At 35.3% G+C, this 144,179-nt stretch overlaps 1 long non-coding RNA gene across 6 annotated transcripts; it reads left to right on the top strand.

The window, feature by feature from the left end:
* Positions 1-28,245: 28,245 nt before the first annotated feature.
* LOC118144228 (uncharacterized) lies at positions 28,246-139,148 on the top strand. 6 transcript variants are annotated; one of them, XR_013522327.1, is made up of 8 exons: positions 28,246-28,328; positions 28,447-28,574; positions 29,800-29,881; positions 44,330-44,448; positions 74,487-74,538; positions 126,786-126,876; positions 134,213-134,289; positions 135,209-139,148. It is a non-coding gene; the product is annotated as an uncharacterized LOC118144228 (long non-coding RNA). The 6 variants fall into 6 exon arrangements; XR_013522329.1 differs by lacking the exon at positions 28,447-28,574; XR_004728783.3 differs by lacking the exon at positions 44,330-44,448.
* The last annotated feature ends 5,031 nt before the right edge of the window (positions 139,149-144,179 follow it).

Genomic DNA, 144,179 nt, shown 5'->3' with positions numbered 1-144,179 from the left:
AGACTGAGAAACCCTAACTTATAGTATAGGTTCAAATTTTAAGCTGTAGAAACCAAATTTACTTAATTCATTTACACATAGCTATATCTTGATGGGTGACAAATAGATTATAAGGATTAAATAACATTCTTTAAGCATCAAAATTGGCCTTAGTTCATTTGAAAGTCTTTTTTCAGGTATACAAAGAATGTGGTGACTGAAAAATGTTTGTTCTGTTTATTTGAAAGTGAAGATGTAGCAAAACACTCTCCTACTTGTTTTCGGTAAGTACATTTACATACTTAATATTATTTTTAAATGAAAATTTCTCTCTTTACCAATCAGAAGAATTTTATTACCCAATCATTAGAACAAAACTGACTATCAAAGGACAAAGAAAACACAAAACTATAATAGAAAGGGTGCTGCTTGGTAAGATGGTAAGACTCAGTTTTCCTCAATTTGAAATCATGATGATATAGAACTCAGAATTCTGAAAACTTTAGGTCAGACTTTTTTTAGTGCTTATCGATCCATTCCTAATTTTCTTTTCCTTAAAGGAAATTTCAGATCTGGCATGCAGTTTGATCTCTATTCATGTAAATTTCATATGTTCGACCCATATGTTTTCCAACTTTTAGAAGCCAGTTGTAAGAAAGTATAGAAGAAATTTAATTTACTGTCACCAGGCCAATGATAAGCAATAAGAGACAACAAAATGAGTGCATCTAGATAGATAGATCTGTAACCAACGAAGACTTGTTAGATTATTTCTGGGTTAGTGTCAATCATGCAAAACATTGTAGCTTTTAGTTAGGAATTTCAATAAATGTTTTGAAGTATGCATCTAGCAATTTTTTAATAGTGGTTGATACAATTTGGCTCTGTGTCCCCAACAAAATCTCACCTTGAATTGTGATGATTCCCATGTTAAAAGTGGGACCAGGCAGAGATAATTGACTTATATTGTTCTCATAATAGTGAGTTCTCACTAGATCTGATGATTTTATAAACGATTTCCTCCTTTGCTCTGCTCTCATTCTCTTTTCTGCTACCCTGTGAAGACGTGCCTTCAGCATGATTGTAAATTTTCTGAGGTCTCCCTAATCATGCAGAATTGTGAATCAATTAACCCTCTTTTCTTTATAAATTACTCATTCTCGGGTATTTCTTAATAGCAGTGTGAGAATGGACTAACACAGGGATCATAAATCAGAAAACAGAGCAGGCAGATCTTTTCAGGATGGAACTCTGTTAAAAATGAACCAGTTTTTGTAGGATTCTATAGAACAAAATAGAATGCAAAATAATAAACTCGTTATTCAATGTAGTATGGAAAAAAAAAGTTGAGGACCATAGGCAATCAATAAAAATGGAAGAAGACTGGTAAGGAAGATCTGTGAGATAAACATCCAAAATTTAGTAATACTTGAAGCTACCAGAAGCATTCTTTTCATATTGGGACACAATAATTAATGATAAACCCCAAGAAATTAGAAAGGCTTTGGGGAACAATCACAAAGACTACAATATAAAACACAGTATGCAGATAAAAATATGATTCTAATGGAATAAGGAAGAGTACAATAAAATGTAATAATAATATGGGTTAAAACTTAATTTTACACAATGCTCATGGAAATGTGAATTGATACAGCCCTCTGGGAAAACAGTCTGGCAGTACCAATTACAATTTAAAAAGCGTATCTTATAACTTGTTGACTAAGCCATAATAATGACAGTTCCAAAGATAAATGTGGGAGTAGATGTGATACACATATTTAATTAAGATCAATAAAAATTCTTTTACAAAGGTTGGATTTAACTGGAATATTTGTACAAATGTATTGCCCAAGGAAGGCCTCTTAGAGAAGGTAAATATTTAGTATTTCACAGTTTATTAACCTCAGAAATTTGTTTTTATCTCACTATAATGTAGTCAGTTGGAATAATCATAGTGAAATATAAATTTCTCTCAAATTTTTAGCCATGTCTTTTATGATAAATCTAAGGTTTTTATTACTGTTAATATTTCAATATAAATCAGAAAATATGACTAAATGAGGTGTCCCCAATTATTATTTAGATAGGCAGTCATGTAAGAATACCTCTGTTGGTATCACAACAAACTTTCTAATACTGCTAGAGAGTTGTTTAATACATGTATCTGAAGACCAAAAAATAAAATTTCTGCTAATGCAATAATGATACAGTAACCTTCTTGTGTAGACTACTTGACAGGACAAATCATTCAATAAGTGAGTTCCCTAAATATTTTTTAAGCTAGCCAAGGTGTACAAAATATTAATCTACAGGCTAAGGATCAGTTACACTTTTTTTTTTCTTTTTATGGAGAACACATTCTTGCTATATTGCCTAGGCAGGTCTCGAACTCCTGGGCTAGAGCTATCCTCCCACCTCTGCCTCTCTAATTGCTTGGTTTACAGGAATGAACCACCACACTCCATCAAGGATCAGTAATAAAAATCTCTTATCTCTATGGAGTTTACAATTCTAGGGAGAAAAAGTATCCAATCTGTCACTGATGGGCATTTTGGTTGAGTCCATGTCTTTGCTATTATAAATAGTGCTGCCATGAACATTCCTATACCTGTGTCCTTACGGTAGATGATTTATATTCCTCTGGGTGCATACCAAGCTCTGGGATTTCTAGGTCAAATGGCAGTTCTGCTTTTAGTTCTTTGAGGAATTGCCATATTGTTTTTCACAATGGTTGAACTAATTTATACTCCCATCAATAGTCTATACGTGTTCCCTTTTCTCCACAACCTTGATGGCATCTGTCACTTTTTTTTGACTTTATAATTAATAATACCTACTCTGGCTGGTGTGACATGGTATTTCATTGTGGCTTTGATTTGCATTTCTCTAATGATAGTGATATTGAGTTTTTATTCATAATCTTGTTGGCTGGATGTATGTCTTTATTTTTGAAAAGAAATTGTTCATGTTCTTTGCCCACTTTTTAATGGTTACTTTTTTCTCATAAATTTGTTTAACCTTAACATGTACACCCAAACCTAAAAGTTAAAAATAAATTCAAGACTCTGAATAAATTAATAAAGATTTATGTATACATATATATATACATACATATGTATATATATATGTAATTATCTTAGATTATGACAAGGGGGTATGGTGATAAAAAATAAAGGAAAGGGCAATAGTGAGTTCAGGGGCCTTGGTAGTAGTGGGTGGGACATTTACAAAACATCATTAGAGAAGGATTCAAAGAAACATTGACAGCTTAGCAGATGAAGAAGGTTGTGATAGGGTTAAAAAAATAATAACACCCAACCCCAAACCCCACCCCCAAAGATATCCATGTCCTGATTCCTAGAAACCATGAATATTACCTTTCATGCAAGGAAGAAAAAGAAGGTTGGAAAGAAACAAAGGAGGGAGGGGATAGAGAGGGAAAGGGAGTGATCACATATAGATGTGATTAAATGAAGGATCTTGAGACAGAGAGATTATCCTGGACTAGCCAGCTGGGCCCTAAATGTTAACTGTAACTGTGGATATTTTTAAAGAGAGGAAACAGAAGTGATTTTATTCATAAACAGAAAAGGTAAAAGTAATATAACCACAGAAACAGAGACTAGGTAATGCAACCACAAGCCAAAGAATGCCAGTAGCCACCAGTAGCTGGAAGAACCCAAGAATGTATTCTCCCCTTGAACTTCCAGAGGGAGTGCAATCTTGTTGACACTTTGATTTGGGCCCACTATTACTGGTTTCAGACTTCTGGCATCCACAACTGTGAGAAAATAAACTCGTATTGTCAATCCACTAAGTTTATGGTAATTTGTTCAAGCGGCCATTGGGAACTAGCACAGGGGATGAGGATGCAAGTCATGCGGAGCTGAGGGCAGAGGCGATTTGGTGAATAAATATCAGGAGTCAGTTACCTTTTAGATGTCTTTCATTTGGAGAAGTCAGTCAGACATCCAAGTGAGTATGTGAAGGAGACACTTAGTAATTCTTAGTAATTACTCAGTAGTACTAACAAACTAAGTAATTCTTAGTAATGTCACAGTTCAAATTATACTTCGTCTTCACAGAAACATGTGGATATTATAGCTTAAATATGTGCTATAAAGTTCAGGGCTATCTAGATAAATGTGGAAATTATTGCCATGTAGATAATAATTAAGCCAAAAGACCAGTTAAGGGAAGTATTCAGAAAAAAAGAAAAGGTAAAATGACTGAACTCTGGACTCTTCAGGGATTAGGGATGAGGGATATGAGAAGGAGCCAGGAAAGAAGCCTAAGAGAGGAGTGGACTTAACGCTAAGAGGAAAATCATGCAAGTTCAATTCCCTGGGAGTCAATGAAGAAAGCATTTAAGCATTTAAGACAGCATAGTCAAATGTGGTCGACTCTATCAAAAGCTAGATTAAGATGAACACTGTGGAATTAATTGCCTTTTAGTCACAGGATAATTTTTGTTTTTTTTTTTTAAAGAATAGCTTCAGTGGAAGTGTGGGAAAAAATATCTGACTGAACTGGGTTTAAGAGAAAATGGAAGAAAAGAAATGGAAGATCATAAATATAACCAACAAATTGAGATGTCATTAAAAATTACATGGATGGAATCCTCCTTTAGTTACTAAATTTAATCTACACATAAAATGAGCTAATAGTAAGCACATACAGTAAAATAAAATTGGTCATGCAAATATTTGTCCAGAATGTCTTTAACCAAAGCAACTTATAATGGAAATTCATTATGCTTTACCCATAGTATTTTCTACATTTCTCACAGAATTACAATATTAGATAGTCAGTTGGTATAGGCATAGTGAAGTAATTCCTAGTAATGTCACTGTACAAATTATACTTTGTCTTCACAGAAACGTGTGGATATTATAGCTTAAATGTGTACTATAAATATTTACATGTATCAATCAATCCTGATGGTTTCTACTCTGTCTTCTTAATATCAAATTTGTAACAAATATTCAGGTAAAAGTCAGAAAATTATAAATTTAATAAAAGGAGAAATCATATTTGCATTACCATAACTTCCCTCTTGTCCAGAACAGTGACTGTGAATGTAGTGTTCAATTAGTACTTACTGAATGAAAGAAAAGTTGCCAGTGAAAAACATTTGAACTTTACTTAGATGTCCTTAAATGTCAGATTCTCAGATTTTTCACCTTGAAAGTAGACATAATTCTTCTTCTGTAGCAGGACTACCATGAGTATAAGAAGACAGGGAAAAAAAAATTCTACCGTTGGAAAATTATTCAAATATGTTATTCTGAAAAGAGCAGAAGAGTGACTAAAAACCCCTGTGAGATACCTTCATCCTATAGTGAAGAGCATTGTTAATGCCATCTGTTTCCTTCAACCTTCTTACAATTTCTCCTTTAATTTGTTGAAACAGTCAGTAGCCTTTTAGACCTCCACTGTTCCCAGAACACTGACGCATTCATTTGGCCTTTTTGGATTCACTTCATTTTATGTCATTTTATCATTGAAGTCTTAAGAAGAATTTTAGGCAAATTCATATTTCTAGGGTAACAGCCTGTACTTGAGCTTCCACAGACTAGATTTCTAATATGTTACTGAGTTATAAATTTTGTACCTGCACCTTTGCAGGTGTCCTGTGTTCTGTGGATCTGTTGTTACTTTCATTAACAAGAACTCTCTGTTTTCCTCAGTTACTTGTTTGCATTTCCTCACTGCACTTGTTGTATAGCAATATTCGTATTGCTACTTTACCAACTAAACTCTGAAGTGATTTGCAATCATAGTTACACATATAATGTCCAGTAGAATTTTGGCTCTTAGTAAACAATATTTTTCAAAAATCAAATATCTGCATAAATGAATTTGTCCTTACCAAGTACTTTCATAGTTGTTAAAATATTGCTATCAGTATTTTAGAAATGATTTACCAAAGCACAGGCTAATTGTTATCAACATTAAGGTAATAGTAAAATTCATGTTCAAGAACCCCAGCCCAGTCCTTTTCATTAAACCTGCCAGAATGATGATAGCCTCTGGAGATTTAAAAATATATGTCTAAAAGGCTGGATTACTCAGTGTCTGCTTTCCATATACCTAATGTAAATGGTCTCATTTGAACAGAAAATTTAAGTCAAGTTCATGCATTGTAATTATTAGTGATTTTTAAGATACAGTAATAGTGTATCCCAAGGGTGACACCTATTCTGAAGTTGCCTTATTACTACTTTACTTATGACAAGAAGTTAGCAATGAAGAACAAGTTGCTGTGCACAATGTCTCATTCCTTGATAGCTAAAGATATTAATTCATAAGCTGCAGGCAAGTACATTGATCTTTCTCACCATCCAGAAATAAAATGTCATGTAGAGCAACCACTTCTTCATTGCTATTCCAGCATAGTTTTTTCCCTCCCTTGAGATTTTTTTTCTCACATTAAGAATAAAAATGTATCCACTCTTTTCTAAAAAAAAAGAAAAAGATGGCAAATACTACCACAGGTTTGGAGGCACTCATTCTCATTAGTGTCCTGTTTGATGAACACTGCAGTATGCCTCAGGTAATAAACATATACTATGGTTACCAAAGAAAAGCTCTTTTCATCTCCTCTTGTATTAGATTAGCATGTCCTCATATTGACTCCAAAGAGACCAAGGCTGGGCATGGACAGATGCTGAATAATACATGTGTAGAAGATATTAATGAAAGGGCAAAACATACAAGACCTCTCTATGTATCTTTTTTAGTAGAAGTCCTTGATAAAAGACAAGTGAATTAACATGCTACCAGAACTTCCTGTGCAAATTATACCCATTTCCACAGAGTGCCTCCACATTAATGCCAGTTAATGCATATATGAAACATAAATATGAGATATGAGCATAAGTAAAGGTATATATATAGAATATGTACCTTTGTTGAATATTCAAGCCCAGAATACACTTTGCCATAAAGCTTCCAAATAAAAAATGACTGGATTTCAGGACATGATGGATTAACACTATAAATGAGCTTGAGAAAATAGCAAGTATTATAAAAATATTTTGTTTTAATAGCAATTTTTTTAATTATATATTTTGAAGTCAGATAAATCTAGGATCCACTAACCCCTTTGTTTGACCACTTAAAGCAAGTATGTATTTTCCCTAATGGTAGGTATCTTCATTATAGAAGTTGATGAAATCGAAAATCTTTTCTATTTCAAGGAGTTTCGAGTTAAATAAGAAAATGTATGTAAAATATGTTATCTGAAACAAATGGTTGGTTATATATATAAATATATATATGGTTATATTTACATATATATGGGAAAACAGTATGATACAATTACAATCCAAGTATGGAGTCAGAATAAGATATAAATTTTGGCTTTGTCATTTTTTAGAATTTGTAACACATTCACCAGGTTATTGAACTTCTCTGAGCCTCAGTTCTTTTATCTATAAAATGAAGTCATAATTAGTAACTCTTATTTGTGCTTCAAAATAGGCCTATGTTTACTTTTTATTATTAAATATTCCATGCCTTTATGTAATTGTTCTTTTAATTATTTTCATCCACTAGCAGAATAAATGCTTCTGTTTTCAGGAATTATGTCTTGTACAGTATAACATAGAGTCAATCACATTATATATATATATATATATATATATATATATTATATAACATATAAAACATATATATAACATATATATAAAACATATATATATGTTATTATATGATCTGTGATCCATATATGTATGCCCTGGATCATGGCTGAATTAATAATGTATACCTCATATGGCTAATGTCTATGGAATGGTATTTAGAAAAAAATCATAAGGAGTACTTAAAATTTTTCCCATTTCAGATTCAAATTAATTTTGAAGGACACAAGACAAAAATAAATCTAACCTAGAAAAAATAATTTTTTAAAAAAAAACCCACAAAACCTGTTTTTTCTTTTCAATGTTAAAGGGTGACTAGAAAATAGTAACGAAATCCAAGGATTTTTTTTTTTTTTGACATAGACATTTCCAGACACTGGGTTTAAGAATACAAATGGGTACAAATTGGATATATAGAAACTTATTTATTCCATTAAGCCAGCTCAAAGTATTGAAGTTCAGTCCTGTACAAAATCATGAATTTATAAACCATCAAGAATGTGGTCATTGTAAAATGTTTTATTCATTTTTTATAATCATTAATTCCACAACTCCTCTGTGTCAGGCAACACTCTACAGAGGGGAGATAAACAAGGTGAGTTAATTACTGACTGTACCTGTAAAAGTGATAAAGATGGTAAATACTATGTTACATGTTTTTACCCACAATTAGAAAAAGTTGAGCTAGACAGACATTAATTGCTTCGATGGAAATATAAGATGATGTAAATCAATAAAAAGAGCTAAAACAAAATAGATTGTTATAGGTGGCATGAATGAAAAAAAGGGTTAAAAGAATGAATGTTTGGGGGAAGAGTAACTTTACATTAGATAAAGTGACCAGCTCTTTTTTTTTTTTTTAATACTTTAAATTCTGAGGTACATGTGCAGAATGTACAGGTTTGTTACATAGGTATACCTGTGCCATGGTGGTTTGCTGCATCCATCACCCTGTCATCTATATTAGGTATTTCTCCTAATGCTATTCCTCCCCCAACCCCCGACAGGCCCCCGTGTGTGATATTACCCTCCCTGTGTCCATGTGTTCTCATTGTTCAACATCCACTTATGAGTGAGAACATGCGGTGTTTGTTTTTCTGTTCTTGTGTCAGTTTGCTGAAAATGAAGCTTTCCAGATTTATCCATGTCCCTGCAAAGGACATAAACTCATCCTTTTTTATTGCTGCATAGTAATCCATGGCATATATGTGCCACATTTTCTTTAGTCTATGATTGATGGGCATTTGGGTTGGTTCCAAGTCTTTGCTATTGTGAACAGTGCTACAGTAAACATATATGTACATGTGTCTTTATAACAGAAATATTTATAACCCTTTAGATATATACCAATAATGGAATTGCTGGGTTAAATGGTATGTCTAGTTCTAGATCCTTAAGGAATGGCCACAGTATCTTCCACAGTGGTTGAACTATTTTACATTCCCACCACCAGTGTCAAGGTGTTCCTGTTTCTCCACATCCTCTCCAGCATCTGTTGTCTCCTGACTTTTTAATGATCTCCATTCTGACCGGTGTGAGATGGTATCTCAAAGTGGTTCTGGTTTGCATCTCTCTAATGATCAGTGATGTAGTTTTTGGCTGAATAAATGTCTTCTTTTGAAAAGTGTCTGTTTATATCCTTCACCCACTTTATGATGGGGTTGTTTATTCTTGTAATTTGTTTAAGTTCTTTGTAGAATCTAGATATTAGCCCTTTGTCAGATGGGTAGATTACAATTTTTTTTTCCCATTCTTTTGGTTGCCAGTTCACACTAATGATAGTTTCTTTGCTGTGCAGAAGCTCTTTAGTTTAGATACAATTTGTCTATTTGGGCTTTTGTTGTCATTGCTTTTGGTGTTTTAGTCATGAAGTCCTTGTCCATTCCTATGTCCTGAATGGTATTGCCTAGGTTTTCTTCTAGGGTTTTTATGGTGCTAGGTCTTATATTTAAATATTTAATTCATCTGGAGTTAATTTTAGTGTAACATGTTAGAAAGGGGTCCAGTTTCTGCTTTCTGCGTATGCCTAGCCAGTTTTCCCAACACCATTTATTAAATAGGGAATCCTTTCCCATTGCTTTTTTTGGGTTTGTCAAAGATCAGATGGTTGTAGATGTGTGGCATTATTTTTGAGGCCTCTGTTCTGTTCCGTTGGTCTATCTCTTCGTTTTGGTAGCAGTACCATGCTGTTTTGATTACTGTAGGCTTGTAGTACAGTGTGAAGTCAGGTAGGGTGATGCCTCCAGCTTTGTTTTTTCTTTTTTGGCTTAGGATTTTCTTGGCTGTGTGGGCTGCTTTTTGGTTCCACATGAAATTTAAGGTGTTTTTTTTCCCACTTCTGTGAAGAAAGTCAATGGTAGCTTGATGGTGATAACATTGAATCTATAAATTACTTAGGGCAGTATGGCCATTTTCATGATATTGATTCTTCCTAACCATGGGCATGTAATATTTTTCCATCTGTTTGTGTCCTCTCTTATTTCGTTGAGCAATGGTTTGTAGTTCTCCTTGAAGAGGTCCTTTGCATCCCTTGTTAGTTGTATTCCTAGGTATTTTATTCTATTTGTAGCAATTGTGAGTAAAAGTTCACTAATGATTTGGGTCTCTATTATTGGTGTATAGGAATGCTTGTGATTTTTGCACATTGATTTTATATCCTGAGACTTTGCTGAAGTTGCTTATCTGTTTAAGGAGATTATGGGCTGAGACGATGGGGACTTGTAAATGTAAAATTATATCATATGCAAACGGGGACAATTGGACTTCCTCTTTTCCTAAGTGAATACACTTTATTTCTTTTTCTTACCTGATTGCCCTGTCCAGAGCTTCAAATACTACATTGAATAGGAGTGGTGAGAGAGGGCATCTTGACTTGTGCCTGTTTTCAAAGATAATGCTTCCAGTTTTTTTCCATTCAGTATGATACTGACAGTGGGTTTGTCATAAATAGATCTTAATATTTTGAGATATGTTCTATTGATACCTAGTTTATTGAGAGATTTTGGTATAAAGGGCAGTTGAATTTTGTCAAAGGCCTTTTCTGCATCTATTGAGATTGTCATGTGGTTTTTGTTTTTAGTTCTGTTTATGTGATGGATTACGTTTTGTATATGTTGAACCAGCCTGGCAACCCAGGATGAAGCTGACTTGTTTGTGATAGATAAACTTTTTGATGTGCTGTTGGGTTGCCAGTATTTTATTGAAGATTTTCGCGTCAATGTTCATCATGGATATTGGCTTGAAATTTTCTTTTTTGTTGTGTCTCTGCCAGATTTTGGTATGAGGATGATGTTGGACTCATAGAATTAATTAGGTACGATTTCTCCTTTTTGTATTAGTTTCAGAAGGAATGGTACCAGCTCCTCTTTTTCCCGCTGGTAAAATTTGGCTATGAACCCATCTGGTCTTGGACTTATTTTTGTTGGTAGGCTATTCATTGCTGCCTCAACTTTAGACCTTGTTATTGGTCTATTCAGGAATTCAACTTCTTCCTGATTTAGTCTCGGGAGAGTGTAAGTGTCCAGGAATTTATCCATTTCTTCTAGATTCACTGGCTTATTTGCATAGAGGTGTTTGAAGTAATCTCTGATGGTAGTTTGTATTTCTGTGGGATTGGTGATGATATCCCCTTTATCATTTTTTATTACATTTATTTGATTCTTCTCTCTTTTCTTCTTTATTAGTCTGGCTAGCAGTCTATTTTGTTGATCTTCTCAAAAAAAAAAAAAAAAAAAGAATAACAGCTCCCGCATTTCTTGATATTTTTGAAGGTTTTTTGGGGTGTCTGTCCTCTCCAGTTCTGCTCTGATCTTATTTATTTCTTGTCTTCTGCTAACTTTTGAATTTGTTTGATCTTGCTCTTCTAGTTACTTTATTCATGACATTAGGAGTGGTGACATTGAAAGACAATCTTAAAAGTTGAGAATGTGATACCATTCATAAGAAAGAGAAGAGCATTCAGGAAAGATGAATATGCCTGAGAAGGTTTTAGTATCAACATATATTGACATGTTCAAAAACTGAAAAAATATTGACCTTTTAAACATATTAAATGTGGAGCCTGGTGGAAATGGCATGAATCTGGAGAATTCACTCATGTCTCTGATTCACGATTGGCTTGCTATGTACTAGGTACTAGGTGTAAACCATGTCTGATATGACCAAGTCAGCTCTCATGGATCTTACATTCTGATAAAGGTGGTTATATAACACCTAACTAATAAGTAGAAAGTCCCATGGTATTCATAAGGTGACAAAGAGGAGCGATGGTACATATGAGACATTTGTCAAAAAATATGATATGGAAGAGAACTGAAAATCTGAAATTGACTTGAAAAGAATAAGGGGTTATTTACCTAATTTCTCTGTCCAAAGCTAATCATCTGCTGTACTGCACATACAGAGAAGCTGTTTATTCTTCCAGGTCTTGATTTTTCCAAGATGGTAAGATAGAGACAGTATGGAGAAGGAAATTGAGTATATTCCAATGAATATAATTGAGTATATTTGAACAAATAATAATAATGCATTCTGATATTCTGGCTAGAGAATAATCCAGAAAGATGCTATGGATAATGAGAATTTGGTGGTTTCAGTGGATTAAATGCTTTTGTGTTATATCCATAGGTTACTAGAATACATGAGTTCAGAGAATCACTGTAGCAGGAGAGCAGGATTTTAAAATTATTTAGCCTCTGCAGTTTCTGGAGACTAAATCCAACATTAACTATGTAAGTAAATAGGAGAGATGAATTATGATGAAAAGTCACTAAAATAGAGGAAGGAAGGAAGACAGAAACTGAAGTATTCATCTGAAAATTGAAGTCAACAAAACTGTCACTATTAAGGGATAGGATTACACACACTAACGAGAAAAGATAATCAGAAGGTAAGTGCTTTACATTGTAACCTTCAAATTGACTTACATTTATCATACTATTTAAATTTGAGACCCTTTAGTAAAAGCTGGTAGCAAACATTAGGTAATATTTATGATTACAGTAAGAAACTAATTAGAGGTTTTAAGTAAATATGTGATTACTAATAATATCATATGTAATCATTTAATTGCTATTTAATGTTTATGCAAATGTAATAATTGTATTGAATTAAAAAATATTCAGAGCACTCTTACCCTTTCCCCTAGCTGTTGAAAGAACTTAATAGATAAGAATTAGCTAAATTACTAAAACATATTCTATTAGATTTCAAGAGGGCATTTTCTATAACTTCAAACTGTCTTTCATAATTCAGAAGAACTATGTGTCTCTTAGGGGAGAGGCTAACTTGAGACATCCTTTTAGAGGGGAATGAGTGATTACTATTAGGCTATAACTTATGAATCATGGCTTCATTCAATAACATCCTATCCTAGTTTAGAAGAGGAAAATCCATTCTTTTAGAACCAAATCTAATGAGTGGTAGGTATTTAACTGGTTTGTGAACATTATTCATCATGAAATTTCTCTCACTCCAAAGAAGACAGAGTTGAAAAGCATTTTGCCACATTTCATATTCCTAAAAGGACATTAAATGAAGTCTTTCTTTTTCCACATCAAATATCAAGCACTAAGTCAGTGAGATTCCAAAGGAGCACACAGATAATAACTTCTCCCTACTCAAGGAGTAATAGTGAGAACAATGCATTAGAAAGTCAAGCTTAAATTCAAGTGTTAGTCCCTTTACTTGATATATTACCTTCAGTTGTAAACTCAAGCCACTAAATCTTAATTTCTTTTACTCTCTGATAGTGATAACAATATTCTATCATCTTACAAGAAAACTAAAGTGAATTAAAATTAAATATTATGTATAGAGAACTAAGCACTAAGTTAGCATATTATAAAAGTTTAGTATATTGTAGCTATTGTTTTTATTGGTAATAAACTTCCTGGTGAGATTGATATTGTTATGCAAATCCTTTTAATGAGTATTCCATGTTTCAGGGTTGCAGAACAAATCTAACTCAATAGTATTTTATTTTGGTTTAGAAAATAGAATTCATCTCTATGTTATATTGTATTGAGGCGGCCCCAATAAACCCCATTTTTATTTTTAAAAAGTCTGTATCTTTGAAATAATATAGGTGTTGCTCTACTTTATCAAAATTTAAATTCAGAACCTTTTTTATGGTGGTTGAAACTCAATAACTGAATTGAAATGGTGAGTTTTATCTGTTGAAAGAAAAAATAGATCATTACCCAATGTCCTGATTGTGTCGTTGGAAGCTTTTTTTCATCTGTTAGGTGATAAGCATGCCAAGTTTTACAAGTCAGAAATAAAGTGATGGTTAGACAAGAATATATAGGTGGGGTTTTGGATTTTCTTGTGTGTGTGTGTGTTTATTTTTACTTTTTGTGTTTATCAAGAAATACGTAAAAATAAGGAAATACTTGTAAAGTCTGGCTACATAATTTTATTGTGTTGCATGTCATATTCAGACCAAATCTTAAGAATCATTCTAGTTTTAAAAGATATAATATTATATGCTTAAGGATACATGGCAATATAGTAATACTACAATATTCAACAGAGTCAATGTAAATAACCTGAGAAACTTAAACACAAAGATATGAAACTTAATTACAATTGTATATTGTCAAGCACGAAATAAAAAGAGAAAGAAAAGAAGGAAGAGATGGAGGAAGGAAGGGGCATAGGAAGGAGAGAGAGGGAGAAAAAGAGAAAGACAGGAAAAAGAGGGAGAGAAGGAAGAAAATGGATGTAATCAGGCTTTCTGCCAGGTAGGCTGAACACAGGAAAGTTTGGTGTGTGATGAAAATTTTTATTTTTAAGGATGTTAAGTAAACTGTATCAGCTGTCACTCTTTTATACTAAATTGCTGCTTTAGGCCCCAACAGACATGATCAAACCAGCATAGAGTCACTCATGCTAGATTCCATGTAATCAAACTGAATTTGGAAACAGGCCTGTTTTCCCAAAAAGCAGGAGATTCACAGCAACCAATCATAAGGGCCCCAGTGAATCTGAGCCAGTATGATAAAAACATCTTTGCATTCACCCATACAAAGAAAGTAACTTTGAAATAAATAATCAAGATAAATATCTTAATAGATTGTTTAAAAGTAAAATAAATGTTTAAAATAACAGGATGACTAAAATATCAAATAAATACATAATATTATTATTTTTTCCTTTTGCATTAGGCTCCAGTATGGCTCAACCTCAAAATTACTTACTGTATTATTCCAAGCTCTGGCTAAAATAAGTTTCATTAGAAGGATGCTAGCTGGCTCACAGAAGTGTTGGGAATTTAAAAAAAAAAAGTCTCAGAAGATTGATAAGAAATAACAGTTTTAGGCTGCCAGTAAATCAATCTTACATGATTATTGTACTTTTTTCATTGGATACATAATTAGCAAACTCTGAAATGAGTGTTTTTTACAGTTCCCTGCATCTTTGAATCACTCCTCCGGATTCATGTTCTTGGAAGAACATGTTATCCATAGAGCCCAGGACAGATGCTTATGTTTTAGTTGTCAGAGATTAGAGAGAACTAGATCTTACTTTCTGCAATCACCCAATGGACATTTCACTGAAACAATGAAAATAATTAGGTGTTCAATAGTAATAAAATGGTCTTTGTCTACTACATTCATTATTATCTGAAACGCTGGAATATATCAAAGTAAAAACCCATCATTGCCAGTTGTTCAAATGGAAATATAAAAATACAGAAACAAATTAAGAATAAAAGGGGTATTATAAAATCAAGAAAACTCTTTGAATTTGTCACGCAGATTTGCAAATTCAACAATAACACCAATAATTTCAGTTATTACTAAAAAACAACTTAATAGGAAACAAAAATATTCCTGAGTCAGACTATTTTGGGTGGTTATTGAAAATTCAAATCATTCCTATAGTGCTCAAAGAAACTTTGCCTATTTAGGTGTGGCAAGATGTGATACCTTTCATCACCCATCATAATGGTTATGGCTGACACTCCTTCAGTAGAAGATAGGTGAACAACAGAAATGCTTAATACATTTATTTATTTAAAGTTTTATGTGACAGGGAGCCTTCAGAAATGAAGACCCAAAGGCCCAGGGAAAACTGTCTATTTTTCTGCTTAGGTTTCTTAAGAATAAACATTCATGTAGAAACGTGATCAGACAAAAGGGTATATAATCTAATGGTAACAGACTGAAGAGGGAGCCCAGCAAGGCTTGTCTATTTTGATTCTTCTTGGCCTCTCTGTGTAGCATTCCTCTCAGGGATGAGGCAAGTACAGGCCAGGACCCCAGTGGTGACGAATGCCTTCAAGAAAGAAGGAAGAAGATAGAAAGTGATTTTCCTAGGCTTTATAGCTTGCTTTATGGAAGAAAGAAGGATGGGAGATAGGAGGGTGGGAGAAGTTCAGAAAGACCTTCCTTCTGAGGCTGTTCTAATCTCCTCTAGTTCAAAGTACTCAGCATCACTACGTGCAGTGTTTTGGATTATCATCCTGAGTCTCAATACTTATTTGAAAAATAAAAACATAAGTTTTAAGGGCTTTAGGTAATAAATTCAAAGGAAAATATTTTCCAATTATTATAGATATACTAAAAAAGTCATTCTAGAATATGTGTGCATATAGCAGATAATTAAAAAGCAACCACTTAATACTGCACAAACAAGTCAGAAATCATGTTCCCCAAAACAAATATACGAGACAAAATTGTCCCCAAATGATCATTTCAAGGCTCTGAGTATTGCTGAAATAGTAAGTTGAGAAGTGTTTATTCAAGAAAAACAATTAAAACTTTTTGGGTTAAAAGCCGAGTCTGCAGCTGCCTTGCCTAGGCTACTGCTTTTTCCCCAAACCCAATTGTTTCAGTGGTTTCATGATTCCTGCTGTGAAAACCAGCAGTGCCATTGCCAGAGGGACAGACTTGATTCGGGGTTGAAGGTGAAAATTCGTGATTTGTAGCATTGTCGGTAAAAGTAATAAATATTACAGGAAATAATGGAGAAAGCTGGCAGCTCTGTTACCCTAAGGTAGTTGTCCACTTTGGTGTGCAGAGTGAAATCAGCCGAAATTTTAATGGGGAGATCTGGAAATGAGAGCCCAAGAAATTCTAGCTATATAAGCTGCCCACACATCTCTGGCTAGGAAATTGCTTTCATGCACAGAGAAACCTGGCAGGATCCAGTGGAAAGTAAAAGTCACGGCATACTTGAATCCTGGGTGAACTGTTAATGGCTTTTTCGGTCCACAGCAGAGCTATCAGTAGAGTATGAAAACTTTAGAAACTCAAAGTGTTTGAGTACAACCTCTCCCCAGATCACTGGCTGAACAGTAAACAATGCAAGCATAAGACACTCTTTAGGTTGCTAAGCTAAAAAAAAATCAAAATAATATATATGAATCTGAGTAGAAGCATCAGTTGCTACAACAGAGGAACCAGATGCCTGAGACTAACACAAGTCAAGTTAATAAGAAATCATTCCAAATTTGCTATATTATGGCTAATTCAATCTAAAATATTCTGGTTTCAACAAAATATGTCAGGAAATGCATAAAAACAATTATCAGACAAAATATCCACAGGAAGACTTAACTTATAGGAAAAAATAGGTAACAGACTAATTCTGAGCCAGATATTAAACATAGCAAACAAGAACTTCAAATAAGTTATTATTACAATTCAAAAAATTACAAGAAGTTTTTAAACAATTAAAATATGATGGCGCATTAAATAACCTTAGTATGTGAAACTTGAAGTCTAGAGATGAAAAGTAAAACAAATAAAAAACCCACTGGATGGGCTCAAAGGCAGACTTCAGAGGGCGGAAGAAAGAACCATTGAATTATAGGAAGAACAATATAAATTAGCCTATTTGAAGAACAGAGAGAAAAAACAAAGAGAAATAAGTAGAGCCTCAGAGACCCTCGGAACATCGTCAAACATGCCAATGTGTGTATACTGGGAAGCTGTAGAAATTTACTAAAAATCATTGATCTATGCATATATAATGGATGTATTTTTGATCTATGCATATATAATGGATGTATTTTTGTGGTATGAAAACTTCACCTCTACAAGGGTTTCCTTATTTTTATCTTCAATTATTTTTTTTTGTTTCTTCTATAAATAACATTTATATTATAGGTTGGTGCAGAAATCAATAAAGTTTTTGCCATTACTTTTAATTGCCTTTAATTATTTTTAATGGCAAAAACCACAATGAATTTCACACCAACCTAGGATTAATTTTTTATATCTATTGCCTATTTTATTCTAAAGAACTATATAGAGACAATGTTGAAAAAATAGACATGATATTCAGGAATTGGTGAGGTCTGAGTTAAATATTAGAATGGCATGGGCCAGAATAATTTCTTTTTGAGAAAGAATAACTGTAAGTTCCTTAACTGTAATATAAACTTAATTTTCTGTTTCAGTAAATTTCTTTTTATTGGCATATGATTATAGAACTTCTACAACCTTGGCTTTAGATACAACTGTTCCCAAAAATAAAATTTTATTTTTCTTTTTTATTTTATTTATTTATTTTTTTTTGAGATGGAGTCTCACTCTGTCACCCAGGCTGGAGTGCAGTGGCACAATCTCAGCTTACTACAACCTCCACCTCCTGGGTTCAAGCAACCCTCCTGCCTCAGCCTCCCGAGTATGTGGGATTACAGGCACCCACTACCACACCTGGCTAATTTTTGAATTTTCAGTAGAGACAGGGTTTCACCATCTTGGCCAGACTGGTTTCAAACTCCTGACCTTGTAATCAACCCACCTTGGCCTCCCAAGGTGCTGGGATTACAGGTGTGAACCACCATGCCTGGCCAAAACTTTATTTTTTCAGCAAGTATTTTTTTCAGATGAACATCAAATGAGTCTCATAAGCACTTCCAGTTCTCTAGTCTCAGCCACTGGCATTTCCATCCTTCTTCATTGTAACATCTTTCAAATTAATATTTCACCATCTGCTCTTGTGCCACTCTTGTATGTTTGCTTTAAGAATACAAAATCATCTCACTTGATGATTGATGATCTTATGATTTTAAACCCTTGAATGACACCTCACTGCTTTTCAGGTAAAGGCAAAATCCTTTTCATGTTCTGTAGGACTTTCTGTCAATGCCGTAACATTCTTATTCTTGATCAAAGTCTGCTCACTAAAGCCTTTCTGCATTCTTGGAATTATAGTACAGGGCCTTTGCACCATCCTTTCTCTGCCCAGCACACTGTACACTATGCTTTCCCCTTAGTTAATGCCTGCTCGCCCCTCACATCTCACCATAGATAACCACAATTTATAAATTAATAATAGTTGTGCTTCATAAGGTATGATAGCTGAATAGAAGCAACTTTAGGAAAACTGCAGCTGTATTATAATAGTAGTTACTGTAATTGGCTTAGTGTTCCAATATGTCCAGACCTCTAAGTCAGCAGCACTTAGGTTCCCTTGGTTTAACTCTCAACGTAACAAAAAAGCTTTCACAACTCAGCTTCACATCTTTTTACAATTCCAAAACTGGGAGGTGGGGCACTGGGCAGAAAAATTAGCTTTCTTTATAGTGGAGATTAAAATATTTCTTTATAAAACTTCTAGCATCCAACTCCTTTCACCTCATTCAACAGAATTCAACAAATGAATACACTAAAATGCAAGTGAGGTAACATTAATTTCTGGTAAAGAATATGTGTCATCAAATTCAATATTTTGTCAGTCAGAAGAAGTTCAAGTTCTCCTAGGAAAGAAGGAAGAAACATTTATGAGTTGAGAAATAACCGAATCATATGCACAATAGATGGGCAACCATGTCTGCCATCATTGACCAGCATATAACTGTTTTCATAGTAATTTAAGTTCTGTATATCTTACTCATGAGACTTGAAGCTAAATGTAATCATTGTGAAAATTCAAATTCCACATAAGTAGGTCAATAGACATGGAAAAGAATGTGCTGACTCATTCAATTATTCTTTACTGAGGGTGTGCTCCCAGAGTGAATAGTTGTAAATGTCAGGAGACATTTTCAATGATCAAAGTAGAGGGAGAGATGCTACTAGCATCCAGAGGATAGGAGAACAGGAATGCTTCTAAACATGCTGCAATGCACAGGCAGCCCCTGCTCAAAGACTAGCCTCATCCAAACTTACATGACATTGGATCTCTGCCAACAATATCAAGGTTAAAAATGCCTAGCTTAAAGTCATTGTGCTTTATTTGTAATGTTTTAGAAAAATTGAAAAACAGCTTCAGCAACCACTTTCTAAGTTTTACCTTCCCTTTGTTTCCCTCTGTTGAGTCTGAATGGCACTCGACCAAGGGACAGATGAAAAAAATCCACTGACACAGGCTTGCCAGTCAGTGCGACCAAGGGAACTTTGCCAATGTCAGCAGCAGCCCCCATAAACCAGTGCTGTTTACATTTATTTAGAACAGATTAAATGACAAGTGTCTCAAGTAAACATGATTAGAGGGTAATAAACATTGCTGACCCCCCAAGTAGAGAGCAGTCATGTGCCCAGAGAAGCTCAAAGATGGGTCTTAGGACCACATGACTAAACAAGCTATTTAGACAAACTCCTCTAAGTTCCCCTGTATCTACTCCTAGCTATTAGCCAGAGGTTAAGAACAAAAGTACAGGCGAACCAGACCGAGTCTGGGGCAGTGTAGTAAAAACTTGTTTGACTATAACTTAAAATGAGGGTATTTTTGCAAAAATGTCAGTAGGGGGAGCTGGTGAGCTTATAATTAGGGGAGTGGTAACATCTGCCTTCTCCCTCTAGATCACCTAGTGTTATGTGGAACTGCCTTTCAGTACATGAGGTATTTGAGGGAGCTATATTGGGTTGGGCTGCTAGGCCTATGTAAAATGGTGGCTGTGGATTTAAGCATAGCCAGCAATCTTTTCCTAGATCTGGGTTTGTCTGGTTGAGCAGGTGGTGTGTGGAGGACAACATGTTTAGAAGTTTCAAGTCTTCTATGTCTGGGGGCGGGGGGCGGCTTCTGTGAACAGGTTCGGAATGGAGATAGCAGAGCTAGGAGTGGAGGATAGATTGGGAGTAACAGGGCTAGGACTGGGGGCTATCTGTACCTTGGGGACGATTTCTGGGGGCCTTAGGACAGAGCCAGGAGTGGAGGATAGATTGGGAGTAACAGGGCTAGGACTGGGGCTATCTGTACCTTGGGGATGATTTCTGGGGGCCTTAGGACAGAGCTAGGAGTGGAGGATAGATTGGGAGCAACAGGGCTAGGACTGAGGGCTATCTGAACCTTGAGGATGATTTCTGGGGGCCTTAGGACCTCAGCTATCGGTCCCACTGGGTGGTCAGTTCTGGGCAATGATATACGCTGGATGGTAAAGATGTTTCCCTTATCCCATCCACTCATATGTACCCTAAGACCCTAGGTTCGCCCTGTTGCCCATCTCCCATCTAGATACAGGACCGTTATTTTGAGTGGGTTACAAAAACCGGTGTGGCAAGGGCTAGGGGAAGAGTCTTGGGTGAATGAGATGAAAGTGTCTCTGTTTGTAGCATATCCTATTATAGTGGAAATAGACTCACAGTCCCAATAGGGGCAGAAGAACTCATATAAGTCATCACAATTCCACCTCTTATCTGGTGTGGATCCTGGGCATAAATATAATCCCATGGTCTGAAGCTGTTTCTCGGCTTCAGTTGTGCCACATCCTATTCCCTTTACCCCCGCACGCCCTCCCTTTTTGGTTTTATCTATTGTTTACACTTAGGCTTTCTCCTAGAGGGCGCAGAGGTCTAGGGAAAAAGTTATGGGCTGTCTGGGGACATACTCTAGGGTTAAGTTGGCAAGGGTAGTTCCGCACCCAATTATGGAACCAACGAATTGTCCCGTTGAGCCCTCTGTGACGACCCATTGGTAATAGGTGGGTGTCAAGGGGGGGGTCCCCTCCAAAGGGCTACATGAGGAATCAGGGGGGCAAGGAAGGTTACTGTGAGGAGCGCAAAAGTCTTAGCTTTAGGTGGTCTGCTGAAGCTGAGGTCACTCTCCATTGTGCGTTCAGGGGGGCAGTCTTGACATGTGAGTGGTGAATCCAGGCAGTTAGTCTGTCCACCTTGACTGCCGTGGGGGTGCCCAGAATCACGGTGTAGGGTCCCTTCCAGTGAGGAGTCAGGCCAGAGGCAGTGAATCTCTTTATCAGGACTTTGTCCCCTAGCTGGAAGGGGTGTACCGGCTGGTCAGTTAGGTCCCCTGAGGTAGGTTGAGCTCCGCTGATGAGTGAGTGCACCTAGGACTGAACAGACTGAAGTGCCTGCAAGGACTTAAGGAGTGTATGGTTATGGACTTCAGCATGTATGGTGTCTGCAAGTTTGGGGAGTAAGGGAGGGGAGCCTCCCAAACATAATTTCAAAAGGAGTAAAGCCTTTCTTAGAGGGAGTACATCGGGTACAGAGGAGAGCAAAAGGAAACAGGTTGACCCAGTTTTCACCAGTCTCTAGGATAAATTTTGTTAAAGTCTCCTTTATGGTCCGGTTCATCCTTTCAAGCTGCCCTGAACTCTGGGGGCAATAGACACAGTGTAGCTTCCAGGATATGCCCAGGGCCTTGGCCAAGCCCTGAGAAACCTGTGCCATAAAGGCAGAGCCATTATCTGATTCCAGTGTCATGGCCAAGCTGAACCGAGGAACCAGGTCCTGTAACAGTCTCTTTGTTACTACCAGTGCGGTTTCTGACCTAGTAGGAAAAGCCTCTACCCATTCATAAAAAGTGTCTACAAACACAAGGAGGTATTTATAGCCACACGCTGGGGGCTTTATTTCAGTAAAATCTACCTCCCAGTGTTCCCCTGCGCTAGTACCCCTAAGTCTTATTCCTGCCTGACTAGCCCTGCTGGCCCCTGGATTTACTCTGGCACATACATCACGACGAGTAGAAGTTTCCTTAACAATCTCGTATAAATGTGGAACTGGCCCTCAGCAGCTCAGTTAGTTTTGTTTGCCCTAAGTGAGTGGCCTGATGTATGTCCTTAACTAGAGCCCTCCTTAGAGCCTCAAGGAGCACAATTCTTGTGTCTGGTAGAATCCACCATCCTGTGGAATCTTGCCATCTCCCCTGTTCTTTAGCAAAGTTTTCTTCCTCAAGCGAGTATGTTAGGGGTAGGAGGCAGGTTTGGGGCTGGCAGAGTCACAAGAAGAGGCAGAGGTTTTACTGGCCCCAAGGCTGCCTGTCTGGCTTAAAGGTCAGCTGCCTATTTCCCCTTGCCTCTGGTGAATCTCCCTTCTGGTGTCCTTCACACTGTATTAATGCCACTTCCTTGGGCTTCCATATAGCTTCTAACAGGGCTAGGATTTCTTCTTTGTTTTTAATAATTTTTCCCTCTGAGGTAAGCAGCCCTTTCTTTATAAATGGCTCCATGTACATGGGCTGTAGCCGCCCTCTTTCTTTATAAATGGCTCCATGTACATGGGCTGTAGCAAAGGCATATTGACTATTAGTGTAGATATTGACAGTTTTTCCCTCTGCCCAGTCCAAGGCCTTTATCAGAGCTATGAGTTCTGCCTTCTGGGCTGAGGTCCCATGTGGGAGAGCCTGGGCCCAGATAACCCACTCTAGGGTGACCACAGCTGCCCCGGCATACCTGACTCTGTTGACCATGAAACTGCTGCCATCTGTATACAGTACCTCTTCCGGGTTCTGCAGGGGGACGTCGGTGAGATCTGGTTGTGCAGCATGGAGGACATTGATTGTCTATTGGCAGTCATGTATGGGCTCCTCTGGCTCGCTGTCAGGTAGCAATGTGGCAGGGTTTTAAACTGTAGTCTTTAAGAACTTTATGCGGGGCCAATAGAAAAGTAAGGCCTGATATTAAACTATGCGGGTGTTTGACATCCATTTTCCCGGGGCTCCATGGAGTAATGAGTCCACAGCGTGGGGAGCTACTAAGTTTAACTCCTGCCCCAAAGTCAGCTTGTCAGCCTTTTTAACTAATAAGGCTGTGGCTACCACCGCTCTGAGGCGAGCTGGCCATCTGGAGGCTACAGGGTCAAGTTTTTTTTGAGAGGTAGGCAACTGGCTGGGACCAGGGTCCCAGAGTTTGGGTGAGCACCCCCTTAGCAACTCCGTGTTTTTCATACACAAACAACTGGAAAGGTTTAGAGCTGTCTGGCAAGGCCAAGGCTGAGGCCGCAGTCAGGGCAGTCTTGAGCTTGTCAAAAGCCCGTTGCTCTACCTCTGTCCATGTCAAGGGCTGATTTCCTCCAGTGCAGGCATTACAGGGGCTTGGCTATCTCAGCAAATCCCAAAATCCATAGCCTTCAGTACCTTACTGCCCCAAGGAATTCTCAAAGTTGGCATTTTGTGGTGGGGGTAGGTATTTGCAGCACTGCTTGGATTCAGCCGGGTGCCAGTGCCCGGTTGCCCTTCTCTATAATATAGCCCAGGTAAGTAATTCTCGGCTGGCAGAGTTGGGCCTTTTTAGCTGAGACCTGGTACCCCAAAGTCTGCAGGGATTTTAATAATGACTGAGTGGTCTCTTTACAGGCCTCCTGGGTTTTTGTAGCCAAGAGTAAGTCATCCACGTATTGGAGCAGGGTACATTCTGGAAACTCAGCTCGGAAAGCTGTAAGGTCTTGGCTCAATGCCTCATTAAACAGTGTAGGGGAATTTTTGAAACCCTGCGGCAGTCTCGTCCAAGTGAGTTGCCCAGAAACCCCTGTGTCCGGGTCAGTCCATTCAAAAGCAAATATGGACTGGCTGACCGGAGCCAGCGGTATACAGAAGAATGAGTCTTTTAGGTCCAGGACCGTGTAGTGGAGGTGGTCCAGGGGCATTAGACTCAGGAGGGTGTACAGGTTCGGAACTGTAGGATGAAAAGTTTCCACTCATTTGTTTACCTCCCTCAAGTCCTGTACAGGTCAATAGTCCTTTGTGCCTGGTTTTAAGATGGGGAGTAAGGGAGTATTCCAGGGGGACTTACAGATAGTAAGGATTCCTCCTTTTAGAAGTCTGGTTATATGTGGAGCAATTCCCTGTCTAGCTTCCTGGCTCATGGGATATTGTCGTACCTGGACTGGAGTTGCCGTTGCCAATAGCTGGACCATGACCGGGGTACAGTGACTTGCCAAGCCTGGGGGATTTGTCTCAGCCCACATTCCAGGTACGTTTTCTTGAAACTGGCGGAGGAGGTCCGATGTTGGCGGTTGATTTGCCTTTGAGGATAAAGCTTCCTGCAAGAGATGCTCATCTGATAGAGCACAGGTGATGAGGATTTTCTGAGGTAACCCTGATGTCAAGGGAGGAGGAATTGAGAGGCAAGACTGACTCTTGCAAAAAGAAATATTTGCTTGAAGTTTGTGGAGTAAATCACGTCCTAGGAGTGGGTATGGACACACTGGAATAACTAAAAAGGAGTGGGTGACAGTACCGTTTCCCAGATCATCGAGTCGGTTGGTGGTCCAAGGGCTTGATGTGGTTTTTCCTGTAGCCCCCTGAATAATTGTTTTTCTACTGGTCAGTGGTCTCAATGGCTGCATAAGGACTAAGTAGGCTTCTCCGGTGTCAACCAAGAAACTGACAGGTGTGCCCCCAGTTTTCAAAGTGACCCTGGGCTCCTTGGGGCTTAGTTGATAAAAGCCTGGGGTCTGTCATTCCCAGGTTTCTAAGCTGAAAACTTCCCTTGGCTGTCTTTCCTGTATTACCCCTCGACTCCTTCTTTCTGGTCATTCCTTCCTCCAGTGTCCCTCTCTTCGGCAGAATGCGCATTGGTTAGGCCCTAGCTGGGGCCTCTGTCTCCTAGGGCCTCTCTGCTGGATTTCTGGTCCCCTTGAGATAACTAAGGTTTCCTGATCTCCAATGGAGGTGTAGGTTTCCTGGAGAGCTGCTATTACTGCCCTAGTAACTCTCTTATCTTGCTTGGCTTCTAAGGTGTCTCTATTGTTAAAAACTTTTTGGGTGATCTCCAACAACTGAGTTAGATTCATTCCCTGGACCCCCTCTAATTTTTGCAACTTTCTTTTGATGTCCAGGGCTGACTGGGAAACAAAAGCCAGATTGATGGCCCGCTGATTTTCCGGAGGGTCAATAGGGGTGTAGGTGTAGTAGGTGTCCTGTAGGCACTCAAGGAAAGCAGCTGGAGGCTCCTGTGGACCCTGGGTCACAGTCCCTACCTTGGAGAGGTTGGTGGGTTTTCAAGCTGCCCCCCCCCAACACCCTCTAACAAGTACTAGTGAAAATTGTTCAAAGCCTGCATGCCCACTGGGGTGTTTGTGTCTCACTGGGGCCTGGTGAAGGGGAAAAGTTCATTAATTTGTTCCTGGTGGTCTTGTACTGACCCTCCCCATGTCCCAAGTATTGCTTTATGGGCTTCTTGTCTAATTCTACTTCTTTCCTCCGTGGTAAACAACACCAGGAGCAGCTGCTGACAATCATCCCAGGTTGGACAGTGGGTTTGTAAAACTAACTCCAGGAGTCCTGTGAGTGCCTGGGGCTTTTCAGAAAATGGAGGGTGTTGCGCCTTCCAGTTATACAAGTCACAAGAGGAAAAGGGGATATGAACAAAGAAAGGGCAGCCCCAGCTGCTGCCATCTGTGGGAGGTGCCTCCCAGAGGGGCAACAGCTCTGGCGGGTGTGGGGCCCTGCTTTGAGTGTGGAGAGGAGACAAGGGCTGGTCATTGGTGTCAGGGAGGGGTGTTGGGACCCCACCCCCTAGGGCCAAGAATACGGTGGAGGCAACTCTTGGTCCTCGGCAGTGCCTGGAAGAACAGCTGGCGCTGAGGGGCTCTTCTTTGGGCCTGCTAGCATAACCTGAAGTCCAGCATGCTTTATACATTTTTCAAGCCAAGGAGGGGGGTGCTGGTTCAGCCTCAGCCATTGATCAATGTATGAAAATTGATCAGGGTGGCCTGGGGGCCCTGACACAATGTTCCAGACAGCCTGAGTTATCTTGGGGTCATATGTCCCCGTATCTGGCCAGCCTACCCCAAAGGCTGGCCACTCTAACTCACAGAGGGTCCGAAGCCCCTGTGGGGTTAGTTTAACACCATACTGGCCAGAGAACTCTATTTTAAAGTTTTCCATCATGCGACGGAGGGGGGTGCATGGTCTGGACTGTGAAGAGCCCATTTGGTCGTTGTCTTCAAATTTGGAATTTTTTCCCAAAAGACTAGCTTCATGGAGGATTTGAACCACAATCTCAAAGTTGCAAGCCCCCTCCACCTTAATTGCTGTGCTAACAAGTAACTTGCATTACAAAGAGTTAGAAAGCTGTTCTTAAAACCAGTTTTTCTTAATACAAATTCTGCACCGTGAGGCAGTGTGGTCTGCCTGAAAGCCAGGTGGGGCTGGCGGTAGGCAGAGGGAAAAAACAAAACAAAACCGCTTTTTGTGTCAGTTTAAAACTGAGCTCTAAGCCACTGAGCTGGCTGCGAGTTCCCTGCCCCTGAAGCTTTTGGTCACCTTGACACAGGGACCCTGAAAAGTGTTAAATTTCTGTCTCCTTTTTTTCTTTTTCCACTCTCTTGTTTGTCTCCTTTCTCTCTCCGTATTTCCTCTCTCTTGCTTTCTTGTTCTTTCTCTCGGGACTCTTGCTTACTACACGTGTCTCTCTCTTTCTGTGGTATAGCCAATTTTGAAAAGCCTCCAATTCAAATTTTGCCCTCTCTAAAGCAGGTTTTAGTAAGGCCTCCACAGCCAGGTCCTGCAAGGACCAGACAATTGAATTGGTGGGTCTGTCTCTAGTCCTATCCAGAGGAACAGGGGGTAAGGGCCTGGGTAAGGTGGCGGTCTCTCTCTCCGCAAACCACAGCTGGTGAGAATAAGCTCTATGGAGGTTTACTGCTGCTCGGGCATAATCCTCCCGATTATAGGCTCTCTTATCCAAAGCCCGTGGAAAAGTGGGGATATGGCAAAAGAGATGAACTAACAGATCAACTGGGTATGTATTTTGTACCCACCACAATTTGTAGAGCAAGCAAAAGAGTTGCCAATCTGTCTTTAGTGGTTTATGGCACCCGAATTCCCAACAATTGTGATGATGCCAGTATGCCTCTCTGTGATATACCACCGGCCACTGCCCAACATTGGACACTTTTCTGACAGAATAGGCAGTTACCAGTTTTCTATCCCAACCTGACAAAGAGCTCTCATAGACCCTGATCTAGGACTTTGTTTCCTACAACCCCAAAGAAACTACTTCCGAGGTGCTGAGGGCACAACTGCCTTCCTGACATGGACTCAGAACCAGCACGGGCAAAAATACTCTTTTCCCAGTGGAGGTGGCTGGGAGAATTTACAGGCCACAACGATCATAACAAGGAAGAGAATAAAAACAACTAAAGTTAAGAATATCTGCCACATGGCAGAAGAAAAAAGAGTGAGGCCTCAGTGATACAAGAAAAAAATGAGAAAGAAGGAGAAGAGAGTAATCTCTGCAGGTGTATAATCAATAAAATTTCCCTGCATCCAGTGGTTCATCAATCACTGTAATATATCTCCTACCTCAAGGGAAGATGGTCTGAACCAGTGTATGTCTGCTAGCAGGAGTCTAATAAAACTGAAAAATTTACAGACAAGATGGAACCCCATGAAAGAGTGACAAAACAAAGGGTGGGACCCTCCCAAAAAGGGGGGCCAATCAGTTGCCTGCCTGGCCATGCCCCTGGAGGGGTCTTTCAGGTGTGTCTTGGCTAAGGTGTACACATATAACCCCTGGGCCTGGTCACCTCAGGATGGAAGTCTGAGTAGGACATCTCTGAGGTGATCACTTTTATGCCTTATGATGCTTCTGTGGAACCACGGGTGGAGGCCCACTCAAGCCCCATGGCTTTCAGCCATGGGACTACATACAAACACACACACTCTCTCACTCACACAGAGGCTATGGAAAACAATTGAATGCTGACACCCACTATGCCAGCTACCCAATGCTGATACCCACTATGCCAGCTACCAGAAGGCTGGCACCCACTATGCCAGCCACCAGAAGCCTCAAGCGACGTCTCGGTGAGGCTTGCCAGGTCAGAGTTGCGGTGACTCATCAGTCCCCCAACTCAGGCCCTTTCCCTTGAACTAGTTCCCAGATTCCAAACCAAACCTACCTCTGGAGGCTTTTAGGACGCTGAAGAATTTTGGGTGAACGTTGGCTGGGTGGGCGCTCTTCCACAGTGGCACTCTGGGGCCCTGAGACAGCTCAGGGGGTGCCTCCCCTAGAGGCTCCTGAGGAGGGAACAGCTGCCCGGGTGAGACTCTGAGATGGCTTTTGTCTGGTGATGAAAAATAAAAGATCTCGGTGGGGCCTCCAAATGTTATATCAAATTGAGCATAGAAAGTCAACACCAAGACAAAAGTATGCCAAATTGCAGGGTTTATTGCTGGTGACCACGGAGGACTCACGTCTCTTCAACCCATGGCCCCATAAAAGAGAGTGACAAGACCTTTTATACCCGTAAAAATCACCTTGTGGGTGAGGGGAAAGGATGGGGTAGGGGCTTCAGACATTCCGAGGGTCAGTGGATTCAAATCACCTTCTGGGCGGATATGAGGGTGAGGGGGTTCCACACATTTTGAGGGCCAGGGGACTATTTGACATTCTGATTGTTATTTAAGGGGTTCACAGATACTAAGATTAGCATTCGTTTACACGTCATCTGGGTAGGGGTGGGATCCATAGATTTTTATTTACTTGGCGACAGGATGAAATTATCTGGGGGTGCTTACTCTGGTAAACAAAGGCCAGCAATTCTGGCAGTTACAGATAAGAGAAGGTATGCAGCTTTACCTTAATTTGCATCCTGCAAATAATCTAGCAGTTTATAGAAGCCAAGGTTAGCAGTCATTGTGAGGAGAATGGAAACAGTTTTGTCAATTTATAAAATGGCATTGTACAGGTTCTAACTCTAGGCCAGCTATATCACACTACTATGGCCTGTCCTTAGTGGTTATGTGGGATACCTGTGGAATGTTGGACATTCCATGGGTTTGACAAAATCATTGAAATTGTGAGCTGGCATAAGCTGGACCATTATCAGCTTAGTTTTTGTGGGCCACCTCATAAACACAAAAGTTAAAAGATTTTTAATAACATATCAAGTGAACTCTCCAGGTAGAGTGTGTGCACTAATTAGATGAGTGCTGGTATCAACAGATACGTGTACATTTCTTAGTTTTTCAAATTCAGGAATGTGTATAATATCTATTTGCCATAACTAATTAGGTTCTTGTTTTCTAGGGTTATCACTTGTTGAAGAAGGGGACATGCCTGTGAGCTGGCAATCTGGGCATTACAAGATAATTATTTAGCTAGTCTTTGGGTAAGCTGAAATTGTTTACTTAAGTTTCTCCAATTTTGATGGAAAAATTGATGTGATTGGGTGGCTTGGTCAAGCAGTGACATCGTGTAAGTTGCAGATCTGCTTGATCATTGCCATGAGTCTGGGTCAGGCAGTAAGCAGTGGGCTCAAGTATGTGATAAAAATAGGATGTGTACATTGATCCAACAATTGCTGAAGTTGAAGAAAATGTGCACACAGTGTAGGCTCTAGAGTAGACTTAATGTGGGCTGTCTCTAGGTTCTGCAATAAACAGAGCAAGCAGAGTCACTAACAATATTGGTGGGCTGAGGGAAAATGTCTCCAGGGCCAATATTAAAGCTCCAACCTCAGCTCTCTGATTGCTTCTAAATTTGGATCTGATAAGGACATTCTGTGGCCTCCTCCAGATCTCTGCTTTTTTATTCTTACCAGAACCACCAGTAAGCAGTGTTAAAATGTTAGCTATAGGGAAGTAACTACTTTTGTAAGCATGATCGCAGGAGTAGTACATAAGAACTGAAGCACTTTTCCAGCAGGACAGGTGTCTTCTAAATGGCCTGCATAATCAGAGAGTGCTATCTGAAGATCTAAAGAGAGGGGCAATACTCCTTCGAATTACTTTTTACTCAAAAGAATTCTTAGGATGATTGCTTTGTCTGCGGCCTGTATAGATGACTTTACTAACTAGCGGAATATAGGAAGATAGTGTTTTCATCTTGGTATGTGAGCAAAAAAAAAAAAAAAAAAGCCATTCTAGAAAGTGTAGTCCTGGAGCCATTTGTCCTTTTAATCCTGTTGGGGAATAGTTACTGGAAAAGATAAACAATTGAATTGGATATCCTGAGGCTATGTGATCTAGTTGCCTCTGAGAGACAGCTAGCTCTATTCCCTCAATTTCCCTTTTTGCTGCAGGTTAAATACCTGGGAGAATCAAGGGAAGATAGAAAACAGGCTTTGCAACTTACCAGTACTTATGCTCAAGGTGGAGTGAAGCAAGTTAATATCACCCAGTAATTTTTAACATCATTTAACATATGAAAGTTTCTAGTATTTAATTTAAACTTTTGAGATCTTACTGATAGAGAAGTTAGTATGTATCCAAGTTGTTTTCAAGGAGAGGACATTAGTACTTTTTCAGGTGCTATGAATAAACCTCTCAACTGTGTGTTCCTCTGGACAGAGGAATATAAGCTTAAGAGTACAGGCTTTGTTTGGGCTGCTAATAAAATAGCATCCATAAAATGAATGATCTTGCAATTAGTAAATTCTTTTCTACTGGAAAAACAAAGCCTGATTTCCATGATACTGGTATATGGTAGAACTCTTAAGCTTTCCTTGAGGAAGCACTTTCCAGTGAAATCGGCAAGCTGACCCTTCATTATTGAAAGCTGGTATTGTAAACGCAAATTTTTCTCTATCGTGTTTTACCAGGGGAATAGTATAATAACAGTCTTTTAAGTCAATAACAATAATCGGCCAATTTTGAGGGATTGCTGTTGGGGAGGGGAGGAATAAGAGTGGCCATTATTAGAAAACAGTTTGCTGTTCACATGATTCATCAAATTCTGCCTTCCAGAAAATGGGCTGACTAGCATACAAAGTTGTTTCAGCTAGCACTGACCGGTCTCATGGGCTCATAAGGAAGTTGTTTGTGATGGCCTCAATTAATCCTTTTGTAAATGGACTAGTGGCTCCATTTTCTCTAAGGCTTTTTCTTATCTCTTTACAAGCATATACCTGATTTATTTGTTTATCTTGAATCACACACAGGGAGGCCAAGAGTTCCCCTTCTAATTCCATTTGCCTCAGTCAGGGTCTCATAGCTGTAGTGTCTCCCCTGTCCTTTTTCCAATTTATTAGGGGAGGGAGCTCAGGCAAAATCTCTGTTTCCTCTTTGGAATTCTTACCCAGTAATTGCTGAGTTGAGGCAGGTGGTAAGGTAGTTGACGGTTCCTCTTCCCTTCCCTTTTTGGCTCATCTGTGTAGACCAGAACCATAGCAGCCCTAACTAAGGCCCATAACATTAGAGATGTTAATGGGACCCATTGCCCTAGTGCATGATGTTGTTTAAGAGTTTTCCTCACTTGTTCCCAGAGCTCTACATCTAGCATGCCTTCTGATGGGAACCATGGGCTTTGGGAAACAACAGTTTGCATTACATCCCTTACTTGAGCCTGTGAAATTGAGGCTCCTCTAGCTTTAAGCAGCTGTTTCAATATCTTTATATACCATTTCTGTTGTGCTGGTAACTATTGTCCCATGATGAAACCGTAGTCTAAACAATTCCCTTGAACTTGGAAATCCTGAGAAGGCACCAATGACTTACTGACTTACAGACTTACTGACTTGTTGACTTACTGACTTAACAACTGCATGTTCTTTCACCTTTGTTTTTGATGGTTCCATCTCAATCCACTACAGTGTCCTTACAGAGGGGCACAACTGTCAAGGAGTCTGACCAGCAGACTCAACTGAGCGATGGATGAAAAATGTACACTGACAAAGTCTTGCCAGTCAGTGTGGCCAAGGGACTTCTGCTAAAGTCAGCAGTGGCCCCCATAAACCAGTAATGTTCACATTTATTTGGTACAGATTAAATGACAAAGGTGTCAAGTAAATTATGCCATCAGAGGATAATTAACATTGCCAACCTCCAGAGGAGCAAGCAGTCATGCACCCGCAGAATATCAAAGATCAATCTTAGGACCACATGAGTAAACAAGCTAGATAAACTCATCTGCATTCCCAGTATCTACTCCTAGCTGTTAGCTCAAGGTAAGAGAATATTAGGCTGCCTTCAGCAATAATCTCCTCCTGAGGTTTTGCAGAATCTTTCAGCCTTCCAAGAAAATTTGTGTCTTTCTGTAATTTTCCTACTATTCTGACCTATCTCTAACATCCCTCCCCATCTCTTTCTGGTGTGAAGAAAAAATATATAAAGTATATATTGTGTGCAAAAAGACAAAGAATATTACTACATCATTTCTCTTGATTGAGGTTGGAAAGTTCAGGACCAACACTTCCAGTATGGATCAGACAGGCATTTATGCAAGAGATATTTCATGAGATGGCAAACACGTTCTCATGTCTTCTTGTTGGCATTTGGGAACTCAAGGTCAAGACAAAGTGAGCAAATTTTCTATCTGTAGAAAGCATGCACGAGTCCTATTTTCTATCTAAAGAGTTAGTTATAAGTTTAAAAGAAAGAACACAGTTAAGAATATATTTTTGTGAGCTATAAGTTTAAAAGAAAGAACATAGTTAAGAATATATTTTTGTGTCCTAAGAACCTGTAATTTATAAATTATAATTAATGTTTGTTCCTCATCATATTTATCAGTAACAATGAACAAGAATATACCATTTCCAGGAAATCTTAGGATGGAGGACCCCATAAGACTAAAGCCTTGCCAGAAATAATCATGGAATATTTCTTAAATTATAATTTCAGGAATCCTAAATAGCTTTCCTGATTATATTATTTAGTTCTGACTGCCTTAACAATCACAACCGTGTGGCTTAAAAAAAGACAAATGTATTCTTTGACCCTTCCATTGGTCAAAAGCCTGAAAGCAAGATAATTAGCAGAACTGCAATGTCCCCAGAGGCTCTAGAGAGGAATCCTTCTTTGTTTTTTCCAGCTTCTGGTGCCATCAACATTTCTTTCCTTGGTTTGTGGTTCTGTGAGTCCAATCTCTGCTTCTGTCTCTATAACACTTTCTCCTCCATGTGTCAGTTCTCTGTACATCTCTCTTATAAGGATACTTATTGGAATAAGGGGATCCAGGATAAACTTATCTACCCTGAGGATCCAGGATGAACTTATCTCAAGATGCTTAACTTAATTACATCTATAAATACTTTTTTCCAAGTAAGAAGACATTCACAGATTCCAGACATCTTCTGGAAAGTTGTTTTTTACTCTACCATATTAATTATAGATCATTTCAGGTTTTGCTTTCACTTTTAATATTTCTGAAAGATTCTGTATTTCAGTCACTTCACTGTTGAGATTCACTCAGGGTGGCTATGACTCACTTCACATTAGCAAAGATAATACTGATTTATAATATAGCTTTTATTTGTAGCTATAATATAGCTTATATTTGTAGCTCTACTATTGGTTGTATTGCTATAGGGATGTTTTCCCCTCTGATATGCAGCTGGCACAAATTGTTCATTTCCAACCAATGTCAACTGTTTTATTTGTTTTTTGTGGGGGTTTGTTTCCTTTCAGACAGTCTAACCTGCTCTGTTGCTCAGGATGTAGTGCAGTGGCACATCTTGGCTCATGGCAGCCTCTGTCTCCCAGGTTCAAGCGATTCAACTACCTCAGCCTCTTGAGGAGCTGGGATTAACAGGTGCCTGCCATGACGCATAAATAATTTTTGTATTTTTAGTAGAGATGAGATTTCCCCATGTTGGCCAGACTAGTCTGAAACTTCTGACCTCAAACAATTACACCTGCCTCTGCCTCCCAAAGTGTATTATTTGTTTATAATGACAATATTACATAGAGTATAAAATCTTATCTATATCATTCTTTTCCTATGCCAAAACCTACTGTGTAGTCATACCCATCATAGCAGGTGGGCTATTCCATAAATGTTCTCTGTTATTCCAATTTATCTTATTGTTAAAAACTTAAATATTTTTTGAAAATATTTCGAAATGTGTCTTCTACCTCTCTCATAACATGTAAAATATTAAGGTGATTTAAAACATGATTAGATTTTGTAATTGCCCAAAAGAAAGAAAATAAATATTTCATTGTAGTCTAAAATATATGAAGCTGTGGGAACACTTTTAATTAATCCTATTACAAGACAGAATAGAAATACAAAAACAAATTAAAATAAAAGTTATACTTGCAGTTACTTTTTTGAAACCAAACTTTTTAAAACTTTAATAAACATAAAAATAAAAAATGCACATACACATACAATCTTCAGACTATAGATTTTTCAGGGACAAGTAATAAGAAAGGTGAATTTGAGTTGCATATGCAAGACAGCACCTATAAAAGCCAAAACTAGTTTGTTCTGGTTTATTAGCTTCCAACTAGATATTTTTATATAAAAGGGTACATTTTTAAATAACTGTGAAGGAGTTATGTGCAAAATTCTGTTCATGTATAACAGGATTTGTGCTAATACCTCCTACACACTACTTTTAAAACACACCCCCTCTCTCTTCTAGAGATTGTTGTCAAAACAGGGACTGTGACTTGGAAAGAAATGGATATTTATACATAAAAAAGAATCTTTGTTACCAACAAAAACCTTAATACAACTGATCACTTAAAATAAATAGATAAGGAAATTTGTACATATATATAGGCATATTGTACAAATTCGTTTATGTAAGATATATATATATATGATTACCTTAAAAAATAAACAAAAACCTAAAAGTAACTGAACATCTCAGACTTAATGAAATGTTAAAAATATATTATTTTTAATACAATTTTCCATTTATAGCTCCTGTGTTTCTAAATCCTTTTATGATGGAAATAATTTTGATTTATAGTATTTAAGAATACTGGTACAATAAGCTGAATGTCAGTCTGATCAACAAGAAGAAAATATATACACTACTATATGCCTTGGCACTTCTTTTTACAAAAGAATAATGATGTCAGTAACAATATTTTTGTTGAAGAGCCTCTGGTCAAAAGCAAATGCCATTTGATAGCTAAATCTAAGGAGGAGGCAGGAAGTAAATGAAGACAAAGAAGAGAAAGTAAGTATTTGATTGTGGCTGAAAGACTGGAGCACATAAAACCATGCAGATTAGCAAACCAAAGGTGCCAGGTTTCCTTCTGAGCTGTAATTTCCTCAGAACAAATAGGCATTAACTGGGTACCCTCAATTCACAATGCCTACTAATTGCCAATGATAAAAATAAGCCTCCTGCTTCTAATCCTGAAACCTCCCACTTTGTTTCTGTGAATACCATTTGTGAATTTGCTCCTTCTATTTCTTCTATGATAAAGCAGGCCTGGAAATAGCATAACTGTTTTGTGTGCATCTATATTTAAAATTAGACAGATCTAATCAAAACAGAAAACAAATGCCTTAAAAAACACTTCTATAAGTGTAAAGACTTATTTACATTTAACCTGTTGACTAGTCATTTAAATTTATGCACCCATAAAGAGACTTTGATGTTAAAAAAAAAACTATGATTAAATACCTGAGATGCAAATTAATCCAGTATCAATGCTTAATATTTTGCAAAACAAAGACACCGCATAGTTTCCAATGGGATTTGAAAATAACTGATTTAGAAAGAGAAATTAAATATCATATAAAACTGTCCCATTATGTTTTAGGATTATGTGTTTATTACTTGTCAATATTAAAGAATGTAATTTATCTGAGTTAATCAGCATAGGTGTTTATGGTAACAAAATCTGAACCTAGATGAAACAGACCTAACAAAAATGACAATTTTGAAATCCTTTGTATGCACTCTAAAACTGTTTTGTAGTTGCTACTGCTAAGAATGTTTTTATATTCAGGACTTTGTAGAGAGAGCAAAGTCTATACTGTCACTGAGTGATGAGGAAGACTGGAATATGTCACCCCAAGGTATGTCTCCTTGGCCTGAGGATTGTTTTGAACCCAAATAAATTGAGAAGAAGCATATACAGGACGGCTCTTGGCCCTCCATCTATTTGCTTAAGAGCCGGTCATAGATTAACAATGACAATAAGTGTCACCCCCACCTTGCACAAAGAAACGCAGAGGATAATCTCTGAAGACAACTTTAAACCTTTATCAGCTTAGACAACACATCAGTGGAATCTACCTAATGAGATTTGCCAATTTATCTGCCATTTGGTTGCCTGCTCCCAGTTTGCCACCCCTAGAGACTTCAAGCTCCTTTTTTTTTTTTTTTTGCCTTGTCTTTGCCTCTTGTCACTGTAAACTGAAATGTAAAGCCACCTCTCTGAGAATTACTCATTCCTTGGTTATTTTCCATGTACATTACATGAAACATAGGTGTTAATAATCTTCTGTTCTTTTGTTAGTCTGTCTTTTGTTACAGGGGTACATTTTAACTAAGAATTTATGAGGGTTGAGAAAAAATTATCTGTCCTCTCCTACAGGGAAACTTGCATTGTTCCTTTTTTGCACTTTTCTTCTTTATTCCTTCATAACTCAGATATTCCTTTTTTAGCCTCTGATTAATAGACTGCAATATCTTAGTGGTTTCTTTTCCAAATTGCCATGTAATTGCTGGCTCACCAAACATCATCAACAGATCCTGTTGATAAGATGAAGCTGAGTTTATTGCTTACAAAGGTAAAGGAGAACACCACCTCTGGGAAGCTGTGGCAGTGTCTGGAAGAGAGATAGACGAGATTTGAATTTACTGAGAGGTGGAAGTTTGGCTTAAGGAGGATCTCTCAATGTGAAGAGGAGGGTGGATTTGATTGGGCAGTCAGTGCAGTCAGCTATGATCAACAACCAGGATCAGTGAAAACTGCAAGATGAGTATTTTGAGGTGAGAGATTCAAAAGATTCTAGGGCATGACCTGTCTGATCATGCATTTGTCAACTGAATAAAGACAAGGTTCATACATTTGGAAAGAGGAGCTTTATTTCTCACGAAGAGTTGCAACCTGAAGGGTGGCCATTCTGACAGGCATAACCTCCGGGTAGAAGCCAGAAACAGGCACTTCAGGCGTGGAAGGAATGAGACAGGAATTGATGCTGAATGGCATGGTTGAGTATACACATTCAATAATCTATGGGAAGAGAGTCATTATTAGCGAAAGGAGAAACACACACATGTGCAATTGAGCTGTACTCCTTTTTCAGGGGTCAAATGGCAGCTTTAGCATGATCCAAAAGTGGAATTTTCAACCCTGTGAAGTCAAAAGTTAAAGCAGAGGACATGAAGGTACTCGGTGCCCATCCTCCCCAGTCTGGCCAGAATTACTCCATGGTCAGTGGTTCTTTATCAGGATGGAATGTGGGTCAGCTGTGTCAAAACTGCAAAATTAAATGGGCAGCGTCAGTGGTGGAGTGGGTCTTTTCAAATGGATGGTTTCTATTTAACTCTAAGGAAAGAAAGCGGTAGTTGGTAAGGTAGAGGGTATAATGAAGCATGCCAGGAATTCACTTTTCTAGGTTTTCCTGAGATCCCATTGGCCAGGAGGGAGTCCATTTAGTTGTTGGGGGACTTACAATTTTTTTTATTCTGAAGAGTGGATGAAGCATTCTTTAAGTTCCTGTAATGAATGATTACAGAAATTAATATTATATTTATATGTGATTTTTGATTTGTTTCTTCTGTTTTTGTTTTTCTAATTTTGTATTTTTTATTGTAATAGTTTTTGGGGAACAAGTGGTTTATAGTTACATGGATAAATTATTTAGTGGTGATTTCTGCTGTTTAGTGCACCTGCCACGTCAGCATTGTACATTGTACCCAATAGGTAGTCTTTTATTCCTTACTCTCCTTTCACTGTTTTCCCCCAAGTTCCTAAAGTCCGTTATATTATTCTTATGCCCTTGCATTCTCATAGCTTTGCTCCCACCTCTAAGTGAGAACATAGAATATTTGATTTTCTTACTCCTGAGTTACTTCACTTAGAATGATGTCCTCCAGCTCAATCCAAGTTGCTAAACAAAGTTTTTATTTTATTATTTATTTTTTTGTGTGGCTCAGTAGTATTTCATGGTGTATATGGACCATACTTTCACTATCCACTTGTTGGTTTATGAGCACTTCAATATATGGTTTCATATCTTTGCAGTTGCAAATTGTGCTGCAATAAACATGTGTGTGCATGTGTCTTTTTCATATAATTATTATTTTTTTCTTTGGGTAGATACCTAGTTGTGGGATTGCTGGACTGAATGGTAGTTCTAATTCTAGTTTGCTGAGGAATCTCCATACTGTTTTCCATAGTGGCTATATCTAATTTACATTCCCACCAGCAGTGCAGATGTGATCCCTTTTTACCACGTCCATGCCAACATCTGTTGTTCTTTGACTTTTAATTATGGCCATTCTTGTGGAAATAAGATGATATCTCATTGTGGTTTTAATTTGTATTTCCCTGATTATTATAATGTTAAGCATTTTTTCATGTTTATTGGCTGTTTGTATATATTCTTTTGAGAAATATCTATTAATGTTCTTTGCTCACTTTGATGGGATTATTTGTCTTTTTCTTTCTGATCTGAGTTCCTTGTAGATTATTGATATTAGTTCTTTGATATCTTTGATCAAAAGGCCCTAGTGAATGCTATTCTACTTTCTTCTTCTATGAGTTCAACATTTTTCCTCTATGAGTTCATTTTTAAAAAAAATTCCACATAAAAATCAAATCATGTATTTATCTTTCTGTGCCTGGCTTATTTCATTCAGCATAATGCCTTCCAGTTTTATTTATGTTGTGGCAAATGACAGAATTTCCTTCTATTTTATGGGCAAATAGTATTGTGTATATATACACACATTTTTTAAGCCGTTTATCTGTTGATGGAGGCTTACCTTAATTTCAGGTTTTGGCTATTGTGAATAGTACTGCAAGAAGTAATGGAGTGCAGATAACTCTTCAAGACATTGATTCCATTTTCTTTACCTTTTGCTTTTAAGATAATGTTTAATTCACCAAGGCTAGAGTGTGGTCATGTAATCACAGATCACTGCAGTCTTGACATTCCTGGCTCAGGTGATTCTCCCACCTCAGCCTTCTTAGTAGCTGGGACTACAGAAATGTACCACCTAGCTCACCTAATTTTTTTGTAGAGACAGGATTTCACTGTGTTGCCTAAGCTGAGATCGAACTACTGGGCTCAAGAGATCCACTGGCCTCAACCTCCTGGTGGCCCAGGAGTCACCACACCTGGCCACTGATTCGATTTTATTTGGATATATATTCAGAAGTGGAATTACTGAATCATATGGTGTTTCTCTTTTTCATTTTTTGAGAAACCTCCATACTGTTTTCTGTAATGGCTGTACTAATTTACATTTCCACCAGCAGTGTACAAGGGCTCCTTTTGTGCCACATCCTAAACAACACTTATTATTTTTCAACTTTTTAAATAAAAGCTATTATAGTAGGTGTGAGATTAACGTCATTGTGGTTTTAATGTGCACTTTCCTGATGATTAATTACATTCAATATTTTTTTCATAAATGTATAGGACATTTGTATTTTTTCTTTAAAAATGTTTATTCAGGTCCTTTGCATATGTAAAAAGTTGTGTTGTTTTCTTACCATTTAGTTATTCAAGTTCCTTATCTGTTTGCTTATTAACCCCTTATCAGATGTCTGGTTTGCAAATACTTTCTTCCTTTTAAATCAATTTCTCCCAATCAATTATGTTCGATTGATTGCAGTCTTTCCAACAAATGGTACTGGGAAAATTGAATACACATATGCAGAAGAATGAAATTAGTTCCTTATACCATTTGCAAATATCAACTCAAAATAGATTAAAGACCATGTATGACCTGCAACAATGAAACTACTGAAAGAAAACATGGAGAAAAAAGCTTCATGATATTATCTGGCAATGATCTTTTGGATATGACCCTAAAAACACAACTAAAACCAAAAATAGGCAAGTGGGTTATATCAATATAAAAAGCTTCTGCACAGCAGAAGCAAAAATCAATAGAGTAAATAGATAATCTATAACATCATTTCTACAATTTGTTTTACTTTGTTTTTATTTCAGTAACATTTTGGTTTCTTTGTTGTATTAGTTCCTTCTCACATTGCTAATAAAGACATACCAGAGACTGGCTAATTTATAAAGGAAAAAGATTTAATTATTCACAGTTTAGCATGTCTGGGGAGGCCTCAGGAAACTTAATGGCAGAAGGGGAAGCAAACACATCCTTCTTTACATAGCAGCAGCAAGGAGAAGTGCCAAGCAAAAGGGGGAAGAGCCCCCTATAAAACCATCAGATTTCATGAGAACTCACTCAGGATCATGAGAACAGTGTAAGCGTAACTGCCCCCATGATCCAATTACCTCCCACCACGTCCCTCATATGACGTGTGGGGATTATGGGAACTATAATTCAATATGAGATTTGGATGGTGACATAGCCAAATCAGTTCATTTGGTTTCTTATTTTGTAATTACTCTGATATACTGCTTTTACATTAAACAAATATGCAATTAACTATTTCATCATTGTGCTTGTTTGCTTGTATACATTTGTTTTTATATAGTATGTAATTGTTATATAAAATGTATGCATAGAGGAGTATGTTGGATAGGTTTAAGAGATGTGGCTTTTAATTTTAGTGGGTTTTGCTAGATTATTTTCCCAGAAAGCTCTACAGCATTATATTCTCATCACTGGTTTAGAAAATAATTTTCTACCCGTATTAATATTAATACTGGATTTTCATTACTGAAAAAACAATAACAACAACAAATAGAAATCACCTTACTGGTGGTAATATGCTTTGCATCTGTGTGCCCGCCCGAATTGTAACCCCACTGATGGAGGTGGGGACTTGTGGGAGGTGATTGGATCATGGAGGCAGAATTCCCATGAATGGGTTAGGATAATCTCTTTGGTACTGTTGTTGTGATAGTGAATGAGTGAGTTATCATGAGATGTGGTTGCTTCAAAGTGTGTAGCATCTCCCCATCTTCTCCCTCCTACTCGAATCCTGTAACATGTACCTGCTTCCCCTTTGCCTTCTGTGTGATTGTAAATTTTCTGGGGCCTCCCCAGATGCTTTCTAGAATCTATACTCAAGTCAATTTGTTAGGATCTTTCCATTTCAAATCAATTAATGATGATTGAAGAAAGCTACTTGAATTTCATGTATTATACAAACCAAAAATCCTTGGGCCCTTTGTTACTTGGTGGGAAGATTTTTTTTACCCCCCAAATTCTCTCCAGGTATTAGAGTTACAATCTACCAGCCCTAGGGACCAGGAATAATTTGGTCCAATAGCACTGTTGTGTGTTTTGTTGTCCAAGGGTCTTCAAAACCACATGCTTCACTTTCCTGAGGAAGATTGTAAAGATTACAGTACTTCCATCAGTTAATCCTCTAATGTCAATATATTACACTCTATGTCCACTCTGAGATTTCTTTGGCTATTCATTTAAACTGTTATTCTAACAAAATTTAAAACTGCACACCCACAAATATTACAAGTCATAAACTAATGAACTAATAGCTATGACCCATCAAAGATCTATTTAAAGGTTTTTTTTAAAATACGTAGAGTTCAGTAAACACAAATTATCTGAAAAAAGAGAAAGAAAATATATTCTTGTACGAATAATCTACTCTTAGTAATTTTAGATCTTTAATTTGGTCCTGCATGGTACATTCTTTCTTTGAAGTTTGAGTCAATTATAAATTTTAAAGTACTTTGCCAGTCAATTGTCTACTGTCATTCAATTATATATCTATAAATTATATATATGTAGATATATAATATCTATATATATCCATTTACATGTACATTAAACTATACATTATTTTATATGGATATCTGCAACTCAAACTCATTGCCTTGTCAATCATTCCAGCTTTCTCCCCTTTTTGCCTGTGACCTCCCACTCCAACAGTGACAATATGCTTTTCATCATAGGAATTCATTTACCTCACTACCACTATACATATGTGTAGTGATATCAGAGGCCACATAGACGTTCCCTAATGGTTTGTACTTCTGGATATTTTGCAGTTTTGCAGCTAGCATTTGGATTAAAATATATTGAGTTATTTTTGTTTAAGGTGTAAGGTGTGTCTTTAGGGCTTATTCCTTTTTTTTTTTTTTTTTTGACCTATAGTCATTCATTTCTTCTGGCACCATTTGTTGAAAAGAGAAGGCTATATTTTCATCATTGAAAAGTTTTTTTTTCCAATTTTGTCATAAGTAGTTGAGTATATCTCAGTGAGTTTATTTCTACGTTTCTGTTTCTGCCCTTGATTGAGGTATCTATTCCTTTGCTAATCCTATACTGTCTTGATTACCATAACGTCTTGAAATGAGAAAGTACACATTATCCAACTTTGTTCTTTAGTATTGTGATGGCCACTATAGCTTATGCCATTCTGTAAAAATGTTCACACCGTGTAATTGATAATCTGTAAAACAGCTTGCTTATAATTTATTTAGGATTTTATCAAATCAATACATACATTTGGGAATATTTGACAGTGGCATAATATTGAGTCTTTCAATCCATGAACACAGAATATCTTTCCATTTATTTCTTTGCTTTTAATTAGTTTTTTTTTAGTTTTCTACCTGTATATCATGTATATATTTCATTAGTTTTATACCTAAGTATGGAGAGGAATGACTATTGACAGAGGTATTTCCAATTCAATCCTTATATCCTGCAATCATTCTATGTTCACTAGTGGTTGTAAAAGTTTTTGTTTTGTTTTGGTAGATTTTTGGATTTTTGTCTGCAGAGGCAATTAGTGCAAGTGAGAATAAAGATATTTTAATTTCTTCCTTTCTAATTGGAATCCCTTGTGATGGTTTTTTTTTCTTTTTTTGGTTTGTTCATTTGTTTGTTTGTCACATTGCCATAGCACATAATTCAAGTGTAATGTTAGATGGAAGTGGTAAGAAAAGATCATTGCTTTATTCTGATTTTAGGATAAAAGTATCACATTTCCCATCATTAAGTATGAATGTAGGTTTTCATATATCGTTGTTTTCAAGATAAGGAAGCATTCATATCTGTATTAGTTTCCTAAGGATGGTATGACAGATTACCACAGAGTGGCTTTACATGACAGAAATGTAGTCTCTCAAGTTCTGAAGGATAGAGGTTCAAAATCAAGGTGTCAATAGAGCAACAATCCCTCTGAAGACTCTAGGAAAATATCTCTCTTTACCTCCTGCTGGCTTCCGATGATTTCTTCTTATCAGACTTGTTCAACATTGTACTCTAAAGGTGATCTAGAGGTATCTTGTTACAGATAGACCACTATGGGACTATGTAATTATCCAAAAGGGAAACTGGGACAGGTGCTGGCCACTATCGGCTGGACTTGACACACTACAAGAGATGGTGGCTGGAAAAGCTGCCTGTGCTGCTTGAACACGTCATTTGTAAAGGCAAACACACTCCAGGAGATGGAGGCTGGAGAAGTTGCATATACTGTAGCCACTTGGCACTGAAGAATCTCTGCGTGGTACAAGAGTCAGGTGCTGGGCAGATACGAGCACTGAAGGAGCTAGATGCTGCAGGGGTACTAGATAAGCTAGCAAATCACACCAGAACCAGGAAGAACTCTCCTGTTTCTGCAACGTCTCTTCTGTAACTTTTACAAATAAGGCATAACACTATGCAAACTACAAAAATAAGTAAAGAATCAGCTGAATTTTCTTACAGCAGGCAATGAGGGTGAATTTGCAGAATAGAGGGAATCTTTTTATGACTTAATGTTGTCTTTTTTTTTTTCTGAGACAGTGTCTCTCTGTGTTGCACAGGCTAGAGTTGAAGTGGCACAACTCTAGCTCACTGCAGCCTCAAACTCCGGGGCTCAAGTAATCTTCCTGCCTCAGCCTTCTAAAGTGCTAGGATTACAGGTATGAAACACTACATCAGGTCCATTTACCTCAAAAATAAAATGAAGTACAAAGTAATCTAGTTACCTCTCAAGGTTTCTTTGTATTCTGTGTTTTAAAGTACTGTGGTCTTGCAATAGCAGCATGAGAAAATGGAGTAAGAGCACTCTCTTTTCTTTCTTCCTTTCCCTCTCTCAGAATAAGTGAGAAAAACGTGCATAGAATATAGCTCCATAATCCATTTTCATTCTGTTTCTGTCTTCCAATGCAATAATATAGTATTTAGATCTTGGCTTTTTAGTTTATTATATGCAACCAGGAATAGAATGCTACCATAATATAGCAGTTGTATAATTTTAAAATGTGCTACTATGTTTGTATAGCATGAGTCTGCTAAATATACAGTACCTGAAATTTGGAACTTAATGTAGAAACATGATTTTTAATAATTGCATACTATAATTTTTTCACCAACCCTGTGGCAAATCAGATTTACCACCCCTGTTCAAAAATATAGACATTTAGTAAGTCAAGTAAACATCATGAAATGCAGTTTGCTTATTCAGCTTTAGTAGTATTTTTATTCTATTTTATCTACAGACTTTGATTTGGTTCTATAATGGTAGCCATCCATCATAATGATTTTTCAGATAACAGAGTTTAGTTAATATCTTAGTAGAATCTAAGTCCAACTAATTCCATATTAAAATAGAAACTTTGAATGTGAAAATGGATAATAATGATGCTAAACAAGACTCTGTTAACAGCTTCCGTCTGTTACACTAGTTTTGTTTATATAAAAATAATAGAATCACAGAATATTAGTCCTGGAAGGAGACATTTATATTATTTAAAATAATCATCCTTTCTTATGGCTGAACAAATGAAAACCTATTTTCTCAAAGTGAGAAAGTGCTGGGATTTTGAGTGGGGAATTGAGCATTTCTACTTGTTTTGACACAGAACTAGAATTAAACAAAAAATTGTAATATATACAAAGTCCCAATTATCAGTGGCTTAACAAAATACCACTTTATTTTGGATCACATAACATCCAATACAGACGTTTCTGTTCAAGGGACAGCTTTATGTCAATATTCATATATTCTCCTTTGATCTTGTGGCCTGGTTAACCCCTAGAGCTCAGAAGTCATTTGCTCAATCTTACGATCCTCTCAGACAAATAAAGAAACCATGTAGAATGCATGTGTATCTGACATTAATTAGTAAGCATTCAATAAACATTACTGTTTTCTATATAATATTTAATTACACATGAGTTTTATGTAACATATGTAAGTATGTTATATTATACAAGTAATATGTGCATTTTTTCTATGTACCCATCTATCTATCTGTAGTACTAATGGTTAACACTAACATGTGTTTTGATTGCAAAAATAAGACTGGTTGTGATCAACACATACTGAATGCTATATAATCTTGAAAAATACGTATTATACCTATAGGTTCTCACATGATGAAACAAAAGTGGTTCACCTCAATTACAAATTTCTACTATGTTAAGTTGGTGTAGCATCCAGTCAATCACTGTTTGAGAAACTGGTGAAATATGTAGCATTAAAACTGACATGAAAATAAAACTTTAAAATACTAACAAAACAATCTGGTATATGTACCCTGATTGCTTTCATATCATTAATTATTACATTTTCTGTTTATATTTGTAAACTAAAATGGGATGGACTTTTATCTAACATGATAAAAAGATAATTTATGTTATCAAATGATAAAATTTTTTATGATAAAAATCACAATAAGGCCAAATAGGGCCAACGTGGATTAATACTTAAATTTTACAAACTACATTCAAAGACACTGTCAGGTATAACCTCACAGTTAACAATTAAAATTCATTTACTGTTCTGACTTTAAAGGTGAAAAACAGGAGATTCAGAGAGCCAGACACTTCCCTCTGGTTCAGGTAGTAATTAAGCAGTGAAAGGGGAACATATAAGTAAATTATTTTACTCTAAATCCTGTGCACTTAGATTTTTGTCATGCTGATAAAAGCTTGGCTTCTTAAAATTCACTTTAGTGTCTCAGTTGAAGATCAAAAAAATGTTCATATTCTTTTTTTCAGAGAAAGAACATGAAACTCAAATATGTAAAGTGATGTGAACAAGCCTCAAAGATTCCTAACATAGATTGTTTCAGCAAATTTACCCACTCAGTTTTAAACCTGATGCTAACACTAACCTAAACCCTAACCTTGACTGTTATCTAAATCTTTAGATAAAATTAAATCTTTACACAAAAATCCTTAGAAATTATTCTCTAAAATAGCCAGTAGTTTTTCAGCATAAAATCAATCCAAGGAACAGTTGTAAAATTTCTTTTCAGAGAAAATATTCACATTAGTAATAGAAAATAGACTGAGCACTTAAGATTGCTATGGAGTTTTCAAAATAGGAGAAAAATAGTATAAATATATTAGTATTTTGAAATAAAATATCCAAATAACATGAGAAAGGATCTGTACTTTTGTTTACCAGATTTCAGACAAATAAGAACCATATGATAAGTACTGTACAACAGAATCTAAGCAAAAAAAATGCATATAGTAATTTATCAAACTGCATGTTTAATATCACCTAAAACTAGTCATAATCAACTTTGTCTTTTTGTGAAAACTTGAACTTGGGAGAAAACTCCCTTCATATCTAAAAACATTTGTATAAAGATTTAGGTCCTAACAACAAATACAGAATTTAAGGAATGTACCTCTTTTAAAACTTAAAAGAAAAAAATCACAGGTTTTGAAGTGATTACTTTATAGCTCTCATTTTTATCCAACTGTGAAATAATAGTTCCTGGTTTTTATTTTAGTGCCAAAAGAGTGTAGCACATGATATTGTCATTTAATAACAAATACTTTGAATCTCAATCCAAAAATGTATTAATAGAAATTTGATCTTAACCAAAGTTATGGTTGTCATTTTTTCCAAGTTTTATAATTATTTTAGGCACTGAAGACTGAAGTCAACTGATTACCTCTTCACTGAGAGAAGACTCATTATGTAATTGGGATTAAGACCCAGGCTTTTTAATACTGACACCAATATTTCCTATAATGATACTGAGCTACATTTAAGTATTAATGTCATTGTTGTCAATTATGTTAATTTTTATTTCATTTTAGTGCAGAAGGTTATAGCAAGAAGGAAACCAGTTTCACAAATCTATCTGGATTCTTTCACTTAGCCAAACATAGTTCAAATCTAACTGTAGCCAGAAAAATTGAAAACAATATAGAGAGTAAAGATTTGAAATGATATATTACTTTTATCATCTTGGTTTATTTTCCAATATTTACCTAGGTTGAAAGAAATAAAGAGACTTCCCTATTCTCTTAGTTCACCGAAAGGGAATCCCTTTGTGCCAAAACTGAACAGCATTAGATAAAACCATGCTGAGAAAGTGGATGAATTAGGGCTGAATCAGCAGACTCCTCTCCCTATCAGAACTCTGTTCTAGTTCTATGGCTTTCAGCTTCTTAATCTAATTATGACTCTCTGGCACTAAATCCTTCTCCTACAATTTTAAAGATGGAGATCACATATATAATTGATAGTGTAACAACAAATTCAGGCCTCACAAACAGGTCCATCAGATGAAGAGACACTCCTGAAATTCAGTCAACAAGTAGTTTACTGAAATCAGATCCTGACTGGACTGGGGCAAGCATACTTCTCTTTTGTTTCTTGATGAGATTCTGAGAACCTCCAGACCAGTTAGGATTCTGGTATTTACAGCTAAAATTTGATTTGCATTATGAGACAAGAATCAAAAGACAGAGGAATGAAAGTTCTCTGAGTTATTCAGTGAGAGCTAAGAATTATAGTCAGAAGGTAATTATGAATATAACTAAAGTATTAAAAACTTTGCAAGTTTTAAATATATGCTTTTAATTAAATGCTAAACAGCTAATAAAATGAAAATATGTCCATATCATGAGCTTAGAAACATCATTTTAACTAATCACAAAAGATTAATATATTGTATTAGTTTGTTGTCACACTGTTATAAAGAAATACCTGAGACTGGATAATTTAAAAACAAAAGAGGATTAATTGACTCAAAATATATGGAATTTGAACAAACAAAAATGCTTTTCATAAGTATTTAATATCTCTTTGAAATTAGAGAAACGATATTTGGGTGCAGCACTTCAAAAGAGTTATTACTCTGAAAGGGATGGCATTTTCTTAATTAAAAGAGGAAAATGATCCAAACAATTTGTAACGTTAAAATGACTCTAAAAGTAACTAATATTTTCATATTGCACAATTATCTTATGTTTTTGTATGTGAATACATAATACTGTTCCTTTAGTAAAGGTTCATTAAAATGCTACATATTTAGTAATTCTGGTACATTACAAAATAGAGCTGTCTGGCTAGAAATACCTAAAGATAATTGCTAGTCTCTCCGCTTTCTTCAGAAGACTTCATTTTACTATTGTTTTCTAAAAGGAAATTTGTCTATACTTCTGTCACATTCTAGAATGCATTTATTCCTTCTTAAATGTATAATAAAATGTTGTTACAGGGAAATATTCTGGGTAATTAGGAAAAAATCATTTGGTCAGTGAAAAACAAAGCCATTAGGAAATTTAAAATACCACATTTTTTCTTTTCTTTTTTTTTTTAGAGATGGGGTCGTACTATATTGTCCATGCTGGCTTGAAGCCCCTGGGCTTAAGCCTTTCAAGCCTCCCAAGTCGCAGTAGCTGAGACTATAGCTGTGTGCCACTCTGCCAAGCTAGAAATATTTTCTTAATACCACCTTCTATAATTTAATTCCACCGTTATGCAAACATGTGCTAAACTTGCTTCCCTATAAAATGAGAAAAATGATACTGAGATGAATTATAGGAGCAATGACCATTACTTCCTTTTTCCATTTTATTTTATTTTATTTTATTTTTTAACGTCTTATACTTTAAATTCTGGGGAACATGTGTAGAATGTGCAGGTTTGTTATGTAGTTATACATGTGCCTTGGTGGTTTGCTGCATCCATCACCCCGTCATCTACATTAGGTATTTCTCCTAATGCTGTCCCTCCCCTATCCACTCACTCCCTGCTGTCGCCACCCTGGTCCCCTACCCCCCAATAGGCCCTGGTGTGTGATGTTCCCCTCCCTGGGTCCATGTGTTGTGTTTCATTGTTCAACACCCACTTATGAATGAGAACGTGCAGTGTTTGGTTTTCTGCTCTTGTGTCAGTTTGCTGACAATGGTGGTTTCCAGCTTTATCCATGTCCCTGCAAAGGACATGAACTCATCTTTTTATGGCTGCATAGTATTCTGTGGTGTGTGTGTGCCACATTTTCTTTATCCAGTCTATCACTGATGGGCATTTGGGTTGTTTCCAAGTCTTTGCTATTGTGAACAGTGCTGCAATAAACATACATGTGCATGTGTCTTTAAAATAGAATGATTTATAATCTGATAGGGATATAACCAGTAATGGGATTGCTGGGTCTAATGGTATTTCTAGTTGTAGATCCTTGAGGAATTGCCACACTGTCTTCCACAATGGTTGAACTAATTTACACTCCCACCAACAGTGTAAAAGCGTTCTATTTCTCCACATCCTTTACAGCATCTGTTGTCTCCTGATTTTTTAATAATGGCCATTCTAACTGGTGTGAGATGGTATCTCAATGTGGTTTTTGTTGCATTTGTCTAATGACCAGTGATGATGAGCTTTTTTTCATGTTTCTTGGCTGCATAAACGTCTTCTTTTGAGAAATATCTGTTCACTCACTTTTTGATGAGGTTTTTTTTTTTCCTTGTAAATTTATTTATGTTCTTTGTAGACTCTGGATATTAGCTCTTTGTCAGATGGGTAGATTGCAAACAATTTTTTCCATTCTGGTGGCTGCTGGTTCACTCTCTCAACAGTTTCTTTTGCTGTGCAGAAGATCTTAAGTTTAATAGATCCCACTTCTCTGTTTTGGCTTTTGTTGCCATTGCTATTGGAGTCTTAGTAATGAAGACCTTGCCCAGGCCTATGTCCTGAATGATATTGCCAGGGTTTTCTTCTAGGGTTTTTATTGTGTTAGGTCTTATGTTTAGTTCTTTAATCCATCTGGAGTTAGTGTTGTAAGGTGTAAGGAAGGAATTCAGTTTCAGCTTTCTGTATATGGCTAACGGGTTTTCCCAACACCGTTTATTAAATAGGGAATACTTTCCCCACTACTTGTTTTTGTCAGGTTGGTCAAAGATCCTATGGTTGTAGATGTGTGGAATTATTTCTGAGACCTCTGTTCTCTTCCATTGGTCCATAGCTCTGTTTTGGTACCAGTACCATGCTCTTTTGATTATTATAATCTTGTAGTATAGTTTGAAGTCAGGGAGCTTGATGCCTCCAGCATGTTTTTTGTTTTGTTTTGTTTTGTTGCTTAGGAATGTCATGGCTATGCAGGCTCTTTTTGGTTCCATATGAAGTTTAAGGTGTTTTTTCCAATTCTCTGAAGAAAGTCACTGGTAGCTTGATGAGGATAGCATTGAATCTATAAATTACTTCAGGCTGTATGGTCATTTTCACAATACTTATTTTTCCTAACCATGAGCATGGAATGTGTTTTCATCTGTTTGTGTCCTCTCTTATATCCTTGAGCAGTCGTTTGTAGTTCTCCTTGAAGAGGTCTTTCATATCCCTTGCTATTTTTGTCACTAGGTAATTTATTCTCTTTGTATCAGTTGTCAATGGGAATTCACTCATGATTTGGCTCTCTGTCTTTTAGTGGAGTACGGAATTCTTGTGATTTTTGCACATTGATTTTGTACCCTGAGACTGGCTGAAGTTGCTTATCAGCTTAAGGAGATTTTGGGCTGAGATGATGGGGTCTTCTAAATATGCAATCATGTCATCTGCAAATAGAGACTATTTGACTTCCTCTTTTCCTAATTGGATACGCTTTATTTCTTTTTCTTGCCTGATTGCCCTAGCTAGAACTTCCAATACTATATTGAATAGAAGTGGTGAGAGAGGGCATCTTTGTCATGTACCAGTTTTCAAAGGGAATGCTTCCAGTTTTTGCCCATTCAGTACAATATTGAATGTAGATTTGTCAGAAATAGCTCTTATTATTTTGAGATATGTTCCATTGATAGCTAGTTTTTTTAGAGTTTTCAGCATAAAGAACTGGTGAATTTTGTCAAAGGCCTTCACTGAATCTATTGAGATATTCATGTGGTTTTTGTCTTTGGTTTTGTTTATACAATGTAATATGTTCATATATTTGTGTCTGTTGAACCAGCCTTGGATCCAGGGATGAATCCGACTTGATGGGGATGGTGAAACATTTTGATGTGCTGTTGGATTCGGTTTGCCAGTATTTTATTGAAGATATTCACGTCAATGTTCATCATTGATATTGGCCTCAGATTTTCCTTTTTAATTATGTCTCTGCCTGATTTTGGTATCAGGTTGATGTTGGTCTCATAAAATGAGTTAGGGAGGATTCCCTCTTTTTGTATTGTTTGGAATAGTTTCAGAAGGAATGGTACCAGATCCTCTTGGTACCTCTGGTAGAATTTGGCTGTGAACCTGTCTGGTCCTGAACTTTTATTTGGCAGACTATTAATTACTGCCTCAGTTTTAGACCTTATTGGTCTGTTCAGGGATTCAACTTCTTCCTGGTTTAGTCTTTGGAGGGTGTAGGTGTCCAGGAATTTATTCATTTCTTCTAGATTTACTGGTTTATGTGCATAGAAGTGTTTGTTTTAATCTCTGATAGTAGTCAGTATTTCTGTGGGATCAATGGTGGTATCTCCTTTATCATTTTTTATTGCATCTATTTGAATCTTCTCTCTTTTCTTCTTTATTAGTCTGGCTAGAAGTCTATCTATTTTCTTGATTTTTTCAAAAGAAAACTGCTCCTGGATTTATTGAATTTTTTTTTTTTTGGTAAGGTTTTCTTTGTGTTTCTGTCTCCTTAGTTCTGCTCTGATCTTCATTCTGTCTTCTGCTAGCTTTTGAATTTGTTTTATCTTGCTTCTCTAGCTCTTTTAATCATGATATTAGGCTGTCAATTTTAGATCTTTTCTGATTTCCCTTGTGGGCATTTAGTGATATAAATTTCCCTCTAGACACTGCTTTAAATGTGCCAAAATTTCTGGTATATTGAGTCTTTATTCTCATTGGTTTCAAAGAACATCTTTATTTCTACCTTCACTTCAGTGATCAAGTAGTCATTTAGGAGCAGGTTGTTCAGTTTCCATGTAGTTGTGTGGTTCTGAGTGAGTTTCTTAATCCTGAGTACTAATTGGATTGCACCGTGGTCTGAGAGACAGTTTTTTTTTTATGATTTTCATTCTTTTACATTTGCTAAGGAGTGTTTTCCTTCCATGTATGTCATCAATTTTAGAATAAGTGTGATGTGGTTCTGAGAAGAATGTATATTTGGTGGATTTGGGGTGGAGATTTCTGTAGATATCTATGAGGTCCACTTGGTCCAGATCTGAGCTTAAGTTCTGGATATCCTTGATAATTTTCTATCTCGTTGTTCTATCTAATATTGAAAGAAGGATGTTAAAGTCTCTCACTATTATTGTGTGGGAGTTTAAGTCTCTTTGTAGGTCATTAAGAACTTCCTTCATGGATCTGGGTGCTGCTGTACTGGGTGCATATATATTCAGGATAGTTAGCTCTTCTTGTTGCATTGATGCCTTTACCATTATGTAATAAGAAGTTAGACAGCACATGGCAATGATCAGGTATGCCAAATGCAGAAATTCATGTATGGAGATTTCTGGGAGCCTAACTGATTACATTAGGATTACATTAGCATTTCTGTTACCAGATAACCGCAGTAGTCTTTAGGGACATCCATGCATTTTCAGGTAACATGTATAATGTGCAGAACAGAGGTCAAAGCTTACTCAGTTCCAAAGGCATCAAGGGTGTAAAACAAGGACAAAGTGCGTTTATGAAATAGGCCTGGTTGGATAGGGCTAAGGATACTCTCTTCTTACCTTCTACCTTGTTATTTGGCAGGATCTTAATACACTGTTTTCTTCCACTTGGCTCAGTGCAGCAAATGAACTCACAGTGCAAGGGATTAATAGTGAATGTGAATAAGGAAACACTATTGCAGAAAAGTCCTCATTGCATATCTGGTCATATGCAGGTACCAATGTGCACATGGAATCAAAGCTGTCATAATGCTAAAAATTCCTAGGAACTGGAACATTTATTAACTAAATCCCCTCTCCATCATGTCTCCCCCCAACTGCAAAATCTACCTTTGCTTTCCAAATAACTTGTATTGTACCACTCTCACTGATTTGAAGAAATTTTAGAAATGTGCAGTAGGGAAAGTATACTAACAGAAAATAGCTGCACATTGAAGCTGCAAATATCTGAAAAAGTTTTGGAGAATCTTGAATTTTATTCACATGATGTCAGAGATAAGTTATACAATACCTAGACATTTTGACACATAAAGATCTGGCGATGAAATCAGCTAAAAATTCAAGTTGACATTAGTGAACATAAATGAGGATACCTTTTCAAAAGAAGATGATTTGATTATTTAAAAAAGAAATTCACCAGTAAAATTGTTGAAACAGTCTTTAACACTGATCACATTGACAGCCAGCTATAAAAATTATAAAAAGTAGAATTTACTTATTTTTATTGGACCATCACATATTTTGTCAAAGAAGTACTACCATCAAAAACATATCTTAATGTATTTGTGGGTTAAAGATAACTGACTAGTTCTAATTTTCAACTGTATTCTTTAAAAAGATGTCAATTCATAATTGTATTTTTTAAATATAAAATCCAAATAATTCAAAAATGTTTTCACCTGTTTATTTTTTCTACTTTGTTTATACTTTTGTTTAATCATCTTGCTCTTTTATGTTACTCTGTACTCCCTATGTGGCCTTTTATTCTGACACTGACTATAGACCAGTTAGAAACCTCCTGTTTCTCACTTTTTATTCTTTTTAAAATTTTTACTAGGTAAGGACATAATTACATTTGATGTAAATTTGCTTATATTTATTTAATTGGTGTCTGGGACAGAAATATATTTTTACCTTTCTGACCTTTTTTTCTTCTTAACTAATGTCATCTACCAGCTTATTAGAAATGTAGACTATCAGGAGCTATTCCACATCTTTCAACTCAGATTCTCCATTTTAACAACATCCCCAAATGATGCATGTGTGTATTCAGGTATCAAACTCTAGACCAATAGTGCTCAGCCTGACTTGCACATAAGGCAAATCTGAATTTTTGTTAAGTAGCTAGGCATCAGTATTTTTTATATGCTCCTCAGGTGGTTCTAATATATAGCCAGGATGCAACCCACTGCAGACAAACTCCAAGAGGGCAAGACCATGTCTTTGTTAATTCTGTGACTTTCTCAAGGGCCCAATAAATTCTCTTGGTGAAATAATTGAGTGTTTGTCAGACCCAGAATGGCATTTCCTATGCTCCTAGGATATTTGGTTTGATATAACAAGAATTACTAGTTGTTAACTGAATTTTGGGATTTCAATTCTGAAATGCCTTCCTCAGTTATATTCTAAGGCAAACGCTGTGACAGAAACATAAATCCCAGTGACCAGGAATAAAGCATGCTGACCTTGAGTTAGAGCTGACAGTGGCCTTTTCTTTATGAAAATAATAGCTTTTGTCGCTCACCTTATGAGATGAAACCAAAAATATAAATAACCAAGAATTCTGCAAATACAAAGTGTTTTTTATGTAAGAACAAAACTACCACGTCATCAATATTGTTTCACAGAACAGAGTATATATTCACAGAAAATAGAAACTAAAATCTACAGAACTATATGTATGCAAGGACCCAAAGCTGAGTTTTCTTTGTCCTTAATTTCTACACATTTCTCATCCTTGAGAATACTTTCAACATGCACAATAAATGTCACATGTGGTTCTTTGCTTCCTTTCCCTGTAACCTTCCTCACTAAGGTAAATAAAATATCAATTTTAATGTAAGTTGACATAAAATATTAATATTTCAGATTGTAAAAAAATCACAGAAATGCATTAGTTATAATTCAGTTGAGTATTATTGGGATGACATCCTCAGTGTAAAACTAATTAGGTGTAAATTGTCCCTTGGCAATGTAACATACAAATTAATTCATATCACCTTTATATTTTTTGGCTAGCAGTTTCTAAGTATTTCTACATATAAATATCATGGACTTGTAACAAACTCCTTGTAAAAACATCTGTTGTAATTTTTCCCACAAGTTTCTCCTCTTTAAAAATTTGGAAAATGGCTAATACAGTAATATCTAGGGCTGCCATACTGACATGATTTATGCTTTGCAATCATAAAATATTTTATCTAGACAACTGAATTTTAAGTAGTTGAATATTAGAAAATTTTATCCCACTTAGGAATAAGTTCACAGTGACAGAATATATTTCCCTGGTGAGTCCAGACATTGTCAGTGAGGAAAGGCTTTTAGTTGCTCCCAGTCTGGGCTTGAATCTCTAAAGAAAAAGGCACTTACTAAAACTATTATCAGTGTCATTTAAGATATATGGCTCTGACTACCAGTACTTTCTCTATTTTTCACTTCAAATATGAGCAAATAAGAGCTATTCCTCTCCCAGACAATCTGGGAATCTTTCTTAAAGTGGGAAAAGCTGAACAAGAGAAAGAGAATCAAGGATCTCTCAATTTTTGTTGGGAGAAGGGGTCATTTTTTGTGATTTGATTTTTAAATTTTGCTTTCATTCAAAATTGCCACTCAAGTCAAATTTTTCCTTACATACTGTATTAATTTTATTTAAAAATCTTGAAATTCACTGGAGATCAAAAAATACACATTTCATTTGTATTTCTTTCCAGATTAGCACTTTATCTAGTGGTTTATGGTAGAAAACTGGTCTTCCATTGAGTAGACGCAAAATGCCTTAAATAAAATGGATATTTGTGAACAAACCTCTTAAGGCTACAGATTGATCATTTTGGTTTGTTTCTTTGAGAAGCTCAGGAGAGTTTTGTGACTTACTAGCTGAGGAGTAATTTATTTATTGCTGACAGCTAGGTTCTGAGCAAGCAACCAACACAAATAACAATGTGGAATGGCACTAAATAAAGATTACCAGGATATTATGTCTTTCCCCATGATGTTTGGGAGTCAACTAGTGAAAAACTGATTTGAATTAATACTTTATATCAGATTGTCACACCTGGGACACCAAGTGTTCAGAGTATTCCAAAAGACTCCTATGTCATTTGAATTTCAAAGAGAAAAAGGAGAAAACATAACACTAGTTTAGTTAGGTCTAAAGCTCTGATAACTGCAGGAGGTAAATAACTCTGTTGGAAGACTGAGAAATAGGAAGAATATTGACACAATTAGAGCACAGTGCAGGTTTACCCTATATAAAGTCTGTGTATGAATAAATACAGGTAATGGCATTAGGACTAGAAGAAATACAAACATGCAATTATAAGGTTAATCTTTACTGCCTTGGCCATAACTCAGACACAGTTTAAACAGTACACTGCCTTTGCATTTCTGTGATCAGTTTCTAATATAAAACTCACTTCCTGTATAACAAGGTCAAAGCTTGCTTCCAGTATGACCCTGAAGTTACCTGGACAAGAAGCCCTAAATCAAGATATCTGTTGTGTAGAGACATTAAGCAAGAGAATATTTTTATAAAAATGAAAGACATCACAATAAAAATACACTATTTGCTATTTTTTTAACTTTGTATTGCTTGTTTACATAGTCATATAACTTGTTTTCAAATAGTGTGATATGGCCTTTTTCTCAAATGGCTATAAAGCAAAGGAAGATACCTGCTATTGATTTTTATTGTTAATTTAAAAAGAAAATGCGTAATTCATTATGTAAAAAGTGTGGATTTGATTAAATCAATTCAGTTTCTTCCTAATGATGTCAGTAGCCATTTTTGTATCTGATATTGCTACCTTTTTCTCCACAAGATTTTTTTTTCTTTTTTTTCCTTTGAGACAGAGTCTTGCTCTGTCACCCAGGCTGGAGTGCAGTGGCGCAATTTCAACTCACTGCAATCTCCACCTCCCATAAGACATTTTAAATTTAGCTTCACAGACTTAAAAACAAGTAACTAGAAAATACTCAAAACTGAATTCTAGTTTTATATATAAATGTGCAGTTAAACAAATCTGATTTCATTTCTAGTTTTCCCTGTATACATTCTATGACCTTAAAATTACTCAACCTCAATGATCATTTTTCACCTCATCTGTAAATTACACATTATTAGAGTTCTCCAGTGGATAGCTTTTAATTTTAATTTTGATAATTAAATTACATAATTTATAATGAATAACTAAATAGAGGTGTATTAGTTCATTTTTATGGTGCTATGAAGAAATACTTGAGACTGGGTAATTTATAACGAAAAGAGGTTTAATTGACTTACAGTTCAGCATAGCTAGGGGGGCCCTCAGAAAACTTAAAATCATGGCAGAGGGGCAGTAGACATGCCCTTCTTCACATGTCAGCAGGAGAAAGAAGTGCAGAGTAAAGGGGGAACATCCCCTATAATACCCATCACATGTCCTGAGAAGTCACTCACTATCATGTGAAGAGCATGGGGGACCTGTACCCATAATTTAATCACTGCTCAGGAGATCTGTCATCTCCCAACACAATTTGGATTACAATTCAAGATGAGATTTGGGTGGGAACATATAGCCAGACCGTCCCAATAGGGCCTTATCTGTGGAACTTTAGTAATCTCTTAACCACCAATAGTGTTGTTATTGGCACTATAACTACTACTATCATTAATACTAACTTTGGTATCACTGGTTAGTGTTGAATAAGTACTTGATTTGTGCACGGATTATGTACATGTCTTTTTAGATATGTACAATCTTTTTTTTTTTTTTAAGGCTCTCACTCTATCACCCAGGCTGGAGTGCATTGGCCTGATCTCAGGCCACTGCAACATCTGCCTCTTGAGTTCAAGCAATTCTGTTGCCTCAACCTCCTGAATAGCTGGGATTACAGGTGCCTGCCACCACATCCAGCTAATTTTGTGTTTTTAATAGAGTAGGCCAGGCTGGTCTGAAACTCCTGACCTCAGGTGGTCTGCCTGTCTTGGTCACCCAAAGTACTGGGATTATAGGAGTGAGCCCCCACACCCATCTCACAATGCTGTTTGATGTGGGTACCTTGCCTACAATGAAAAGCATGAAGCTTTAAAGTGATTATAAAAGTTTCTGGAAACCCCACAATCACATAATAAGAAAACCAGAACAAAATAGTAGACAACTTGAGTGTTAAACCTATTTACCCATATCGCTGTCCCCACCCCCAACAATTCCTTAGACTTACTCTCCTGATATAATTGTCTATTCCCTGAGTTTCCTTTAATATAAACACTTCTTGCAGGTATTATTAGATTAAATGTTTGCATGTAACTTTTGCTGTCCATGCAGTTAAAGTAACATTTGCCTTGAAACTGTAAGGTTCAGAAATGCTATGTTCAGAATCAAACTCCTAACATATTCATTATTGATAAATACAAATGAATAAAGAAAATTAGAAATAATAAGAATTTTACACCTGTTATTTGATCTCTGCTTTCTTTAAGATGCCAATTAAAACCATTTTTAATAATGAGTCAATATTAGTGAATGGACATCCTGTAATGCAGAATACTTCTCCTTTGTTTTATCTAAATCACCCCATTGGAAATTTTTAGAACTTTCATTTAATCTCATTGTATAATTGTCTGCATGTAACATGGTGCTCGTGACTATTATACACTGTGGGGTACTCCTGTGGCACCTGTCTCATTGTTAGCACAAAAGAACTATAACCTTTGGTGAAAAATATTAAAAGAAACTTCTAACTTTAAAACTTGTCAAACAAAGGAATTCACTCATTTTTCCTTAAAAAAAAAAACTTCTAATAAACACTGGGGTCTATTGGGGGGAAAAGGGGAGGGCCAGTGGGAGGGGGAGGTGGGGAGGGATAGCCTGGGGAGAAATGCCAAACGTGGGTGAAGGGGAAAAGGAAAGCAAAGCACACTGCCATGTGTGTACCTACGCAACTGTCTTGCATGCTCCGCTCATGTACCCCAAAACCTAAAATCCAATAAAAAATTAAAAAAAAAAAAAAACTTAGAAAGTGTAAAGAAGGGATCCAGTTTCAGCTTTCTGCAATTGGCTAGCCAGTTGTCATGACAACATTTATTAAATAGGGAATTCTTTACCCACTGCTTGTTTTGGTGAGGTTTATCAAAGATCCGATGATTGTGGATGTATGGCATTATTCCTGAGGCCTCTGTTTTATTCCACTCGTTTATATCTTGGTTTTGGTACCAGTAACATGCTGTTTTGATTACTGTAGGCTTTTGGTAGTATAGTTTGAAATCAGATATCATGATGCCACCAGCTTTCTTTTTTTTTTGCTTAGGATTGTCTTGCTATGTGGGTCCTTTTTTGGTTCCATATGAAGTTTAAGGTTTTTTTTTTCAGTTCTGTAAAGAAAGTCAGTGTAGCTTGATGGGAATAGCATTGAATCTAGATATTACTTTGGGCAGTATGGCCGTGTTCATGATACTGATTCTTCATAACCTTGAGCATGGAATGTTCTTCCATCTGTTTGTGTCCTCTCTTATTTCCTTGAGCAGTGGTTTGTAGTCCTCCTTGAAGAGGTCCTTCACATCCCTTGTTAGTTGCATTTCTAGGTATTTTATTTTCTTTATAGGAGTTGTGAATGGGAGTTCATTCATGATTTGGCTCTCTGTCTATTAGTGATGTATAGGAATGCTTGTGATTTTTGCACATTGATTTTGTATCCTGAGACCTTGCTGAAGTTGCTTATCAGCTTAAGGAGATTTGGGGCTGAGACGATGGGGTTATCTAAGCATACAGTCATATCACCTGCAAATAGATATAATTTGACTTCCTCTTTTCCTACTAGAATACCACTTATTTCTTTTTTTTTTTTGCCTGATTTCCCTGGTCAGAACTTCCAATAATATGTTGAATAGGAGTGGTGAGAGAAGACATTCTTGTCCTGTGGCAGTTGTCAAAGGGAATGCTTCCAGTTTTTGCCCATTCAGTATGATATTGGCTGTGAGTTTGTCATAAACAGGTTTTATTATTTTGAGATATGTTCCAGCTATTTCTAGTTTATTGAGAATTTTTAGCATAAAGCACTGTTGAATTTTGTCAAAGGCCATCTCTGCATCTATTGAGATAATCATGTTGTTTTTGTCTTTAGTTTTGTTTATGTGATAGATTATATTGCATATGTTGATCCAGCCTTGCATCCCAGGGATGAAGCCTACTTGATCATGATCTTTCTGATGTGCTGTTAGATTCGGTTTGCCAGTATTTTATTGAGAATTTTCGCATCAATGGTCATCCTGAATATTGGCCTGAAATTTTCTTTTTTAGTTGTGTCTCTGCTAGGATTTGGTATCAGTATGATGTTGGTTTAAAGACTTAAACATAAGACCTAACACCATAAAAACCCTGGGAGAAAACCTAGGCAATACCATTCAGGACATAGGCATGGGCAAAGACTTGATGACTCAAACACCAAAAAGCAATGGCAACAAAAGCCAAAATTCACAAATAGGATCCAATTAAACCAAAGAGCTTCTGCACAGCAAAAGAAACTATCATTAGGGTGAACCAGCAACCAACAGAATGGGAAACAATTTTTGCAATCTACCCATCTGACAAAGGGCTAATATCCAGAATCTACAAACGAGTTAAAGAAATTTACAAAAAAAAAAAACCTCTTCAAAAAGTGGGTGAAGGATATGAACAGACACTTCTCAAAAGAAGACATTTATGCAGCCAAGAAACATGAAAAAATCTCATCATTCCTGGTTATTAGAGAAATGCAAATCAAAACCACATTGAGATACTATCTCACACCAGTTAGAATGGCAATCATTAAAAAATCTGGACACAATAGCTACTGAAGAGGATGTAAAGAAATAGGAACACTTTTAGACTGTTGGTCAGAGTACAAATTACTTCAACCATTGTGGAAGACAGTGTGGCAATTCCTCAAGGATCTAGAACTAGAAAGACCATTTGACCCAGCAATCCCATTACTGAGTATATACCCAAAGGATTATAAATGATTCTGTTATAAAGACATGTGCACACTCAATGTATTTTGTGGCACTGTTCCCAATAGCAAAGACTTACAACCAACCCAGATGCCCATCAATAATAGAATGCATAAAGAAAATATGGCACATATACACCATGGCATACTATGCATCCATAAAAAAGGATGAGTTCATGTCCTTTGCAGGGATATGGATAAAGCTGGAAACCGTCATTCTCAGCAAACTGACACAAGAACAAAAAACCAAACACAGCATGTTCTCACTCATAAATGGGTGTTGAACAATGAGAACACATGGACACAGAAGGGATCTATTACACACCAGGGCCTGTTGGGGGTTGGAGGGCTAGGGAAGGTATAGCAGGGGTGGGAGGATTGGGAAGGGATAGCATTAGGAGAAATAACTAATGTAGATGATGGGGCAATGGATGCAGCAAACCACCATGGCATGTGTACACCTATGTAACCTGCATGTTCTGCACATGTTCCCCAGAACTTAAGGTATATAAAAAAAATCTTAGGAGTATCTGTGTAGATATTAATGGGTTGGAATATAAAAATTTTCAAGAATAAAATCAAGGCTTGACACAATGCATCTGTATAATATTTGAAGAATATCAAATATATTGTCTCTTGGAGACTAGTGAATTGTTTAGAGTTGGGGACAGATTATAGTCATGTAGCATTTTTAATCAATATGATGAATACAGTAATTAAGCCACTGCCAATCTAATTGGATTATAAATCAAATGTAAAACAATATAATAAAAAAGTTTGACAAACTGTTTAAAAATTAAGAATTACAGTTTTTAAGAATATATTAGAAAGTAGTCACCAAGCATCTGATACAAATCCCAGGTTGTGTTTGACCTAGAGGTAGTAACAAATATCTGACAATCTATTTTTGGGTAACTCTTTTGTGAAAAGTCCTTACTTAGTTTTGGCATTAAAAAGGCCATTATTGGGCCAGGTATGGTGGCTCATGCCTGTAATCCCAGCACTTTGGGAGGCCAAGGTGGGTGGATCACGAGGTTGAGAGATTGAGACCATCCTGGCCAACATGGTGAAACCCTGTCTCTACTAAAACTACAAAAATTAACTGGGCATAGTGGTGTGCATCTGTAGTCCCAGCTACTCAGGAGGTTGAGCCAGGAGAATTGCTTGAACCCCAGGGGCAGAGGTTGCAGTGAGCCAAGATTGCACCACTGCACTCCAGCCTGGTGCCTGGAGACAGAGTGAGACTCTGTCTCAAAAAAAAAAAAATGTTATTTTCCAGTGGAGGATATGCGCAATAGAATATTTGATATAGGCTGGGCTCGGTGGCTCACGCCTGTAATCCCAGCACTTTGGGAGGCTGAGGCAGGTGGATCATGAGGTCAAGAAATCGAGACCATCCTGGTCAACATGGTGAAGCCCCGTCTCTACTAAAAATACAAAAATTAGCTGGGCACGGTGGCGCGTGCCTGTAATCCCAGCTACTCGGGAGGCTGAGGCAGGAGAATTGCCTGAACCCAAGAGGCGGAGGTTGCGGTGAGCCGAGATCGTGACATTGCACTCCAGCCTGGGTAACAAGAGCGAAACTCAGTCTCAAAAAAAAAAAAAAAAAAAAAAAGAATATTTGGTATATACAAAACAACATAAATAAGAAAATAAAAGAGTTTATGATTTCTAACAAAAACACTGAATAATTTTGTTATATACAATTCTTACGTTTTTCTCATATGCATATAAATTCATATTTTTGATATATATATAATTACATTTTATATTTGGTAAAATGCCATTCAATTCCATATCACTTATTTTCCTTCTCTTTGAAGAGAACTCTGCACAATTTTTCTCTCCCCACGTTTTGCAGAAGCTTAGAATATATTAGAATTATTTTCCTGCTAGGGAGTTTGGAAATAAGCAGAGCTATGCCTCCTTGACGTTTTTTTTTCTTCTTTCCAGTTTGGAGGTTCTGTCCCCCTTCTCTGTGCTCCCAAGGTATTACCATGTAGATGTGTCTTCTTTATAACATTTGAGATGCCATAATGTCATCATTTGCTCATTTGTCTGAATTTCAAAAAAAAAAAAAAGAATTCTATATCACAAATATTTTTACCATATTATTAAATATTGTCTATAAGATAATTTGTGGCCACATACAACCCTATTGTATACATTACATCCTTTTATGTTAAACTGATCACTTATTGTTGGTCATGTAGTTTCTTTAGCCCTCCACAAGCATACGATTTAAAGATAATGCTAAAATTTTAAAGTTATATAAAAAATTTAAAATAAAAATATTTAAAACTCTTTAAAAATTTCCTCAAGTAATATTGGTTAAAATTCATTTAAAGATAGACTACAAGTTCAGTAAACAAAGTTGGACATTATTGGGCTTCTATCTTTAAAAGTATTTAAAAAAATGTTCTTTGAGTAAATTTCTAGAAGTGGCATGACAGAACCAGTGAACATGAATATGTTTAATTTTGTTTAAATTAGAGGCAAATTATTCTACAAAAGATGTGCATATTTAAATTCAACTGTTTTGGTTCTAATTGCTTGGCTTTAGGCAGCTTCTGACAAATGGGATAAGATACCATTTCTATCTCTTGGTTATCCTAAGTCTATTTTGGTACTTAAATATATGCATATACATCTCTGTATAAATACACAAATATAAATGTATGTTATATACATAATATGGAAATATGCATATATGTATACCTGAATATGTATATATGTATATATACAGTATACATATGTATTTATATATATCTATACAAGCACATTCTCCTTTCAAGATACATATTATTTTTTATATCTTCCAACTTTTTCAACTTAACTTTGCCTTTCTAGTTCTTTATACTTTCATAATATTTCATAATATTTTTGACTATATACAGTATTTACAAGTCTTTAGAAGACATGCAATGAATATTCTTTCAAACTGCTACTTATCTTTTAAAATGAAAAATACTATAAACATCTTACAGGTAGAAAGTGATAAGTTTCTTAAAAGAAGATACATTTTTCCACTTTTTCATCTTAAAAACATTTGTTTTATTTTTAATATTGATTCCAGATACAGTAACAATTTTAGTGAAACCTCATCAAATATCCAGTAGCTGCATAGAGTGATACTAGGTTCCTAACAGGTCGTTACTCCAATCAAAACTTAGCCATGCTGTCTTTGGTGAACACTCTTATTCCTCACCTTGGTGCTCATCTATAGACGAGACTGCCATTTTTCTTGGAACTCTATTCTGGTTTCAGTCAGAAATTGAGAATTCCTTAAAGACAGTGGGAAAGGATCATTGATTCAGGCCTATTTTCTACTGAGAATGTTATCAAATATTATAATTCTCTGTGGAGTTTTGAAATAGGAGTGTCCAAAAACTTCTCTGAAACACTGTATGCATTCAGGAAACATAGTATAAGACTTAATATAGCTTAGCCCAATATTTCACAATCAAAGTAATAATTGTAATATTTAGAGCCCTCAAATTAAATGTTTGAATTAATTTAAATTTATACTTTGAATTAGTTATATTGTAGCTTCACAAAAAAGTTTAACTACTTAAGTAATTTGTACTCAATATTCCCAATGTCTAAATCAGACTAGGCTGTAATTCAGGCACTGAGGACAGAAGAATTGTTTTAGAGATTACCATGTGTAATTATTAAGTCAAACTTCTAAGGCAAATATTTCTTACCAGTTGAGAAATGAACTTCAGCAAAATGAAGTGTTTTCCCATGGTTTATACAGTTATTAAATGAGAGAAAAGTTGGACAAAGCCAATCACATGACTAAGGCCAAAGTCAATAAGAGGAGGAACACAGGGACTTAAGACAGGGAAGCTTGAATCACTGAAGAAGAGCACAGTCAACCTCTGTCTGGTATGGTTTCTATTTTCTTGAATTCAGTATTTAGAAATTCACAGAACTCCTTATTTACAGGTTTTTTAAACACTTTACCAAACACATTTTTAATCTATTACAAGTCACAGAAATGTTCATAAGAATTGATTAGTTCTAAAATATGACACATATGGCTGGAACTATGAAACCCCAAAACTTTTTAATGTTCTTGACCATATTTATTTATTTATATTATCACACATTCTTAGTACCCTAAAAAGCCCTATCATAACTAATAAAACAGGCATGTTTTTTGTGCTTATGAATATCAAACGGATATCAAATACACATAATTTTAAAATAAAATTGTGATAAAATTCTAATTTGAAAGTTCTTTATATATGTTTAAATAGCAAAAAGAAAATGATTAATAGCTGTGAGATACTTTTAGAACCTTCAAATTTCTAAAAATAAAAAATAAATGAATAAACCAATGAATAAAGTCTTATAGACTGCCTCCCAAATTAATTTTTAGAGCTTAACATATGTAATTATTATGTTTTCTGTTTTAATATGTAAAGCTTGTAAAATAAAATTATTTAAATAATGAAGGCATTTATTTTGCAGGATAACCATATTGTTCATCAAAATTTCTCATAATCAATACATAATACCTATTTGGGTCATACAACTGAATGTGTTACATGCCCTCCCCCCAACCAATGTTTTGACTATTAGTGTGTGTCCTTCATTTCATCACAAAACCAAAACAACGGAAGCTTTTTTGAAGATTGATTGATCATTGACTTGATCTCATTTCCAGGGCCAGTGCAATTTGGCAGTCATGACATATAATATACCAAGCTATATATTCATCAGTATCAAGGATTCAGAGAGAGATTTTTGAAACACAAAGTAGAAGTATGGATTTTAACCAAAGCCATAGGACCAAGCTATAGCAGCAAGATAGAAATTATTTCCATGTATTGAGCTGAGAGTTTAAACAAATAAAAAAGCAATGCCCGAAATTGGGCAATTTTGAAAATGATTGAGAACTAGGGAGTGAAGTAAGTTGAAAACATTATGATTAGAATTGCATAACTTTATGTTTAAAATGCTTAGGGCAGTATTTTTCATATGGCAAGCACCACCTGTGATTTAAACAAAATAACATTCATGGTTCAGACCATGTTTGACAAAAAATATACAAATGGGCTGAGAAGTCAAGCAGAATTGAACATCAGAATATGTTTTACAGATACACATTTCTAACCATATGTTCACATAAGTTCACATTAATTATAACACTTTGAGCCTGGGAGTGTTGGCTCACACCTGTAATCCCATCACTTTGGGAGACCGAGACCCAGGCAGATGGATCATCTGAGGTCAGAAGTTGAAGACTAGCCCAGCCAAATGGTGAAACCTCCTCTCTACTAAAATTACAAAATGTTAGCTGGGCATGGTGGTACATACCTATAGTCCCAGGTGCTCAGAAGGCTGAGGCAGGAGAATCTCTTGAACCCAGGAGGAAGAAGACCATGCCAGCACAGTCTAGCCTGGGAAACTCAGTGAAACTCCATTTAAAAAAAAATTACTCCTCTTTGTCTGCATCCCCATTGTTTTAACAGCTGGTTGCATTTCAGTTTTTATGTCCTGAGACCCCTGACTTATTGCATTGAACTTCCGATAATCTATTTTATCATAGTGTCTGTTATTTCTGTTGTTTGTTTGTTTTGGTCTACCGTGTTTCTGGTCTATTGCTTGCTTCGTTCTGTCTCCAATAATTCCCTGAATCTTGATTTTTTTTTTGGCCATCGTTTTGATTGCTTAGATCCATCTCTTGATTTTTCCTTTGACTTCAGGTTTCTATCATTCACCATTCACTTTCAATTGTTTACCTATTCTATTTTATTTACTTACTTATTGAAACAGGGTCTTGCTCCTTCACCCAGGCTAGAGTACAGTGGAGAGATCATGGCTCAGTGCGTCCTTGAACTCCTGGGCTCAAGTAGTCCTCTTGCCTCAGCCTCTCAAGTTGCTAAGACTACAGGGCCCCACCACTACCTGGCTTTTTTTATCCTGAGAGAGAGAGGGGGCAACTTGATATGTTACCCAAGCTGATCTCGAACTCTTAGATTCAAGCAGTCTTCTCGATTCAGCCTCCCGAAGTGTTGGGATTACAAGTATGGGCTGCCACACTCAGCCTGCTTACTTACTCACTTTTTTTTCTTTTTTTAAATCCATAATTTTTCTTTAAATACCATTCATTCTGTGTATAACCATATTTTGTTAGTTGATACATAAATAAGATGTGTTGGTCTCATACTTCTTAGTGTTATTTTGTACATACTTTAAAGAGGTTTTGAAATAGGGGATGACTAAAAAGAAGAAAAAAGAGTGCACAAAGCATCAAAGAAACTTCCAAACAGTCAAAAAGTTAAGATATTTTATGAGAGATAACTTTTCTAAAACACCTTCTGTATGCCTTTTAAAAAATATCACTTAGAAAGTAGAAAAAGCATAAGCAAGAGTAGTCATTGGTGACATCCTTTAAAGTGCCTAGGGAAAAATAAGCTGAAATAAGTACAATCTAAGCAGCTACTTACTTTAAAAAGCATATTGGAGACAAGGAATGTTATAACAACTTTATTACTGTGGATATTTTTCTACTTCTGCACATCAAGGGATGCTAAATGTTACTGACTTTACATGTTGTATGTGGATCCAAACACCACAACAGCAAAACCAATGCCTAATAAGAGGATTAGAAACACCAGGATAGGCATCTCCCTAACAGAGGGTTGGAATGTCACTGTTATACATCACTAGAAGACCTCTTTCCATTCCCCTACCATCCCCCCTTCTCACTTCTGATAAAATGTTTTATTCTATATAGAAGCTGTCCACCTAGAAAAAAACTTTAATAGAAGTTATTATCTACTAACTTTAGAAATAAAATATGTATTTTACACTTGATTCTGGAATATGTCCACACTATTTCTTTTTATTATTTACTAAAGGAAAGAAAAGCATAGGATTCACTTTCAAAATAGGTCAACAACTCTATTTCATACGATGAAGAGAATGCTGTTACTTCAGTGCAACAAAAATTACAAAAAAATCGGTTGTCATTGGAGATATATAAATAAAATATCTTTATATTTTGCTCCTATAAAAATAAATTTTCTGAATAAGGACCAGGGGATAAAACTTTATCTCTCAACTAACTTGTTAACTTAAACTATAGGTAACCGATGTGGGAAAAATGGCAGTAGTGGGATCAATTTTTAGACTTCATGAATCTTAACATAAAATCAGAGAAAACAGAAAAAACAAAACATACGCTCATGTGTGCATGCACACACACAAACAAATTTCTGGAAACATTTATAACAACTAAGTGGCAGTGTATCAGATAAACTCCAAAATGAAAGCTTTTTGTCAGAGAGCCACCCATAGCAGAAAGATGGACATGTGTTGGTTTTAAAGCATGACAGGTGGATTTGAGTATTGCAGCTACAACTGGGAGAGTTTCCCCCACCCTCTTAGAGAGCAAATGTGAAGGTACTGGGGTAGTTTGGACAGGACTGGAACAACCCAACCACCAAGAATCACTTAAGCTGAGCTGCCAGAGCTACTTCTAGGACTGAACAAAACATTGAAGAGAAACGTCTATGAGTGGAATCAAAACTAAGAAAGATAGGAGAAACAGAGAAGGGCCATAGAGCCCCCAGCAAATTCTAGAGAGTAAGCTGCCATATTTTTCAACACCACATGAAAACAACAGAAGGAAAAGCTCTCTAAAGTTTGAAAATGACCGTGAGCTATGCTTCTTTCTGAAAGTTCAGAAACTTTTGCATGAAAAATGATCAACTGAAAATTATGAAGTCCAAATTCTATATGAGTTGGTTTAAAAAAAAAAGAAGATACAAAACAACATCCTTATAGAAAACAAAAGTATGTCATAAATACATGTTCCAAAATCAGATTATAACTAAAATGACCTATGTCCTTGAAAATAAAATAGCATGTTACATAGAGTAAGAAAATCTTATAATGTGAAAATCATATAATGTGAAAGAGTAACATTAAATATTTTTTAAAACTCAGAGATAAAATGGGGAACAACCCAGAAGATTTTTAGAAATAAAAGAAAATTTTACAAATGAAAGCTGAACTAGAAGAAACAGAGGAGTGAAGAAATACAACAACATAATGCCTATGCCTTAAGGTTACTAGAAGAGAGAAAGGACGCTTGCGTGTGTGTGTGTGTCTGTGCGTGTGCACGCCTGTGAGTGCACGTGTGCGTGTACGTGTTTGCCCTCTCACTGGGTGGAAGAAAGTCTTCCAGTTGGAGCTACAATACTCAAATCCGCCTATCATGGTTTAAAAACAACAAATGCCTATTTTTTTTGCTGTGAATGCCTCTCTGACAATAAGCTTTGATTTTGGGGTTTATTTCATTCACTGTCACCTAGTTTTGTTTTAAATGTCTCCAGAAATTTGTGTGTGTGTGCTTTTTGTTTTGTTTTGTTTTTCTGATTTTATGTTAAGATTCAGGAATTCTCAAAAATGATGCCACTACTGCCATTTTCCCCACATCTGCTACCTATACTTTAAGTTCACAAGTAAGTTGAAAGAGAAAGTTTTACCCACCCCCTGGCCCTCATTCTGAAAATTTATTTATATAGGGATAAAATATGAAGAATATCTATGTGTGTGTATACACACATACACACACACACACAAATCAAGGAGACAGAGATAAAAATAAATCAAGAGAAAGTAAAAATACTGAATATAGACAATAGGAGATCTTAAAGAGGAGATTCAAAGTAAGAACCAAATTAATAATACTTAAAATTACTTTAAAACTTAATTTTAAAAAAGCTTTCCTGAAATACTATAGATTTGAAACTACTGTATTCAGAGAGCACACTTGGTACAAAAAATAAAAATTTAGAATAAATAACATAATAACATAGAATGAATTCTTAGATATTAAAGGAAAAGAAAAAGAGTCTTTGTGTCTCCAGATAAAAAGAGTAGATGCCATACAAAGGAAAAGGTTGAGACACTATGGCCAACACATGTCAATGAGCATTTGCAACTTTGATTCAAAGTATTATTTCATGTTAAATGTAGTCAGGATTTTTTGGAGGATTTATTCCAACATGTAGAAGATAAACCTGGAACTCAGGTAAACTAAGTAGCAAGTAACTTCATCCCCAGTGTTTGTTTCAGACGAGAACATTGCCACAGAGCACAGTAGACAGTGAAGTATCTGGCTAAGCATCTTTTTCTCTATTAGAAATATTCACTGTCTGCCGGGCTCAGTGGCTTATGCCTGTAATCCCAGCACTGGGAGGCTAAGGCAGACTGATCACCTGAGGTCAGGTGTTTGAGACCAGCCTGGCCAACGTGGTGAAATGCTGTCTCTACTAAAAATACAAAAATTAGCCGGGCATGGCAGTGCTTGCCTGCAATCTCAGCTACTTGTGAGGCTGAGGTGGAATTGCTTAAACCTGGGAGGCAGACGTTGCAGTGAGCCAAGATTGTGTCACTGCATTGCAGCCTGAGCAACAAAGAAAGACTCCATCTCAAACATTTAAAAAAAGCATTTATTGTCACATTCCTTCCAAATTTCAACAGCACCTGATAGCTATCACATTTCTAAACATCGAATCACTAAATAGCCATATTTTAGTGTATTTTCTTTCCTTTTTAGTGTCGTTTTTTCTTATGCATGTATATATTCTGAATATATCATATGTCATTTTTCCATTTGTATATCATAAAGTATTACATTTTTCTTAAATATCTTTGAATATAAAGATTTTTAATTATCATATTGAATCACATCAGTCATTATTGTATTTCTAACTAATCTGTAATTGTAAATTGTCCTATTATAAGTCAAGCATAGTAGACTAGTCTTGTCTCTTGGTTGCCTAAATAATAAATGTTACCACGTGCTTCAAAAGGATTATGCTATTTTCCTGTCAAGCAATTATTATTTAATATCTCACTGCTATCTGAGTTGCCTATTCCACCATTAAATGAGACTGATTAAAATCAAAAATCATGTTGGAGATAATATCTTTAAAATATTCTTCATGATCCAATGTTACTACAAGCATCCCCTCAGTGAACATAGCCACTTTACACTGAATCTTTTAATATAAGTTTAGAGAGAAAAAAAGGAGGACTGGGATGGAAGTTAGAGAAAAAGGTGGAGAGGCAAGGGAGGAAAAGAAAGATTTGCTGCAGATAAAAAAGAAACAAGTGAAAGGGATCAGCAAGGATGAACAGAAATAGTTAGAGATTAGAAAAGGAGCCCAATGGAGATAGGTCCAAGTTACATAGGAAAATACTAATTCCTAACTTAGATATTACTCATTCCTTGTAGCCATGCAAAGCTAATCATACTAACTACCCTTCAATAAGCAAACAGTGAACACTCACTTTATTCCACCAATACAGGAATTATACCTCCATTGTTTAGCAAAGACACATAGATAAGGAGTGGTGTTCTTGCCCAAGAACAATGACTCTAAACTGAAGGAAACTTCACCCAATGTGGAAAAGTTTAATTCTATAATTTACTAATTTATTAATAAAAACTATAGCAATTATATGTTTTGGTTTTAGAATGAGTTTAATATGTTTAAAAAATATTGAGGAGCATAAAGAGATGTTATGTGGGCCATACCTGTTAATATCTTTCATATTACAAATAAAAATTGAGCAATTAAAATATTCAGTGGTAAAATCATTATAATAAAATAATTAGATGCTAATATAAATTGTTGATATACGATTTCCAAATAAAACACTTCAGTGAGCAAAATGGCATTGTATTACATACATTTAAACCTCTGTAATGTCTGGTTTAATAGAAGGCAGGCTATTTCTTATTTGCTTCTACATTCAATCTATAACAATACATTGTTTTGGTTGAGATAAATTAAGAACATTCAGTCTCACATGGATAGTTAATAAGATATGTGATAATTGTGGAAATGTGATAATTGATACTACAGAGAAAGTAAAAAATGATAGTGTTTTAATGTTTAGTTGCAATGTGAAATCTCAATCAGTGGATTCATTTTGCCTTGTAAAATCCATTGAACTGTTTTCTCTTTGCATAGGTCTTTTATTCATACATAAATTTTAAAAATCAAACATTGATTATTTGGGACATATTGGTTCATTGAGTTCTGCAAATATTCCAAATGTTTGACATACTTCATTACTCAATAACAAAAAGCCATATTTTTAATATCACATCTGATCTGATCAGTAAAGTATTTTAGTCCTGATGCTTTCAAGACCCCGGTGGGTAATATATGTTTTTCAGAATTTTTATTTCCACTTGAAGCTTCAGATTTTGTCCTTGACAAAATTACTTTTAGCCTGTAATCCCAGCATTTTTGGAGGCCAATGTAGGCAGATCACTTAAGCCAAGAGCTCAAGACCAATCTGGGCAATATGGCAAAACTCTCTCTCTCTACAAAAAATTAAAACAAATTATTCAGGTATGGTGGCACATGCATGTAGTCCCAGCTATTTTGGAGGCTGAGATACTAACATCACCTGAGCTTGGGAGGATGAGGCTGCTGAGAGCCAAGCCATATAATCATGCCACTGCATTCCAGCCTGAGTGAGACTCTCTCAAAACAACCACCACCATCACCATAACAACAAAAACCTTTCAGTTGTTCTCATTTAAATTGTAGGCTCTTTGTCCATTGGTGAGAAAAATGTGTATAAAATTCTCAAATCTGGGTAGCGATATTAGTAAGCTTTTGGCCAAGGGCATTTGAAAGCGGAAAACTGACAGATAGAGGCATGTGTATGACCTATACGACAGTTTGTTATTTACTCACATTATGTTCCCCTCCTTTTCTTAGTACCTCAAGACTTCTTCCCCATTTCTTATTGAACATATGATGTTTCACATACAAATTCAAATTTGGCATTTGGCAAGCCTGATCCTTCTGTAATAAGGAAAATTAACACAAAGCAAGCATAGCAAAGCAATCTTACCGCTAAGTGAACAGAAAATAAATATTTGATCCAATCCTATATTTTTAAAAGAAAGAAACTTCTTCAAATGCATGGAACAGGATTTCAAAATGTTAAAAGGAAAATGTCAAAATATTTTAATAAGTGGGAAATCAAAAGCTGGTTTTGAGAGATGAATAGAGTTCTGAAACCATAGAGATAAATCAGTAATATGTAATATTCAAAGATCATGTAAAAAGACCATGCTGATCTACAAATAACTTTGTAGGTAATAATTTTAAATTTCAGGTACTGTATATTTATAGGCATGGTAAGATCACATTTAGTTAACATCAAATTTAAGAAGTTTAAAAATTGCTTTAGTGAGTAAATTAGTATGTCTTTATTTTTAAATTAAACATTTTACTTTGAGATAATTATAGATTAACATGTAGTTGTGTGAATTAATACAGATAGATCCCTTTAACTCTTTAATGCCTCTTTCAATAACTTATAAAACTGCAGTATAATATCACAATCAGGAATTGACATTGACACAATCTACTAATCTTGTTCAGATTTCTTAAATTTTGTTTGTGTTTATTTGTGTGTCTCTGTACTTATTTCTTGGCAATTTTATTACATACATAGATTTGCATATCTATTACTAGAGTCAAGATACTTAACTGTTCCCTCACCACAAAGATCTTTTTCATTACTCTGTTATAACCATACTTACTTGCTGCCAGCCACTTACCACTACTCTGGTCTTTACCTCTGTGTGATGGAAAATTTTGTGCCAATGTGGCTAAGTCATGATGATCATATATGTGAGTAAACATTATTTTCCATCTTTCTGTAAAGGTGATATAAATGAGATTAACACTTAACTTGGTGGATTTTGAATAAATAAAACTGCCCCCCATTATATGGGTTGCCCTTCTCTAATAAGCTGAAAGCCCAAATAGAGAAAAATTGATTGATCCTCCTTGAGTAACAGGGAATTTTGCCAGCAGACAGTCTTTGGACATGAAGACTTCAACTATGGTGTTGGCTTTTTCAGGTCTCCAGCCTGCCCACCCTGCAGATTTTGGACATGACACCTCCACAATCATGTAAGTCAATATCTAAAAATAAATCATATATAAAGAGACTTCACAAATTTCAGGGAAAAAGATTATTCAAAGGTAAAAATAAAATATATAAACTTTATTTTTTGAACACAAGCTTCATGAAATTCAAAGGACTTTGTAAGTGATAATACCAGCCATTTAACCCATCCCTAAGGAACTGAGGGCCCAAGAATTTAACCATAAGAATGCAATCTCTTTTTACATTAATAACTGAAGAAAAATGAGTGCCCTTTAAAGAATATTTAGTATTTATGAAAAAAAATGTCAGAAGGAGCCAAATCAGAACTATGAGCTAAGGTCATGCTCATGTCAAACCAAAAACTGTTAGTTTTGGTTTGACTGTAGCACTTTCACTTTTTTGTGACTTTGGTTGTGCTTTGTCTTCAGGATTGTACTTGTAAAAGCATGTTTCATCTCTTGTTACAAGTCTTCAAAAAAATAACGTGTCAGGATCTGGTTTTGGTACCCATCTAGTGTAAAGTTTGCTCAACTCTTATTTTTGAGTCAGAATTGTGCAGGCTGAAGCAATTGAGCAATCTGTGGTGTTATCTATTGTTTCTGCTATTACTTGTCTGTCTTCAATTAGAGCACAAACAAGTTGAATTTTTTTCTTGGCAAATTGATGTGGATTGTCTCCCACTGTTGGTTTTATTTTCAGCATTGTATTGTCCCATCTTTAAATGAGGTATTTGTGAACTGCTCATTTGCAGCATTATCCCCATATCACACTGTCTGTTTCTTCCCCCATAGATTTTGGGGGAAGAGGTGGTATTTGGTTATATGAGTAAGTTATTTAGTGGTGCTTTGTGAGATTTTGGTGCATCCATCACTCAAACAGTATACACTGAACCCAGTTTGTAGTCTTTGTTCCTCACCCTCTTCACACCCTATTTTCCTGAATCCCCAAAGTCCATTGGGTCATTCTTATGCCTTTGCATCCTCATAGCTTAGCTCCCACTTTTAATGAGAACACATGATGTATGGTTTTCCATTCATGAGTTACTTCACTTAGAATAATAATTTCCAATTCCATCAAGGTTGCTGCAAATGCCATTAATTCATTCCGTTTTATGGCTGAGTAGTATTCCATTGTGTATATGTATACCACAGTTTTCTTTATTGATTCATTGATTGATGGACATAGGGGTTGGTTCCACATTTTTGCAATTGCAAATTGTGGTGCTGTAAACATGCATGTGCAATTATCATTTTTGTATAATGATTTCTTTTTCTCTGGGTAGATATCCAGTAGTGGGATTGCTGGATCAAATGGTAGTTCTAATTTTAGTTCTTTAAGGAATCTCCATACTGTTTTCCATAGTGGCTGTACTAATTTACATTTCCACTACCAGTGCAGAAGTGTGCCCTCTTTACCTCATCCATGCCAACATCTATTTTTTTTTTTGTATTATGGCCATTCTTGTGATTTTGATTTGCATTTCACTGATCATTAATAATGCTGAGCATTTCTTCATATGAGTGTTGGCCATTTGTATCTCTTCTTTTGAGAATTGCCTGTTCATGTCTTTAGTCCACATTTTGATGGGATTATTTTTTTTTCTAACTGATTTGCTTGAGTTTGTTGTAGATTCTGGATATTAGACTTGTGTCAGTTGTATAGATTATGAAGATTTTCTCCCACTCTCTGGGTTGCATTTTACTCTGCCTACTGTTTATTTTGTCATGTAAAAGCTCTTTAGAATTAAGTTTCAGCGATATATCTTTGTTTTTATTGCATTTGCTTTTGAATATTTGGTCCTGAAATCCTTGCCTAAACCAGTGTTTAGAAGAGTTTTTCTGATGTTTTCTTGAATAATTTTTAGAGTTTCAAGTCTTACATTTAAGTCCTTGATCCATCTTGAGTTGATTTTTGCATATGGTGAGAGACAAGGATCCAGTTTCATTCTCCTAAAGGTGGCTAGCCAATTATCTCAGCACCATTTGTTGAATAGGGTATCCTTTCCCCACTTTGTTTTTGTTTGCTTTATTGAAGATCAGTTGGCTGTAAGGATTTGGGTTTATTTCTGCGTTCTGCATTCTGTTCCATTGGTCTATGTGCCTATATTTATACCAGTACCATTGTGTTTTGGTGACTGTGGTCTTAGTTTGAAATCAGGTAATGTGATGCCTCTGGATTTGTTATTTTTGCTTACTCTTACTTTGGCTCTGTGGGCTACTTTTTGGTTCTATGTGAAATATAGAATTGTTTTTTTCTAATTTTCTCAAGAATGATGATGGTATTTTGATGGGAATTGCATTGAATTTGTAGATGGCTTTTGGCAGTGTGATTATTTTCCCAGTATTGATGCTACCCATACAAAAGCATGGGATTTGTTTTCCTTTGTTTGTGTCATCTACATTCTGTAATTTTCCTTGTAGGAATAAATAGAAAATATACTTAATTTTCCTAGTTAGGTGCATTTCTAAGTATTGTATTTTTTTATAGCTAATGAAAAGGGAATTGAGTTTTTGATTTGATTCTCAGGTCTACTGTTGGTGTATAGCAGAGCCACTAATTTTTGTATATTAATTTTGTATCCTAAATCTTTTTTGAAGTCATTTATCAGTTCTAGGAGCTTCTTGGAGAAGTCTTTAGGTTTTCTATGTTTACAGTTATATCATCAGCAAACAGTAACGGTTTGACTTCCTCTTTACTTACTTAGATGTCCTTTATTTCTTTCTCTTCTCTGATTACTTTGGCTAGGACTTAAAGTACTATGTTGAATAGAAGTGGTGAGAGTGGGCGTCCTTGTCTTGTTCCAGTTCTCAGAGGAAATGCTTTCAACTTTTCCCCATTCAGTATTATATTGGTTGTGAGTTTGTCATAGATGGCTTTTATTACATTAAGGTGTGTTCCTTGTATGCTAACTTTGCTGAGGGTTTTAATTATAAAGGGAGGCTTATTTTTGTCAAATGCTTTTTCTGAGTCTATTGAGATGATCATGTAATATTGTTTATAATTACCTTTATGTTGTGTGTCACATTTATTGGCTTGCATATGTTAAACCATCACTGCATTTCTAATATGAAATCCACTTGATCATGGTGTATTATCTTTTTGATATGTTGCTGGATTCAGTTAATTACTGTTTTGTTAAGAATTTTTGCATCAATGGTCATCAGGGATATTGCCCTATAGTTGTATATTTTAGGTTATGCTATTTTCTGGTTTTTGGTTTTAGAGTAATATAGACTTCATAGAATAATTTAGTGAGGGTTATCTTTTTCTCTGTCTTGTGGAATAGTTTCAAATACATTTTACCAATCCTTCTTTGAATGTCTGGTTGAATTCAGCTATGAATTTGTGATTCTGTACTTTTTATTGGTGGTGATAGTAATTTTTAAATTATCATTTCAATCTTGTAACTTGTTTTTGGTGGGCTCATGATGTCTAATTCTTCCTTATTTATGCTAGGAGAGCTGTATTTTTCCAGGAATATATCCATCTCCTCTAAGTTTTCTCGTTTATGTGTTTAAAGGTATTCATAATAGTGTTGATTAATCTTTTGTATTTCTGTGGTTCCGGTTGTAATATCTCCTGTTTCTTTTTTTTTCCTCTCTAATTGAGCTTATTTGGATTTTCTAACTTATTTTCTTGTTAATATTGATAACGGTTTATTAATTTTATTTGTGTTTTCAAAGAACCAGGTTTTTAATTTACTTATCTTTTGTATTATTTTGTTTCAATTTCATTTAGTTTTCCTTTGATCTTGGTTATTTCCTTTCTGTTGGGTTTGGGTTTGGCTTGTTCTTGTTTCTTTAGCTCTTGGAGGTTTGACCTTACATTGTCTGCTTGTTCTCTTTAAGATTTTTGATGCAGGCATTTATGGCTATGAACTTTTCTGTTAGCACCACCTTTGCTGTATCTCAGAGCTTTTCGTAGGTTGTGTCACTAGTACTGTTCAGTTCAAATAACTTTCATTTTCCATCTTCATTTTATTGCTGACCCAATGATCATTCAGGAGTAGGTTATTTAATTTCCATGTATTTGTATGGTTTGGAAGGTTCCTTTTAAAGCTGATTTTCAGATTTATTCCACTGTGGTTTGATAGAGTAATTGATATAATTTCAATTTACTTATATTTATTGAGACTTGTTTTGTGGCCTATCATATGGTCTATCTTGGAGAAAGTTCCATGTGCTGATGAATAGACTGTATATTCTGCAGTTGTTGGGTAGAACGTTCTGTAAATATCTGCACAGAATATTTGTTCCAGGGTATGGTTTAAATCCATTATTTCTTTGTTGACTTTCTGCCTTGATGACTTGTCTGGTGCTGTCAGTGGAGTATTGAAGTTCCTCACTATTAGTGGGTTGCTATTTCATATCTTAGGTCTGGTAGTAACTGTTCTATAAATTTGCAAGCTCCGTTGTTAGGTGCATATATATTTAGAATTGTGATATTTTTCTTTTGAACAAGGCATTTTATCATTATACAATGTCCCTCTTTGTTTTTTTAACTGCTGTTGCTTTAAAGTTTGGTTTATCTGACATAAGAATGGCTATTTCAGCTGTCTTTGGGTGTTTGTTTACATGAAATGTCATTTTTCACTTCTTTAAGTTTATGTGAGTCTTCACGTGTTAGGTAAGTCTCTTAAAGGCAGCAGATACTTAGTTGGTGAATTCTTATACATTCTGCAATTCTGTATCTTTTAAATGGAGCATTTAGGCTATTTACATTAAACATTAGTATTGAGATGTTAGGTACTATTCCATTCATCATGGTATTTGTTGATGGTATGCCTTTTTTATTTTAAATTTGATTTTTATTTTATAGACTGAGATTTTTGCTTTAAAGAGATTCTGTATTGCTGTGTTTCTGGATTTGTTTGAACATTAAGAGGCCCCTTTAGCAGTTCTTGTAGTGCTGTCTTGGTAGTGGCAGATTCTCTCCACATTTTTTGTCTGGAAAAGACTGTATCTCTTTTTCATTTCTGAAGCTTACTTTCACTGTGCACAAAATTCTTGGTTGTTAATTGTTGTTTAAGGAGGCTGAAGATATGGCCTCAATCCCTTCTAGCTTATAGGTTTTTGCTGATATTTCTGTTGTTAATCTAATAGGTTTTCCTTTATGGGTTACTGGTCCTTTTGTCAAAGAGCTCTTAAAATTCTTTTCTTCATCTTGACTTTAGATAATATTATAACAGTATACCTAGGTTATGATCTTTCTGCGGTAAATTTCCCAGGTGTTCTCTGAGCTTCTTTTATTTGAATGTCTAAGTCTTAGCAAGGCTGGGGAAGTTTTCCTCAATTATTCCCCCAAATATGTTTTCTAAACTTTTAGATTTCTCTTCTTTCTCAGGAAGGCCAATTATTCTTAGGTTTGGTTGCTTAACATAATCCCAAACTTTTTATTGGTTTTGTTCTTTTTAAAATTCTTTCTTCTTTGTCTTTGTTGGACTGGGTTAATTCCAAAACATCTTTGAGCTCTGAAGTTCCTTTTTCTGCTTGTTTTATTGTGTTGCTGAGAACTTCCAGAACATTTTGCATTTATCTAAGTGTATCCTTTATTTCTTGAAGTTGAAATGTTTTTTATTTATGCTATCTATTCCACTGAAGATTTCTTCCCTCATTTTTTGTATCATTTATATATATATTTCCTTAAATTGGAATTCACTTTTATCTGGCTCCTCCTTGATTAGCTTATAACTGACTTTCTGAATTGCTTTCCATGTAAATCAGGGATTTCTTCTTGGTTTAGATCTATTGCTGGTGAGCTAGTATGATATTTGGGGGATTTTAAAGAAACTTGTTTTATCATATTACATGAATTGTTTTTCTGGTTCCTTCTCAGTTGCCTAGTAGGGCTCAAGGTCACTTTAAAAATTCTTTTGTCCCATGGATGGGTGTTCTCTTGATGTAGAACTTTCCTCCTTTACCTTGGGATGTGGCTTCCTGACAGCCAAGCACTAGGGGTTGTTATGTCTCTTTTTGAATCTAACCACGCAGTGGTAGACCAGTGGGTCTACCAGGTTCTGGGCTGATACTGGAGGTTATCTGCACAGAGTCCTGTGATGTGAATTGTCTGCAGCACAGTATTTGGGATGTTTCCTGGGTCCTGCAGGAGCAATCTGCTTTCTTCACAGAATCTGTGGGTTCTGTTGGCTTTCCCGGTTTATTCCTGCAGTAGTTTGGGAGTAAAATTTCATGATGCAAGTCTCCACACATTGCTCTCTCTGTCTCAGTGGGAGCTGCAATCTAGTCCTGCCTCCTGTCTGCCAGTTTTCCCCTGGTCCTGTCTTAATTACCATAGCTCTGTAGTAAGCATTAATATTGAGTAGAGTGATTCCTGTTAATTTATTTTTTAAGATTGTTTTAGATATTCTGGAACGTGGGCCTTTCTGTAACAAATTTAGAATAAGATTGTCATTGTCTGTCCCCACTGGTACAAAGTGATAGAGCTGAGAGCCCACCAGGACCAGGAGGCTGCAAAACAGACCCAGGGAAATGCTATCGCTCCTACAGGCCTGTCATAATCCATCCTAGGTAAAGTGGCCAGAACACCAAATGAAGTGACTTCCATTATAGGATGAATGTCAACTCTTACTGTAATTTAAATCATTTGTTCCAAGAATATAGATTGATTTTTTTGTATACCAGAATTTAAGGAGATGTGCTTAATTTAACAGAACTGTTACTAAAAGAAGGACCTTTTAAAATTGTTGAAATACTAAGAAATACTTACAATTATTTGTGAAAGTTTGTACACTTCAGAATAACATTTATATATTGAAAGAAATAGATATTCCATCTTCTGAGAAAGCTGCTATTAACAGAGTAAATTATTTAATTCCATTCTAGACAGATTATCTACATAGTACCTCACAATGTCTTAAATCTGACCCTGTAGCTATATGACAGGTGACTACCCCTCTGGAATCTTCGTATAGTTAGCTTTCTCTAACTGCCTATCTTTGTCATTCATTTGTACTATCCTTGTGCAATATTTATATAGTTAGCTTTCTCTAACTGCATATCTCTGTCATTCATTTGTAGTATTACTCCGTAGGAGTTGGCTTGATGTAGACAGACATTATAATCCACCACAGTAAGACTTCAAACAATCAGTGGCCAGAGGACATTAAAATTAGAGTCAAATGGAATATTGGCTGATTTAGTTATAATTACCTAATCAGTGAGGGATGCACTTGGAAAATTAGCCTTTAATTCCCTGAATTTAAAGTAAGAAAGAAGAGAATGTAGGATCCTCCCACAACTTTCTTTCTATTAGACCCCACCTACTAAAACTGCATGAAAGCCAACTAAACTAAACCTATCCCAAAATAACAGTAGCAAACAATAATTACAATGTATAATTTTAATCATATACTTTTGCTTAAATGTCCTTAGTGATTCTGCATAGAATATTACAAATACCTCACAAATCTCAATCTGTCAGTGTTTCCCCACATTTATAAAGTATCGCACATCCTGTTGGATACAGAATATAGATTTTTTAGGGGGCATGTCAAAAGTTAAAGCAGCAGAAAAACATTTTTGTAACAACTGACTTCACTTATCAAACAGTAGAACCTGAAAAAGGTTTGTGGCACCTGAAATCATTTAATGTTTTTATGGCAGTGATAAAAATCACTTCAGGTGTTGCTGCAGCAACAGCTTTGAAAGCAATAGAGTTCTGATGTCGTGAAGATCCATCAAAAATAAATCAAACCTTGTTTCATTGGTGCCAGAGGAAGTGTGTGTAATGGAAAGTTATTAAGACCAAATCCATGTGCAAGCTTTGGCCCCAGCACAGTGCCTTCTTGAATGAGTATTCCCCAATCAATCACTACCCCTCTCTTTGTTTTTTCTTGATATTGTCAGGAGACTCATGGGCTGTAGATTACAAAAGGTAAGTGCTTTAAGGCTCTGGGATCCTCTCCTAGAGTACCATTTGGCCATCACATTACATAAACACACACACACACACACACACACACACACACACACATAGGAAAAGACAGATGAAAGAGAAATTGCTGCAAGTAGTTTTATAGGACCTATTAGCCAGAAATGTTTAACATCTAATTTCTAAAATATTTAATGTAAGTAATCTTATTTAATATTCACAAAATTCTAGGTATGACTCTGAAGAAATGTTTTTTAATCTCACTTTGCATACCAAATATCAAGACTCATAAAAGTTACGTGTTTTACACAATGTGTGAAACCAATGATGGAATTAGTTTAATATGCATTCTTCAGTGTCATCTTACATATGCCTTCCATTCAACTTTTCTATCTTTAAAGCTAAGTTAAAAAAAAAAACCTCTGTGTGTGTGTGTGTGTGTGTGTGTGTGTGTGTGTGTGTGTGTGTTTCCTCCTCAAGATGGAGTTTCACTCTTGTTGCCCAGGCTGGACTGCAATGGAGTGATCTCACCTCACTGCAACCTCCACCTCTTGGCTTCAAGTGATTCTCCTGCCTCAGTTTCTTGAATACCTGGGATTAGAGGCATGTGCCACCACATCTGGCTAATTTTGTGTTTTGAGTAGAGACAGTGTTTCTCCATGCTGGTCAGGCTGGTCTTGAACTGCCGACCTCAGGTGATCCACCTGCCTCAGCCTTCCAAAGTGCTGCGATGAGAGGCATGAGCTACTGTGCCTGGCTCATATTTTTAAAAATAGAAATAATTTTTATATAGAAGTAATTTTCTTCTCTGAAAAATGTTAACATTCATTTTTTTAAATTGCATTTTAGGTTTTGGGGTACATGTGCAGAACATGCAAGATAGTTGCATAGGTACACACATGGCAGTGTGTTTGGTGCCTTCCTCCCCTTCACTCACATTTGGCATTTCTCCCCAAGCTATCCCTCCCCAGCTCCCCCCGACTGTCCCTCCCCTATTCCCCCCAATAGACCCCAGTGTGTAGTCCTCCTTCCCTGTGTCCATGTGTTCTCATTGTTCACCACCCGCCTATGAGTGAGAATATGCAGTATTTCATTTTCTCTTCTTGTGTCAGTTTGCTGAGAATGATGTTCTCCAGATTCATCCATGTCCCTACAAACGATATGAACTCATCATTTTTGATTGCTGCATAATATTCCATGGTGTATATGTGCCACATTTTCCCAATCCAGTCTATCATCGATGGGCATTTGGGTTGGTTCCAGGTCTTTGCTATTGTAAACAGTGCTGCAGTGAACATTCGTGTGCATGTGTCCTTATAGTAGACCGATTTATAGTCCTTTGGATATATACCCAGTAATGGGATTGCTGGGTCAAATGGAATTTCTATTTCTAAGGCCTTGAGGAATCCCCACACTGTCTTCCACAATGGTTGAACTAATTTACAATCCGACCAACAGTGTAAAACTGTTGCTATTTGTCCACATCCTCTCCAGCATCTGTTGTCTCCAGATTTTTTAATGATTGCCATTCTAACGGTCATGAGATGGTATCTTGGTGTGGTTTTGATTTGCAGCTCTCTAAAGACCAGTGATGATGAGCCTTTTTTCATGTTTGTTGGCCTCATGTATGTCTTCTCTTGTAAAGTGTCTGTTCATATCCTTTGCCCATTTTTGAATGGGCTTGTTTGTTTTTTTCTTGTAAATCTGTTTGAGTTCTTTGTAAATTCTGGATATCAGCCCTTTGTCAGATGAGTAAACTGCAAAAAATTTTTCCCATTCTGTTGGTTGCCAATTCACTCTAGTGACTGTTTCTTTTGCCGTGCAAAAGCTGTGGAGTTTCATTAGGTCCCATTTGTCTATTTTGGCTTTTGTTGCCAATGCCTTTGGTGTTTTGGTCATGAAGTCCTTGCCTACTCCTATGTCCTGAATGGTTTTGCCTATATTTTCTTCTAGGGTTTTTATGGTACCAGGTCTTATGTTTAAGTCTTTAATCCATCTGGAGTTAATTTTAGTGTAAGGTGTCAGAAAGGGGTCCATTTTTAAAAGTAAAATATTATATAATTTTAAGCATACTCTGTAATAACTTTTCAAAACTGTAAAAACAAAGTAAAAAAGAGTATCTGCTGAGAAAAATACAAAATTAAGTTGGAGCTCAAGTTAACATGACTGAATTGTCACTAAATTGTAATCATCATTGCTTACAATGTAACTATGCCCCTGATTGCTAATAGGACAAGTTCACTTTGGTTGCAAATCCCTAAATCCATATTTGAATATGTGATACCTCAATTTTCCCTTTTTTGTCTCTCTTTGAAATACATAAAACCAGTATTTCTGTGTTATGTTGTGCTATGCCATTAGCTAGCCTTTAGTTTATGTTTGTGAATCTGCCTCTTTGCCGTTCATATTAGCCCTTGATAAGTGAAGTAGTTCTACTTGGTTCTAATATGATTCCAAGTGCAGATAGTTGTATAATATTTATTTACAACATGGTCACCAGAAGGTATATATGAAATACAAACTCATACATTTGAGTGTATATATCCAAAACATAACATATACATTCATATATTTTTGTAATTATAACTAAAATGAACATACAATATTAGAAAACAAATCTTTTTTGGGGAAGGAAATTTTTGTTTTATTTTTGCTTAATTATTGATTTAATATCCACTGGCATACTCAGAGTTTCATGTCTAGTCTACCTTCATGCAGATAATACAACATATTTTAGAGGGCAAAATATAGAAAACAAATCTTGATGGTCTTTGCACCCCAGAAAATAAATCAAGGAACAATATATATCCACAGACTGCAGTTTGAGAAAACTCTGAAATGTGTCAATGACAAAACAGGACTTTTTAAATGTAATTTCTTACAAACTTTATCCAAATGATCAATTTTACAACTGAATTAGAATTATTACTGTAAGTAATCTATGTAATGATCTAGAATTATGACTGTAAACATCATGTCCATATGCCCTGTTAAATGCAATACTAGGTTATTCATCTGCTACAGTCAATGTATTTTTCTGTGACCAACTTCCATCAACTCTCCAGTTTAGAGTATGTTCTAGGAAGTGATCCTAGATGCTGACTTTATATTCAAATAACCTGAAGAACTTTAAATAGTAATCATACTCAAGTGCCATCTTCAAAGATTATTATTTAATTGGTCACAAGTTTGTGGGCATAAGTTTTAAAAATAGTGTTCTGAAAATTCGATTGTAAAGTCAGAATTAAGAATAATTGTTCTAGTTAATCAGAAAAAAGTTCTTAAAATATATCATAGAAAGTTTTGAAGATCTATGTTTTCTCATGTTATTCATTTTCCAATTTGTGCATACCCATTCTTAGAGGCTAACTTAGATATCCTGAAATAATCAGGTCAAGAAACATACCTTACAACACTTTCCTAGAACAATGTAGGCTACATTGATTACTCTCTTTACTTTTTCCATGGCACTTAAAACCAAATAATAAAGCATATATTATAATATTTCAGTCCCTCCTGTATATATCTGTAATCCAGTAAGCCTGTGAATTTAACATGGGCTCTGTAAAAGCCCATAATTCCAATAATATATATTAGACATTTGGCAGGGACTTTTCAGAATGAATGAAAGAAATAAGGAGAGAATTAAAAAGTCATAAGACAATAAATATTTTAAAAGATTACATTCTTTTAATCCAGTGTTGTTCTCAGGCTCTACCTTGGTGTACAGAGTCATGTGCATCTACATTGAATAGGCAGTAGCTACTTTATCATTGCTTCTGTGTATCCTTATTGTTCATTATCACTTCTCATTAGATCAGCTTTACACAGGCTCTGCCTATATTCTTTTTTTTAAAATTTTTTATTGTACTTTAGATTCTGGGGTGCATGTGCAGATCATGCACAATTGTTGCATAGGTACATACATGGCAATGTGGTTTGCTGTCTCCATCCCCCATCATCTTTATCTGTAATTTCTCTCCATGTTATCCCTCCCCAACCTCCCTACCCAGCACTGTCCCTCCCCTAGTTCCCCCCAACAGACCCTAGTGTGTGATGCTCCCCTCCTTGTGTACATGTGTTCTCATTGTTCAGCACCTGCCTATGAGTGAGAACATACAGTGTTTGAATTTCTGTTCTGGTTTCAGTTTGCTGAGAATGATTGTTTCCAGGTTCATCCATGTCCCTACAGAGGACACAACTCATCATTTTTTATGGTTGCATAGTATTCCATGGTGTATATGTGCCACATTTTCCCTGCCCAGTCTATTATTGATGGGCATTTGGGTTGGTTCCAGGTCTTTGCTATTGTAAACAGTGTCACAATGAATATACATGTGCATGTGTCTTTATAATAGAATGATTTATAATCCTTTGGATATAAACCCAGTAATGGGATTGATGAGTCAAATGGAATTTCTATTTCTAGGTCCTTGAGGAATTACCACACTGTCTTCCACAATGGTTGAACTAATATACACTCACACCAGGAGTGTAAAAGTGTTCCTATTTGTCCACATCCTCTCCAGCATCTGTTGTCTCCAGATTTTTTAATGATTGCCATTCTAACCAGTGTGAAATGGTATCTCAATGTGGTTTTGATCTGCATTTCTCTAATAACTGGTGATGATGACCATTTTTTTATGTTTGTTGGCCTCATATATGTCTTCTTTTGAAAAGTGTCTCTTCATGTCCTTTGTCCACTTTTGAATGGGTTTGTTTGCTTTTTTCTTGTAAATCTGTTTTAGTTCTTTGTAGATTCGGGGTATTAGCCCTTTGTTATTTGGGTAGATTGCAAAAATTTTTTCCCATTCTATTGGTTGCTGGTTCACTCTGATGATTGTTTCTTTTGCTGTACAGAACTCTGGAGTTTCATTGGATCCCATTTTGGCTTTTGTTGCCAATGCTTTTGGTGTTTTAGTCATGAAGTCCTTGTCTATGCCTATGTCCTGAATGATTTTGCCTAGGTTTTCTTATAGGGTTTTTATGGTGTTAGGTCTTATGTTTAAGTCTTTAATCCATATAGAGTCAATTTTAGTGTAAGGTGTCAGGAAGGGGTCCAGTTTCTGTTTTCTGCACATGGCTAGCCAGTTATCCCAACACCATTTATTAAACAGGGAATCCATTCCCCATTGCTTGTTTTTGTGAGGTTTATTGAAGATCAGATGGTTGTAGATGTGTGGCATTGCCTCTAAGGCCTCTGTTCTGTTCCATTGGTCTATATCTCTGTTTTGGTACCAGTACAAAGCTATTTTGATTACTGTAGCCTTATAGTATAGTTTGAAGGCAGGTATCGTGATGCCTCCAGCATTGTTCTTTTTGCTTAGGATTGTCTTGGCTATGTGGGCTCCCTTTTGGTTCTATAGGATGTGTAAAGTGGTTTCTTCAAGTTCTATGAAGAGGGTCCTAGGTAGCTTTATGGGGTTAGTGTTGAATCTGTAAATTACTTTGGGCGGTATGGCCATTTTCATGATATTGATTCTTCCTAACCATGAACATGGAATGTTTTTCCATCTGTTTGTGTCTTCTTATTTCCTTGAGCAGTGGTTTGTAGCTCTCCTTGAAGAGATCCTTTACATCCTTTGTTAGTTGTATTCCTAGGTATTTTATTCTCTTTGTAGCAATTGTGAATGGCAGTTTGCTCTTGATTGGTTCTCTTTTAGTCTGTTAATGATTGATAGAAATGTTTGTGATTTCTGCACATTGATTTTATATCCTGAGACTTTGCTGAAGTTGCTTATCAGTTTAAGGAGACTGTGGCCTGAGAAAATGGGGTTGTCTAAATACACAATCATGTTGTCTGCAAATAGAGCAATTTGACTTCCTCTTTTCTTAATTGAATACCCTCTATTCTTTTTCTTGCCTGATTGCTCTGTCTAGAACTTACAATACTATATTGAACAGGAGTGGTTAGAGAAGGCATCCTTGTCCAGTGCCAGATTACAAAGTGAAAGCTTCCAGTTTTTGCCCATTCAGTATGATACTGGCTGTGGGTTTGTCATAAATAGCTTTTATTATTTTGAGATACATTCCAACTCTACCTAATTTATTGAGAGTTTTTTTAGCATAAAGAGCTGTTGAATTTTGTTGAAGGCCTCTGCATCTGTTGAGATGATCATGTGGTTTTTGTCTTTGGTTCTGTTTATGTGGTAAATTACATTTATAGACTTGTGTATGTTGAACCAGCCTTGCATCCCAGGATGAAGCCTACTTGATCATGATGGATAACTTTTTGATGTGCCATTGCAGTTGGTTTACTAGTATTTTATTGAAGATTTTCACATCTATATTTATCCTAGATATTGGCCTGAAGTTTTCTTTTTTTGTTGAGTCTCTGCCAGGATGATGTTGGTCTGACAAAATAATTTGGGAAGGATTCCCTCATTTTGGATTGTTTGGAATAGTTTTAGGAGTGATACCAGCACCACTTTGTTTATCTGGTAGAATTTGGTTGTGATCCCATCTGGACCTGGGCTTTTTTTGGTTGCTGCCTTAACTTCAGCCCTTGTCATTGGTCTATTCAGGGTTTCAGCTTCTTCCTGGTTCAGGCTGGGTAGGGTGTAAGTGTCCAGGAATTTATCCATTTCTTCCAGGTTTTCTGGTTTATGTTCATAGAGTTGTTTGTCATAATCTCTGATGGTAGTTTGTATTTCTGTGGAATTGATGGTAATATCCCATTTATTGCATATATTTGATTCTTCTCCCTTTTCTTTTTTTATTAATCTGGCTAGTGTTTTATTTTGTTGATCTTTTCAAAACAGCTTCTGGATTTATTGATTTTTTGAAGGGTTTTTTGTGTGTCTCTATCTCCTTCAGTTCTGCTCTGATCTTAGTTATTTCTTGTCTTCTGCTAGCTTTTGAGTTGTTTTGATCTTGCTCCTCTAGCTCTTTCAATTTTGATGATAGGGTATCTATTTTAGATCTTTCCTTGCTTCTCATGTGGGCATTTATTGCTATAAATTTTCCTCTAGACACTACTTTAAATGTGTCCCAGAGATTCTTGTATGTTGTGTCTTTGTTCTCATTGGTTTCAAAGAACATCTTTATTTCTGCCTTCATTTCATTGTTTATCCAGTCAAAATTCAAGAGCTAGTTTTTCAGTTTACATGAAGTTGTGGAATTCTGAGTTAGTTTCTGAATCCTACATTCTAATTTGATTGTACTGTGATCTGAAAGACTGTTTGTTATGATTTCCATTCTTTTGCATTTGCTGAGGACTGATTTACTTCCAATTATGTGGTCTGTTTTACAGTCGGTGAGATGCAGTGCAGAGAAGAATGTATATTCTGTGGATTTAGAGTGGAGAGTTCTGTAGATGTCTATTAGGTTTGCTTGGTCCAGACCCAAGTTCAAGTCCTGGACATCTTTGTTAGTTTTCTGTCTCGTTTTTCTGTTTAATATTAAGAGTGAGGTGTTAGTCTCCCACTATTACTGTGCATCACTGGTCATTAGAGAAATGCAAGTCAAAACTCCACTGAGATACCATCTAACACCAGTTAGAATGACAATCATTAAAATATCTGGAGACAACAGATGCTGGAGAGGATGTAGAGGAACAGGAACACTTTTCCACTGTTGGTGGGAGTGTAAATTAGTTCAACCATTGTGGAAGACAGTGTGGCCATTCCTCAAGGACCTAGAAATAGAAATTCCATATGACCCCCCAATCTCATTACTGGGTATATATCCAAAGGATTATAAATTGTTCTATTATAAGGATGCATGCACATGAATGTTAACTGCAGCATTGTTTACAATAGCAAATACCTGGAACCAACCCAAATGCCCATCGATGATAGACTGGGCAGGGAAAATGTGGCACATATACACCATGGAATGCTATGCAGCCATAAAAAACGATGAGTTGTGTCCTTTGTAGGGACATGGATGAATCTGGAAACTATCATTCTCAGCAAACTGACACAAGAACAGAAAATCAAACACCACATGTTCTCACTCATAGGTGGTTACTGAACAATGAGAACACATGGACACAGGGAGGGGAGCATCATACACTGGGGTCTGTGTGAGGGAACTAGCGGAGACACATCGGGGGGTGGGGAGGGATAACATGGGGAGAAATGTCAGATATATGTGATGGGGAGGAAGGCAGTGTACCACATTGCCACGTCTGTACCTATGCAAAAACCTTGCATGTTCTTCACATGTACCCTGAAACCTAAAATGCAATAAAATATATATTTTAAAAACTTTATGTATCTGGGTGTTCTTGTATTGGGTGCATATATATTTAGGATCGTTAGCTCTTCAAGTTGCATTGATCCTTTTACCATTATGTAATGCCCATCTTTGTCTCTTTTGATCTTTGTTGGTTTAAAGTCTATTATATCAGAGACTAGAATTGCAACTCCTGCTTTTTTTTGGTCTCCATTTGCTTGGTAAATCTTCCTTCTTCCCTTTATTTTGAGCCTTTGTGTGTCCTTGCACATAAGATGGGTTTACTGAATACAGCACACTGATGGGTTTTGACTTTTTATCCAATTTGCTAGTCTTTGTCTTTTGATTGGGGCTTTTAGCCCATTGCATTTAAGGTTAATATTGTTATGCATTAATTTGATCTTGACATTTTGATGCTAGCTGGTTGTTTTGCCTGTTAGTTGATGCAGTTTCTTCATTATGTCAATGTGCTTTACCATTTGGTACATTTTTGGAGTGGCTGGTACTGGTTGATTTTTTCTATGTTTAATGCTTCTTTCAGGAGATCTTGTTAGGCAGGCCTGGTGGTGATGAAATCTCTCAGCAATTGCTCGTTCACACAGGATTTTATTTCTCCTTTGCTTATGAAGCTTAGTTTGACTGGATATGAATGACTTTTGAATGTTCTTTTTATTTCTCCTTTGCTTATGAAGCTTCATTTGACTGGATATAAATTACTTAGTTTGAATGTTCTTTTCTTTAAGGATGTTGAATATTGGCCCCCACTATCTTCTGGCTTGTAGGGTTTCTGCCAAGAGATCCACTGTAAGTCTGATGGGCTTCCCTTTGTGGGGAACCTGACCTTTCTCTCTGGCTGCCTTTAGCATTTTTTCCTTCATTTCAACCTTGGTGAATCTGATGATTATGTGTCTTGGGTTACTCTTCTGGAGGAATATCTTTGTGGTGTTCTCTGTATTTTCTGGACTTGCGTGGGCCTGCCTTGTTAGGTTGTGGATGTTCTTTTGGATAATATCGTGAAGAGTGTTTTCTAGCTTGGATTCATTCTGTCTGTCACATTCATGTACACCTATCAAACATAGGTTAAGTCTTTTCACATAATGCCACATTTCTTGGAGGCTTTGTTCATTTCTTTATGCTCTTTTTTCTCTAATCTTGCCTTCTCATTTTATTTCATTGAACTGATCTTCAATCTCTGATATCCTTTCTTCTGCTTGGTCAATTTGGCTATTGAAACTTGTGTTTGCTATACAAAGTTCTCCTGTTGTGTTTTTCAGCTCCATAAGGTCATTTATATTCTCTATGCTGTTTATTCTCATTAGTATTTCATCTAACCTTTTCTCAAGGTTCTTAGTTTCTTTGCATTGGGTTAGAACATGTTCTTTTAGCTCAGAGAAATTTGTTATTACCCACCTTCTGAAGCCTGTTTCTGTCAGTTCATCAGACTCATTCTCCATCCAGCTTTGTTTCTTTCCTGGTGTGGAGTTGTGATCCCTTGGAGGTGGAGAGGCGTTCTAGTTTTTGGTGTTTTCATCCTTTTTGCACTAGTTTCTTCCCATCTTTGTGGATTTATCTACCTGTGGTCTTTGTAGTTGGTGACTTTTGGATGGGTTCTCTGAGTGGACATCTTTTTTGTTGATGTTGAAGTTATTACTTTCTGTTTGTTAGTTTTCCTTCTAACAGTCAGGTCTCTCTGCTGTAGACCTGCTGGAGGTCCACTCCAGATCCTGCTAGCCTGAGGGTCACTCACGGAGGCTGAAGAATAATAAGGGTTGCTGCCAGTTTCTTCTTCTCATCCCAGAAGGGTACCTGCCAGATGTCAGCCTGAACTGCCCTTTATGCGGTGTCTCTTTGGATATACAGGGGTCAGGGAGCTGCTTGAGTAGACAGTCTGTCCCTTATAGGAGCTCAAATGTTGAGCTGTGAGCTCCGTCATTCTGTTCAGAGCATCTGGGCAGGTATGTTTAAGTCAGCTTCAGTGGAATTCATAAATGCCTTTTTCACCAGGTGCTCTGTCCTCAGAAGGGGGAGATTTATTGATAAGTTTCTGACATGCTGCTACCTTTTTTCAGAGATGCTTTGCCCAGCAAGGTGGTAGTCTAGCCACAGTCTACTAGCAGAGGTGCTACTGAGCTCCTGTGGGCTCTGCCCAGCTGCTGTGTGAACTTCCTGTTAGAACTGCCTTGGTAATGGTCATCTGTCTTAGTAATGGTGGACTGTCTTGGTAGTGGTAGACTGCCTCAGTAGTGGCTGATGCCCTTCCCTCCACCAGGCTGGACTGTCTTGGTTCCAACTGTGCTTGCTGTAAAACTCTCAATCCAGAGCGTTTCAGATTGCTGGTCTTTGTTGGGGGTAGGACCCACTGAGTCAGATCACCTGGCTGCCTGATTTAGCACCCCCCCCCTTTTTTTTCAGTTTAATGGGTGGCTCTGTATCCCAGGTATTCCTGGTGCCTGTTGAAATGGCTGCCAGGATTTGTGCAAGTTTTTGTGTGGAGACCCACAGCACCTGCAGAAACAACCATGCTGGTAGCTCCTGGAACTTTTCATCTTGGGAATCTCCTGGTCTATGGGCAGTAAAAACGTTTGGAACTGTGGTGATCACTCACCCTCTGCATTCTTCTCACTGGGAACTTGCACTCCAGAGCTGTTCCTATTCGGCCATCTTGGATCTCCCCTGCCTTTATTTTTAGTATTCTTTTTTGTACTGCATACAAGATAACTAAATTTGTGAAACTAGCAACATATTTTACTTTACTCAAGCTCTCTTGATATAAAAGTATTTGTCTTGATGGTATCTATTTTTACATATTACATATGTTATCACATATTTACATTGTTTTGCATTCTGTATCATTGAGATGACTGGAAGTCCAGATAGTAGATAAGAATTTTTTCCTGTATTCCTGTCTTCTCAAATTACCCCTGCCACTGAAAGAAAAATAGGGCCTTCATACAAAGTTCAGAGGCAAGTGCCTAGCCTTATGAAGAATACAAAATAGCAAATTATCTCAGTGTCACCTCATCACTGAATTTTTAGTAACAGTCTGTTTAAAATAGCACTCCCCTACCCTGGGGCTCCCTAACCACATTTTCAGTTTTATTTTTCTCTGTAGTTCTCATTGTCATCTATATTACTTGTCTAGTTCTACCTTAACTAAGAATTACAAATTGAGTGTCTCAAAGCAACAGAAATGTATTCTTCCACAGTTGTGGAGGCAAGAATTTTAAATCAAGGTGTCAGAATACCCATGATGCCCACTCAAAAATCTAGGAAAGAATGCTTCCTCACTTCTTCTGGCTTCTGACAACTCCAGGCAATCCTTGGTGTTCCCTGGCCTGTAGGTACACCACTCCAAATCTCCCTCCATCTGCAAGTTCTCCTCTCCTCTCTGTCTCTGTATGTCATCTTCCTTACTGATAATGACATATCTCATTGGAGGTAGGTACCCCTGACCTAGTTCAGTATTACTTATCTTTACTTGATTACATCAGCCAAGTTTCTATTTCCAAATGAGGTCATGTCCTGAGGTTTTTTGATGAACAAGAATTTGTGGGAGGTAGTAGTCAAACCACTACACCACCTGATGTACAAAGTGTACTATATATTTACTTACTCACTGCCTTACCACACTAGAATATAGTCATGAGGATTGGGACTTAATTTTTCTTCTTTGTTCACTGTAATATTCCTTAATCTATGGTGGTATTCAGCAAATTGTTTTCTAATTAAAAATTTTTATCTTGTAGTTCAAATATTATTCAGGAATTATATTCCTTTTATGAAAAATACTATAAATCATTGAATTGATACCCATAGGATTAAGTATGTCAGTAGAAGACTTTAAATTATCAGCATTTTCCTGATTACACTGTGTTATACAGATTGCCCATATTCAGGAATGATTATCTTAGTTGCTAAATATTCTCCTTTACAGAATCTCGACCGTAACCTTTGTTATATCAATACTTTCTTCCCTTATTTGTCATGTTTTTTTTCTTTTATTTATTTATATTCTCAAAAATCTCTTGTCTCCTCTCATTTCCTAAGATCAGCCATGGGCAACACTGCTCTAAGAATAAAAGCAAAGTTGAACTTTATTTACAAAATGGGCCAAATAAATTTCTACATTTCTGAGTCCCAGGGCAATATTGAGACAGATTATTGTCTCTTCTCACATACCCAATTTGAAAAATTGATCCTAAATATAGGAAAATTTTCTATTCTCATATCTATGACTCTGATTTAAATCAATGTGGTTATCAGTACAGTGGAGCATCTGAAGTAATTCATGAATATTTCAATAGGATAAAGGTTTAAAACAGATTTATAATACCAGATAATTTTTAAGACTATTTAACAAAAGAGAAATGATTTGGAGGTTTAAATAAAGTGGAATGGTTTTATACTTTTAATTTTTGCTTGTCCTACTACCAATTCCATTAGTTTAACATCAAACTCACAATAATTTATAACATCAAAAGACAAAACTATTACATTGGATATCTGACCAGATTTACACTGAACATACTGTGAATATTGAAAAATTCCTTCAAATAACCAATTGAAATTTAGTATTTAAAAAGGTGGCATACAATATACATATTTAACTATAGAATTATTAAGAAAAGTAGACTATAAAAGTATTTCATATGACATTGTTTCTAATCTATGCTAATGACTTCATTGAATGTCTCAAAATTTTCTTAGCCAGTAGGGAGTATTTTAGGTTTTGTATAGAATACAAATAGACTAATTATTTATATGTATGGAATTTCTCAGATAAATCAGTAAAATATTTGCCACCAGACCCTGTCAACAGGATCTCTATATTGGTTATCTACTATTGTATAACAAATTGCCTCAAACATTGTCAGCTAATAAAATAAACCTTTATTATTTCAGAGTTTCTGAGAATCAGGAATCTGAAAGCACCTTAGCTGGGTGGTTCTGGCTCAGTGGTCATTCAGGAGCAGATTGTTTATTTTCTCTGTAGTTGTGTGGTTTTGAGTGAGTTTCTTAATCCTGAGTTCTCATTTGATTGTCCTGTGGTCTGAGAGACTGTTTGTTACGATTTCCATTATTTTGTATTTGCTGAGGATTGTTTTACTTCCAATTATGTGGTTAATTTTAGAATAAGTGTAATATGGTGCTGAGAAGAATGTATATTCTGTGTATTTGGGGTGGAAAGTTCTGTAGATGTCTGTTAAGTCTGCTTGGTCCAGATTGGAGTTCAAGTGCTGGACACCTTTGTTAGTTTTCTGTCTCATTGATCTGTTTAATATTAACAGTGGGGTGTTAAAGTCTCCCACTGTTACTGTGTAGGAGTCTAAGTCTCTTTGTAGGTCATTAAGGATTTGCTTTATGTATCTGGGTGCTCCTGTATTGGGTGCATATATATTTAGGATAGTTAGGTCTTCATGTTGCATTGATTCTTTTGCCATGATTGTTGCCCTTCTTTGTCTCTTTTGATCTTTGTTGGTTTAAAGTCTGTTTTATCAGTCACTAGGATGGCAACCACTGATTATTTTCAGGGCCATCTTAGAGGCTGCCCACTACACACATTAATCTACATTTTGGGCAGAAAAATTATATATATGCAGAACTATTCTGCGTATTCAAGGACGTTACCATATCTCGGGGGCAGGCGTGGTGGCTCATGCCTGTAATCCAAGCACTTTGGGAGGCCACAATGGGTGAATCACTAGAGGTCAGGAGTTCAAGAACAACCTGGCTAACATGGTGAAACTCAGTATCTACTAAAAATATAAAAATCAGCCAGACATGGTGGTGTACACCTGTAATCCTGGCTACTGGGGAGGCTGAGACATGAGAATCACTTGAACCCAAGAGGCAGAGGTTGCAGTGAGCTGAGATTGTGCCACTGCACTCCAGCCTGTGTTACAGAGCCAGACTCTCTGTCTCAAAAAAAAAAAAAAAAAAGGTGTTACAATTTTTATCCTCTCCATCTCCTCTGTTCTACCCCATGAAACTAAATGACAGTCATTGTGGAAATAAGAAATTCTCTTTGACATATCCAGAATCTTTTCAGTAGAAAGTAATATGTGAAAAAGGAGCTTCTCTTTGTTTTCAGAGGCTGCTTTAAAAAAAATGTTTCTGAACCTATTAGAAATGCAAGAGAAGTTTATCTGAATTAGTCAGCAGATCCTTATTTAGAGGCAAGTCAGACAGTCTGAGTGCCCACCCCATGTCAAGGTGCATTAGGGTGTTCATAAAGGTGATACATTGTGACAACAGGAAAGTCTAATGATGTGGATAGCTCATTGAATTTTTAATAGAATATTTCATACATGAATCGCTGTAAGATATACTCCTGTACAACAATGTCTGTGTCTATTTTCCTATTGTTCTTTATCAAATAACATTAGTGTAGAGTCCCTCAATTCCACCTACTGCAACAAAGCTATGATTATTAAATCAATAAGTCCTTAGCCCGTTCAAATTCTGTTTACAAAACTCTTTACCACAGTGGTGTCTACAGACTTCAAATGATTCTTCCTCTTTAAAACAAATGTAAGTTCAAGGATTAAATTTTTCTCTGTCAGAATAATGAAACAATAAATCAGTTATTTCAGATTTATTTTACAAGTAACATACTCATATTCCTTGACATGTGCTTTCATGTCAGATGCCAGAGAGTACAATTTTTCATTCACTCATTTGTTTATTTTTCCAGAAGTGAATTAATTTATTCTGCACACTGACTACTTCAGAACTCCATGTTAGATACTGACTAGGTTACCAAGATTAATCTCATCTGGATTCTGCCCCCTCAAAATATCTGTACTCTCATAAAGAATGTTCATAATGTGTTATGATTACAAGGAAATTCATTGTATTCTTAATCAAAGCCTAGCTCAGGTAAAACGTAGATAAGAATTATCCTCAGATCTATATTACCATAAAAGTCCAAATAAACATAAAACAGAAATATTCTTACAGTTTTAAATATTCAGGTATTTGAAATGAAGATACAAATTATTCATTAATACTGACTGCATAAGAACTGCTAGACCAAAATAAATGTCCTTTTATCTGGAGTTTTACTTTATGGCACCAGGTTGACTTAAAGTTATGTTGTTTGAAATGGACCATTTCATGCCTTCTTAGGTGACACCAATGCAGTGCAGTGCTAGACCCAGCAAATGTGGCTTACAATAGCTAATTGCTAGTTTTGAAAACTGTGAAAGTTGATTGGCACTGCATTTATAGCTTGAAATCAATGGTCATAAGACTATTTAAATCATTAAAATACTACAAACCAGCGATTTCTAAAAATTTCCCTCACAGAGCTTGTTATTAGACATATATCAGCACGCTGCTAAAGCAATGTTTCTAGTCTTAAATTTGTGACTAAATGAGATAGGTCCATTCTGGTATCACCCTCAATGTCTTGTCATTTCCTTGAGTTTGATGGCAGTACTATCACCCTCACCAACCAAAAGGATAATTTTCAATCCAAGGAACAAAGCATTCCAACATCATTCACACTGTATATTTGGAATATATTATACTCAGAATATCAATCTGAGTATTCAAGAAAGAAAATTGTCAATAAAAGTGTCTCTTTCATTTGTCTTTAGTGAGATAAATACTTAATTCAGCTCAGATCAGTGAAAATAAAAGATACAAAACAGAAAAAAATTGTAGCTGAATATATGGATAGATGAAATTTTACCACTTCTCTTTTAGGTAGAGAATAAGGGTTATTATTACTGCTGCAAATTGGGCTCAAAATATTAGAGAACAAGGAACTATCATCATAAAACATGAAGTTTTACTATTGTTTTATTAAAATAATAAGTTACTGGGCCCTAGACAGAAACTGTATGTCTTCTGTTAAGTAGTTATAAAATGTAAGTTTATAAACCTACATTTATTCAAAACTGCCTTCATTTCTCTGACCAATCAATATCACTATTTTCTTTATATATTTTGAAAATAAAGCAAAGAAAGGAAATGTTTGCCAAAAAGTGTATCACTATGATTTTAAGACTTTGATTATGAATACACCTGGGTCAGAAAATTTCAGTTCATGGTTCCCAGATTGAAAATAGCTCTGGCAGTCTACATATAATATATATATAAAGACATACATACTAGAGTATAGATGCAGTGCCAAAATGCTCCATCTGTGCACAGGGGCAGAGTTACTGTTGCTGGGGGAGATAAAACATTCTAATGTACTTACTTTCATGTCTTTCAAAATTTTACTATACTGAAGACATTTATTCTTACAGTCAATATATTTAATATTGGAAATTTCAAACACAGTACAGAAATACTCCAATAAACTATTTAATAAAATTTTAACCCCTAAAATTCCAAATGGATGACCACAGATAAAATAGATAAGTAGAAAATCAAGATACTGAACATGTACACCACTTCCCACTCCTAAAGCATTTAAGACTTTATTTTATATGAAACAAACTAGGTACAAGATGTTAATATGTCTCCAGAACCTAATTAGCAATCTTGAAGTTTCTATCCCAAATAATGACAGAGTCCTTCCATCTATCATTGTCATTTTGAATGTACCCTATTTTTAAAGAATGACCTAAGGACTATGGAAGCAATTGGCACCAATTATAGTGCTGGCATTTATGTGCAATGTTGTTGTCTTACAAGTGTTGTTATATTCAATCATCCCTTTCATATTATCACATCTTTATGTGGTTGTTCCAATAGCCTTTAGGTTCCTTTAAATTAAATAATTTTTATAGTTCATTTTTACTTATTGAGCCCCTAACATCTCTGATAAATCACATTATAAGCATTTGATGAAATGTATAAAATTAGTACTATAATTTAGGATTTGTAGGTTTTTAAAACCCTACAAATTTTTGAACTCCATATTTATAAACAGTGTTTGTGCAATGTGATTATTCATTTTCCTCAATAGCAGTTTTTGTGAGAAAACTCAATGTCCCTTTATGAACGAAAATCAAAATCTATAGGAACTTCCCTTGTGCAATATGAGTTCATAGTTGGGGGATGAAGAAATACATGAGTTTAGTGTCCTTTTTAGCCCTTCATGTACTAGCATTACTCATTATTTCCTCATGGAAGCCTAAAGAATTGGCCATGGGAAAGGTTAAGGAAACAAGTAGGACAGAGAGAAGGAAAAGAATGTTTTAGATAGAATGTATGAAGCAAGAAGGGTCAGAGAGAAAGGAAAACGATGCAGGATGCCAAAGCTTTGTAAACTCGCTGACTTTAATGCCTACTTTTAAATTATCATTTCTTAGTCCAGATAAATGTTACATTTCTTTCCATCTGGAAATGTTATGAGTTGAATGGGAAAAAATATATAACTATAGAAGAGTACACACATGCACAAATGTGTGACCACACATGGATGACCATAGATAAGTAGAAACACACACACACACACACCCCTATTATTAGTGTATTCTCACACTGCTATAAATAAATAACAGACTTAGTAATTTACTAAGAAAAGAGATTGAATTGGATTATGGTTCTATATTCTTTAGAGAGGCATGGCAGGATCTGCTTCTGAAGAGATCTCAAGAAATTTACAATCATGGCAAAAAGTGAAGGGAAGCAGGTATGTCTTACATGGCAGGAGCAGGAGGAAGAGAGAGAGTTGGGAGGTGCCAATATTTTTAAAGGACCAGGTCTCATGAGCACTCTACTACAAGAACAGGATTAGGGGAAAAGCTACCATGATTCAGTTACCTCCCACCAGGCTGTGCCTTCAGCATTGGAGATTAATACTTTAACATGAAATTTGCAGGGGACACAGATCCAAACCATATCATATGTATAGTCAATTAAATAGAGAGTATGCGCTCTACCTTTCCATTCCACAGCACATGCTATTAATTGGATGAAAGAAAATTCTATCTATAACTCTGGAAGTCAGAAAAACAAAATAACTAAGATATGTCTTTTATTGAATATAATGAATTAGTAAACAAGAAAATGAGTTTCAAAAATTTAGTGATTGCTTCGTTATGAGCTATTGACAGGTAATCACTTCACTCACACACAAACATGCTCATGCACACACACACAAATTCCATGTAAATAAATTTTACTGAACAATGAATAAAATTATAGTAGCCATAGATTAACATAATGCTAGTTTGTAATTTACATAATTATATTTCAACATAATCTTATTACTATCTACTTTCCTTCAGTAAAGTAAAAATTTCTGGATGGTCTTGTCCTTTCTTTTCAATGTTTTGATCAGCACAAATCTCATATTTAAATATTTGATCTTTTGACAAGATTATATTATCTTTTCAGTTTGTTCTAAGAACTTATATTTAGGTTCTTATAGATTAAGTAGTGACTTAAGAATGACAACACATTGAGATTTAAAAGAAATTTCATCTCCTCTGAAGCATTGGTGAAGTGTATAAATTCTAAAATCAGACAGTTGAGAACTCCCAGTCTACAGTTACCCAGTCATGTGGGTATCTCTGTGGTTGTGAAGGTGAACTATTTAGACACCTCACACAAAATAATGAGTCTAAAATACTGCTTTTATCTTCATTAGTGTTATCTAGTATAGAAGCATCAAATTATTCTTGAGAACACAAAGCCAAGCAATAATGAGTAATTTCTGAAAGAATATAGAATTTATTAATGGCACAACTAGAACTAGAAACTAGACTATCTATTATCCAGGATTTGGAAAAATAGGAGAAAAGTAGGAAAGATTCGTACCTATTTTGTTGTTGTTGGTGGTGGTTTCTCATAAGCATGATTTAATGTCATAATTTGAAAATACTTCGTTTATACATAGTATTATTGACCTTGATGCATAGAGCAATACTAATAATGCAATAAATAAATAAATATATTTTAAATTTATAGCTGAGACTTATAAACTGCAAAAATTGTCTTGGGCAAAGACGATGAAAAATATAGAATCTCTTAATGGCATTGGTGGTTTTTATACACATATATATATTTTTTCCAATGTGAATTAGGCAAAAATGGTTTCTTCTCTTTTTGCCCAAAATCATCTAAAAATGTTTCTCAAAATCTCTAACAAACTTGCACGTTTGGAAAAATTTATTTTCAAAGTTAAAGACATGTTTAATGATGTAGTTTAAATTCATATCAGTAATGTTCATTTTTGAATAAAAGTGTTAAGCTCATTGACTCAAATGGCTGGAAAATAGGTAACAGCCAAATAAATAAAATTATTGCTAGAAAGACACCTAGGACCTTATTCCATTATATTCTAGCCACATATATGTTGAGTGCATGGTAACAGGTTCAAACGTGGAAGATATTCCCAGGTCAATTTCCAGTGGAAGAAAACCTACTCTTAGTGCCTACTTAAGCAAGCATACCATTATGTAATGTAAAAATAGCAGAATATTTGATAGTAAATTCCTGAAACTGAATATATATGTACACAAGCACATACACGTGTCTGTGTGTATTTATAGATGTCCATATACGTATGTGTGTAATTACATGAATATGTGTGTATATGTGTGTTTGTGCATGTAAATACACATACATACACTTACGCTTATAGTAAGACAGACACCCAGATGGCCTTGATTGATCCATTTCTTGCCCCTTGTGCTTGCAGTTCTTGGATACAAAAATGCAACATCCTAAGTTAAAGTGAAAGTGCTGGCAAAATCTGAGCGTATGTCTTCATCACTCCTAAAAGAGGATATTCTGCAACACTTGGCACTTAGTGATTCAAGAATCATGCAAACAATCAAAGAAACACCTTAGCAATCCCAGAAGCACCCATCCAAGCACCCAAAAAACTACTCTATGCTGTAGTTAGAGCCTTGCCCTGTTTCAGAAACATTTAAAAATCTGTCCAATAGGTTTTTCTTTATTAAAAAAACATTGCAGAGCCTGTAAAATGTAAAGGAGATCTAATGGCAAAATAGAGAAATGACTTTTGTATACCGTGAGTTTATCAGGAGATAAAGATCATAAGCACTTTTAAATTCAGCTGAGGTGTAGTGGAAAAAAAATCATTTATATGTGAGTTATGAAACGTGTGGAACTCAGGGTGAAGCTCTTTATGAATTCATCACTCATGATTGTTAAATGGAGCATGTGCAGATGAGATTTCATAAACTCCGGCAACCTGTGGCACTGGCTCACTTCAGATCCTAGGGGTTATGGTCTGCATGTTTGTTCCCCCTCAAAATTGATAGTTAATACTTAATCCCAATGTAATTGTATTAAGAAGTGGTGACTTCAGCAGGTGAAATGTAATTTTATAGGAATTTTCTGAAACAGATTACACACATACACATAGAAGGGATTAGTGCCTTATAAAAAAGGCCAGAGAGAGTTTGGTCACCTTTTCCACTCTATGGAGATACAGAGAAAAGTTACCTTCTTCGAAGCAGAGAATAAGCCCTCCCAAGACATTAAAATCTTCTGCTATCTTTATCTTAGATTTCCTACATCCAGAACTGTGAACAATACTTTTCTGTCATTTGTAAGTTACCCAGGCTAAGACATTTTGATAAAGCAGCTCACATGGACAAAGGCGCTTCTATTTATTGTCACCTATTTGTGAGTAACATACCTGCTTTGCATGACTTGTGTGAGTGTTCTGTCTCCCTTGTAGATGTATTGGGTCTTCTTTGTACCTCACAGATGTTGGGACTGCTAGGGCATCTGTGTCTACTCTAAGTACTGATCAGACTTTAGAACTTTTGTAATACACCGCCACATTCTCTTAAGAAAGTGGGAAATCCTTTTTTCAAATTTTACATTCATTTTTACAAAGGTTTGCATATTTGGCAAAGCTTAAAATAGACAAAGCCTACAATTTTCTATGTCAACAAATAGGAATAGACATCTGGAAAATTCAAAGAGTATTTTTTTTTCTAGCCAGCTTATTTATATAATTATATATTTGTTTATGCTAATATCAGTTGGAATTGCCATTAACTGGATAAACATTGTCTAGGAGGCAGGAAACAGCCACAATATATTTGAAATAAGGCATGTATTAAGACTTCACTTTTAACTCTGCACAGATGATCCAAAGTCAGCAACACTTATTTACCTTCTGGTCTGTGTATGGCTTCTTCTGTGGCTAAATACCTTTAAGGGTTTCCAGCGTTTGGAAGAGAAGTCATTTCTTTATTCATTCAACATTCACTATTAAAATATTTTAGTCATTGGCTTAAGGGATGCACAGATAAATAAAGTACTAATGTTAAAAAGATTACATGACATTTTTAGAAGAACATAGAAAATTATAATACAACAAGTAAGCATTATAAAAGGACAAGAAACAAGTTGGTTCACAGTTTAGATATTGGATTAGTTGATGAGATATGGTTGAAAACATGCTTTACAAAGTTAATTTTGAACTGAAGCTTAAAAAATAGATTCCCAGCTGGATGTGGTGGCTCACATGTGTTATCCCAGCACTTTGGGAGGCCAAGGTGGGTGGATCACCTGGGGTCAGGAATTCCAGACAAGCCTGACCAATATAGTGAAACCCTGTCTCTACTAAAAATACAAAAATTAGCTGGGTGGAGTTGCAGGTGCCTGTAGTCCCAGCTACTTCAGAGGCTGAGACAGGAGAATTGCTTAAACCTGGCGCGGGATGGCAGGGGTAGGTGGAGGTGGCAGTGAGCTGAGATCGGGCCACACAGAGTGAGAGTCTGTCTCAAAAAAATTTTTTAAGTTCCCTAACATCAAACTGAAGAAATTAAATATGCAAGTAGTTACAGTAATCAAAGGAATGTCTTCATTTAGCAAAGTTGGAGAAGTATGGAAAGAATGAGGAATAGGTAAATGATAGGAAAACTGAGATGGAGAGAAACATTGAGTCAAACTCGGGAGATAGCATATCATATGCTACCAGTTAATTTAGTCAGAACTTAATTATCTGGTAATACAGGAAAAAGTATTTAAAGTAATCAGTATTTGAAATACAGCCACAATTTTTCTTCTAAGGTTTAGTAAAATCCTTAATTGCAGTCTTCAGCTCCTTTCTAGATGTTTAGTTTCCACTGATCTTCTATTTGGTATAGCAGTTTTAAGGGAATATTTAGAAATGTGACTGTTGTTCATTTAGAATGCCAAAAGAAGAGGAGAATGAGGAGAGAAATGTTGAGTGCTGAAAATAAAGTTAGCGAGTGGTAGGTAATCAAACCCTCCTCCCCACGGAGTTCTGCTGAGCCAAGTGCACTCTTCTGCATATGCTGCAGGTTACCTTTCTAAGGAAAGTGTTCCACCTCACATGTCTCTCCCATTTCATGACATGAGCAACTACAACCTTATCACTGGTCTATAAACAGATGGCTCAACCTGAGACTGTTTGTCAAGAGTTTATGGGTTAGAGAGTTAGTTGCCAAGCACCTGTAGAATTTCAGGTCAATGGAAAGTTATAGTCGGACACAATACTTCTTATTAGAGGGGTGGAGGAACCACCAATTAACTGGGAAGCTAAGATTAAATGAAACTTGACCTGCTAGTAAAGCAGAATTCCTACCCCCAAGAAGCTCTCCATGACAAAAAGTCAAAGTGAGTGTCCCAGTGCAATGGCTCATGCCTGTAATCACAGCACTTTCAGAGCCTGAGGAGGGAGGACCACTGGAGGCCAGGAGTTTTAGATCAACCTGGGCAACATAGCAAGACCACATATCTGCTAAAAATAAAGAAAAACAAAAACAGCAGCCAAATATAGTGGCATACGCCCATAGTTCTAGCTACTCAAGGGGTTGAGGCAGGAGGATCTCTTGAGCCTAGGAGCTTGAGGTTATAGTGAGCAATGCTCATACCACCACAATCCAGCCTCGGTGACAGAGTGAAATTCCTCTAAAATAAATAAATAAATAATTTATTTATTTTTATTTTATTATTATTATACTTTAGGTTTTGGCGTACAGGTACATAATGTGCAGGTTTATTACATAGGTATACATATGCCATGGTGCCTTGCTGCATCCATCACCTGGTCATCTACATTAGGTATTTCTTCTAATGCTATCCCTCCCCGATCCCCCTGCCAGCTGTTATCCCTCCCCTAGCCATCTACCCCACAACAGGCCTTGGTGTGTGATGCTCCTCCTTGTGTCCATGTGTTCTCACTCTTCAACACCTACTTATGGGTAAGAACGTGTGGTGTTTGGTTTTCTGTTCTTATGTCAGTTTGCTGAGAATGATGGTTTCCAGCTTTACCTAGGTTCCTGCAAAGGACATGAGCTCATCCTTTTTTTATGGCTGAAAAGTATTCCATGGTGTATATGTGCCACATTTTCTTTATCCAGTCCATCATTGATGGGCATTTGGCTTGGTTCCAAGTCTTTGCTATTGTGAACAGTGCCACAATAAATGTATGTGTGCATATGTCTTTATGATAGAATTATTTATAATCATTCTATGATATACACCCAATATTAGAATTGGGCATATACCCAGTAATGGGATTGCTGAGTCAAATGGTATTTTTAGTTCTAGATCCTTGAGGAATTGCCACACTGTCTTCCACAATGGTTGAACTAATTTACACTTCCACTAACATTGTAATTGCATTCCTGTTTCTCCACATTTCTCCAGCATCTGTTGTCTCCTTATTTTTAAATGATCTCTACTCTAACTCAATGTGGTTTTGATTTGTATTTCTCTAATGACCAGTGATGATGAGCATTTTCTCATGTTTTTTGGCTGCATAAATGTCTTCTTTTGATAAGTGTCAGTTCATATCCTTTGCTCACTTTTTGATGGGGTTGTTTTTCTTGTAAATTTGTTTTAAGCTCTTTGTAAATTCTGGATATTAGCGCTTTGTTAGACGGGTAGATTACAAAAATTTTCTCCCATTCTGTGGGTTGCTGGTTCACTCTAGTGATAGTTTCTTTTGCTGTGCAGAACCACTTTAGTTTAATTTGATCCCATTTATCTATGTTGGCTTTTGTTGCCAATGCTTTTGATGTTTTAGTCATGAAGTCCTTGCCTATGCCTATGTCCTGAATGCTATTGCCTAGGTTTTCTTCTAGGGTTTTTATGTTGTTAAGCCTTATGTTTAAATCTTTAATCCATCTGGATTTAATTTTTATGTAACGTATAAGGAAGGGATTCAGTTACAGCTTTCTGCATATGGGTAGCAAGTTTTCCCAACACCAATTATTAAATAGAGAATCTTTTCCCCATTGTTTGTTTTCTTCGGATTTTTCAAAGATCAGATGGTTGTAGATGTGTGGCATTATTTCCTGGGCCTCTGTTTTGTTTCATTGGTCTGTATCTCTGTTTTTGTACCAGTACCATGCTGTTTTGACTATCATAGTCTTTTTAGTATAGCTTGAAGTCAGGTAGCATAATGCCTCCAGTTTTTTGTTTGCTTGTTTGTTTGTTTTTGCTTAGGATTGTCTTGGGTATGTGGGCTTTTTTTGGTTCCATTTGAAATTTAAGGTGTGTTTTTCTTCCAATTCTGTGAAAAAGTCCATGGTAGCTTGATGGGGATAACACTGAATCCATAAATTACTTTGGGCACTATGGCCAATTTCACAATATTGATCCTTCCTAAGCATGAGCATGGAATGTTTTTCCATATGTTTGTGTCCTCTTATTTCCTAGAGCTCTGGTTTGTAGTTCTCCTTGAAGAGGTCCTTCACATCCCTTGTTAGTTGTATTCCCAGGTACTTTATTCTCTTTGTAGCAATTGTGAATGAGAGTTCACGCATGATTCGGCTATCTGTCTATTATTAGTATATAGGAATACTCGTGATTTTTGCATATAGATTTTGTATCCTGAGTCCTTGCCGAAGTTGCTTATCAGCTTAAGGAGAGTTCAAAGTATTTTTTTTAAAGTGAGATTTTGAGTTTATTTTCAGTCTCATTACATCACAGTGCATTCCCTGATGCTCAATGCTTGTCAAGTGCAGTCAGTTTTATCTGGGAAATTATCCTATTGCTATACGAAACATAAAATATAGTGATTACTGACAGTGATTTTTTTGTACCTCATTATTTCTTGGGGTTCATATAGGGTGTCAAATATGTCTATATCTAATCAATAGAGACTTTTTGGGCTTTCTCAGTATCAGAGACAGATATTTTATGTCTTTTAAAATAATAATTGACTTTCTAGAGTTGTCTATTTTCATAGAGAATGGGCATGAGTGCTCCGAATTTGGTCTCTTGAATTCCCTTCATGAATCCATTCCTGCTGTCCCCTCGCGACTACATTTACAAAGGACATTAAATAATATTCCCCAAGCTTTCATATGAGTGATTGGGTGGTTGATTAATTAACTAATGCACCATGTGGGGGCTTTAAAAAAATCAGGTACAGTCAGGTGCTGTGGCTCACGCTTGTAATCACATCATTTTGGGAGGCAGAGGTGGGCAGATCATGAGGTCAGGAGTTCGCTACCAGCCTGGGTAACATGGTGAAACACTGCCTCTATTAAAAATACAAAAAATAAGCAGGGCTTGGTGGCACATGCCTGTAATTCTAGTTACTCGGGAAGCTGAGACAGGAGAATTGCTTGAACCTGGGAGGCAGAGTTTGCAGTGAGCAGACGTTGTGCCACTGCACTCCAGCCTGGGTGACAGAGCGAGAGTTCAACTAAAACAAAAAACAAAAAACAAACAAAAGAAAATTAGATACATGTAAAATGTTACAATGCCTGGAAAAAAAAAATCTCCATCCACTAATGGTTTCTTGCTTTCTTGGCTGGGGAAATTATAAGAGGCTTAGTTCTTTATTTTCCTTCATGTAATTGAGTGAGGCCTAATATGAGGCAGTAAGGAGGGGTTCATTAGGGCTTTGTTTCAAAATAAAGTACTATGCTAGTTAATCTGGAGAGAGAAGATCTGCCCTCCACCCTCATAAAATGGATGTGAAGATAATAGCTACATTCAAAATGCAGTATTGCCTTGTAGGCTACAGTTGGGTTTAATAGAAAAGCTACTTTTTTTAGTATAGTTTTTCATGGATATTAATAGACCGAATTTCTTTGAACTTTGTCAACAGTAACAGCTATGGAAAGCTGATACATTAATACAAATCACAGATGGACATGAGAGAATATCCAGAAAGAGAATTCACAGGTTGTGACAAATAAGCATAAATGACGGTTACAAAGAAATGGAACAGGTCACGCAGGATGGCTCACACCTGTAATCCCAGCACTTTGAGAGGCTGAGGAGGGTTGATTATGATGTCAGGAGTTCAAGACCAGCCTGGTGTAACAAGTCTCTACCAAAAACTATACAAATTAGCTGTTGATGGTGGCAGGTGCCTGTAATCTCAGCTACTTGAAAAGGTAAGACAGGAGAATCTCTTGAACCTGGCAGCAGAGGTTGTAGTGAGCCAAGATTGCACCACTGCACTCCAGCCTGGATGACAGAGTGAGACTCCATCTAAAAAAAAAAAAAAGAAAAAAAGAAAAAAGAAATAGAACAATTATTTGAGAAAAGTGTATTTAGATAAACAAGTCAAATATACCTCCAGGAAGATAATGAGCAAAGATTCTGTCCTCCTGGGAAGGGGTACATCATTTCCCTTAGAGGTTAGTGCCCCATGGTTACCAATACCTAAGTTCTGAGCAGCTCTATTTCCCCAGCATGTCCAGCATGCAGTTGATACACCAAATCCAGGCCACTGGATAATACTATAATAGCCTGTTTATTTCTTCTGACATAAGTATTTCCACCTTACAAATGTGAGAGAAAAAGATAAAGTTCCTTCCTTGGAAGGCAAACACAACATAGATGCCCAACAGAACCCCTTGCTTTCTGTGTAAGAATAATGAGAATTTAAGAGACTTGAGTCTTTATAGTTAACTTGTTGAGTCTTTATATGTTTTTCCACTTAAGACTATTCTCAATCCGTAATATATGTACCAGTGCAGCGTTTACTTACAGGAACCCACATTGATAATCCCCTTTCTTCTGAAATAGCTCAGGGCTCTTTTTCTTTCTTAGTTATATCCACAGCTAATTTGAAACTGATTTAAAGGCATATGAAAAGTTTTATACTTTATTCTCTTCTAGAACACCTAATATGGTAATGAATACTTGTTAAGTGCATACGTACATAGAGTATTTGCTGAATATCTGATTATTGTTTAAGACAAGAAATCCTTGCAGTATGACAAAGTGCATGCTAGTATCAATACAGTCAATTTAGAAAACATATATATTTTTAAGTTGTATTTCATTTAAAATTATAGATGTCCTTACCTTACCAAAACCTTCACAATCTTGAAAATATACCAGCATAGCAATTTGTGGCTCATTCTTAAGCATTTAATATTTTGAGGGATAAAAGGAGTAGCTAAACAGATAACACAATTTCAAGCATAGCTGCTAAAGTAATCTCAGAATTAGTATGACCAATGAATAACTCACAAGCTATTAATATGTATCTTAGTCCCCAGGGAAGAATTAATTCAATTGTAAGTGCACCTTTTTTTTTTTCTTTTGAGACGGAGTTTTGCTCTTGTTACTCAGGCTGGAGGGCAACAGTGCAATCTTAGCTCACTGCATCCTCCACCTCCTGGGTTTAAGCGATTGTCTTGTCTCTGCCTTCTGAGTAGCTGGGGTCATAGGTGCCCACCACTACACCTGTAGGGAAGGGACTTTATCTTTTTCTCTCACATTTATAAGGTGAAAATAAAATTTGGAGTATTATTCATAGAAAGAGGGTTTCTTCATGTTGGTCAGGCTGGTCTTAAACTCCTGACCTCATATGCTCTGCCCACCTCAGCCTCCCAAAGTGCTGGGATTACAGGCATGAGCCATAGTACCCAGCCTGTAAGTGCACTCTTAACAAACATTTAGTCTTATTTAATTTACTTTTTATATTACCTCTATAGAAGATTTTTAAAAGATACTTGATTTCAAACTATACTGTAAGGCTACAGTATTCAAAACAGCATGGTACTGGTACTAAAGCAGAGATATAGACCAATTGAACAGAGCACTGGCCTTGGACATAATGCCACACATCTACAACCATCTGATCATTGACAAACCTCACAAAAACGAACAATGCAGAAAGGATTCCCTGTCTAATAAATGGTGTTGGGAAAACTGGTTAGCCATGTGCAGAAAGCAGAAACTGTACCCCTTCTTGACACCTTTCACTAAAATTAACTCCAGATGGATTAAAGACTTAAACATAAGATCTAACACCATAAAAATCCTAGAAGAAAACCTAGGCAAAAGCATTCAGGATATAGGAATAAGCAAGGACTTCATGACTAAAACACCGAAAGCATTGGCAACAAAAGCCAAAATAGACAAATGGGACCTAATTAAACCCCAGAGCTTCTGTACAGCAAAAGAAACAATCATTGGAGTGAACCAGCAACCAATAGAATGGGAAGAAATTTTTGCAATCTACCCATCTGACAAAGGGCTAATATCCAGAATCTACAAAGAACTAAAACAGATTTACAAGAAAAAAACAAACCCAGCTGGGCACGGTGGCTCAAGCCTATAATCCCAGCACTTTGGGAGGCCAAGGCGGGTGGATCACTAGGTCAACAGATCAAGGCCATCCTGGTCAACATGGTGAAACCCCGTCTCTACTAAAAATACAAAAAATTAGCTGGGCATGGTGGCGCGTGCCTGTAATCCCAGCTACTCAGGAGGCTGAGGCAGGAGAATTGCCTGAACCCAGGAGGCGGAGGTTGTGGTGAGCCGAGATCGTGCCATTGTACTCCAGCCTGAGTAACAAGAGCGAAACTCCATCTCAAAAAAAAAAAAAAAAAAAACCCATCCAAAAGTGAGCACAGGATATGAACAGACACTTTTCAAAAGACATATATGAGGCCAACAAAAATATGAAGAAATGTTCATCATCACTGATTATTAGAGAAATGCAAATCAAAACCACATTGAGATACCACCTCACGCCAGTTAGAATGGCAATCATTAAAAAATCTGGAGACAACTGATGCTGGAGAGGATGTGGAGAAATAGGAACACTTTTACACTGTTGGTGGGAGTGTAAACCAGTTCAACCATTGTGGAAGAAAAGTGTGGTGCTTCCTCAAGGACCTAAAAATAGAAATTCCATTTAACCCAACAATCTCATTACTGGGTACATATCCAAAGGATTGTAAATTGTTCTGCTATAAAGACAGATGCACATGTATGTTCATTGTGGCACTGTTTATAATAGCAAAGACCTGGAACCAACCCAAATGCCCATCGATGGTAGACTGAACAAGGAAAATCTGACACATATACACCATGGAATACTATGCAGCCATAAAAAAATTATGAGTTTATGCCCTTTGTAGGGACATGGATGAATCTGGAAACCAGCATTCTCAGTAAACTGGCACAAGAACAGAAAATCAAACACTGCATGTTCTCACTCATAGGTAGGTATTGAGAAATGAGAATACCTGGACACAGGGAGGGGAGCATCACACACTGGGATCTGTTTGTGGAGGGCAAATGGAGGGACAGTGAGGGGTTGGAGAGGTCAGGGAGGGATAACATTGGGAGAAGTGCCCTATGTAAATGACAGGGGGATGGAGGCAGCAAACCACATTGCTATGTGTGTACCTATGCAACTATCCTGCATGATCTGCACATGTACCCCAGAACCTAAAGCACGATAAAATTTTTTTTAAAGTTACTAAAGACTTTAGAAATTGACTAGAAACATGATTTTGCTTTCAGTAACCTCTACTGCTGTATAAATCTCACTGTTTTAATGCTATAATATTCAATAAGAGAATAAAGATGTAGTTTATTCTAACATACCTTTTTTCAATACCCATCCAGTAGCCCTACCCCAGCCTCATTAAATTAAAAGGATGGAATTTTTTTATATTTACACAATATATACAAAAGTAAAACTATGTTGACTATATTGTAGATACGTTTACTTTTTCTGTTTGTATTCCATCTTGTATGAACTTTATTGCAGTACCATTTACAAACTAAAATGCACACATTTTAATATGCACTTTGATAAGTTAACACAGGAGTTCTCCAAACCCTGGGCCACAGACCTGTGGCCTGTTAGTAACTGGTTTGTATAGAAGGAGGTGAGTGATGGGCCAGGAGGTACTACTGCCTGAGCTCTGCCTCCTGCTACATCAATGGTAGCATTAGATTCTCGTCGATATGCAAACACTAGTTTGAACTGCACGTTAGGGGGATCTAGGTTGTGTGCTTTTTATGAGAATCTAATGCTCGATGATCTGAGGTGAAACAGTTTCATCCCCAAATCATCTCCTCTTCCCCATTATTCTCAAAAAAATTATCTTCCACGAAACTGATCCCTGGCTCCTGGTTGAAAACTGCTGAGTTAACAGATATCCTCAATAAATTTAGCTTTTAAAGTCACATTCTAAATTATATAAATTTTTGGCCTATATGTCTGTGATATTTATTTAAACGTGTAACTGTTTACCAATGTAACTAAAAATTAGTATCATGTATTATATTAGAAAATCCACAGGGAAAAATAGGAATTTAGTTTGTATAATTTGCTAATATAATTTTTCATTAGGAATAAAGTTAATTTTTCTTCCATTACTGAAAATTGCTTAGTTTCTTTTGGTGTGTCTTATTTTCCTGATTTTTTATCATCATTATATTCTTACATGTTTTCTTTCTCCAGCCTTTATTTTAGGATTGGGGGTACCTGTGTGGGTTTGTTACATAGGTAAGTTGTGTGCCATATGGGTTTGGTGCACAGATGATCTTGTCACCTATGAATAAGGATAGCCCCTAACAGGTGGTTTTTAAATCCTCATCTTTCTCTTACCCTTCATCCTTAAGTAGACCCCAGTGTTTTTTGTTCCCTTCCTTGTGTCCATGTGTACTCAATGATTAGCTCCCACTTACAAGTGAAGACATGTGGTATACAGAAAACTCTAAAGATTCTACACACACACACACCCCACAAACACACATGCCTCTCTTTGAACTCATAATCAAATTTGGTAAAATATCAAGATACAAAAGCAACAGGCAAAAAAAAATCAGTGGATTTCTATACATTAACCATAAACAACACAAAAATTAAGAAAGCGATTTCATTTACAATAGTATCAAAAAGAATAAAATATTTAAGAATTAACTTAAGCAGGTAAAAGACATGCAATGAAAATAACAAAACATTGCTGAATGAAACTGAAGAATGTACAAATAAATAAAAAACCTTGTCATTTCCAAATGCATTTTAAGGTCCACTTAGAATATTATTATTTCTACACTGGATGAATATTGTTAGTTTCATTGTATTTCTAACTGAAATTATAGATAGTTTTGTACATATCATATAATGCAAGATTTTTGTAAATTATTTGATGACAAGAATTATGTTATCTACATCTTTATTTTCATTTTAGTATCAAGCCTATCATGGAAATTGAATGTGTGTTTATAAGATTGCATCAGCATAATAATAAATATTTGATGATTTTTAAATTCTTCTTTATGGCTGCAGGTTTAGATAAAGCAGCGTTCCCAAGACAAACTTCACTTTTGACAACAATTGCAAGTTCAGGGGCATTACAAAACCTAAGGTTCAATAACTTGCTAGAAGGACTCACAGAACTATTATACTCATAGTTTATTTAAGGTAAAAGATAGATATGAAAATCAGCTGAAGGTTGGGATGTATGCAGCAAAGGTCAAAAAAGTTCCAAATACAGAGATTCCAGAGTCATGAACATTGTTATATTCCTGGTATCAACGTGTGACAGTACACTGGATTTTCAACCAGGAAATTTCATCCAGGTTTCCATGTCCAGAGTCTTTCCTGAGAGTCAATCATGTAAGCCTGGTTGGCTGACCACCTGGCTGACCTCAGTCTCCAAACCCTTCGCAAGTTAAGCTTGTACTATGGGACCTAAAGCCCCCATTACAAATCACATTGTTATTTTCTGACTGGCTTAAGGCTCCCAGCTAAATGAAGACATTTGCTCAGAGCTTAGAGATTACCTCCCCAGAGACTATGGCAATGGGAAGAAGTCTCTTTGGCTAATGTTAAATTCTTTGTTACATAGAGCACATAATCATAATAGAGCTTTGTTTTTAGTGTTCACTGGACATTACTTTTATTGCCACATACTATGATAATGTACCACACAAGTTGTTGGTAAAGCAGATTTATTTTGTCTTGTGTACCCAGTAATAACTTGATTATTTTAAATTGGTTCTTTGAAGGTTTAAGAACACATTTTTTAAAAAGTAAGAATACATTACTCTGCCAAAGAAATAGTGGTCAAAGAAGTAAGAGTCAACTCATCAAAGTTATAATGTCAATAAGCTATAAACCTCAAATAAAAGAAGGTACAGAGAATCTTTGAATTCGGTGTTAACAGGATCTACCCAACTTATTTTTTAATATTCTCCAAAGAGGAAAATGCTAAAAACTATTTCTGGCATCTATTTCAATATTTAACTATATTCAGTGGATAGTCTTTTTGAGTACTGCAGCTACCTGCAAAGAATATTATTCCCATTCAAACCTAAGGAGTAACCAACAAATTTTTTAGGAAGGACAATATAATACTAACTGGTATTATCATACATCCCTCAAACCCCTTCAAATCAATTTAAAATTCTCAACTTTTAACTCTTCCTGTTCAAGATAGATAATTTATAGCAAATTTGTAGCTTTTAAAAATCTATTGTTTCATTGTTTCCTAAAGCAAATATTTTTGTAACAAAAAATGGCTTTGATCTGTAAGAGTGAAAAAATTTTTGAAATCAACTACATGTCTTTTGTCTAATCATTCACATTTTGGATTTAACTTGCTAACTTCCTAGAGGAAATTTAGTTAATGCAGGAGGTAATCTGTATTAGGTAATATGGCTAAAATTAGATTATATTAGATAATTTTCTCTTATGCTATTCTAAGACACTAAATTCATATTTAAACTCAGTTTTTATAACAAATGATTTTTTATTCTATGTTACTCTTGGGGAAATCTTTGTACTCTCACTTTTCAACATATATGTCTGTCCTAATGTTACTATTTTTGGCCAGCCTGAACTGCTGAAAATATTTGTTAGTGTGCATACACATGTATACTGTATTCTTCACCATTAAAAATATTGTAATGTTCTTGTGAAGTTATAAGGTACTATACACTAAGTGTGGAAGAACATGGATTCACATTTCTGTCATAGACATTTTGGGAACCTAATTAATTTGGGAATCTATTAGCTTTACCTGGGGATAATTTATTATGCAATCTAAAAGGTATATAGAAACACTGGTATCATTATGAGTCTTAAGTTGCAGACTTATCTAGACACACATATTAAGCTCATTTTTCCTAAATATGGTCAACCTTTTAGAGAAACCTAAGGTTTACACTGAGTCTACAGAAACTATAGGTGTTAGATGAAGAATTAATAGCCACATAATCAGTGAAAATGCCTTTCAGACATTCTTTAGGTAAGATTTCTATAACACACACTGGTAAAGCAAATTCTGAAGCAGTTCAAACATAGCCAGGTACAAGGAATCATGTCAGTCATCTCCAAAGGTATAAGGAATGCTTCTCTCATTAATTTATGCTCCGAAGAAAAGAATGGAAGACTAACAAGGAGCCTAATTCCTACAGAACATTTAGTCTCCAGCCCATGAATCAAGAAGTAAATTTTTACTTTCAAGTCTTATTATTTAAGAAATACATTTTAAAAGACTGTAATTGCTGGAGATAGTGATTTCTCCAGTGGATGTGGGCAAAGTAAATTGAAAAACACCTGAAAAGGATTTACCATGGTAGATGTCATTAAGATCATTCAGGATACATGAGGGGAGGTCAAAATAGCACCAGGGACAGGAGTTCGGAAGTTTATTTCAACCCTTATGGATAACATTGAGAGGTTCCAGACTTCAGTAGAGGAAGTAACATTAGAAGGTGATGGGAGTAGCAAGGAAACAAATTAGAAGTGGTCTAAAGCTAGAGTTGTGACAATGTTGCTACAATCTCATGGTTAAACTTTAATGAATGAGAAGTTGCTTCTAAGGATGAGCAAAGAAAATAGTTTCTTGACATGGAATCCACTTATAATAAAGATGCTATGAACATTGTTGAGATGACAATAAAGGACTTAGAACATTACAAAAGTTTAGTTTATAAAGCAGTCGCAGAGTTTGACAGGGTTGACTCCAATTTTTGTAAGACGTTCTCCTGTGAGTAATGTGCTGTGGGTTAAATCAAACAGATGGCTGTAGGTATGTGACATTATATCTGGGCTCTCTATTCTGTTCCATTGGTCTATATGTCTGCTTTTGTACCAATACCAAGCTATTTTAGTTACTGTAGCCTGTGGTATAAAGTGAAGTAATGTGATGCCTCCAGCTTTGTCATTTTTGCTTAGGATTGCCTTGGCTATTCAGGCTTTTTTTTTGGTTCCATAAGAATTTTAAAAGTTGTTTTTTTTTAATCTGTGAAGAAGGTAGTTACTGAAGGTAGTTTGATAGGAATAGCATTGAATCTATAAATGCTTTCTAGCTCTTCCTATCAAACTATCATTCATTTTACCTATATGGATTCTTTTTACTATAAGCATAGAATGTTTTTTCATGCTAACCTATCTATATGCATGAAAAGTTTTTCCATGTTCATGAATAGGAAGAATCAGTATTGATTTGTTATCAATCAATAATAATATGTTTTCATCATCTCTGATTTCTTTGAGCAGTATTTTGTAATTCTCATTATAGAGATCTTTTACCTTCCAGGTCAACTGTATTCCTATGGATTTCATTCTTCTTGTGGTTATTGTGATGTAATTGTATGCTTGATTTGGCTCTCAGCTTGGATTTGTTAGTGATATGCCTGCTACTAAATTTTTACACTAATTTTGTTTCCTGACATGTTACAAATTTCTGTATCAGATCAAAGAGCTTTTGGGTAGACTATGGGGTGTTCTTATTATAGAATCATATTGTCTGCAGACAGGGATATTTACATTTTCTCTCTTCCACTATTTGTGCTTTTTATTTCTTTCTCTTGCCTGATTGCTCTGGCTAAGACTTCTAGTACTATATTGAACAGCAGTAGTGAGAGACGGCATCTTTTCCTTACTCTGATTTTCAGAGGGAATGCTTCCAGCTTTTTCCCATTCAGTATGATATTGAGTATGGGCTTTTCATATATGGCTCTTATTATTTTGAAGTGTGTTCTTTCAATGCCTATTTTTTGAGTTTTTAACATGAAGGAATGTTGAATTTTATCAAAAGCCTTTTCTGTATCTATTGAGATAACCATGTCATTTTTCTTTGTTCTTTTTGTAATGAATCACATTTATTGATTTGCATATGTTGAACCAACCTTGCAAGCCAGGATTAAAGCTTAATTGATATGGTGGATTTGCTTTTTGTTGTGCTAAATTCAGTTTGCTAGTATTTTGTTGAGGACTTTGGCATCTGTGTTCATCAGGGACATTGGCCTGTCCTGTCCTTTTTTTGTTGTGTCTGTGCCTGATTTTGGAATCAAAATGAAGCTGGTCTCATAGAATTAGAATGGAGTCCCTCCTCCTTGTTTTTTATGAAATACTTTTAGTAGAAATGGTACCATCTCTTCTTTATATAGCAGGTAAAACTGTAGTCTCTGGGGATCTATTTTTTCTTTTATATTTCTGTGAAGTGAGTGGTAATGTCCCTTTTGTCATTGCTTATTATGTTTATTTGGTTCTCCTCTTTGACAAAGTTGACAAACACAAGCAATGGAAAAAAAACTCCGTCAATAAATGATGCTGGCATAACTGGATAGTTATATGCAGAATATTAAAACTGGGCCCTTTCCTTACACCATATACAAAAATTAACTAAAGTTGGATTAAAGACTTAAAGGTAAAACCTAAAACTATAAAAACTTTGGAAGCTAGCCTCAGAAATACCACTCTAGAAACAGGAGCTGGCAAAGTTCAACTTTATAATGATGAAGACAACAAAAGCAAAAATTGACAATGGGACCTAATTAGACTAAAGTGTTTCTGCACAGCAAAAGAAACAATCAACAGTGTAAACAGAAAACCTGCACAATGGGAGAAAATATTTGCAAATTGTGAATGTGAAAAAGGTCAAATATCTGAAATCTAAAATGAATTTAAATTTACAAGTAAAAAACAACAACAACAACAAAAAACTATTAAAAAGTGGGCAAAGGACATGAACAGACACTTTTCAAAAGATACACAGGCCAGGAACATACAAAAAAATGCTCAACATGACTAATCATTAGATAAATGCAAATGGAAGCCACAGTGAGATTCCCTCTTACAGCAGTCAGAATGGCTATTACTAAAGTAAAAAAAATAATAATAATAGATACTGGCAAGGTTGTGAAGAAAAGGGAACTCCAATACACTGATTTGGGGGATGTAAATTAGGTTCAGCCATTGCTAAAATCTGTTTCACAATTTTTCAAAGAACTTAAAACAAAATTACTGTTTTATCCAGCAATCTTATTCAGTATACATGCAAAAGAATATAAATATTTCTACCATAAAGTCACATGCACCTGTATGTTCAATGTAGTACTATTCACATTAGCAAAGACTTGCAATCAACTTAAATACCCATCAATAGTACATTTGATAAAGAAAATGTGGTACATATGTGCCATAGAATACTATGCAACCATGAAAAAGAATGAGATCATGTCCTTTGCAGCAACATGGATGGAGCTGAAAGCCATTATCCTAAGCAAACTCACACAGGAGCAGAAAACCAAATACCACATTTGTCACTTATAAGTGGGAGCTAAATATCAATGACATAGTTACAAAGAAGGGAACAAAGGACACCAGGACTTACTTTAAAGTGAAGGGGGGAAGGAGGGTGATGACTGAAAAACTACCTATTGGTTACAGTGCTTATTACCTGAGTGAGGAAATAATCTGTACACTAAACTCCTGCAATATGTAATTTACTTATATAATGAAGCTGAGCATGTGCCCCTGAACCTAAAAGTTTTAAAAAATATCATCAAATAACATCATATGTTACAGAAAAATCTTGTATGACAAGATAAGTCAATCAGTGTGACAACCTTCAGTGTTGTCAGATTTAAAAAATTGCCACAGCCACCCAAACCTTCAGCAGTCATCCCCCAATTAGTCAACAGCCATGGACATCTAGGCAGGATTCTCCACCAGCAAAATGTTTATGACTTGCTGAAGACTCAGATGATTCTTAGCATTTTTTGACAATAAATTATTTAATTAATGAGTGTACATGGTTTTTGGAGACGTTGCTATTGCATACTTAATAAACTATAATACAGTGTAAAATAACTTTTTATGAAGATACATTTTTTTTGCTTTATTTTTCTACCACCCACCTGTCCCAAGTGGGGTGATTATACATGGCCTCCTTCAGAAAATACCGTGACTTAACAACTTGTTCTCTTATGACCATGTGACTAGCTTAGTAGCACATGACAATATATTTCCGTTTCCTCCTTCCTTGCCTCACTTTGCTGATTCAGTCTGCATTAATATTTATTTTTTATTAACTTTTAGCACGTAAATTTGCACTAAAACAGGCTAAAGCAGTTTTCCATTCCTTTCTGGCATCCAGATATTTATATATTATAAAAATATATTTCTGGCATCCAGATATTTATATATTATAAAAATATATTTCCCATAATAATTAAGATTAGTGAAGTCTGGTTTTCACTGGCTCTAATGTTACATTGCTGGGAACAAAAGCTGATTTCGAGGGCAACATTTGTGAGAAGTTGGGCTCTTTCAGCAGCCTGTCCTACAGAAGCTGCAGTGTCTAGCTGGTAGTATTTAGGCTAGATTCATCTTAAATGTAGTCATGGAGCCACAAGCAAATATAGAAGTCCATGTCCTAAGGCTTTTTATAGATCAACTCTCGACAAAGATTGTTTGTGTGTTATCTACTGAAATTAGCAGTTAAACACATAGAGCTCAGTTCCAAAAGTAAAACCAAAACAGTAACAGAGAAGCAAAGATGCTGAGGGGTTAATGATTTTAAAAACAAGAATTAGATATACAAGTAAATTGAAGATTTTCAGATTTAATTTTGGTGCAGTGACTCTAACTTGAGTTTTGGGCCATTCCTAGTATTTGCTTGGGTGAGTGGTTTAGCTTCATTCATATGAGAAGAAACAAATCAGGTTTGTTGAGTTTCTATTTTACTCGAAAATATTTTTATTAACTACAGTAAAAAAATAAACATGATTGCATTTCACTTTGTCTAAACTAACGTTAATTCCAGAAAATGGCAAGTGGTGTGGGAGCAACTAAAACTCATTGATTTGATAGTATGGAGACAAAGCAAGTATTGATTGGCTAAATGTCCCTTTTCAAGGTGGTGTTCAGCCATTGGATAAACTAAATGTAATTGAACACATTAATCAAATATGCATTTCAAAGTTTTTAGATTTTCTGCATACTACCACATTGCAACATAGAAACATAATATATTGAGAGGGTTAAAATTAACTGAAGGGCCACAGAATTGAGCAGGGTCATTGCAACTAAAACGGGAGAAGTTGAGAAAACTGAGAATCTCATCATCTGCAACAGTAACAATGATAGCATCATTACTTAATATTATAAATATTTTATTGTATTTATATCACATTCATTTCTCCTGTCAGTCAGGTCTTTGTTCATTATTGTTTCCCTTTCTTTTTTTCTCAGCAGTAAATGGAAGTTATTCTCATTTTCTAATTAAAACAATTTGGGAAGCAGGGACATGACTTTAATTACTATTCTCAGCATCTCTTCTACTACCTTAAAATACATATGTAAGCATTCTTTCAAAAAAAGGCATTTTTCTTTCTGAGAAAATTTCTGATTCTTCTCTACATTATGTTACTGCCTTTTTCTACAGTCTTGGAGAGTAGCTGTTTTTATGCTGTTTATTACAAGAAGACAAAACAGTGTGAAGTAATATTTTACAAGTTTTCATAATGGAATAAAAGATGCAATTGAAACTATATAAAGCACTTCTCATATTTCCCATTACCCTTAATTTCTTGCCTTTGCATATTGTTCTTCATTTTAAAATAGTATTCCTTTTTATAAAAAAACAAAAACTAAATATGTGCTTGATATAAAAATAATAACTACTATTATCAAATACTTGGTGTATGTCAAATACTATGTAAACCACTTTCCATCTATTACCTGAATCAATTTTGGCAACAATTGTTTAACATATATTTTTATTAGTCTTCTTTGATGTGTGTATTTATCCACTATTTAGAAGAATCTGAGTTTTACAGAGATGGAATAATATGCTTCAGATTGTATCCTAGTACATTTCCAAATTAGGATAGTCAAATCCCATCTGCAGGCAAACCTGTGATCCTAACCACAACACCATATTGCCACAGTGTCACCTTTGTTGACTGACATAAAAATTTAGATTGGTTTGCAAAGTCCTCCATAGCAAGAGACTCTTACATTTGTTTTTATATTTTACTGACTAACATAGTAGGTTTGCGATATTCATAAAGAATAAATAAATTTGTTAAAAAATGTTTCAAACATCTAAATATATTTAAACCATGGCACTGCATAAAATATTGTCTGTTTTCCCTTTAGAATTTGAAAATTAAAAAGAAAATAGAGCATTTAAAAATGTATTGTGCCTCATTTCTGTTTTCACATGCTTTTTTCTACCTGGGGATTATAAAATATAGAAACTGGCCCTTTGTCTTTTTTGAAATTTTGAATCAGAAGAAGCATAATCTATTCCTCACTCTTTATAAAAGGAAATAATGAATTCTTGATCAAATGTATGAACTAATGCATCCCTGCCAGCCAACATGTATCTCTAGTCACTTGAAAAATATCATAATAATCACTAAATTATAGAAATTTGAGTTTAAACATTTTATATATTTTACCAAATTTGATACCTTCTAAAATCAAGTAAGGTAAGCAAGATCAGCATAATTTTTCTTCACTTTATATGTAGAAAAGTTGAAGATTAGAGAATTATAAATGATTTCCTTACCCACAATTCAAATGTGGCATCCTTCTTGTTTCTTTTCCTTTTTCTCTTGAAATTCCTCCTCATCTTTCTCTTTTCTTATTAATAATACTAGACTAGTAATTTATATTGCTGTCATGATAGCACTAGTAACAGATTAAATTTGGCATATAAAATGTAGCTTCCTTTTTTCTCTTTATTGAATCATAAGGACTGCCTTCAGTCTTTTCAAATTTATTAAGACTAGTTTGTGAACTAACATATGTTCTACTTTAAAGAATGCTTCATGTGAGCTTGAGGAGAATGTGTATTCTGCTGCTGGTGGGTAGGATGTTCTGTTATTCTGTTAGGCCATTTGGCCTAATACTGTGAAAGTCCACATTTTTCTTACTGATTTTCTGTCCGGGTGATCTGTCTGTTGTTGAAAGTGCAGTCAAGTATTCTACTCTCATTGAGTTGCAGTCTGTCTCACCCTTCAAATATAATAAGATTTGCTTTATATGTTTAGGTTCTCCAATGTTATATATATATATATTTAAAATTGTTACATCCTCAGTGAATTTGACCTCTTTCTCATTATGAAGTTCTTTGTTTCTTTTGATAGTTTTACACTTAAAGTCTATTTTGTTTAAATATCTACCCCTGTTACCTTTGGTCACCATTTTCCTAAAGTATCTTTCTCTATCCCTTCACTCTCAGTCTGTGTGTGTCCTTAAAGCTAAAGTGGGTCTCTTGTAGGCAGTATATGTTTGGATCTTTTAACTATCTATTCAGCTACTCCATGTCTTTTGATGGAGAACTTAATCAATTTACATTTAAAGTAATTATTGATAGGTAAGGATGTGCTAGTAATATTTTGATACTTTTTTTTTAACTAACTGTTCTATAGTTATCCTGTTCTTCTATTCCAATTTTGCTGTATTTTTGATTCTTTGTATTTTTATAGTTGTATGCGTTAGTTATTTCTCTTTATCTTTTGTGTATTTACTAGAAGTTTTATTTTTGTGATTATTATAAGACTTACATAAAACATCTTATAGTTACAATGTACTAATGTAAGCTGGTGATTCCTTAACTTCAATCACATATAAATACTCTAAATTTTACATCTTCCCTAACCACTATATTGTATACTTTTGATGTCACACTTTATATCTAATTACATTGTGTTTATTCACCAATTGTTTATAGTCAGAGTTGCTTTCAATATTTTTTAAACTCATATTAAAGAATGACTTACATACCACCTTTACAGTATTCAAGTATTATAAATTTGACAGATATTTACATTTACCAGTGAGTTTTATACTTTTATATATTTTTATATTTTGTTTCAACTTGAAAATTTTCCTTTAAAATTCCTTTTAAGCAGTTTAAGGATCAGACTGATATAGTGTCTTCTATGTTTGCACAGTATGTAGCATAAAATAGCTACTCCATATATATTAGTTAAAGGAATGAATAAATTATATGTACTTGAAAGGTATCCCCAATATTATTGCTTAATAATAAAATTATACATAATTAGTGTGTATTTCCACTGAAATATGACTGGCTCTTCCTTTTGCAAATTTGGTCATATTAAAATACATATATATGTATGATATACATATATAAAACACATGTATGTATAAAATCACACTATATACTTTATAATTTATTTATTTTGTATATATGTATAAAATGTATAATTTAAATAGAGTGTATTTTATATGGTATATTTTAATAGAGTTCATTTTGTACATATATGTATTTAATATACATTAACATAATGTATAGATATTATATAATACACTGATATATGTAAAATCTATGAATGATATATAGCATCTAATAGATGTAAACTCCTAGAGTTTACTTTCAGAATGACAACTATAATTTTTAAGACAGAAAAATATTTTTATTAGATGCTATACATATATCAATGTCTACATTATATAATATCAATACATTATATATTATGTAATCTATAATAATGAAGTATTAATATATACATATTACATATATATAATATGTAGCTATGTACATAGCTACATATCTACACATGTATATATTATACATATGTACATATACATTGATATAGTATACACATACTATATATAGTATATATACTATACACATATAAGTGTACACCTATGCATACATGAACTTTCACTCATATGAACCACTCCTATGAATGGTATGAAAAGTAACTATGCTATTCTCTTGTGTGTGCATGAAATGTGCGACTGTCTCAGTATAAATGCAAGTTTTAAATAATTCAGACTAAGGTAGTAAACAACTGGGGCCTCATGTGTCCTCTTTTGATTGAGCTCTGCATCATTCCGTGTTGCTTTAAACTGCCTCATATACTCTTTTCTCAGTACTTTTCTGCTAGTTTTGCAGCAATATAAATTTACACATGACAAAATGTGTTGGATGTTATAAAAACCAAACAAAGCAATGGTACTGAGGCTGGGTGAAATGAACATTTTTCTTTGAAACTGAGCACACAGAGTGACTTCTAATAATTCACCATGGACAGCATGAGCTCAGCTATACTAAAATGGTTCAAGAAGCTGGGAAATAATGTCTCTTAGTTCTAGCTGTCAAAGTATAATCACCCCAAGCTCACTTTATTTAATACTCTTTGAAAGTTTGTGGAGGCGACTTTCAGTAATAAGGCTTGACCAACATAACATAAAATTCTACATTCAGCTTTCAAAATATTGACCTTTTTTTTTTTTTTTGCCTGAAGAAAAAATATAGTGAGGGTTCTATAATTAAACTCTAAATAGGACAAATTAAATGACCTGTTTTGTGGTGCCCCAGAAGCTTGTAAGGTCTTGCACATGTGTCTCTGCTCCAAGCTGCTTCAGAGAATAAACTTCAGGTAGCACAGCTGGACTTCTTTTCTCTGGATCCATCATGCCCCTGATCCAACCTCTTTCAAGAATTTGCAGAGGCACTTGCAGGAATATTTGTAGCCATATTCATCCAAACATGCACCATACCCTAGTGTTTGTGATCATATTTCTCTTCTGTGCAAATAGGATTGGAAGGATCATGTTTATACATGCAATAATCCCCTCTTATCTGCATCTGCATATACATACATACACACACATACATATATATATATAAAATTTTAAAACATTTTATACATACACACCTATGGCAAAGTTTAATTTATAAATTAGGCACAGGCAACAATGATAATAAAATAGAACAATTATAACAATATGTCAGCATCACTACTCTTGCACTTGGAGGCCATTTTGAAGTAAAGTAAGGATTACTTAAGCACAGGCACTTCAGTACCAAATCAGTCAATCTGATAATCCAGATGGTTATGAAGTGACTATAGGTGGGTAGCCAACACAGTGTGGATACACTAGACAAAGATAGGATTGATATCTAGGGTGGGATAGACAGAAGCAAGCTAGAGAAAAAAAGTTTTAAGTTTATACTTTAAGTCCTCATCAGAAACCCAAACTAACCCAACATCACTAGAATTAATTGTCAACAGTTTGAAGAATGAGCCATAGTGTGGAATACAAACCAGGTTTTACATTGGCTTCTGGGTATAGTGCAAGCATGGAAGACCAGAATAGCACAACAAAGACTCAAAATTCAATTGGACTTTGAATCATAGCTCACAAATGTGGGGCAGAACAAGTTTTCTGAACCCAAACAGATTTATTTCCTGTGAATATAGCAGAGTTAAAGAGAACACGATTCTCATACCTGTAATTTTTAGCATATAATTAATAATTCTGTATTATACCAAGAACCAGAAAAATCTTAACTCATATGAGAAATGACAATTACCAGATGCCAAGACTGGTATGAAACAGATGTTAGAATATCTAACATGACTTTTAAGGCAGCTGTTATAAACATGCTTCCAGTAACAATTAAAAAAAAAAAAAACCTTTCAAAAGTTAAAAATAGGAGGTCTAAAAAAAAAAAAAAAGAAGATGTCAGAAAGAACCAATTGAAACTTCAGAACTGAAAAATACAATAATTAAAATAAAATACTGGATGGGCTCAGTAACAACATGTAGATGACAGAGGAAAAGCAAGTAAGCAGTGGACATGAAGATAAATCACAGAAACAATATAATTGAAGCAAAAGAAAAAATATATATTAAAAAATAAATTCAAACTCGGGTACCTGTGGGACATTAAAAAATATTTAAAAGTTATACAAAGTTTTTGGTTTCTCAGTGTATGTAAAAATTATGTCATATAGTCTTTTAAATTTGCAGTAACGTTTCTAAACACTCTAGTTGGAACAGGTTTGCTGCCTCATTACTGAAGAGTAGAGATAGGACATAGGTCTCTAGATACAGTGTCGGTGGCCATATTCCCATGATGTGTGTAAGTATTTATTTTTAAAAATAATAATTTCAAAAATGTAATAGAATGTGTTAAATAGTTTTAATAATATAAAAAATGAATACAAAAACTTCTATGTTAAATTGAGTTTATCTCACACAAAACTTTATTAAAAGCATGGTTGATTTGAAGATATTGCTCTATTTTTTTTATAGAAAGAAATATTTCAAATAAAATGTTATTTTTAAACATTTCTGAAAACATACTTCTTAATACAGAGAATATTTAAAATTTATATTAAAAATTTATTTTAATTTTATTGGAAATACATATATAATATATATACTTCATCATGTTGGAAAAAATATAAAAATATATATGTTACATGTATATTTAATTTTAAATATATAAATATAAATACATAAATACATATTACATAAAAGTTATATTTATGTGATTTTATTGGAAATATATAAAATATATAAATATCTGTATATATTTATAGATAAATATATTTTAAGCTCTTAAAATAGCATCTAATTTAAAAAATCTTCAAGTAAACACTTTGGCAGATATGGAATTGAATTTCTACTAATAAAAATTGCAATCATTGGGTGTTTTCTTGAAATATTTTATAATATAATTTTGGTACCTACTAATTGTCTTTTGTAGATAAACAAAATAAGAGCACACATTTTTCTGAAGTAAATTATGCATAAGATTAGTTGGGGAAAAATATATAATACATTTTAAACTCTATTATTTATAATACTTGTTTCTAAATCCTCAAAGTGCTGAACTTTGGCATTCAGAGCTGTGTTTCATATAGAAAACTAATAGCCAATGACAACTCATAACCTGTGTAGCCTACAGAATACTTATGATACTTCTCAGACATTCTTTTATATACAGGAATACCTCAGGGATATGGATGGTTCTGTTCTAGACCACTACAACAAAAACAAGTTACACAAAGTTTCTGGTTTCTCAGTGCATGTAAAAATTATGTCATATAGTCTTTTAAATTTGCAATAGCATGATGTCTATACAGCTCAATTAAAAACACTTTATTTCTAAAGCATGCTGACATGGAGATATAGAATAAGCACATGCTTTTGGAAAAATGGGGCTAACAGACTTGATCAAAGCAGTTTCTACAAATCTTCAATTTGCAAAAAAACACAATTGTGCAATAAAATGCAATAAAATTAGGTTTTTCTGTACTCAACATTGTATTATTAAAAAAAGATGCCCCTTTACAAATTATTATTATTTATTTATACTTTAAGTTCTGGGGTACATGTGTAGAATGTACAGGTTACTTAGGTATATATATGCCATATTTTATTGCAATCACCAATAATGGCCTCCTCTTAATACACAGGAATATAGGATGCTTAATATTGAAGGTCACTATTTAAAGTCTTCATTGCCTACTGAAGTTTAAAATGCTGATTGTTATTAGTGTAATCTGAATTGTCTTAATATAACAAGTGCAGCATAACTTCTTTAATTAATGTTAATTTAATTAGAAGACCAAAGAAAAAAATATTGCCAGTAATAAATTTGCCATGGTATACTGGGCAAATTCAAGCTCTGCACTTCAAGGCAAGGTCAATAAAATTTTTAGAGAAAGTAAAAATTTAGTTGAATAAAGAAAATAACAGGGAAAGATTTTTATTCCATGGATATATAAACTATGCAAACACTAATTAAATAAAATTAAAAATTTTTAAAAAGTAGGGAAATATAAACTATGCAACACTAAAGAAAGCTAAAGTGGCTATATTAATATCAAGTAAACAAAACTTTAGTGCTAAAATAATTACAATTACTAGAAACATAGAGGGTAATTACATAATGGTAAAAACATCAATTCATTAATTTATGAAGAAGACATACAAATTCTAAATGCACATCAACCAAAAGGGGAAAAATAGAACTAAAAGGATAAACAAATAAATGTACAATGTTACAAATTTTAAAACCTGATTGAGTTTCCCATTGCTATTATAACAAATTGCCACAAATTTAGTAGCTTGCATTAGATAAATATCCTAACAATTGGAGGTCAGAAGCCTAAAATAGGTTGATAGGGCTGTGTTCCATTTGAACAATTTAGTGGAAGATCCAGTTTATTTTCTTTCTTTCTTTTTTTTAATTGTACTTTAGGTTCTGCAGTACATGTGTAGATCATGTAGAGTTGTTGCATAGGTATGTACATGGCAAGGTGGTTTGCAGCCTCCATCACCCCATCATCTACATCTGGCATTTATCCCGTGTTATCCCTCTCCACCCCACACTGTCCCTCCCCCAGCCACCCCCAACTGACCCAAGTGTGTGATGCTCCACTCCCTGTGTCCACATGTTCTTATTGTTCAACACCTGCCTATGAGTGAGAACATGTGGTGTTTGATTTTCTGTTCTTGTGTCAGTTTGCTGAGAATGATACTTTTCAGATTTATCCATGTTCCTACAAAGGAACTGACCTCATTGTTTTTTTTATAGTTCTGTAGTATTCCATGGTGTATATGTACCGCATTTTCTTTGTCCAGTCTATAATTGATGGGCATTCGGGTTGGTTCCGGGTCTTTGCTACTAGAAACAGTGCCTCAATGAACATCCATGTGCATGTGTCCTTATAATAGAACAATTTATAATCGTTTGGATATATACCCAGTAATGGGATTGCCAGGTCAAATGGAGTTTCTATTTCTAGATTCTTGAGGAATTGCCACACTGTCTTCCACAGTGGTTGAACTAATTTACACTCTGACCAACAGTGTAAAAGAGTTCCTATTTCTCCACATCCTCTCCAGCATCTGTTGTCTCCAGATTTTTTGATGATCGCCATTCTAATTGGAGTGAGATGATATCTCAATGTGGTTTGATTTGCAATTCTCTAATGACCAGTGATGAAGAGCATTTTTTCATAAGTCTGTTGGCCTCATATATGTCTTCTTTTGAAAAGTGTCTGTTCATGTCCTTTGCCCACTTTTGAATGGGTTTGTTTAATTTTTTCTTGTAAATATGTTTTAGTTCTTTGTAGATTCTGGCTATTAGCCCTTTGTCAGGTGGGTAGATTGCAAAATTTTTTTCCCATTCTGTGGTTGCTGGTTTGCTCTAATGATTGTTTCTTTTGCTGTACAGAAGCTCTGAAGTTTAAATAGATCCCATTTGTCTATTTTGGCTTTTGTTGCCATTGCTTTTGGTGTTTTGGTCATGAAGTCCTTGCCTATGCCTATGTCCTGAGTGGTTTTGCCTAGGTTTTCTTCTAAGGTATTTATGGTGTTAGGTCTTATGTTTAAGTCTTTAATTCATCTAGAGTTAAATTTAGTGTAAGTTGTCAGGAAGGGGTCCAGTTTCTGCTTTCTGCACATTGCTAGCCAGTTTTCCCAACACCATTTATTAAACAGGTAATCTTTTCCCCATTGCTTGTTTTTGTCAGGTTTGTCAAGGATCAGATGGTTGTAGATGTGTGGTATTGCTTCCAAGGCCTCTGTTCTGTTCCATTGGTCTATGTCTCTGCTTTGCTACAAGTACCATGCTGTTTTGAATACTGTAGCCTTATAGTATAGTTTGAAGTCAGGTAGTGTGATGCCTCCAGCTTTTTCTTTTCACTTAGGATTATCTTGGCTATGTGGGCTCTCTTTGTTCCATATGAAGTTTAAAGTGTTTTTTTCCAGTTCTGTGAAGAAGGTCATTGGTAGCTTGATGAGGATAGCTAATATCTATAAATTACTTTGGTCAGTAAGGCCATTTTCATGATACTGATTCTTCCTAACCATGACCATGGAATGTTTTTCCATCTGTTTGTATCTTCTCTTATTTCCTTGTGCAGTGGTTTGTAGCTTTCCTTGAAGAGGTCCTTTACATCCTTTGTTAGTTATATTCCTAGGTATTTTATTCTCTTTGTAGCAATTGTGAATGGCAGTTCCCTCTTGATGTGGCTCTGTTTTAGTCTGTTATTGGTGTATAGAAATGCTTGTGATTTTGGCACATTGATTTTGTATGCTGAGACTTTGCTGAAGTTGCTTATCAGTTTAAGGATATTTTGGGCTGAGATGATGGGGTCTTCTAAATATACAATCATGTAATCTGCAGATAGAGACAATTTGACTTCTTCTTTTCTTAACTGAATACCCTTTATTTCTTTTTCTGGCCTGATTGCTCTGGCTAGAACTTCCAATACTCTATTGAATAGGAGTGGTGAAAGAGGGCATGCTTGTCTACTGCCAGATTTCAAAGGGAATGCTTCCAGTTTTTGCTCTTTCGGTATGATTTTGGGCATGGATTTGTTGTAAATAGCTTTTATTATTTTGAGGTACCCTTCATTGATACCTAGTTTATTGAAGTATTTTGGCATAAAGGGCTGTTGGAGTTTATTTTCTTATCCAGCATTTAGGGATGATCTGAATTCCGTGGCTTGCGGTGGTCTCTTCCTTGCATCCCTCTGGCCTCTGCTTCCATCATGACATCTCCTTTTTCTGTCTCGTATCCTGTTTCCTCTCTCTTAGAAGGATCATCAATAATACATTGGGCCTGGCCAAGCAATCTGAAAGAGTCTCCCCATCTGAAGATTGTTAACTGAATGGGTGGAGACATTTTGCCATGTAAGGACAAATATTTGTACACTCTTGAGACTAAGACATGAATATCTTATAGTGGCCATATTCAGCTTACAATATTTATTCCACATCAATTGATTGATCCATTAAACTGAAAATTATCAAAAATACAAAATAACTAAATAACACAACCAACAAGCAAAATCTACTGGATATTTATGAAACACTGTATGCAGCAACTGAATATGTATTCCTTATAAGCTTATACAGAATATTTAAGAAAATTGCCAATATCCTGTTTTATAAAAAATTATTAACATATTCCTAAGAATTGAAATTATATGAAGCATGTATTTTCATAATAAAAATAGAATCAAACAATAAAATCAGTAACAGAGAGATAATACCAAATACCTGAAAATTAAACATCACATTTGAAAACAATCTGTAAATTAAAAAAAAATACCACAGAAAATTAAAATACATATTTAGCTAAGTTTAATAAAAATTAAACTTAAAAATATCTCCCAGTTGTATCTAAAGCAGTACTTTTAGAATAAATGATAGCAATAAATGCTTTTATTAAAAAAGAAAACATTCTCAAATTAATAATCTAAGTTCTTACCCTGGTAAACCAATAAAGAGAAGCAAACTAAAACTAAAACAAGCAGGACAGAACTCAATAAAACAGAAAACAGAAAAATAATAAAGTTAATTAAACAAAAAGAGTGTCTTTGAAAAGATCAATTAAAATCAATAGAAGATCAATAAAATCAAAGCTTTAGAAATATGGACAAATAAAAAAGGAAAAAGACAAAAATCACCGTTGTCTGAAATGAAAGAATAGTAGCCTCTAAGACCCACTGTCATTTAAAAAATATGAGAAACTCTTATGCACATATTTTCAGCATTTAGATGAAATAAACTATTTGTAGACCACAATCAAAAATTAATAATAAGTAGCTAATACAAATAGTTTTGTAACAGTTAATGGAATAAAATTTCTTGTAAAACTCTTCTTAAATGGTCTTCCATCCCAGATGATTTCATTCTTAAACTATTCAAAATCTTTAAAAATAAATAATACCAATTGTGTATGATCATTTCCAGAAACTAGAAGATAAAATACTTCACGATTGTTTTATAGGGTCAACATTATGCACATATATATAAACTTCACACAAATCTTTCATAAGCACAAAGATACTCAAATATTAGCAATTCACAGTTATACATGGGATGTATGAAATATGCATATGTGTGTATATATACATATATAAATGTAGATAAATATAAATATGTGTATATATGTACATATATAGAGATATAAATATATTTGTGTAAATATAAATGTGTATGTGTGTGTGTATGTGTATATATATATATATATATATATATATACATGTAAATATAGAAAGAGAGACAGACAGAGGAGAGAGAAAATTATACAGTACCTACAAGAGATTTTATTCCATGAATATCAAGCTGGTTAAATGTTTAAAAAAACAACTAATATAATACAACCTATTGACAAGCCAAAGATAAAACACCACATGATTCCATCATTTGAAACAAAAATCTATTTGGTAAAATTGAACATTCAGTCATTACAAAAACTACCAGCAAACTAAAAAATATAACATGATTAAAAAAAAACCTACAACAAATCTATGGTGGTTTTCAGACTTATTGATAAACACTGCTTTTCTCTTAAATTGGGAACAAAGCAAGGATATTGGCTCACAATTTTCATTAAAAAAAAGTGTGGACGTTTTAGTACATTAAAGCAAGAAAAGAAACAAATGACATAGATTGCAAAGGAAAAATTAAAATTCCTACTTGCAAGTGGCATGAGCATCTTCGTAGACAATCAGAAGGAATCTACAAAAAACTCCCTAAAACTAATAAATGAGTTAACTAATTTATGGGATATAGATCCTCACACACAAAAAATTCATGTTTATACATGTTAGCAATAAATATTTGGAAAGTAAAATTGTTTTTAAGTTTTTGACTTACAGAAAAATTGGGGAGAGAATATACACAACCCAGATTTCCTTTAGTACATTAGTGTGATACATTTGTAATCATTAGTGAACCAATATTAATACATTATTATTATTTTATTGATTGATTGTATTATACTTTAAGTTTTGGGGTACATGTGCAAACTAAAATTAAACAGAATATCATTTAACATTTGCCAAAGTTGAAAACAAGTAAAAAGAAAAAAATTCTCTAAAAATGAATACCACAGCATCATAAACATCAAATTCTGCATACATCAATAGGACATTAAACATATGTTAGAACAAATTTAAATATTTATATAAAATTTCTGGAAATAAAACCTGTTGAAAAATGTTTTGTCACCAAGACAAATCTAGGCCCAAATAGCTTTACCAAGTAACTCTTCCATATACATACAGATGATACAACACCAGTTTTTTACAAACTCTTCCAGAAAATAGAAAAAAGAGGAAACACTTCTTAGGCTATGAGCCAATGGTAAACTTGATTTCAAAGCCTGATGAAAATATTCTAAAAGGAAAAGAAAAAGATAATTATTTCATAAGAGGTAGATGAAAATACTCTTCAGAAATATTAGCCAATGAGTATCCTTCAAATATAAAAAAAATACATCATGAATAAGTGGGGTTTCCTTCAGATAAGCAAGAGTAGATTACTGTTAGAAAATCAATCCAATTTATAGATAAATAATATAAAGAAAAATATATGATTATTTGATCAATGCTGTATAATTATTTCAAGAAATAAAATGGTAAACTCAAAGGGAATTTATTTTTCAGATAAAGAACATGTACCACAAAAATCTACAACAGTTATACTAATTGAGAAGACCTTGACAACTTTATCCTGGAATCAGGTATAAAAGAAAAATATCTGCTATCATCATTTCTATTCAACATTGTATTAGAGGTTCTAGCTAGTTCAACAAAACAAGCAAAATAAATAAGGTATAAATATTAGAAGAAATTAAACTGTAATAATTCAGAGATAACTATGATTTTAGAAAATGCCAAAGAATATATAGGCTATCATAATTAATTAATATGTGATTTTAGCAATCTGGGATCATGTTTAATTAGCATTAGATTAGCATTAGAAATACAAAAAGCATTAGAAATAGAGAAATATAAGAAAGTTAATTTTCTTGCTGTCTGGCACCAAAAACTCATAAAAATAAATTATAAAATTATTTAAACTTAGTTTAAAAGAAACAAATGTTACAAATCTAAGGAGATATATATTAAGGCCTCTACAAACACACATAAAAAACTACAAACATTCTGAACATAGGATTTCTAAATAAATGGAGAGATATACAATGATTATTAACTAACGACTTAAAGTGAAATAAAAATTAGTTCTCACCAAAATGTTTTATATGCTCAAAGCAGTTTCACATAACATTTTAAAAGTTGGGTTTCTGACTAGTTTTTATTAAAACTCACATAGAAACTCACAAGACAGAATATTTTCAATGAAAAAGAAGAGTTGCTGGATTTACCCTACTAGATATCAAAGAACCTGACATAATGTGTTATGAATTCATACATTTAGCTGTTGTCATTATGACATTTAAACTTTTCAATATACAAAATGAAGAATGCATAAATAGTACAACATATATAATTTCAGCACCAGAGCAGGCACACTCTTCAAATGATTTAGGTGTTGAATAACCTAAAGCCTTAGAGAAAAAGAGGCTCACACCTGTTTTTAATAAATGAACAAGTCCCAAGAACAGGAACTAAACTGAAAACTCCCATTTTTTTTTTCAGATTTATGCATAAATTATTCTACCTCCAACAGATGTTTTAAGAAAATTGTCAGAAGGAAATAACATCACCAATATGGCAGAAACTTTCCAGTGGTCATCCCCTACAGAAACATCAATGTACACAACTGTCTGTTTATAAAAATAGCTTCACATGTACTAAGGAATTGAAGTGAGAGGATTACAGTAGCTGGATGTTTATCTGAAATAAGAAAACCATAGTGAAGGTAGGAAGAACAGTTTTACATTATTCAGATCACTCCTCTCCCCAAACTAGGCAGCTCAGTGATAAGAGAGATACTCTCTACATAGGGAAGAAGAGAGCATTAAAAGGATCACACAACATAATAAAGCATGATTTATTCTTAAGTTGCACAGATGCTTTAATATGTAAATAAATGTGATACAACACATTAACATAATAAAAGATAAAGACTAAATGATCATCTCAATAAATGCAGAAAAATTTGACATAATTTGACATATATCCATGATAAAATTTCTTAACAAATTAGGCATAGAAAGAATGTATTTCAACATAATAAAGACTGTTTGTGACAAGCTGCAGCTAACATTACAATTACCAGTAAAAAGCTGAAGCTTTCCTCCAAGATAAGAAATAAGACAAGAATGCTCACCCTCACCACTTCTTTTCAATATAGTTCTGGAGGTCCTATTGAGAGAAATTAGAAAAAATATATATTTTTAAACATACAGATTGGAAACAAAGAAGTAAAATTGTTTCTATTCCTGATGACATGATCTCATATGGAGAAAACTCTGAAATCTCCACCCGAAAATGCTTAGAATTAGTTTTAAAAACTCAATAAAGTGGAAGGATACAAAATCAGCAAACAAAACATAGTAGAATTTCTGTACACTTATAATGGACTATCCAAAAATTAAATCAAGACAACAATCCCACTATAATATCATAAAAAATTAAATACTTAGGAATAATTCTATCCAAGCAGGAGGAAGAGCTGTACACTGATTACTATAAAACATTAATGAAAGGAATTAAAAATGATACAAGTATATGAAAATATATCTCTTGTTCATAGATTGAAAGAATTAATGTTACCATAATGTCCATATTACCCAATGCAGTCTACAGATACAATGTAATTTCTATAAAAATTCCAGGAGTTTTTCAGAGAAATAGAGAAAATCATCTTAAAATTTATATAAAACTACACAAGACATAAAATAGCCAAGACAATCTCAAGCAAAGAGAACAAAACTGAAGATATACTACCTGATTTCAAAATATATAGTTGTCAAAATATTATCACCCTGGCATAGTAATCAAAACAAAACTATAGTAATCAAAGCATCATAGTACTGGCATAAAAACAACATATATTCCAATGGAACAGAATAAGGATCCCAGAAATAAATCCACACAGTTAAGGTCAATTAGTCTTTTAGAAACATGTCAATAACACATAATGGGGAAAGGATAGTGTCTTCAAAAAATGGATCTAGGGGCCGGGCGCGGTGGCTCAAGCCTGTAATCCCAGCACTTTGGGAGGCCGAGACGGGTGGATCACGAGGTCAAGAGATCGAGACCATCCTGGTCAACATGGTGAAACCCCGTCTCTACTAAAGATACAAAAAATTAGCTGGGCATGGTGGCGCGTGCCTGTAATCCCAGCTACTCAGGAGGCTGAGGCAGGAGAATTGCCTGAACCCAGGAGGCGGAGGTTGTGGTGAGCCGAGATCGCGCCATTGCACTCCAGCCTGGGTAACAAGAGCGGAACTCTGTCTCAAAAAAAAAAAAAAATGGATCTAGGAAATCTTGATATCCACATGCAGAAGAATGATATCCTGTCTTTATCTCACATCATATATAAAAATCAACTCAAAAATGGATGAAAGTCTTAAATACATAACTCATGAAACTGAAAAAGTATTAATAAAAATACAAAGTAAGTTCTTGATGTTGGTCTGGACACTGATTGTTTTTTTAATGTTCATTTAGATATGACCCCAGAATCACAGACAACAAAAGTAAAAGATAGAAAATAGAATTGCATCAAACTAAAAAGCTTCTACACAGCAGAGGAAACAATTAACAGAGTGAAGAGAGAACCTATAGAGTGGGAAAATGTATTGGAGTTTAATACTTAAAAATATATATAAGGAATTTATATAACTCAATAGCAAAGAAAGAAATGAACAAACTAAAAATGGGCAAAGTACCTGAATAGACATTACTCAAAAGAAGACACATAAATTGGCTTTGTACTGTGGCTCACAGCTGTAATCCCAGCACTTTGGAAGGCCGAGAGAAGCAGATCATGAGGTCAGGAGTTCAAGACCAGCCTCACCATCGTGGTGAAACCCTGTCTCTACCCGAATTAGAAAAATTAGCTGAAAATGGTGGTGTGTACGTGTAATCCCACCTACTTGGGAGGCTGAGGCAGGAGAATCCCTTCAACTGAGGAGGAGGAGGTTGCCATGAGCCTAGATGTGCCACTGCACTCCCACCTGGGCAACAGAGCAAGTCTCTGCCTCAAAAAGAAAAGAAAAAAAGAAGATGGCATAAAGATTGCCCCCAGGCATATGAAATGCTGCTCAACATCAGTAATCAATGCAGATCAAAACCACGTCAAGGGATCCTTTCGGTTGGTGTGGATATGGAGACAAAAAATGAACCCTTGCATAACTTGGTTAGAATGTAAATTAGTACAACTACTATGAAAAACTGTAATGAGGTTCCTCAAAAAATTGAAAATAGAACTACCATTTGATCCAAAATACACATAGGAAATGAAGTCATCATATCAGAGATATGCCTGGTTCCCATTATTCTTAAAATTTCATTCACAATAGCCAAGATATGGAACCAACCTATGAGTGTGTCAGTGGATGAACTGATTTCTTTTAAAAACGATATGTATATTCAGCGGAATATTATTCAGCCTTAAAAAAAAATAAGGAAATACTGCCATTTGCACTACATAGGTGAAGCTAGAAAACATTATGCTAAGTAAAATAAGCCAGACCCAGAAGGACAAATCTTGAGTGATCACACACACACACACACACACACACACACACACACATATATATGTAATCTAAAAATGTCAAAATCACAGAAGGAAGTAGAATGGTGGTTACTAGGGGTTGAGGATAAGTGGGGAGACTTTGCTCAGAGTAGAAAGTTTCAGTTAGAATGAATAAGTTGTGTAGATTTATTGTATGGTAACTATTGATAATGACACTATTATATACCTAAAAAATTTTAACAAAGATTTTAATGTTTTCACAACACACAAAATGAGTTCATATTTGCAGGGCTTCCTTAGTAATCTTTCATCAAGTATTAAAACATTAGAAAACTAGTGAGTAGTGTATGCAAATGATACTCAGTTACATTAAAGAATATTCATCTAGGTCCCGTTGAAACTAATTTGCAAGTGGCAGAAGAGTTAAGAAGACACAAGTAAGCTGAAGGGAGAAAAAAATGTAGAAATGCAAAAGCAAAAACAGAGTCACTTCAAAACACATGTTTATTTTTAAGTCTTTATTGTCCTTTAAAATGCAAAATTTAGTTATTTTTTTAATTAGGCAGTTTAAGAATTATAGTAGTTGTTAGTTGCTGTATAACTGAATTTTATTTTATTTAGAAAAGTATAATTAATGCCAACTTAAATTGGATTTCACATTCATTTGTTTCCACTTATAATTTGTTTCACTACCAATTATGGCATTCAGTCTCAGCAGAGTTACCAGCACCTTTCTGTAACTTTTGTTGCTGTTTTGTACTTAGCTACTTTTCCAGGTTCATTCAAAAAAATTTTAAGGTGTTTTTTATGTGAGATACACTGGGCTATTTTCAGTAACATAAAACAAGCAAAGATTTTCATTACCTGAAAGAAATACATGATTTTTAGAAAAAAGCAAAATTACTAAATATTCAAGTATTCACACTCTTTTTTGGCCACATATTTGTATTAACATTCTCATGGAAATAAAATATATTGTTTAATAATTGAGAATTATTTCAATTATTACAACATGTACTAATTAGTTGATATATATTTCCCATTCTAAAGCATAACTTGCACAAAGCAAATATCATATTTTATCATTCTTATGCCCTGTGCATATCAGGATATTGCTCATATAAAATTATTCAGAAAACGCTACAGGAAAATGGCTGTGCTGTTAATGGCATTAACACATAGAGAAGGACATATAAAGGATGAAAGGAAGTAATATGATGATGGTTGGCTTTTGATATTTCCATTTAAATTTTGATTCGTGTATAATACTTATAAATAGCATTAAAGAAAGATAAATACAAATAAAGGTTAGTAAGGCTGAAAAGAAATAACTGAAAAGATAGAAAACATAGTATGATATGAGTCAATATGGAACTTTTTTTGTTATTTTTTATTTTTGTGGATACGTAGTAGATGTGTATATTTACAGAGTATGAGTTACTTGGAAATAGGCCAGCAATGTATAATAATCACATCATGGAAGATGGGATATCTATCCTCTCAAGCATTTATCCTTTCTATGAGTTACAAATAATTAAATTGTACTATGCCTGTTATTTTAAAACCTACAGTTAATTATTATTGAATTATTGATTATAGTCACTCTGTTGTGCTATCAAAGACTAGGTCTTATTCGTTTCCCACAACAATCTACTGCCCTTCTTAGCCTCTGATAGCCTTTATTCTACTCCATCTGCATAAGTTCAATAGTTTTGATTTTGGGATCCCACAAATAAGCTAGAACATGGGATGTATGTCTTTCTGTGACTGGCTTATTTCATTTCACATAATGACCTACAGTTCCATCCATGTTAATGCAAATAACTGAATCTTATTTCTTAATGGTTGAAGAGTACTCCATTGTGTATATGTACGTTTTCTTTATCCACTTATCTGTTGATGGACACTTAACGTTGCTTCCAAAGGAAGTGCAGACAGCTCTTGGATAGGTTGATTTCCATACTTTTCAGTGTATACTTGGCAGTGGGATTTCTGGATCATATTTTTACTTTTATGAGGAGTGACCAAATTGTTCTTCATAGTAGTTGCACTAATTTACATTCTCACCAACACTGTACAAGGTTTTCCTTTTTAACATATTTTCAACAACATTTCTCATTGCCTGCCTTTTGGGTGCCAGCCATTTTAACCAGAGTTGGATAATATTACATGGTAGCTTTGACTTGCATTTCTCTGATGATCATTGATGTTGAGCACCTTTACATATGTCTGTTTGCTTTTTGTATGTCTTCTTTAGAAAAATGTCTACTCAAATATTTTTTCTCATTTAAAAACTCAGATCATTAGATTTTTCTTCCTATAGAGTCGTTTAAGCACCTTATATGTTTTGATTATTAAGCCATTGTGAGATGGGTAGTTTGCAAATACTTTCTTCCATTCTGTGGGTTGTCTCTTCACTTTGTTGACTGTTTTCCTAGCTGTGCTTTTTAATTTGATGTGATCCCATTTGTCCATTTGTGCTTTGGTTGCCTCTTTTTGTGGAGTATTGTTCAAGAAATCTTTGTCCAGACCAAGGTCTTGGAGAGTTTACCGTTTTTTTCTTACCCATCCTTTTCCTGTAGTAGTTCGATATTTTGAGGTCTTAGATTTAATTATTTAATTCACTTGATTTTTTTATATGGCAAGAAACAGTCCAATTTCATTTTTCTGCATATGAATATCCAGTTTTCCTGGCACCATTTTCTGAAGAGACAGTCCTTTTCCCAGTGTATGTTCTTGGCATCTTTGTCAGAAATGAGTTTACTGTAGGTATGCGGATATGTTTCCGGCTTCTTAATTCTGTTCTATTGGTCAGTGTGTTTGTTTTTATACCAGTACCATATTGTTCTGGTTATTATAGCTCTGTCATATAATTTGAAGTCAGGTAATGTGATTTCTCTAGCGTTGTTCTGACTTAAGACAACTTTGGCTATTATGAGTCTTTTGTGGTTCCCTTTAAATTTTAGATTTTTTTTTTCTATTTCAGCAAAGAAAGTCATTGGTGTTTTTGTAGGGATTGAATAAAATCTGTAGATTGCTTTGTGTAGTATGGACATTGTAACAATATTGATTCTTTCAATCTATGAACATGGGATATTTTTCAGTTATTTGGTGTCTTTTCAATTTCTTTCATCCGTACTTTGTCGTTTTCATTATAGAGATCTTCTACTTTGTTGGCTAATTCTTATTAGTTACTTTTATGTGTAACTATTGTAAATGGGATTCCTTTTTTAAGTTCTTTTTCATATTGTTGACTGTTGACATACAGAAATGTTACTGATTTTTGTATATTGATTCTGTATCCTGCAACTTTACTGAATTGGTTTACCAGTACTAATAGTTTTCTTGTGGAGTTTTTTTTTTTTTTTTTTTTTTTGGCTTTTCGGAATATAAGATCATATCATCTTAAAACAAAGATAAGTGACTTTTTCTTTTCCAATTTGGATGACCTTTATATTCTTCTCTTATCTGATTGTTCTAGCTAGGACTGCCAGTAGTAGTTTGAAAAATGGTGGTAAAAATGGGCTGCCTTGTCATATTCCACATGTTAAAGGAAGGGCTTTGGTTTTCCCCATTCCGTATGATGCTAGCTGTAGGTCTATCATATATGACTGTTATTATGTTGAAGTATATCCCTTCTGTACCTAGATTTTAAGAATTTTTATCATGAAGACATGTTGCCTCTATAGTCATCAGGGATATTGGCCTGTAGTTTTCTGATGTGTCTTTGTTTGGTTTGGCAACAATATAATACTGGCTTTGTAGAATAAATCTGGAAGTATCTCCTTCTCTATTCTTTGGAGTACTTTGAGTAGTATTGTTATTAGTTGTTCTTTAAATGTTTGATAGAATTCAATAGTAAAGTTGTATTTGTCTATTCTCACACTGCTATAAAGACATACATACCTGAGACTGAGTACTTTATAAAGAAAAAAAGTTTAATTGGCTCACAGTTCCAAAGGCTGTACAGAAAGCATGGCTGGTGAACTTCAGGAAACTTACAATTAGGTTTGATGCTGGCAAGTCTCAGTATCTCCTTTCAATGTATTTGGCTTATCTGGCTGTCAGTGCTGGTTATTCATGGTCTAAGGTCTCTTCTGTTAGCAGGTGATTAATGCTGCCAGGGGACTGGGTTATTCCCTTCAAGGCAATAGGTTCACTTCTGGCCCAGAATGTGTCTAGAAATTTCTGAGAGCTAGGGCATAGAAATTAGGCTTCACAACTCAACTGCGCCCTGTTTTGCTGTGGCTGAACTGTTATCCAAGATGCAAAACAAAGTCTTCACTACTCTTCCATCTCTTCTCAAGTGTAAATAAGGGATCTTTCTTTGAGCCATGAGCTTTGCAGCCTGGCATTAAGGGGAAGAGTGATGCCAGCACTCCCTTAGACACCCCAGCTGGTGTCTTAGTAGGTTATGTGCCCTTTCCATACCAGTCTACTATCTTTGGGCTGAGTTCAGCCCTGGGATTCACCCTGGTATTGCAGTTTTTGTGGCCTAGACTGTCTTTCAAGTTTATTTAGAGCCCCATGGCCCTTTAGCTCATTGTGATTATGCTTGCAGGAACTCGAGTTCCAGCTGCATGCTATCAGTGATTCCCCTCTGCCTAGGACTGGTTTACATGTGCCCTGTGTGGATAGATATCCACTGAGTTTTGTTTGGTTTTTCTTCCCATTATAACCAGGGCAGCACTGAGTTCAGTGCCTCACAATTGCTCATTCTCCTTCTCCCCATGGATCAGAAACCCTATGTGCCATGCTCCCACTGCCAGAGGTTAGTGGAGGGGTGTTTTCGCAATTCAAGACTATTTTCCCTAACACTACAGTGCTCCTTTCAGCAATATGAAGTTAAAGGCATATACTGTTAGTGCTCACTTGATTTTTGGTTCTTATGAATGTGCTTTTGTGTGTGTATAGATAATTGCTAAATTGGTGTCCTTGTAGGGGCGATAATCAGTGGAGCCTTCTATTCAACCATGTTGCTCCAACTACCCTGCTCAACTTTCTAGAACTTTGATTGATTCAGAATGAATAATGTATGAGTTAACTCATCTGTAACAAAAGCATACAATTCCAGTAACACTTCATATTTGAATGAGCAAGGACTCATCATTACCTGTTTTAATCTAAATATATTGCTGCTGTTATTGTTACAAATAGTGATCATTCACAGTACAAAACTATAAATAACTACTTAGTTAAACTGATAAATTCTTATTAAAGAGCTAGACTATTTAAAATGAATATAGTAAAACTGGATTAAAATTATATACACATGTAATATTTGTGTTAATTGTATGTATAATTTTCTCCTATTTTTCTTTCTTCATTTATACATATACATATAGAAACCTAATTTATAAATATATATATACATATATATATACCTTTATCATGGTAAATTTATCTTATATATATATATAAACAAATATATATATTTATATATTAGTGTATATACATATATAATATGTATATAATAAATATCTATATATATTTTCCTCCCATTTTTCTTTCCTCATTTTAAACTGCAGCTGTTCCTATTACAAAGATTACATTGGTCTGAATATTTGTCTACTTTAAAACCAAAGAAAAATTGTAGTAGTAATAATGTTGCTCTGCATTTTCTTCTGAGGGAGTTCATGAGGAAATTTCAAAACCTATTTTAAATTATGTTTACAGAATCTAAGAAGTTCAAATTTATGTAAAATTAATGTCTGTGTACATACAGTTTAACAACCATAAGCCAAAGAAGTTAATACTTGGTTTGCTTGAGTTTCACAAAGTGAAATAGCAATAGATTTAATTTAATTTTAAATCTACATAGATATTTATAAAAAGATTTAATTCAAATGCTACAAGGTAATGAAACTGTTTTAAATATAATAAAAGTAATATAAAATATTACATGACCAAGATATATTAAGTGAAGTAAATGGTAGTTATTAAATATATCTCAGTTAAAAA

This window comes from Callithrix jacchus, chromosome 9 (assembly GCF_049354715.1).
Source record: "Callithrix jacchus isolate 240 chromosome 9, calJac240_pri, whole genome shotgun sequence".
Lineage (NCBI taxonomy): Eukaryota > Metazoa > Chordata > Mammalia > Primates > Cebidae > Callithrix > Callithrix jacchus.
The sequence above is the reverse complement of the archived record's forward strand: the minus strand, read 5'-3'. Positions and strand labels throughout refer to the sequence as shown.